This window comes from Kogia breviceps, chromosome 4, assembly GCF_026419965.1.
Source record: "Kogia breviceps isolate mKogBre1 chromosome 4, mKogBre1 haplotype 1, whole genome shotgun sequence".
Taxonomy (NCBI): Eukaryota; Metazoa; Chordata; class Mammalia; order Artiodactyla; family Physeteridae; genus Kogia; species Kogia breviceps.
The window spans coordinates 94,764,476-94,908,654 of NC_081313.1; the positions used below are offsets into that span (position 1 = coordinate 94,764,476).

A 144,179-nucleotide genomic window follows, 5' to 3' on the forward strand; every position below is an offset into this window, starting at 1 on the left:
GGCAATGGAGCCCTGTTGTTTCATTCCTGTGATAAGAGTATCTCTTGGGGCTCGGAATGCAGGAAATAAACAGAGCAATCACTTGAGAAAATTCTGCCCTAGCTTCTTTCAAAGGCTGTACTTTCAAAAGACTGATAAGGATGTTCAGTCTTTTCATGCATTGTGTATTTCTGGGCATTCCCATGACTAACTAAAGACCATTCCCCTAAATGGCCAATTTATTTCAGCGATAGAAGATTGCCACACCATATTATTGTTGGTTGCCATCACTACCCAAAGACAAGGCAACTTGGCAATCAAAACGGGCAAGTTTCTTTATTTATTATTATCAGAATAGGGTCTCAACTTTGCAAAGGTTAACTATGTAAGTTATTTGTGTTATCTCAGCAAACTGGACCTATGAACATTAAGTCATAGTAGTAGCAGTTTTATCAATATAGTTCTCACTCTTATTTCCCTAATAAATGAAGAGAAAATATTTTCTTTACGAATAAGCATACAGTTTGAAATTTTGAAGAAGCAATTCTTTGCATCTAATTTAAGTATTATTTTATAAATTGAAAAGTCTCCAAAGTTAAAGAAAATAATGGAATATAATGGGCCTTTTCTCCAAGTTAAGGCTTATCTCAAGAATACTTAAAACTTAAGATATTTAAATAATATCTAGAACAAAAAAGCAATGCATCAGTGTAATGCTGCCAACCCACAAAGCATTTAAACACAGGAGAGAGAAATTGTACTTACAAATGGAGTCCTGATTCCAAATTTGCTATGGAATGTCATGGTGACTTTGTTTTTATGTCCTGTTCTTTGATCAAAGGCATGGCACGTATCAAAAGGAGGACTGTACAAGTGAAGGCTCACGGCAGGTTCTGTATGGCTAATATTCTCTACTCGATGTAAGCCAATGGAATCTAAACAATATTGAAGAGGGATGGGTAGATGAAGGAGCTTAGATGCTAGCTGTAGGTAAAAATCTGGTCTATTGCCCAAGATCCTAAATCAACTGATACATATGAATTATTAAAAATTAGTTAGAATTGAACTTCCAGTTAAAAATAGTAAAGGACACGCATTCTGCTTTCTCCTAAAAACTTCCCTACAACTGCAGTAAAAGAATAAAAAAGACATTGACATACAAAGATAAAGGAAAAAGAAAAAACTTTTTAATTAAAGTTTAAAAAAAAACTTAAAAAATTTGAAAGCTTAGAAGTAGATGGATGGCTTTGTAGAGGAGAAAAAGCTAAATCCTCAGCTACCCTTGGAGATGGCCAAGAAATAACCTGATTTATATCCTGAAACTAACAAACAGCTCAGGAACTGGCAGCACATGTACTTCCTGAAATGAAGGTGAACATGGGCTATAAATACAAGAACTGGTTGAAGCCTATTTAAGTTTCGTCACAAAGCTTTTTCACCACCTCACGTTCCCTCCATCCCTGGTAGAAATCGGAGATCTATTCTCTAGAAAGAGTACAACAGATAAACTCAGGACTGGTGGATACCCGGTGAAAAACAGGTGACTTAAGTGAAAATTTACACATTGAGTGGTAAGATCTCCACTTTCTTCATCACATGGCTGCCAGAATGCTGCCAGACAGGAATTTCTTCTCCAGGCAGGAGATGGGAAGCAGCTTCTCTGAGAATCTGATCAGCTCAAGAAAAAAGTCCTGAGGATATCACCACTGATTGTTCCTCAAGGAAAAGATTTACCAGGTGATCCCAGAGTGAAGTCCAGTTGACAAACACCATCCACGTTTGAAAGCTACCAATTAACTTTTTTGTCTTTGGTTTTTAAATATTAGCACATAGTCAAGGCCATCACACATGTGAGCAGAGCCTCTAGCATAAAAGAGGCCAGAGCAACCTGAAAAAAAGGCAACATGAAATAGACACTACTCAAGAGAAGGCTTAAAAAAACAAAAGCAAAAACTTATCATTAATATCTTCACAGAGCTAAGAGGAAGGGAATTCCCTAGCAGGCCAGTGGTTAGGATTTGGCGCTTTCACTGCTATGGCATGGGTTCAATCCCTGGTCAGGGAACTAAGATCCCTGCAAGCCACGCAGTGTGGCCAAAAAAAAAGAGATGAAAATACTATATAAAAAGGACTAGAGAATAAAAAGAGCTTTTAGAAATATAAAGATGATAGCAGAAATAAAAATCTGAATAGAAGGGTTGGAAGAAAAAGCTGACAAAGACTCAAGGAACAAAGGGCCAAAGATAGAACATAGGAAAGATTAAGAAAAACCAAAAAACCCAAAAAACTAGAGGACTAGTTCAGGAGGTTTAATATCTGATCAAGTAGTTTCAGAAACAGGACAACAACAACAAAATCAAAGAAACAACTTGCAAATATTTTCTTGAATTGAAGGACATGAATTTCTAGATTGTAAGAACCTACTGAGCTCCCACCACAATGACAGTCATGAAACAAACTGCATCACTGTGATACTGGGGACAGAGAAAAGACACCAAAAGAGAAATCCTCAAAAGTTTCTAGAAAGAAAAAACAGGATTCATACATAGTAAGATTAAAAAATCAGAATGGTACCAGGCTTTGAACAAGAAGAATGGAAACTAAAAGACAAAAGATTACCTTCATAGTTCTGAGAGAAAATGACTGCCAGGTCATGATTTCATATCCAGCTAAATTATCTATCAAGTTGCAAGGGTTGTATATAGAGATTTTTAGATATAAGAGGTCTCAGAAATTTACTTTCCATGAACCCTTTCTCATAGGGCCATTGGAGGATATGTTCCACCAAAACAAGGCCACGAACCCAAGACAAAGCAGATGAGACCAGGAAACAAGGGGATAAGCACCAGGAGAGAGTAAAGGGAAAGCCTGGATGATGTGAGGGGACCACAGGATGAGCCCTGGCCAACCAATCCACACTGAAGGAAGTCAAAAGGCCTGGAGGAGATGCCTTCAAGAAGATTAAAATAAACAAAATACTTGATTTTTATAACTATGTTGATAAGAAATTTATATAGTAAGGAGAGCTGGAAGATTAATCAAGGAAGGAATTCAGTGTATTAGTGTAGTTAGTATAGGCACCTAATTTGGCCTTATGCTTTACGATCTAGCTCCATGAGCTTGCATGACAAAGAGCAAAGCCCAGAAGCAGATGACTTTGGTTCTACTCCCAGCTAGACTGACTACCTTTGAACAACTCAAAACTTCTAGGAACTTCTGTCTTCCTCATTTAAAAAAATGGGGCCTAATTCTCAGATCTGCAAACTCTTTGATTCTATAGCCTACTGCTTTTATAATACACTGGCTTGCTTTTGAACAAAAGTTATACATTCTGAAGAACTGACTGCCCTTTATACAAATAACTATTTTTCCTCCAATTGCACCTCCAATAGACCACCCAATGCAAGCAAAGATCCCACAAAAACAAGTCACCCATCCTTTAGAAGTCCCCAAAGCTCAGTCTGATCCCTAATGTTAGTAATCCCAGCATTATTATTATTATGTCTTTGCCTCCTTTTCCTTTATGCCAATGATATATTCTCTGTCACAGTAATATCGGACTTTTCTTGGTGATACTTAGGGATGCCAGCTTGGTTGAGGCAATGTTCACCTTCTGCCTATTACAATAGGTAACTTGATCTCCTTGCCCCACTCTCCCTTTCTTCCACCCTATGACGCATATTGCTACTGGATTAATCAAGATATTCTTGAACAAAATTCTGCTGACCAAAGAAAGGTTTTACTTTAAGCTAGTCTTGGAGGCTAAGGCCCTGATCTTACTTTACTCTCCTACTACTCCTATCCAAGCCCATTCATCTTCCCCTCCGGCTAGACCGTTCCTGCATAGTCTTCATTCTTTGCAACGTATGAATGAACAACGTACTTTGAACATGGGTTGTGCCTTCACCCATGTTCTTTCTTGTACTTGAAACATCTTTCCCCCCTAATCACTATCCACATCTAGCCCTCCTCCTGCATCTGTAAAAAATCAAAGGTTAAAAGTTGGTGGTTTTTGAATAATCCATCTACAGAAATATTTAGCTTGTCCTATCCAGTATTTTACTGATTCGCAACATTTCCCATAACAATCAGAATTTCCCACCTCTATGGAAAAAGAAATCAGGACGATCTCACTGGAGCTGGGCGACCACGTTGTCCCTTTAGACAGGGCAGCTTGCACACCAGTTCCCACAGCCTAGTTCCAGCCTGCATCACTCACTCACTTTACCTGCTTGGCTCCTATAGACTTTTGCATTGAAGACCCTTGAAAAAAAATCTTAGGTGTTCTCCAAGATCTAATGTAGCTTTATAATGACTCTATGACTCTAGCTGAAAGCAATTATTCTGAAAGGTTTTTGGCTTTGTTGTGAGCAGTACCAGCAGTCTTGTTCTTAGAAATCTGGTGTGCTTGCTATACACAGCAACCCTCAAATAAGAGTTTCCTACCTCCTGAGAAACTAACTACTTTGTTATGTGAATGGGGGAAAAACTTCCTATACAATCTGACTTCTGTAACTGACTTGCATTCTTAAACTAACTGAACGAATTTAGGCCAAGTATCAAGGCCAATACTGAACGTTAAGATCTAAGAAGAATGAACCTGCTTTGCCAGAAAAACCTCTGTGATGTTTTATTTTATATAAGTGGGATAGCATCCCAACTAAGACTATGGGCTTTGGCATCAAATTCTTTGGGTTCAAATCCTGAGTGACCTTGGACAGGTTATTTAATCTTCCTATGTGTTGGCAATTTCATCTGTAAATGGGAATAATATAAAAAGTTATCTCAGGACTTCTCTGGTGGTGCAGTGGTTAAGAATCCGCTTGCCAATGCAGGGGACATGGATTTGATCCCTGGTAGGGGAAGATCCCACATGCCACAGATCAACTAAGCCCATGCACCACCAACTACTAAGCCCATGTGCCTAGAGCCCGTGCTCCAGAACAAGAGAAGCCACCACAATGAGAAGCCCACTTGCCGCAACTAGAGAAAGCTCGCACATAGCAACAAAGACCCAAAGCAGCCAAAAATAAATAAATAAATTATAAAAAAAGTTATCTCATGGAAGCTTTAAGGAGCATTTTGGAAAGTTACTAAGAGTTCTTTAGGAACACAGATGTTAATCACTGCCTGAAGAGCATTTGGCTCTCCCATACCACATTTAGAAGAAAGAATGAATTCTTTGTAAGAGAACTAGAAATCATTGCTAAATAATGTGCTTCAAAAAGTTTCTCTTGAGAATACTCTTTTTAAAGTAAACTGTATGTACTTTAGTAAAACAGGGACTGGCTAGCATTCTTAATCACTTCCGGGACACTTCTTTATATTTTCTAATCAAAGACTAACACTTCCAACTTGGCCTCATGCCTTTATTAAAAGACTCTACTTATGTAAATTCATGTTCGATTCTAACTGTCCCAAGACTTGGTAGGTAAATGGCTCTTCAGTGGACACTAACCTGCATGCATATGTTTTTAATAAGCGATTCCAATCCACACGCAAAGCTTTAAAAAGACAAAACCCACTGCTTTTAGATCACTTCCTAAGCAGATGAAATCATGACTCCATGATCCAAGTTCTATTGCACACATGTAAGCAAGCAACATTTCAAGTGGGAGTTCAAGGTTTTTCCCACTTGTTGTTAGAAAAATTGGATGTTACCGTTGATGTAGGCACACTGGTTTTCCCTCAAGATTCTTTCAGACTTCTTGATCATCTCATTGGATTTTTTGTCAGGCCAGGCAAATAATGTCTCCTTTAGATTTCCCTGCAGCATCTTCAGAAAGCAGTGGGAGTCAGTGTGATCGTGGATACTGCTATATATACACAAAATGACAACTAAACTCAGTAGATGGTTGGGAACCCACACTTGTAACAATCTGTCCAGAGCTTACAGTTGCAACTGTCAATAGGACGTCTCCCAGGCCAATATCCATTTCAGCTGGAGTTTTAAATATCATCAATTTATAATTCAACATTGTTCAGGGCAAAGTAATAAAATACTATGTCTTCCATATCAATGCATATAAGGGGTACAGTTTTGATCCATACCCCTACTGAAGAACAACTCATCTTTTTAAACCTTGTTGTAATACTACTTTGATAACAGAAACACAAAACCAGTAACCATTTATCTTCTCCAAAATATAGCTTTTAATAACTCAATTAAGCTGGGCTAGAACTTGACTTAAAAACTACATTAGAGAAATTTTAGAGCAGATAAAGATCCTTTATCTGTAACTGCATCACACTGAGAAGATCACATAACAGTGTTTTTTCCCCAGGCTTTTTCTTTTTTCTCCGTCCTCTGGGAGACAAAAGGTATGCGCATGTGTGTTACCAGCTGAAAATTATACTATAAAGCATATGAAATGTTAATATTTTATACATTTAGAGTATCCTATCTGTGATTACCTCCCAATATTGATGGGAGAAAAAAAGCAAATTGGATCTGGGGAAAGAATTTATTCCTATAATCTTAAATAGTATTTAAGTTTATTAAGTAGTATTAACTATAGGGTTGATTAAAAAATATGAACCTGTATATGCTATAGCATGTATTTCATATGTTGAATTCTGTTACCCTATATATGTACCATGAAACTTTTTTCCTAATTCACAGAGCCTTGCTCTACTCCTGACATATAATCTGCTTTCAAAAATATTGAGAGAATGAAAACAACTTCATTCTATATGAGTAAATAAATGTACTCTATAGACCTAACTTTCCAAAATCTTGTAAATTCATGTTTTCTTTTTCCCACCAAAAATGGGTCTGGATTATTGTTTTTTGTTTTTTTACCATTCTCAAGAGACTGAGAAGGATCTGTTTAAAGAGGTAACAATACTTGACTGGTAGTAAGACTTGCAAATGTATAAACTAAGGAAAAATTAAGGGACCAAGCTTCAAGAATTGGTATTAGTCTAAGTTGTCTTATCTTCTGTATACAGAAAATAAATAACTAGCTTGAAGTAGAAAGAAATTTCCTGAATTTGTGAATTGCTTTTCTAGCTCCAAATGTGAATGCTTTGGTCTTTGGTCCGACAATTGTTTACACACTTCAAAGCACAACAAAGGTCAAGTTTTAGCTCAACTTCATAGAAAGTTTAACTCCACAGAACACAGAGAGATTAAATTAAGCTGGTTACTTACCTCCACCTCCTTTGATTTACTACTCATTTTGGGGGAAGGTCTGTCATAATATGTGGTATATGCTAAACCCCTCACGCTAATTCCCATGAGAATTTTTGCTGGGATTAGGGGACATTGTGAACAAATAATTACAACACATGATTTGTTACTGCTCACAAGGCATGTGGCCAGCCTGGCACTATACTTTTCATATGATGGAATAAATACTGAATAAATATCTGAATGAATAGTTGTATTACCTGCCATGTCCTTCGCCCCAACATAGAATCATGAGATTAAATTTTCCATTTCCTTGATCCACAAGATTTCGGGTATATCTAAAAAGAACGTTTTCAGAAGTTTGAATTTGGTCGATGAGACAAACACAGGGAAAAATAAGTGTGTCATACAGTATCATTCATTTACAAATGCTAATATTTTTACCTTGTCTAATTAGAAATCGAGCATCAATGAAAGCAAGTATTTTTTCACAGTTCATTTAGACATTTTTGTATTTTGAATCACTGTGTTTATAGCTGCTCAGTTCTAATTAATGGCATGAAAAAGGTAAGGGAAAAAAATTAAATTCCTTGAGTCTCAATGTGACAGCCTCAAACTGATAAAAAGAATAAAAATTTCTCACATAAAGCATTTTCAAAGTGCACTACTGCTCTAGGCAAGAATGTTGCTGTTGTCTTTCCCCCCCCTCCCTGTAGCTAAACCAGAATCTGAGAAACAAGGTTTCATTAAATAGCTGTTCTAGAATTCTCATTAGTTTCACTAGAGTCCAGACACAGGGACATCCACATTCAAAAGCATCATGATGAAACGTCCTCCACAAATAGAGTGGGCGTTGACCTAAGTACCAGAACAAAAGCAACTACACTTGGGAAGTAAAATAACACTCTAAACCTTTGACAATGAGGAGAAATTAGTAATTAGGCCCCAGAAATCCCAAACCAAAACAACCACATCCACACCATCCCCCCACCCCCTCCAAAAAACCAACTTTAAAGTTTCTATTGGTCCCACAGGTACTCTTGACACCATCTAATTAACAAGGTTCGATAATTATGACATTCATTTAGACTAATTTTTTAAAAACTTTTTATTGGAGCATAGTTGCTTTACAATGCTGTGTTACTTTCTACTGTACAGCAAAGTGGATTAGCTATACGTATACATATATCCCCTCTTTTTGGATTTCCTTCCCATTAGGTCACCACAGAGAATTGAATAGAGTTCCCTGTGTTAAACAGTAGGTTCTCATTAGTTATCTATTTTATACATAGTTTCAATAGTGTATATATGTCAATCCCAATCTCCCAGTTCATCCCCCCCATCCCCCACCCCCCGGCCCTTTCCCCCTTGGTATCCAGACGTCTGTTCTCTACGATAGACTCATTTTTAAGGAAAGGAATCTTTATCCCTTTTGTTTGTTCACATGGTCATCTGTTCACTTATGTCCCACATGCCCCTTCCTCCCCTAGGCTGGAGGCCAGGTGCTGACAGAGTATGATCACTGAGAGAGTTGATTAGTAAGTGCTTTTTAGATATCAGTCATCCTTACTTTGGAGCCCTTTTAATGACCTAGCAGGCAGCTGTGCACACAGCCTTTAATTCACAGTAAATGGTTCCTGTACCAGGGATCCTACTTTTTTCCCTCCTCCAGCCCTAGAGTCTTGCTTCTCTGGGGCTTCCTCCAGACAATTTACTGCTTGGCCCCCAGTGGAACATATTTTGTCTTAACTCTTCTGCACTGGCCTTCCCAAGGTCAGAGATCAAATTCCTTCACAGTACTAGGACACTTATTACATGCGCAAAATACTAACACATTGATTTCTGCTCTCCCATCTCCCTCCCTCCCTACTCCAACTGCCCGCCTAGGAGTGCACCCATTATTTTACTGAGCTGTGCATCAGAAACCTGTGGAATAGGTCAATCCAAAGGTTTCAAGGCCCCTGGAAATGCCCTTGTTCTATAGATTAAAAGCCCATACAGCATACCCTGGTTAATTAATTTCACTTGGTCAGTAATAAATCTAGGCAGAAGAAAACTATTATGGCCACCTTGTGTCTACAGGGGGTTTAGCAGTGGTTTAGAGTGTGGGCTCTAGAACAATAATGCTAACTTGAATCCTGGAGCCACTAAGGGACATTAGTATGACCTTGTGCAGGTAATCCAACCTTTCATTGCCTACTATTCCTCACCTGTAAAACAGGGATAAGAATGGTACCTATCTCAGAGAGCTGTTGTGAGGTAATCAGTTAATATATGTGTCTAGTGATTGGAAGAGTACTAGAGCCCATAGCAAGCCCTCAATTACTTGGAGCTAATGGCAAAATTACTCTGGTAGCTTTATTGGCAGCCACAGAAGGATAGGAACCAAAGGAATTTCCTAGAACCACTTGCAAGTGGAAAACAGGATCCTAAGTAGACTTCACTTTTCCATTTCAGTTCCTAAAGTACAGCTGAAACAGCCCTTGGAGACAAAACTTTACCAAACACACTGTATATGCTGACGTAAAGTGACTAACTGAAAAGGCTTCAAAGGAAAGCTTCATCTTTTCTTATTCTTCTCTTTCAACTATGCTCCTTTCCCTGACCTCATCACAACCAACCATTAAGACTGAAGCGCTGGTTACCCTTCGGAAAAGAAACCCTCACTCTTCAGGGTGATTAAATTTTACTTCTCTCCCCAGAGGATTGATAGGCTGTTTCATTTTTTACTTAATCTCCAAGCCAAGGCTGCAAGGAGCAGCCTCCCAGGGCATCTCACTCAAGCAGCTCTGAGGAGCAGGGGTCTCCAATTTACATTCCAGACCCTCAGATCTAAGGATAAGGAAAAGCATATTGCTTGGGGGCTGAAAGAAAAGCACTCGTTTATTTCGAGAACCTGACAGTGGGTTTAAATAAACCCGCAGCCCTGGGAGTCCAACTGGTTTGCGAGAGGGGGCAGCATAAACTGAAAAATAGCAGCTGACAGCCCCAAGTCTTTATTTTGTATTAACAAAAATGCTTGTTGGCAGACGCCTGCTTGCAGGCGACCGAGGGAGAAGTGATGGAGAATTGGTGTCGTTTAACTGTGCCCTCCACCGTCACCCTTTTCTCCGGACCGCTGTTGGAGTTCTCTCCTGAGAGCACCCCGGTTAGTCCAGACAGCCAGAGTCTGAGGGCGTCCAGCCACCGGGGTCTCCCCGCATCTCCTCCGTGTCCTAGGCTAGCGACGGCTCCGGGGTGGGGTGGGGCGGGGGTGGCAGAAGGAGTGGCCGTTCGGAAGCCGAGGGGTTGATCAACGAGAAAAGAACAGAAAACTTGCACCGCTCGGTGGCCTCCCCTCTGGGAGCCTGCGGCAGTCTCCTGCCAGTGGGACACGCCTTCGGCACAAAGCGCCGAACACCAGCCCCCGGGTTCGCGGGCGAGGAGGCGCGGCGCTGGGGTGCGGGAAACGGCCGGGAGCACTGGGAGAGTGGGCGCTGCGGGCGCCGGGCCGCCCGCGCTCTCCGGTTGTCAAGACCCGCTCCCCACGCGCCCGCGCCGGCGCCCGCTCGGACTCAGAGTCGGCGTCGGAGAGTCTCGGCGATCAGGGCGAAAGCACGCTCACCTGTACTGGTCGAACTTGGCGTACACTGCCCACTCGGCAGGGCTGCTCTCGTAGGCTTCCAAGACGGCCTGCACCTCCTCCACATTGACCTCCTCGCCGGCGAAGAGCTGGTGCAGGATGCGGATCAGATCGGCCAGGGTGCGTGGCTTTAGCACCTCGGTCCTCTCCATCCCTTGCGGACTGGCGGCGCGCGTCTCGCTGCTGGGCTGCGATGGAGGAGCTGAGCAAGCCGAGGAGCCGGGGGGCGAGAGTTCCTAGCTGCTAGCCAGACAGTTACACACAGACACGAAGCCCCCAAATGCACGAGTGCCACAGCGTAAAGAAACCCCCGCCAAGATACCCACCGTGGCGGATCAGAGTACGGACCGCGTACACAAATCTGGACCAAACCTGTTAGGTTCGGCCTCCCCGGGCCCTTTTTAAGCTCTCGGAGTCACCGGGAATGTACCAACGTTCCTTGGAGGGTGGGGAGAAGCGGGGAGCGACCTGATAAGGGTGGCGGAGGCGGCGAGAGCGTGCGGGCAAGGCCCACGCACACGGCCCCGGCTCCCTCGGCACCCCGACCCTAGCGGAACCCTTCTCTCCCGGGTCCCGACGCTCGCGGTGGGCTGCGCGCAATCTCTCCCCCACCGTAGCAGGCCGTCTTTCGGCCGCCCATCCCAACCCCTCTTCCCCCCTCCCCCGCTCGGAGGCTCCTCTGTGCTGCCTTGGTTTGCGACGCTAGGACGTCGACAGAAGGGGTTTGGAGAAGGGGCGCAGGACGCTGAGGAAGGACACAGACGCTTCCTTCCAAATGGAGCCGAGGGATTGATTTTGAATAGTTTACAAAGGTTGAGGATGGAGTCCACTCCCAAGGTGGAGAGCTTCTGTTCTGTCGATTGAAACCATCGATAATATGCTCCAAGGCTAGGTGAAAATGTCAGTCTTCTTTTTAAAAAATTTAAATGTGCTGTGCTTAAACTACAGTTTGACAAGGGAGGCTGGGGTCTAGAGCAACACTGGTGAAACAATATAAGGCCAGGTGTCCCTCTTTGATTTTTAAAATCAAACATTTCCTTTAAAATACTGATAATATATCCGGGGCAAAGACCTGATGTTTCAAGTAATGGGTCAAAGAAATGCTGATTGTTTTGATTCCTAATACAGTAATTTAAAGGGTTCTAATCAGATTATTTAAATCCTTCAATTCTAGGCTTGTGCTTGAAGTAGCCTACCGGTAATACACACAAGGAAATGCATTTCTATGTTGTGCATAGCACGTAGCAGCTTTGAGATTAACACAAATTAAGTATGAATGAAAATAAGGAAAAAGTGAAGGACAGAAGAAATGCCAGTAGAGATTCCTTCTTTCTCACTATAGATGGATTCAGGGTTATTAAAGGTCTAGACTTCTGGAAGACTGGTCTGTTTCTCCCAGACTTTGCTCCAAGGTATTTTTATGTATATAGCTATGTATGTATATGTGTATATACCGTATATATTTAAGTTTACTAGTGCCACCTGCAGTCTTAAACATCCCTGATTAAACTGATTACACTATAAGTATTCTAACAATGTTGTTAGGAAGTAAACATAACACGTCAATCATCATTGTTCCGAAAGGGCTACAGGTAGAAAGCACTCCAGAGGCCTACCTTTTGTGATGTAGAGGTGGTTAATTAAAGAATTATGGGACAGAGTAACTGGTACCCTTTTCATCATTTACTCATAATTTCTTTATTCTCGTCAGTGTTTTCTATTGAGTCTCTTAATTACTTCATTTCAGCTATTTTAATCCACAAATATTGGGAATGAACAACAAAAATCGAACACAAGCTTAACTTTTCTGCACTTCATAGTGGATTACACTTCTCTAAATTTTTCAGACCGTTCATTTTCTACCTTCTCTGGCTCCTCCTGACATTTAGAAACCTCAAGGATCTTTCCTAATACAGCCATATTCACACATTCATATTCATTGCCTCTCTAACCCCCCCAACACAATTTCATTGATCCCTTCTATGTGGATGTCTCCCACATCTCCCTAATCTCACATGCTGAGAGTAATCTCTAATACCTTTTAGCACCTCAAATGAAATATACCATATTTAAAACTCCTTTCAAACATGCTTTTCATTTCCTGGAGGTCCTATTTCCACAATGAGGCTACCCGAGCTCAAGAACCTCATCCACCACTGCCTACTCTTTCCCACTTCATTCTCAAGCTCTTTCAACCAATAGCTAACCTTTTTAAAACCTCCAGAATATCTTTTATGTTTTTCCACCTTTCTATTCTTTTTCTTTTTTCTTTTTCTTTTTTTTTGTGGTACGCTGGCCTCTCACTGTTGTGGCCTCTCCCGTTGCAGAGCACAGGCTCCGGACGCACAGGCTCAGCGGCCATGGCTCACCGGCCCAGCGGCTCCGCGGCATGTGAGATCTTCCCGGACCGGGGCACGAACCCGTGTCCCCTGCATCTCAACCACTGCGCCACCAGGGAAGCCCCCACCTTTCTATTCTTATTGCTACTCCACTCAAGCCTCTATTCCAATTTTGGGTGGATTACTATGCTGGCCTTTCCCAGTACAGATCCTTTATTCACACCCACTAATTATACTTAAGCTCAGACTGGTTATGTTTCCTGGTCAGAAACTTTCAATAACTCTTATTTCCTACATACTAGGTTTGTCAATCTGGCATTTAAAATTCTCCATGTTTTGGCTCTACGTTTCCTTTTTCATCTTTTACCTTTACTTTTCTTCTTTACCAAATGTCTTCCAGCCAGATTATATTAGTCACTATTTCTTGTGGTTACCAAAATCCATTCTTCTGCTTTAAGCTTTTCCTTCTGCCTAGACACTAGAAAGACATTTCAATATGTCCAGATCCTACCTTAAGGTCTTAGCTCAAATGCTTTCCTCTCAAATAAGTTATATCTCCTCTTGAATGACTAAGGCAATAATGAGTATCATTCTTATGGCACTTACCACTTTGAAGCAGGTATTGTAGTTACTTATGTGGATTATCTTGACAGTGAGACGTTTGGGACAGGCTCCTTTTACATTTTATTTTTGTATTCCTTCCTCTACGCCTAGCACACAGTGCCTTGTGTATGCATGAATGGTGACTTCAGTAAAAACATACTGGTAATTGGCTAGAGTAATTCAACTGCTAGTTTTAAGGATCCTTGGGGCTGTGCGTTCAAATCCAGCAGACTAGACTTGTTTCTCTCAAGGTTTTTTTTTTTTCTTTCTTTCTGGTTTCTTTGTAAAGAAAACCCATATTCTTCCCCACAGAATTGCACACTGTAACTTAACTACTGTCCCTCCCCCCTCTCCCCAAAGTGACTGACATTACAGGCTCTATTGACATAAGTAGAATACCTAGATTCAGCGATGGTAATTCTACCGCACTCTGCATTGCCCAAGTCAATGATCATCACATTTTAAGACAGACACTGACATGTGACAGACATCCAGAGAAAGGAATTAGATTAGAGGTTCAGTAATATTGGTCTATCCATCCAACACATTTTCACAAGCATGTACTATATCCTGGTACTGCTTACAAAACTTAAGCCTCTGCCCTCAGAGGGCATATGTTCTACTGGGGCTGGGGGTAGCTACCCCAACAAATACAGTATATATGGAGAAATGGACACATAGTACTGTATACAATACACGATGGAGAAAAATAAAGCAGGATTAAGAAGGTAGAAGGTGGTGAGGAGGTGTCATGTGATAATTGAACAGGGACTGAAGGATGTTAGTGAGAAATGTTAATCGTCTGGGGGACGTTTCCAGGTGGAGGAAAAGGTAAGCACAAAAGCCCTGGGATGGGAGCCAAGTCTAGTGTTTGAATAATAACACAGATGAACACGGAGGTGGGTGGTAAGCTGTAGAAATGGGGACTGCAGATCACATAGGACAATGGAAGTCTTCAACTTTTACTCTGATATGGGAAGCCACTTGGGGATTTTGGCTAGAGAGCAGATAAAGGGAAGCCAATTAGCTGGCTATTACAGTTCAAGTGAAAGATAATGGTGGCTTGGCTAGAGTGGGAGAATAGATGAAAAATGGTTGGATTCTGAACATGTTTTGGTAAAGATGTCAGGATTTGCTGATAGACTGGAAGTGGGTTAGAGAGGGATTAATAATTAGTTGAGCAGTTGGAAGGAATGGATTTGCCATGATTAAGATAGTAGGATTATTAGTTGGGACAACTGAGGTAGGAAAGGAGGAAAAGATATGCCTCATAAATCTAGATATATAATAGAACTGGGAAGAAATAGTTTTAGGAGGAAGGCAGAGGGAAGAGAGTTCTATAAAGAATAAATCCACCTCAAAATGGATAGGGCTTTCCTTATGGCTATCACTAAGTAACCAATAAGTTTCAGGTATATCTGCTCCATATGAGAACATAGAAGGAACTATGATTTATAAGGATTCCTCTAACTCAAGATTCTAATCACACTCATATACATACATGTTTTATCTGTCCTTCATCCATATCATATAAGAAAATACAGGAAATTCCCTGGCGGTTCAGTGGCTAGGACTCCGTGCTCTCACTGCCGAGAGCCTGGGTTCAATCACTGGTCAGGGAACTAAGATTCCACAAGCCATGCAGCACGGCCACAAGAAAAAAAAAAGACAGGTAAGTCTAATATTTGGTATCAAATTTTATCTTTTTACTTTCTATTATTTCAAAAAATCAACTAAAAGTTTCAAGAATTATTTAAATTCGTACCTGACAATCTACCTTCCAATTAGAATGAAAGCTCCAGGAGAACAGGAATCTTATGTCTTATTCCAATGCTGAGGACATAGTAGGCACTCTATGTGAATAAACAAATGGAAATTTATAGTTTCAAGGCTTTTGAAAGAGATTGCCAAAATGTCACCTAAAATTGTAGTACCAATTCACATTCCATTCACCAAGAATATGACAGGACTTATTTCCCCACAATGTTGCCATTAATAATTGTTTTAACTATTGATACTATGAAAGGTGATACTCAGCATTTCATAGATTTTACCTGTACTTTTTATAACTAATGATGTTCAGCACTTTTCATGCTTTATTAGCCATCTATATTTTTATTTTTTGGAATTACATTTTAATGTATTGTGTCCATTTTTCAGACTGTCTTTTTTCTTATCAACTGAAATGAGCTCTTCAATTGGACATCAAAACCCTGTCATATGTTGCAAACATTTTCATCTGCCATACAAAAATTAAAAACATGCAATTTCCTTTATTGCTGCTTTAAATCATTCTGCAAACCACATCATAAACTCAATATATAATGCATTACTGATTATATGTGCATAAGGAAATGTACTAAGTATTACGTGTGTGGGTACCAAATAAAAAACCCCCGAACATCCTATTTTCAGGGATATTACAATGAAGAAAGGGTGTTGGACATGCTTATAAGGGAGTAAGCACAATAACTGCTGTAATAGTGGTAGTTTGCTGTGTTCTTATGAGGGAGAGAGTATCTCCTCCTTGAGAGATTCAGACAAGCTTTAGGGAAGTTAAAAAATGAATTAGGCAGAGAGGTAGGATTTGAAGGGGTGGAGATGCAGGAAACAGAAAAACAAACAAACAATGCATGTTCAGGAAATAGCAAATAATCCAGTGTGCGTTGGACAATTTTGAAGGAAAATAGTATTTGTAAAAGTAAACCTGCTGTTTTCTGAATACTTTCCTTCCGTTATGTGGTCTGTAGCTGAATTTCCTTAGTGCCAGAAGCTTACTAAGTATATTACAATCCTTGGAAAATGAAGCAGAAGCTGCACAAAAGGTGATTTTCATTATCATACCTCTGAACACTGCACTTTCCTGCTTTCGGTTACACACAACTAAACTGATTGACTAATGCTATATAATTCTTTTTTTTTTTTTAATTTTTTTTTTTTTTTTTTGTACGTGGGCTTCTCACTGTTGTGGTCTCTCCCGTTGTGGAGCACAGGCTCCAGACTCGCAGGCTCAGCGGCCATGGCTCACGGGCCCATCCGCTCCGCGGCATGTGGGATCTTCCCGGACCGGGGCACGAACCTGCGTCCCCTGCATCAGCAGGCGGATTCTCAACCACTGCGCCACCAGGGAAGCCCAATGCTATATAATTTAAAGCATGGTCTGCACTTCTCTTTGAGTTTTCTAATCTTACCAGAGTAGATGATATTAAAGGTTCCTTCAGGGTTAAAACTTCTACAGAAATCACAGATTCCAGGAAGTATTCAATCTTATTTTGATTCCAGATAAACATTCTTAGCTTACCTTACACCCTAAATATGGGGAACTCACTGTGAAGGCCTCGGCATAGGCAGCTTCAAAGATGCAAAGTGCACTATTCTAACATTATATACACTGTATGTAGAATGGGTCATCTTTGCACAGTAAGATAAAGTGTAGCATTACTGATGTTGATTTTTCTCATTCATAAATATGGAAAACTTAAAATATAACCTGAGGGTTTAGTTCTCCATCCCCCAAGCTCATTTAAACCAGACATCTGCAAAAATATTTTGTGAATTGCGTTCTAGGTTCTAATAACCAAATTACTTATGGGATCCAGGCTTATGAGTAAATGTAAAGTCAGCACAGAATAATGTAAATATGGTTTTAAATAGTGTAAAGCCCTACATATTCTTAAAGGTTGTGAGTGAAAAAAACAAAGTATACATATTTAGCTAACCTCAGATTGAATAAGTTAGTAAATTATTTAGATCAGAAAAGAATAAGTTGATGACACAAATTCAAACTCAAGTAGTTTTGACTGTTAAGGTAATAGTCTATCATTTGAAACCTTCGCAGCAAACATAAGATACACATAGGTTAAACACATTTTTCCTATCTGTTAAATATATATGCATATAAATATATTCATATCCTTCAGTAAACTGTAAGAGCACAAAACTAGAGAACAGATCCTTCCCATATTCAACTTATTTGACCTGAAAATAATATTCTTTCCAGCTTTCAACATATGTACTAATTTCTTACTTAGCCTTTACACAATTCAACCTGTTATTATTTCAGTGCTAAATACTTAGCTGCACTAATTTATTAAACAGGGACATCATTATAAAGGGACTTAGGAATTCGTTCTTGGGCAGAAAATGAGAACTGAACAGTGATTTCATCACCTTAAACTGAATTGTTCCTTAGCATCCCTTAATGATAATGTATGGCAGATCATTAACCATAAAGTACATTCTGGGACTTAAAGGACATAAGTGTAGTTCAAAGTCCTTTGACAAAATCTTACCATTCTCATCACCTTTGAAAATAAACACTTAGAATTCCTGTATACACCTTAGATCCTGCTTGAACATTCCATTCAATTTATTGGAATTTTTTTAAAAAATGCTGCATTACAAATACAATACAGAACGAAGAAAAAAGGTTGAATCTTATTTAAAGCAATTATCAGTTTAATAGCATCAGTAAAAAATGGTACTTTTAGTCATGGCATGAAATACACATAAAATCTAGCTATTTTCCAATTATTCTTTGAGCATTTTCAAGTTGGAAAATACATTATAAAAAACTGAAAGATGCTGCCTCATTTACTCATTGAGTGCTTTTGACACTGTAAAAATAAGAGAGAGTTTAATACCACAGTTATAACCACTGGGACTCAAGAATCATTAAATGATAAGATTGAAAAGAGTTAGATGACTCATTTGTCCAAAATTTGTAAAATTCCTTTTGTTTCCCAATGAAACAGTTAAACCGAAACCACAAATTTTCTCTAAAGCAATCTTCCAGTGTGTCAACATGTGTGCTCTCTTGGCTAGATGTTTGCTAGAAATTAGCAGGAATAGCTATTATCTTCTGGCAAAGAGGTAAAACCACACACCCTAAATCTTTCTGCCAGCTGGGTTGCCCTCTACTGGACTATGCAAGGTAATAAAGCCAGCAGGTCAATGCAACTTTGTTTCACAAGGTAACACTGTAGATAGAAATGTAAATGAGAAAAGGCAAAACACATACCTCAAACAAATTGCACTCCCCTGAATAAGCCCCAAAAGAATCCTTTAGTAAATTGACTTTTTGCGGGGGCGGAATCAGCAGAGTGCTAATTTTTCAAGTAAACAATTTCAGTCATTTTGAGAAGTGGTACAAAAACAGCTTTATATAATCTTAGTCTCCTTTTCAACACTTTGGAGGCAGCTCTGGAGCAATAGTTCTAGTAATGGGTAAACCCTAATGTCAATCTTTTATGCTGATTTGTGTTTTAATACAAATCACATTTTTGTGAGTTCATCTACTCTGTGGATATTTTAAATGTATAGACATGGGTCACAGTAGATGCATGCTGAAGAGATCACATCCACAAGCCTCTTGCCACAAGATCAAAACTTTTCAGAGCTGTTTCTTTTGTGAAGATTCATTTTAAGTTAGCAGTTATCTTTTCCTCTGTAGCTCATCCCCATGCCTGAGATTTGCAGTAATGCAGGACCAGTTTACCATCACTGCCAAAACACTACAAAAAGAAAAACGGCAATAAATTAAACTCAATTTTTGTTATTCTTAGATGAAACTAAGAGAAAAAATGTTATACTGATCATAAACATCCTCATACATGTACATGTATCTATAAGGCTAGTTCTTTCAACAGATGCAAGCTACTATTGGACACATATTAGTAATCATAAATGTTTAATAAAACTTGTCCTTTAAGCACCTTAAGCATAGATAAGCAGATATATTTTAACCTTGTCCCTTCTCTACATCTGACTATAATGTATGTACTATTTTCTAGTAATGGTGCTGTAAGAATGCTGAATAAAGTCATTCTTACATATTCTCCTTTTCAATTTCTTGGAGGGAGATCTGGATTACTGATTATAAAAACAATGTAGAAGATACTACATGTAGGTAAAAAAGGATATCTTACTTTCTGGTCATATTTCATAGTCATCTTCTGTTTGTGTTATTCATTCTTTAATTCTTCAATCACTGTATAATTTATTGAGATTCAACTAAGTTCAAGGTGTTAGAGATATAACAGAGAACAAGAAAGTAATCTCTTTTCTTGATAGACAATTAAGAATGGCTTACCATTTCTTTAAATGATGTGAGTTAATGAGCATACTATACACAGATGAGCATATTCCATGAAGAAAATAAAGCAGTAATGTTTTACCTCATAGAGGGTTCCAACTTCCTGGTCTGGGGAGGGGGCAAAGGACTGATTCACATAAATAAACTGCAAGAAAGAAGAAAATTATGGTGATTCATTTTTAATGGTATCCAGATTAATCTGCATTTTTCTGGGTGCCAATCAGCCAGCTATTTCAAATTGTTTGCCTTCAGAACTGAAGAAAGCTTCCCTAAACCCCTTCTTTCTAATTTTCAAAAATTAGTCAATTAGTGAGATCTTTATGAAGAGCATGTCTTTCCTCTGGAGGAATAACAGAACTTTTGTTCCCAGCTTTTCATAACTAAGAAACTTTTGTTTTTACAAACAGCTTTTGAAAGTTTATCCAGGAATTACAATAGTAAAAATATCAATTTTCTCATTTATTCATAATTAAAGACAGAATTTCTCCTAACAAAATTTTACACAAAGAGCCTCAAATAAAAATATCTAATAATTGAGATAGTTGGTGCATTTTTCTTGAGTAAATGACAGGCACAGTTGGATTTTTTTGACCATTACCACCTCTGAAAACTCTCAGAAGTACTGAATTTCAGGCTGGGTGAGACCACTGTAAAGTCACTTGCAGCCAAATGAAGTAGCAAAAATGTAGCATAATTGAAACCTAATGTCCTTACAACATTGTTTCTTAAAGGATTCATTGTTCAATGTTTCAGTTTAGTCTGTTTCTACTAAAACATTTTTAGTACTTAAAAAATTCCTGAAGATACTGAAACAAAAGATCACAGTGTCAAAGTGACTTCTGATAGTTTTCTTTTTAGAAAACAAAACATTATTTGCAGGTTAACATATTCAATTTTCCTTGTCTACAATCAAATTTTAAGACAAATTTCCTGGGCTTCACATAGACCTTAAAAATATCTATCAGATGGGGCTTCCCTGGTGGCGCAGTGGTTGAGAGTCCGCCTGCCGATGCATGCAGGGGATACGGGTTCATACCCCGGTCCGGGAAGACCCACATGCCGCAGGGCGGCTGGGCCCGTGAGCCACAGCCGCTGAGCCTGTGCGTCTGGAGCCTGTGCTCCGCAACCGGAGAGGCCACAGCAGTGAGAGGCCCACGTACCGCAAAAAAAAAAAAAAAAAAAAAAAATCTATCAGAATAGTTGGTTGATAGATACTATTTGGGACACCAGCTAGAACAAGAATAAATATCACTTATATTTCTCCTTCAGGAAATACAGTGTGGTAATTAAGAGTAGGGGCTCTATTGAGATCTAGGTTTGAATTCCAGCTATAAATACAAATAACTTTTCTTAAACTGTGTCCTTGTTTGTAAATATAGAAAATAACAGGACCTATACTTCTTGAAGCTGCTGGGAAAAATAAAATGAGACAGTACACATCAAATGTGTACACATCAACTGTTAAGTGCTTGATATATGTACTCAATAGACATTAGTTAGACTTTATTAAATTTTAAAAATAGTTCATGCTTAAATATCAACTCATTATTAAGGCTGAGTTAAGGTTCTAACAATTTCAGAAACAACAGAAATCAGTGTGCATTTTAATGTGAATTTCCTGTGACAAGGATATAACAATTTGTATTTAGTTCCTGACAGTTTAACTATGAGTGAACATTTGGAACATTTTAAATTAGGAAAAGGGCTCTGGACAACAATTTAATTTATTTCAGCAAACAATCCCTGAGTGTCTATTATGTGCTAGGAAATGCACAAGGTGTGGAATTATGAAGATTAATATGATCTCTCCCCACAATAAGCAAACATACCTGAATAGATAAGAATATAGATGGGGAAAATGCATCTGACAAGGTCTGTAGCACAAAGATGGGGCATTAGTTTAGCCTAGCCTTTTGGTCAGGAGAGGCTTTCTGAAAGAAAAAATTGAGGAACAAATTAGGACTTAACTAGGTGCAGAGAGTAATAATTAGGACTCTGCAGGCAAAAGAAACAAAAGATGTGAGTGTTGAGGGGACAGTACAGCAGATACAGTAGAGAACTATAAGAACTTAATGTAATTCTGTAACAGGAGTTAGCAACTGAAAGTGACTTTAATTTAAAAAAAGCAATTAAGGTAGTTTAAATGGAAGTTCCATGGAGGTAAAAATTTCAAAATACAATCTTTAGCTAAATGCTAGAGCTTAGGCGGATGAAATTTTAAAGAATAATGATTTGTTTTTAAATCACCAGTCTTTATATAGATGTCTCTTTAGTTATTTTGGTTGTTATAAACTTGAGATTTTGTAGGGAGGGTTCATGGGAAGAGCATTCTCTTGAGTTCTTGCACACTGCTAACAGTTTTGTGCCCTGATTAAAAGTCAGTTTTGTAGTATATAAAATCCTTATCTCACACTTTCTTTGTATCTTTGCTGCTCAACTTTGATGGTAACCTAATTTCCTAGGCCATGTCCTTTTTCCCCTAGATGTCCAAAGGATTTGTCTTTTTATTTCACATCCAGTAATCTTACCAGAATGTGTCTCGGTGATTATTACACTGGGTTGGTATTCTCGGGATCTTGGTACATTTTTTAAATATGTAGTTTCAAATCTTTTTAGAAGAAATTTCCCTTGAATTATAAATTTTAAGTATTTGTTTTGTTCCTTTGCTTTGGTTTTTCTTCTTCAGGGACTCCTATTTCTATGTTTACTCGCCTTTGTTCATGCTCAGTATTTGTCATTTTCTCAAATTCTTTTAACCTTTCATTCTACCCGCCGTCCCGTCCCTGAGCCTGAGCAACCAGATGCTGTTTAACGTTTTTTTTTAAGTTAAAAAAATTTTTATACAGTTTTTAAAGGTTACTTTCCATTTACTGTTATTAGTAAATATTGGCTATGTCCCCCATGTTGTACAACACATCCTTCAGCCTATCGTGCATCTTGCAGTCTGTATATCCCACTCCTCCATCCCCATATTGTCCCCCCGCCTCCAAATTGGAAACCACTAGTTTGTTCCCTATATCTGTGAGTCTGCTTTTTTGTTATGTTCACTAGCTGTTGTATTTTTTAGATTCCATGTAAAGTTATATCATACAGTATTTGTCTTTCTCTAACTCATTTCACTTAGCATAATGCCCTCCAAGTCCATCTATGTTACTGCAAACGGCAAAATTTTTCTTTTTTATGGTTGAGTAGTATTCCATCGTGTGTGTGTGTGTGTGTACACACCTTCTATCCATTTATCTGTTGATGGATACTTCGGTTGCTTCCATATCTTGGCAGCTGTAAATAATGCTGCTATGAACACAGGGGTACATGTATCTTTTCAAACAAGTGTTTTTGTTTTCTTCAGATGTATACCCAGGAGTGGAACTGCTGGGTCATAAGGTAGTTCTATCTTTAGTTTTTTGAGAAACCTCCATATTGTTTTCCACAGTGGCTGCACCAATTTACATTCCTACCAACAGTATACAAGGGTTCCCTTTTCTCCACATCCTTGACAACATTTGTTATTTGTGTTCTTTCTGATGACAGCCATTCTGACAGGTGTGAGGTGATATCTCACTGTGGTTCTTATTTGCATTTCCCTGATGATTATTGATGTTGAGGATCTTTTCATGTGCCTGTTGGCCATCTGCACTTCCTCTTTGGAAAAATGTCTTTTCAGTTCTTCTGCCCACCTTACAATTGGGTGGTTTGTTTATTTGATGTTGAGTTGTATGAGCTGTTTATATATGTTGGATATTAATCCCTTATTGGTCATACCATTTGCAAATATATTCTCCCATTCAGTAGGGTGTATTTTTGTTTTGTGGATGGTTTCCTTTGCTATGCAAAAGCTTTTAAGTTTAATTAGGTCCCATTTGTTTGTTTTTCCTTTTATTTCCTTTATTCTAGAAGACTGACCCAAAAAAATATTGTTGCAATTTATGTCAAAGAGTGATCTGCCTATGTTTTCCTCTAGGAATTTTATAGTATCCAGTCTTACATTTAGGTTTTTAACATATTTTGAGTTTATTTTTGTCTATGGTGTTAGTGAATGTTCTAATTTCATTCTTTTACATGTAGCTGTCCAGTTTTCCCAGCACCACCTACTGAAGACACTGTCTTTTCTCCATTGTATATTCTTGTCCCCTTTGTAGTAGACTGCTTGACCATAAGTGTGTGGGTTCATTTCTGGGCTCTCTATCCTGTTCCATTGATCTGTGTATCTGTTTTTGTGCAATACCGTAGTGTTTTGATGACTGTAGCTTCACAGTATAGTCTGAAGGCAGGAAGTGTGATTCCTCCAGCTCTGTTCTTCTTTCTCAAGATTGTTTTGGCTATTCAGGGTCTTTTATGTTTCCATACAAAATTTAAAAATATTTGTTTTAGTTCTGTGAAAAATGCCATTGGAAATTTAACAGAGATTGCATTGAATCTGTAGATTGCCTTGGGTAGCATAGTCATTTTAAGAACACTGATTATTCCAATCCAAGAACACAGTATATCTTTCTGTTTGTGTTGTCTTCAATTTCTTTCATCGGTTTCTTACAGTTTTCAGAGTATAGGTCTTTTACCTCCTTAGGTATGTTTATTCCTAGGTATATCTTTTTTATTTTGAAAATTTTTTTCCTTCTATTTTTCTTCAGCCATTACCTGTTGTTTATTTGCTCTTATATTCCATCTAGTTTAGTCTCCATTTCTGAAATAACTTTTAATCTGTAATTCTTTTCCTGAGCTCTTCCCTTCGAGTTTTACTATTGCTGATTTATGTTGTTCTTTTGTGTTTTGTATCATCTTTCTTTTGACACTCGTTTTGACAAAATAAATCAGTTACTGACCTGCTTGTAGGCACATTTTTCTCTATGCTTTCATTGTCTTTAGGGATGTTACTCTGTTCTTTATTTTGCCTCCTTATAACACTGTGCAGGATTTGACCTTGATACTTCTCTGCTGCTTACTTGTATATGAAATCAGTTTTCTTCAACTTTTAGAATGAAATGGGTTAGTGTAGTTTTTCTAACTCCACAGAGCTCCCTCTACTGTTGTTTATTGTATAATGTTGAACAATATGGAGGTCTGCTTGCTTTCTTATTTTTTTAACAATTAACATTTTATTTATTTATGGCTGCACTGGGTCTTCGTTGCTGCACATGGGCTTTCTCTAGTTGCAGAGTACAGGTTCTAGGCACGCGGGCTTCAGCAGTTGTGGCGCGCGGCCTCAGTAGTTGTGGCTCACAGGCTCTAGAGCGCAGGCTCAGTAGTTGTGGCGCATGGGCTTAGTTGCTCTGCGGCATGTGGGATCTTCCCGGACCAGGGCTCAAACCCATGTCCACTGCACTGGCAGGCGGATTCTTAACCACTGCACCACCAGGGAAGTCCCGGAGGTCTGCTTTCTGTGCTTTCCAGGTTGCTCCTCTACATTTTGACCTGGTCCTTCTTTTTCCTTCCTTTCTCTGCTTAAATGTGTTTCACTTCCAGAAGTTCCTCTTCAGTGTCGGATCTTGTCTAGGAAGGGAGCTTGAGTCTGTTTTGAGAGTTCTCAGGGGCTAGATTGCTCCAGTCCCTTAAGTCCTCCTTAGTGCAGATGTATTGTAATCACCTGCTATTGGAGAGAATCAAACGCTCTCAATTTCAGCTACTATTCTTAAATTGGTCCACTGTATTTTCCAGTGAATACCTGTTAGCTATTTCCAGGTTCTCCCTTTCTCAGTGCTACCAGATGCCAATCCTACTGTTTATTTTTTTCAGCACATTTGCTAATAGGATGCAGATCCTGTGGTCATTGGTGGGTATTCCCACCAACTTGAATCTTAGGTTTTAGGATACTTGTCATCTAAGTTCTGTTATAAGTATACTGATCATGGGGTTTTGGTTTTGCTTTCTAGTTGACTATATTTTTGTGGGAATTCATGCCTTCTGACAACACTGCTATCTTCCCAGAATCCCCAGCATTACTTTTTCTTCTGACATTTATTTTGTGAAAATAATGTAGGGTACAGCTCTATGAAGCCAGAAGATGTGAGTTCTAGTTTAATCTAGAAAAGTGACAAAAAGACTACTGTTGTTTATGTTTCCTATTGCTTAAATGGGAAGAGATAATCAGATTTGCTATAAAGGTTTAAAGTTGGACCATATGAAACTGCTGAGTTTTTTTGGTTAAAATGATTGATGGCAGTTTTACATGGTTCAACCTAATATAGACATCGACCAAGTCCTTTCAGATTACTGAATATAAGCAATACAAAATGTCAAAACTCTTAACATTACCACAGAACACAGCATTCTTTCACCTTTTCTTCTATCCACAAATTTCTAAAAGTAATGCTTAATTACTTGGTACTCCTCTGGTTACCTACCTCTCCAACTCTTCATGGTATACCGTTAGTAGAGATAACCTCTGCTCATTTCTCTTAAGTGTATGTCCTCATTACCCTAACTTTTCCATTTAGACTTGGACTCTAGGCAAGGTCCTCTGCTCCTCAGGTTTTAGCTACCATATGCAAGTGGATGACACTATAATATTCTTGCCCATCTCTGAAATTTAATTAAATTCTATACAGCACTCTTATAAAACAGATCTTTTCTCACTCCAAGTGATCACAAACAGAGATGTTCACCTGTAAAACTCAAAAATCCCCATCACTTTTCCCTTACAATTTCCTTTGGAGGAATCCCTGGTTCTATGCTATCCTTACCTCAAATAACTTCTAGTTATTAACCTATCTTGCACTTACTTTTGCACCCATGACATGACACTTTTGTGAAAGCTACTTACCACCAAAATCTTAGATCAGAGCAGTTTCTTCCTCTTCACTGACAAAAAGAAATAAATTCCAACACACCTCACTTTCATAAATAATCACTTCATTCATTCTACCAGTTCTCACTCCTGTGTTCACAAGCAACTATAGCCCTTCCCAATCCTTACACATAACTGTATTTAAAAAATACTTAGTGATTCTTCAATTATCTATCCACATATACATTACCTGAGTTAACAATGACCAAGATTGTGGTTTGAAGATAAAGGCGTTCTATATATTAACATAACATGTGACAAAATGTCAAATACATGTAGACATTTAAATTTCTGTGGCCAAATACCAAATTGAAAACCTGTGGCATTTAAATTTTTAATCCTAACAACTCACCGTGAAATGTTTAACATGTATCATAATATGAAATAAGTACACCTGAACCTTAAAAATGAGGGGGTTGGGGCGCCCACACTGCAGTCAAAAATCTGTGTATACAAGGCAGATTCAACCAACTGCAGGTTGTGCAGTAGTATAGTATGTATTTACTGAAAAAATCCACGGATAAGTGGATTGCCACAGTTCAAACTCATGTTGTTCAAGGGTCAACTGTATACCTCTTAGTTCTTCCACAGCACATGGCAAAGGTATATTGATTACCTTGAGAAGAATGGGAAGGAAGCAACATTAATACCAAAACAAAGAAAACCCCAAAACTTTCTGTACTGATATTCTATGATAGATCTTTCTGCATGGGCATTCAGTGACTTTTTGAGGAAAACAACCAATACAGTAGGTTAAAAAAAAAAAAAATCAGTCCACATTTAAAAGCAAATCTAAAATTTGTTTCTCTTCAGGGTTTCCCAGAGAATCCTTCAATAAAGCACAGAAATTCCACTAACAAAAGAAATAAAAGGACGTTACTGAAGTAACATATGTGGCTCCATATGTATTTCTATATACAAGTTATTCATTGTTGCCTAGGAACTACAGTACCCCCTCCATATCCATGGGTTCTGCATCCTCCCTCAGATTCATCCAAATGTGATGGAAAATATTTGGAGAAAAAAATTCCAGAAAGTTCCAAAAACCCGTGTACCAGCAACTATTTATGTAGCATTTACATTGTATTAGGTATCATAAATGATCTAGAAATGATTTAAAGTATAAGGGAGAATGTGTACAGATTATACGCAAATATGCCATTTTATATAAGGAACCTGAGCATCTGCAAAGGGTGCTCCTGAAATCCCCCTTGAATACTGAGAGACAAATGTTTTGTGAATTTTTGTAGGGAAATGATCACCATTGTTTTCTTACCAACTGTTCTGAAGCCACCAGTTTAAGGAACTTTTTGATGAAGTCAATGAGTCCTTGGATGGTTCGGGTTCGCTCTACAGCCCATTTCTTTGTTTTCATTATAGGAGTGTCTCCCACAGCCTTTAGCAGGATGTCAACTGTAAAGGAAAAAAAAAAATACAGTTGACACAATGAAAACAGGAATTAGGGGCATCAATGTCCGCACAGTCGAAAATCTGCCTATAACTTTACACTCAGCCCTCTGGATCCACAGTTCTGCATCGCAGATTCAACCTACAATGGATTATGTAGTGTTCTAGTACGTATTTACTGACAACAGTCCATGTGTAAGTAGACCTGCTTAGTTCAAACCCATGTTGTTCAATGGTAAACTATACTGACAAGTACACTGAAACATCTGAAGAGAATGTGATATAAAAGACTTCAGAAACCTTAAACCTTCAATCATCATACAGTTTATGTATTTATGATACTGGAGGTATGCCTGAGATGATAAATGTAAGATATGAAAAAATTCACTTAGAAGAATTTCACCTTCATCAAAACATTTATTTTTATTGAAAAAAAAAAAAAAAAAGTAAACCCAAATTTCCAACAAAGGTATTTAGAAGAGATTGATTAAGTAAAGGATATTATACTCTATGGTAGGATGTATATACTGTAGAAAAGATATAAAGCACACACTCTGAACTCCCTGGGTTCAAAATCCTGGCTCTGCCACTCACTAGGTATGTACACATATATCTAGATAAGCTCTTTAATCTCTCTGTACAGTTTCTTCACTTGTAAAATGAGGATAATAGGAGCAACCTGATAAGACTGTTATGAAGATTAAGTGAATACATATAAAATATTTAGAATAGTACCAGGTTATAACTTATTAAACCTTAAGATAATTAAGCTGCCATTAAAGATACTATAAAAGCATATTTAATAATATGAAAAAGTTATTAAAAAATACTAAATATAAAGCAGCTTAAGATTTCAATTTCATTAAAACCATCACACAGGCACATAGTCACATAAATGTGGAATATGCACCAAAATGATATTTCCCAGTAGGGATATTATAGGTGATAATCACTTGATTTTACTTGTGCTTTTTGTAACCACCAAGTTTTCTACAATAAACTTTTAAATAAAGGAAAACAATAAAAGTTATTAAAAAGAAAATACAAAAACTAGGGGCCAAAAAGGTTTCTGAGAAATCAAAGGTTTCAATAATTCAAAATACAAAGATGTAAACAGAAATACTATGAATCTGTCTCTTGAAGTTACTTCATTAAAAAGAACTAGAAAATGTAAAGAACAACCAAATGGAATTGAAGAATAACTGAAGAGAAAAGTGCACTAGAAGGAATCAACATTAAACTAAATGAGGCAGAAGAATGTATCAGTTCTCCTGACAAAATACTGGAAATCACTGCCATCAAACAGAATAAAGAAAATAGAATTAAAAGAAATGAGGACAGTTTAAGAGGCTTCTGGGACAACATCAAATGTGGTAATATTCACATTATATGCCAGAATGAGAAGAGAGAGAGATCGGGCCTGAGAAAATATTTGAAGAGATAATAGCTGAAAATTTCCCTAACCTAGGGAAGCAAACGGTCATCCAAGTCCAGAAGTGCAGAGAGTCTCATACAGGATTGACCCACAGAGAAATACACCATGACACATTGTAATCAAAATGATGAAAATTAAAGGTAAAGAGAAAATATCAAAAGCAATACACAAGGGAACTCCCATTAGGCTATCAGCTGATTTTTCAGCAGAAACTCTTCATGTCAGAAGGGAGTGGCATGATATACTTAAAGTGATGAAAGAGAAAAACTTACAACCAAGAACACTCTACCCACCCAGGCTCTTGTTCAGATTTGATGGAGAAATCAAAAGCTTTACAGACAAGCAGAAGCTAGAAGAATTCAGCACCAGCAAACCAGCTTTATAACAAATGCTAAAAGAACTTCTGTAGGTGGAAAATAAAAGGCCACAACTAGAAATGAGAAAATTGTGATACGGAAAAGCTCACTGGTAAAGGCAAACATAATAAAGGTAGGAAACCATCCACGCACAAAGCTAGTAGGGAAGTTAAAAGACAAAAATCGTAAAATCATCTATATCCATAATAGATGCTTAAAGGATACACAAAACAATTAGATGTAAAATATAATATCAAAACAGTAATTGTGATAGAAGAGTACGAATGCAGGGTATCTAAAGTGCATTTGAAATTAAGAGATGAGCAACTTAAAACAAGCACGTACAGATGTAGGCTCCTATACAAAAACCTCGTGTTAACTTCAAAACAAAAATCTATAATAGATATACACACAAAAAAGAAAAACGAATCCAAACATAATACTAAAGACAGTCATCAAATCATAAGAGAAGAGAACAAAAGAAGAAAAGAGAAAAAGACCTACAAAGATAAATCCAAAATAATTAACAAAACGGCAATAGGAACATACATATCGATAATTACCTTAAGTGAAAACAGACTAAATGCTCCAACCAAAGACAGACTGGCTGAATGGATACAAAAACAAGACCCATATATTTGCTGCCTACCAGAGACACAATTCAGATCTAGACACACAGATAGACAGAAAGTGTAGAGATGGAAAAAAGGTATTCCACACAAATGGAACTCCAAAGAAGGCCGCAGTTGCAATATTTATATCAGACAAAATAGACTTTTAAATAAAGACTGTTATAAGAGACAAAGAAGGACACTATATAATAATGAAAGGATCAATAGAAGATATAACAATTGTAAATATATATGCACCCAACACAGGAGCACCTCAATATATAACGCAAATGTTAACAGACATAAAAGGAGTAACTGACAGTAACACAACAATAGTGGGGGACTTTAACACCCCACTTACATCAATGGACACATTATCCAGACAGAAAATCAATAAGGAAATACAGGCCTTAAACGACACATTAGGTTAGATAGTCTTAACTGATAGTTATAGAGCATTCCAACCAAAAGCAGCAGAATACACATTCTTTTCAAGTACACATGGAACATTCTCTAGGACAGATCACATGCTGCAACACAAAGCTAGCCTTGGTAAATTTAAGAAAACTGAATTCATATCAAGCATCTTTTCTGACCACATTACAAGGCTAGAAATCAACTACTAGAAAAAAACTGCAAAAAACACAAACACATGGAAGCTAAACAATATGCTACTAAACAACCAATGGCTCACCGAAGAAATCAAAGAGGTAATTAAAAATACCCAGAGACAGGGCTTCCCTGGTGGCGCAGTGGTTGAGAGTCCGCCTGCCAATGCAGGGGACATGGGTTCGTGCCCCGGTCCGGGAAGATCCCACATGCTGTGGAGCGGCTGGGCCCGTGAGCCATGGCCGCTGAGCCTGCGCATGCGGAGCCTGTGCTCCGCAATGGGAGAGGCCACAACAGTGAGAGGCCCACGTACTGAAAAAAAAAAAAAAAAAAAAAAAAAAAAACCCAGAGACAAATGAAAACAAACGCACAATGATCTAAAACTTGTGGAACACAGCAAAAGCAGTTCTAAAAGGAAAGTTCAGAGTGATACAAGCTTACCTCAGGAAACAAGAAAAATCTCAGACAACTCAACTTTACATCTAAAGCAACTAGAGAAAGAACAAACAAAACCCAAAGTTAGTAGGAGGAAAGAAATCATAAAGGTTAGAGCAGAAATAAATGAAACAGAGACGAAGAAAACAACAGAAAAGATCAAAGAAACTAAAACCTGGTTCTTTGAAAAGGTAAACAAAATTGATAAACCTTTAGTCAGACTCATCAAGAAAAAAAGGGAGAGGGCCCAAATTAATAAAATCAGAAATGAAAAAGTAGAAGTTACAACAGACACCACAGAAATACAAAAGATCATAAGAGATAACTGTATGCCAATAAAATGGACAACCTAGAAGAAATGGACAAATTCTTAGAAAGCTATAATCTTCAAAGACTGAACCAGGAAGGAATAGAAAATATGAACAGACCAATTACCAATATTAAAATTCAATCAGTAATTTAAGAACTGCCAATAAACAGAAGTCCAGGACCAGATGGCTTCACAGGTGAATTCTACCAAATACTTAGAGAAGAATTAACATGTATCCTTCTGAAACTATTCCAAAAAATTTCAGAGGAAGGAACACTTTCTAACTCATTCTATGAGGCCATCATCACCCTGATACCAAAACCAGAAAAAGACATCACAAAAAAAGAAAATTGTAGGCCAGTATCACCAATGAACATAGATGCAAAAATCCTCAACAAAATACTAGCAAACTGATCCCTACAATACATGAAAAGGATCACACATCATGATCAAGTGGGATTTATCCCAGGGATGTAAGGAGTTTTCAATATCTGCAAATCAATCAATGTGATACAAAACTACTAGAGCTCTTCAATTAATTTGGTTAAGTTGTTCGACACAAAATTAATGTACAGTAATCTGTTGCATTTCCTTTTTTTTTTTTTAGGCTGCACTGTGAGGGATGCGGGATCTTAGTTCCCTGGCCAGGGATCGAACTTGTGCTCCTGCAATGGGAGCGCAGAGTCTTAACCATTGGACCACCAGGGAAGTGCCATCTGTTGCATTTCTATACACTTATAACAAAATATCAGAAAGAGAAATTAAGGAAATAATCTCATTTACCATTGCATGAAAAAGAATAAACTACCTAGGAATAAACATACCTAAGGAGGCAAAGGACCTGTATTCCAAAAACTGTAAGACACTGATGAAAGAAATTCAAGACAACACAAACAGATAGAAAGATATACTGTGTTCTTGGACTGGAATAATCAGTGTTCTTTCTTTCTTTTTCTTTCTTTTTTTTTTTTGTGGTACGTGGGCCTCTCACTGTTGTGGCCTCTCCCATTGCGGAGCACAGGCTCTGGATGCGCAGGCTCAGCAGCCATGGCTCACGGGCCCAGCCACTCGGCAGCATGTGGGATCTTCCCGGACCGGGGCACGAACCCGTGTCCCCTGCATAGGCAGGTGGATTCTCAACCACTGTGCCACCAGGGAAGCCCTAATCAGTGTTCTTAAAATGCCTATGCTACCCAAGGCAATCTACATATTCAATACAATCTCTACAAAATTTCCAATGGCATTTTTTACAGAACTAAAACAAATATTTTTAAAATTTATTTGGAAACATAAAAGACCCTGAATAGGCAAAACAATCTGGAGAAAGAAGAACAGAGCTGGAGGAATCACACGCCCTGCCTTCAGACTATACTGTGAAGCCATAGTCATCAAAACAGTATGGTATTGGCACAAAAACAGATACACAGATCAATGGAACAGGATAGAGAGCCCAGAAATAAACCCAACGCACTTACATTCAAGCAATCTACTACAAAGGGGACAAGAATATAAAATGGAGAAAAGACAGTGTCTTCAGTAGGTGGTGCTGGGAAAACTGGACAGCTACATGTAAAAGAATGAAATTAGAACATTCACTAACACCATACACAAAAATAAACTCAGGGGCTTCCCTGGTGGCGCAGTGGTTGAGAATCCGCCTGCCAATGCAGGGGACATGGGTTCGTGCCCCGGTCCGGGAAGATCCCACATGCCACGGAGTGGCTGGGCCCGTGAGCCATGGCCACTGAGCCTGCGCGTCCGGAGCCTGTGCTCCGCAACGGGAGAGGCCACAACAGTGAGAGGCTCGGGTACCACAAAAATAAATAAATAAATAAATAAATAAATAAATAAATAAACTCAGAATATATTAAAGACCTAAATGTAAGACCGGATACTATAAAATTTCTAGAGGAAAACACAGGCAGAACACTCTTTGACATAAATTGCAGCAATATTTTTTTGGATTAGTGTCCTACAGAAATGGAAATAAAAGCAAATAAACAAATGGTACCTAATGAAAGTTAAAGGCTTTGACACAGTGAAAGAAACCATAAACAAAATGAAGACAGGGGGAAAATATTTGCAAATGATTCAACAGACAAGGGATTAATTTCCAAAATATACAAAGAGCACTTACAGCTTAATATAAAAAAACAAACAACCCAAACAAACAATGGGCAGAAGTCCTAAATGGACATTTCTCTTAAGAAGACATACAGACAGCCAAAAGACACATGAAAGATGCTCAATATTTTTAATTATTAGAGAAATGCAAATCAAAACTACAATGAATATCACCTCACACCGGTCAGAATGGCCATCATTAAAAAGTCTACATATAATAAACATTGGAAAGGGTGTGGAGAAAAAGGAAGCCTCCTACACTGTTGGTGGGAATGTAAATTGCAGCCACTATGGAGAACAGTATGGAGGTTCCTTAAAAAACTAAAAACTAAAAATAGAGTTACCATAAAACCCTGCAATCCCACTCCTGGGCATATATCTGGAGAAAACCATGATCAAAAAGATATATGCACCCGAATGTTCATAGCAGTACTATTTACAATAGCCAAGGCATGGAAGAAACCTAAGTGTCCATCGACAGATGAATGGATAAAGAGGATGTGGAATATCATTCAGCCATAAAAAGAAGGAAATAATGTCACTGGCAGCAACATGGATGGACCTAGAGATCATCATATTAAGTCAGAGAAAAACAATTACCATATGATATTACTTATATGTGGAATCTAAAAAATGGTACAAATGAACTTATTTACAAAACAGAAATAGAGTCACAAACAGAAAACAAACTTATAGGGGAAATGGGGGGATAGATTAGGAGTTTGGTATTTATATATACACCCTGCTATATATAAAATAAGTAAACAAAGACCTGCTTATAGCATAGAGAACTATACTCACTATCTTGTAATAACGTATAATGGAAAAGAATCTGATTAAGAAAATATACATATATGTATAACTGAATTACTTTGCCGTACGCGTGAAACTAACACAACATTGTAAATTAACTATACTTCAATTTAAAACAATTTTTTAAAAAGACATCCACAATCAAACGAAACACTGAAAGCAGAGATGTTCTGCTGCCCCCTAAGGTCAACTCTATTCTATTACATCCTTCCTGTCCCATTCCTTGGTATTAAAAATTGGGTCCCAATGAGGTTACTGAGATCAATTTACTGAAGTTTACCCCTGGAATGAAGCCATCTGGAACACATAATACACAGTTTATCTTCCTACTAAAGTTTATCTTCCTTCTTCCATTTAGTAATCCTACCCTCAGTTATCTAAGCAAAAGAGATGAACTGAGAGATAACTAAGGAGATTTTGGTTAACTCACCTTTCATACCTCCCTGTCCCTGTTCCTTCAATCCCCTGGGGCTATCAATCAGTCAACTGCAACTGGGCATTGCAAGAAAGTGAGGAAGAAAATAGTAGTTGTACTACTGAATAAGAGAGCGAAAGCAAGAAGCTAGAGAAGGAAAAATATTTATTATAATTATAGCTGTACTTTATTATTACTTTTTTTAATTCTAAAGGTGATTTGCTTGTAGTTCTCCACTCTAGCTACACAGGAGACTCAATTGGGGGAACATGTATAAGAATACAGATGTCTACATCAATTAAATCAGAATCTTCTGGAAATAGGGCCTCAGCACTGCTATGTTTAAAAGCTCCCTCAGGTGATCCTAAAGTGCCACCAGAACTAACAAGCTCGGCCTGCTTCAGTAATATGTAGATTAAACCAAAGGTTGAGCATATGAAATATTTAAGCTTTTTCCATGAGAAAAGGTCCTCAAAAATGGATGACAACTTCAGGGTAGACATTAAATAGCTAGAAAGTAAGTTTTCTATCACAGAGGGTAACTCAAATGCTCACAGGAGCCAGAAGATGAAAATTCGATTTTTAAATAATTAAAAATCATAAATTGTGCAGACTCAAGAAAACATGTCATATAACCTCAAGCCATATCTGGGAATGTGGTAGCCACAGTATTACACAGCAATCTTCAGGGTCAAGTACGTAGTTAATTGTTGACTAATGCTAGATATTAAGACAAACTCTTTGAAAGTCTGTTTCTGCTTATAGTAAATTGCAAGGGAAAAAAGGGAACAACACTACTGATTCACTTCGCTGTACAGCAGAAACTAACACAACATTGTTAACCAACTATACTCCAATAAAAAAGGAAAATAATCTCTAAAACTCATGGGATTCATCTGAAGAACGAGTCTAGTGGTTACCTACAGAAATAATTATAGTTTTTTGTTTATCTATTGGTGAATAATGTGGAAATGACAGAAAATATTTCCCCCAAACGTAGAGGCAGTCTGACTTAAAAGGGGGACAGTGCTGGGAGAGACAATTATCCTCCATAGCAGCAGAAAGTGAAGATGGATGAAAGGGCATGAGATCACTGAGCACAACATGAGAAAACGAATTCCTGATTTTCTCATAGGTAACTCTACATAAAGTGCTCCACTTAGGAACTACTGTATTTTACAATGGCGAACTAATCTCAAGCAATAAAGGGTCCAGTTCAAGCAACGAAATGATTCACTTACAAAGATTCCAAAACGGTGTTTTTTTTAAAAAAGGCGATGCCTCTGCCTTTAGTGTTCCCTTAGCAGTCTTCATACTGGGTAAAACCCCAGTTTTTTGGTCCAAGGTGTGAATTCACACGCATTTGGCAGGTGTGGATTCTAATTCAGATTTACCACAGACCATCCTTATCAGCTAAAATCATTATTCAAATAATTAGATCCCGCGTTAAGTAACTGGAGCTATCAAGATCCCACAGAGTGCCCACCTTCAAAGAGCTCTCAGTCTGGTCATTTCCAAGGAAGATGACAGTACAGCGTAATAAATGCCGTGACATTCAAAAATTCGGTACCACACCGCGAAGGTGCGTCCAGGGATAGCTTTCTTTCGAGGCACTTAACTCAAACGTCTTAAAAGCCGAAAATTATACTTCCTCTCTCCTGACTAGTCAAAAAACTCGTCTGGATCCGGCCCTCCTCTAAATTTTGCTTCTGTATTAGCCGCCATCCCTATTCGAAGACAACCTCAACCTCCCGCCTCTGCCCAGAGTGAAACTGCTCTGAAAATTACTTTTCTTCTTGGTGTCACCGGCAGGTTCCTCTGTTCCCGGAGAGACTGCAGCGGAAGAAGGGGGCTCCGGAGTGGCTGTTTCTGGGGATACCTCGGTGGGTCCTTCACTTTCAGCAGCAATTGAGGGAGAGAGCTGAAGCGCAGACTCTTGCTCCTCAGCCATCTTGCTTGGAGGGAAGTGAGGGCGGAAGTGGCGGGTCGGCGCATACAGTGGGCGGGCTTGGCGCCGGAGAGCGGCGCTAGGGAGGCGCCGGAGTAGGGGCGGGGAGAACCCAACCCACCACTGAAAGTCGGAATTGCAGGTTGGTCCTCTGCGTCAAACCTGTTGCAGTCCCCTGACCGCTGATAGACGAACTACTGTTTCTCCGCCCCCCACAACAGCAAGTTTCCGGAAAAGGTCGGTAGGCAACGTCCCCGTGAGCCGCCGGGTGCGCAAGCGCCCTTATGCTTCGAGCTCCGGCCTGGAGCTGTTTCCGCTTCCCTCCGTGCCGACCCCGCCCAGACCCCGCCCTATCCAAGCCCTGCCCCGCAGCTCCGGGACGCGCGCGCGCGCGCGCCTGTGCGGGAGGGGGCGGGTGGGGAAGGATCGCCAGCGAGATCCCGAGGCAAGGCTCGCGCGCCCGCCCCCGCCCTGGCCCCCAGCTCCCACCCGGTCGGCCCGGCTCAGCCATGATCAAGGCGATACTCATTTTTAACAACCACGGGAAGCCGCGGCTCTCCAAGTTCTACCAGCCCTACGTGAGTACCCCGCTGCCGCCGACTCGGGCTAGGGGGGGTCGTTGGCGGCCGGCAGCGCCCTCAGGGCGACCCCCTCAAGCGCGCCGCGGCCCTTCTCGCGCCCCGGCCGTCTCGCGCTCAGGGCTGTCAGCCTCTCGGTGGGTGTGCCGGGTGCCCACCTCCCGCCGCGCTCTCTTCCTCCGACGTGGCTCTGCCCAGGTGGCTCCTCCGCCTGTCTGTGGGCTGGGTGGCTTCCCGGCTGCGCGGACGAGGCCCTGGAGACTTACCGGTGCGGGGCCGAAGCCAGTCGGTTAGCCGCAGCCCCCCTGCACCCGCGAGCCCACCCGGCGCTCTCGCCGATCTGCATCCCGCGGCTTCTGTTAGCAGCCGAGGGAGACGGCGCGGAGCCGGTAGGTCTCGCATCCCCACCTCCGTGACTCCCAGCCTTTCCAGTGGACTTCTTTCTCTTCTCCTGTGGACGAATGGGCTACTGTTTTTCTCTGCCATCCTGTCGTCACGCAGGAACTTTGGTTTCCTGAGTTTGGAGACGTGCACGCTCAGTACAGCCTCTCCAGTAGGTTGCCTTACGGGATCCACCGCCCCTGTGACTTTCAGATGTCTCCTTTTTAACGAAAAAGATAAGTGAGGACCTAAGGTTTTTATGTGGCTTTTCCCCCAGTGGCTGCAATTTATCTACTCCTGCAATAACTGGCGAGGATTGTAGTTTGACCAGTTAGAACTGTGATGCTATACCTGAAAGTTACCATTTCATCGGCTGGTTTGGCATTTTTCTACGTAAGGGAGTTTGCCCTAATTTATAGTTTTTCTTTCTCCTTACGAAGAATAGTAATATCTGTTAAACTCTCTTAGAAGTGTAAATATTGTTGAAAAATGCAGAAGGTTTTAAGGTAGTGAAGATATGTAATTTATCAGTGTTTGAGGGAGGGTTACAGACAGATGTACTTATCTGAGGGCAAAATTCACCACTATGTAGAACACAATATTAGGCTCTCAGTGGTGGGATTAATGTAGAGATAATACCTATTGCGTAGTATTAGGCATTTTGCTTAGAGCGAAAAAATGAGCTTTCAGTTAAATACTGAAAGTGTGCCAAGGCTAACACTTTTATGCAGATAAATCCCAGATGGAAATCATTCCTGCCGTGAAAAATTAAATGTGAAATATCACTTTGCCTAAAATGATAATGCAACCTGTGGAGGTGTTAGCTGAAGTGAGAAATCTTGAGCTCATTCCTCATTTCCTTACGTAGTTTTGCTTTTGCTGGCGATAAAGAATATTTTCTACTACTCCTGTTTGGTTTTAGTGTAGCATAATTTAAATACTAATGCTCTAAAAATTCTACATCATTCTTTAATCCAGGATAAAATTCTAGTTGATTCTTCTGAGTGGAAAAAATCCCCTTGACTTTACATTGTTACCCATTTGCCTAAAATATAGTACTGTACTAGCCTTAATTGAAGGAATCTTTCTTTTAGCCATTTTGCCTGTGCCATCCATTTGCAGTGTAGAAACAGTGTGTTCCAATAGTGAAACAATTTTAAAATGTGTTTTTCCATATCTCCACTTAATAACTAAGCACTATTCAAAGTAGAAGGTTTCGTAGCTAATCTGTAATATCAGTGTAACCACTTCTGTAGTGTAGAATTTAACCACGTACAGAAAAATGTATTGAATTTGGAAATCCGGGAATACATCTTTCTCTTGTCCAAACGATGGCAGTAGAAATATCTTTTACCTTTACTTAGTAGGTAGCAGTGAAGGTTAATGTGGGAAGAGACAGTTGTTGCAGCAGTGGCAGCTCTGGTGTCAGTTTTGGTCATTGCTACATGACAGTGTTACGGGGGCCTGCCAGGGAGCTAAGAGATGTAAAAAAGAAGAATCTAGTGGTTGCTGGACGTGTGGAAGTGGGGATGCTAGGAACTGTTATTGGTCTTTTATAAATTGAGTTTTGCCAACTGTGTATTTATTTTTGTCATTCAGGAATAATTTAAGATAATTTCTTTATATATTTGCTTTCTCTGATAGATGATAACCTGTTTGAGGGCAGAAATCTTTTTCATTCAGTCAGTTCATTTATTCACTCTTTCTTCCATTTGTTTGTCAGCAAATGTTGATGTCATGCCTACCATGTGCAGGCAGTGTTTTAAAATTTGGAGGTGAACAAACATAACTTCTGCTCTTTCAGCAGGAGCATAGACAAAGCTAATAAGTAGAATATATACCATGCCGGATAATAATAAGTGCTGTGGGAAAAATAGAGCAGGGAAGGGTGATAGGGAATGCAAGGATGACACTTTAAAATAGGATAGTCAGGTAAGTTTTCACTGACAAAGTGATATTTGACCAAAGACTTGAAGGAGGTGAGAAAGCCAGCCTTGCAGGTATTTGGGGGAAGTTCCTTCCAGGCAGAGGGAGCAGCAGATGCAAAGGCCTGTCTTTTTGGAAGAATAGGTGCCAAGATGACCGGCCCGGCAAAAGCAGACTATGTAAGGAAAGAGGAGTTGGAAATGAAGTCTGTATGTACAGGGCATCAGAGTTTATTCTGTTCTCACTGCCTGGAATGTCCTTCCCTTCCACTGCCAAATGTCTAGATTCCAGGCTTAACTCAAACATCACTTAAGCATCCACTGAATCCTTTTATCTTGCTTAAAGACTTCTCTTGGTTCTTAGGATTTTATTTTTATCTTTACTATGGTACAATATTCTATTTCACATCCCCAAATTCCTTGGGGCATCCTATAGATTCCTTAAAGGAAGGTATCAGGTTTTAGATATATTTGTGTTACCCCCAGCAATCAACATTCAGCCTTGAATATAAAGAACTCCATACATCTTTGCTAAATGCATTCGTCAGAGTTTCCTAGCTTGAGATGGAGTGTGGATTAGAAATGATTTCTTAAGGTTCCTTCCAACTCTCTTTTTTTGGCTGCGTTTGTCTTCATTGCTGCCCTCTGGTTTTCTCTAGTTGAGGTGAGCTGGGGCTACTCTTCGTTGCTGTGTGCGGGCTTCTCATTGCGGTGGCTTCTCTTGTTGAGGAGCGTGGGCTCTAGGCGTGCAGGCTTCAGTAGTTGCAACGTGTAGGCTCAGTAGTTGCAGTGTGCGGGCTCAGTAGTTGTGGCTTATGGGCTCTAGAGCACAGGCTTGGTAGTTGTGGTGCATGGGCTTAGTTGCTCTGTGGCCTGTGGGATCTTCCCAGACCAGGGCTCGAACCCGTGTCCCCTGCATTGGCAGGAAGATTCTTAACAACTGTGCCACCAGGGAAGTCCCCCTTCCAACTCTTAAAATTCAGTCCTTTATTAACTAGAAGTTTTAAGAATCCATGCCTTTAGGACAGAAGTAATGATGAAATAGCTGTAACTGCAACTGTTTCTAGTTGAAAGAAGCCTTTAAGAAGTAGATATCCAATAATATTGACAGTTTTTCGTTTAATTTATTAAGGGACATCTAGGTGTGTGGCTGGGATACCAGTTCTGTACTCTGATAGGATGCAGAGCTTTGAGTCCAACTATAATGATTTGACACTGAGGAGTTTGAAAACTGTTTAACCATTTGCCAACCAGTTTCCCTTACTGTATTGGATCTCCATTTCTTATTTATCCTCCCTCATGATACAACAATTTATATGTTCATCATTACTCTTTAATAGTACAGATTTCCAGTTCCCGCTGTAATAGATTTTTAGGTTTGATTGTGCCTCCAACCTGCTGTTATGTGAGAGACATACGAAATCACACCAGTTTTTCTAAACTGAAGTTTTTGATTCATTCTGCTAGAGTCAGACGTTAAGATTTCAAGGGTGGACTCAGAATGCATCCACTTTTTTTTGCTTTACAATGGTGTGTTAGTTTCTGCTTTACAACAAAGTGAATCAGTTATACATACACATATATCCCCATATCTCTTCCCTCTTGCATCTCCCACCCTCCCTATCCCACCCCTCTAGGTGGTCACAAAGCACCAAGCTGATCTCCCTGTGCTATGTGGCTGCTTCCCACTAGCTATCTATTTTATATTTGGTAGTGTATATATGTCCATGCCACTCTCTTACTTTGTCCCAGCTTACCCTTCCCCCTCCCATATCCTCAAGTCCATTCTCTAGTAGGTCTGTGTCTTTATTCCCGTCTTGCCCCTAGGTTCTTCAGGACCTTTTTTTTTCCCCCTTAGATTCCATATATATGTGTTAGCATATGGTATTTTTCTCTTTCTTACTTTACTCTGTATGACAGATTCTAGGTCCATCCACCTCACTACAAATAACTCAATTTTGTTTCTTTTTATGGCTGAGTAATATTCCTTTGTATATATGTGCCACATCTTCTTTATCCATTCATCTGTTGAGGGACACTTAGGTTGCTTCCATGTCCTGGCTATTGTAAATAGAGTGGCAATGAACATTTTGGTACATGACCCTTTTTGAATTATGGTTTTCTCAGGGTATATGCCCAGTAGTGGGATTGCTGGGTCATATGGTAGTTCTATTTTTAGTTTTTTAAGGAACCTCCATACTGTTCTCCCTAGTGGCTGTATCAGTTTACATCAGAATGCATCCACTTTTGTTTTTACCTTCTGTATCCTTGAGCTATGACTGCAGAAGTTCAGATGTTTTTCTTGGTTTGTTTCTTTAATTGATATTTAGCCATAGCAACTTGGCAACAGTAAACTTTAGTGTTTTTATATTTACTTGGCAATATTTGTATTTTACTATAAATGGTTAATGAGATTTATATTTCATAAGCCATATATATATATATATATATATATATATAATTTTTTTTTTTTTTTTTGGCGGTACTCAGGCCTCTCACTGCTGTGGCCTCTCCCGTTGCGGAGCACAGTCTCCGGACGCGCAGGCTCAGCGGCCATGGCTCACGGGCCCAGCCGCTCCACGGCATGTGGGATCTTCCCGGACCGGGGCACAAACCCGCGTCCCCTGCATCGGCAGGGGGACTCTCAACCACTGCGCCACCAGGGAAGCCCAGATATATTTTTACATAGCCATCAAGCAAGAAAAAAAAAGCTCTTGGGTTATGATTCTCATGTTATTAATGCACCATGGCATATCCTTTGGTGAATATCTGTTATAAAATAAAAGTTTTTTACATTAATTATCTTAGTTGTGTCTACACGTATAAAAATTGTGTATGTATAAGCAAGCACACAAAGTGCAAACAGGAAAGTTTTCAAACTCCTACATACATGAGTTGTCTCAATATTCTTACAAACTATGTCTGATTATTAAGTTGTTTGTCAACCAAATGCAAGCCCTAGAAGGAACTCTCAGATTGTTCTTTCCGTTTTTTTTTAATGTATTTACATAAAAAATATAAAGTGTAAGTATGTATAACTTTTTTTCTTTTTAAAATATCTTTAAGAAAGATGCATCGTTGTTTACTGATGTCTTTTTTTGGCAGCTATTAAGACAACATGACAGATGGGATACTTAAACTTATTTTTATGATGGAGACATAGTTGTCAACAGTTCTAAGTATTAATTAAGGTATTAACACTTATTAACATATAGTATTTGACTTTTGTTAACCAGATAATTCTAAATGATTTGATTTCCTCCCATATGCGTCAGGATGCCTTTGGCTAGTAAGTTGAGTTTTATGAACCTGACTCAAATTTGCTTAAAAAGAACTTTGTTAGGATACAGAATAGGAAGTGCAGACTAGTAGACAAACTACAAAATTATTTGATTCAGCAAATCAGTGACTTCATCATAGATCCAGTTGCTTTCTTTCTCTGCCCTCCTCTTCACAAAATTGATGTCCAAAGGCTGATTTTCTCCTTGAAATCAGTTGTAATCAATAAAATGCACAAGGAGAGAATGATCTGTTCCTGTAATCCTGGGCTGTGGCTTTCCCTTCAGCCTGATTAGTTCTACCCAAGACCAGTAACAGCTTATACGAATGGGGATCCACCCTTGCAGCTGAGGAGGGTGGAAACATGAAGAAAATTGGTGTTCTGTTGGAAAGGTGGAAGAGAAGAGTGGATGTGGGTAGGCAAAGAAGTGTCCACTATTCTCTCTTCATTAGCTCATGTTATTTCTTTTGAATAGGTCGTTTTTTCCTCTGTAATTTTAGATTACTTCTGAGGATGTTACTATCAGGAATGGTTCTTGATAATATGTGGTTCTGAACATGTGCCACAAAAGATCTTACTTAGTTCAAGGTATTCCTTACACCAATGGATCATTGAAAAATTCAAATTCTAATATAATCACAATTTTTGTGGGTAGTATGCTTGAAAACTTGCTTTTAAAAAATTAAGATTCTGCTTCCCTGGTGGCGCAGTGGTTGAGAGTCCGCCTGCTCATGCAGGCGACACGGGTTCGTGCCCCTGTCCGGGAAGATCCCACATGCTGCGGAGCGGCTGGGCCTGTGAGCCATGGCCACAGAGCCTGTGTTCCACAATGGGAGAGGCCACAGCAGTGAGAGGCCCGCGTACCACAAAAAAAAAAAAAAAAAAAATTAAGATTAATAAACCTGTTGAAAATTGTATTGAAAGGAAGAAATAAAATGTTCACCATTACAGTGATTTTTTTGGTTTTGGGGAAAAGGTTATAAATAGGACAGTGTTATAGTTCATTCCTCTGCCTTTCAGGCCTGAGAAAGGTCTTGTATAACGTGGCTGTATTATGTTTCTTTGGTAAAGTTGATTGTTCAATTATTTATTGTTTTAATTTTTAAATAAGTTTCTTTATTGTGATTACATGGAAAATATTTCAGTATTAAGGTCCCTGGGGGACTTCTCTGGCAGTGCAATGGTTAACACTCCATGCTGCCAATGCAGGGGACACGGGTTCGATCCCTGGTTGGAGAACTAAGATCCCGCATGCCACATGGCGTGACCAAAAAAAAAAAAAAAAAAAAGATCACTAGGGACATCCTTGATTTCACCACCCGTCGATAACTATTGATAGTGTATTTCTTGTTTATTTTTTCTTAAATTTTTTTCTTCCAGAATATTCTGATGAAGAGTATATACCTTTTAGACATTACTAACACAAAGAATGCATTGAAGCTGTTGTTGGATTTATGGAACATTTGTGGCTTTAATATAACCAAATATCTGGTTAATGTCTGGCTGTTCTATTGTTAAATGTTTAAAAGTACAATAGTGTATGTTAATTGCACTTTAATAATTTGCATGTATTTTTTTCTCTGTGTATATCTTTTTTTTTTCCCCACATAGTTTAACTTCTGTAAGTAACCTGAGTGTATCAGGGCCCTTCCCTTTTTTGATCCCAAAGGGCAATATTTGCTAATTTTTGTTATAAAGTCAAAGAATTCAATCTTTAACACCTGGAATTGTCTTTGTGCTTTTTGGGTTATGGATTTGTTCACTGCTGCTGCTAAGCCAAGGTGATTCTGAGTTGTAGACCACCTAGAGCAGTCAATCCCCTTCCAGTTTCTTGTGTGTAAAACTCTCAAATTAGGATAAATTACACTTGCCCATTCAGCCCTATCAACCTTCCACTTACCAAATCCTTTGAACTGCAATACAGATAAACAACTTTATTTACTGAAGGATCAGGCAATGCTCAAGAATACTGCAGTGTAGGAGGAGTAAAGGCCGGTATTCTAGCTATCAGGTGTTAAGTTCTTAAGTCTCCAAGAGGATGCACATCTGGACTTAGTCCTTTGAAAGTAGGAGTGGCCTTTTTGGAAACTATCTGACCTGTCCATTGCACTCTTTATGCTCTCTTCCTCTGCCCATATTCCTTCAACAGATATCTATTTGTTGTTTGTATGCCCCTGTTCTAAGCACTGCTAATATTGTAATGAGTAAGACTGATGTCCTTCCTGCCCTATGAGTTTACATTCTAGTTATAGGAAATAGGCAATAAACAAATTATGTAACAACTGTGATTAGTCTGTGAAAAAAAGAAACAGTGTAGGGGGATAGAGAATGATGGGGGAGAGGCTATCTTAAATAAAATCATCAAGGAAAGCCTCTTTAAAAACCTGACGTTTGAGAAGAGAACTGAATGAGGTGAGGGAGTGTTTGAGAACAGCTGAGGAAAGAATGTTTCAGGCATAAAGAGGTTCAGGATCCCTCGATGGGTCCGAAATTTGTGTTGAGGAATAGCAAGAAGGCAAGTTGAGTGATCACAGGGAAGAGTGGCAAGAGATGAGGTCAGAGAGAAAGACAGGGACAGATCATGCCGATATGCCAAATCACACAGTCTCTTCGAATCTTTCAGTCTGATGACATCATCCCTAACATGCTCTCCACAAGAAGTGGTATTTCTCCTTGAATCCTACTTGTATTTTGCACAATTGAACAATGCCTCTGGCCTCTGCAGGAGAGTCAGTGATGCTCAATAATGAGACTGCTCAATTATTTTCTTCTCTACCTGGTTTGGAGAGGTAGGAGAGCTAACCCAGTGAATTAAGGTAAAAGTGATTGCTCAATTCTGTGCAACCTCTGTACTAATGAGACCAGTGATCAAGCTGGTTTTGTTTCCTAAGTAACCGGTGAAGTAATACAACTCAAGAAGAAAAGCATTTATTTTTCCCAGGCATCTCACAGCCTTGATTATAGATGAGCAAAGTTTATGTGAAGCCACTAAACCACCTCTAATACTGTGCGGAGAAGCATCTACATCTTTCCTGCCTTGCTTCCAGCCTTGTAATTCAAGAATCAGTAGCTGTCAGTCATTGTTCCCTTTGTTACCCAGAAGGAGAGGGCTCTTTATCTGTGTGTCAGACCCACTGAATTGTTTTGATTACTATGTGCTGTCTAATTAAGTGGGGGAAGATTGCTAGTTCATCCCACCACACATATATTCTTCCATTTCCTGTCATCAACATATCTTAGTGTGATTGTTACAGAATAATTTTTTTATGGTGCTAAAATATATGTAATGTGAAATTTACCATTTTAGGTAGTATGTATCTCTGTGGCATTAAGTAAATTCTCAGTGTTGTGTAACCATCACTAACCCTCCATCTTCAGAACTTTTTCATCTTCCCCACTTGAAACTTTGTACACTGTTAAACACTTAACTCCCCATTCTCCCCTTCTCCCAGCCACTGGTAACCACCATTCTCCTTTCTGTCTCAATGAATTTGACTACTCTAGGAATCTCTTGAAAGAGGAATTTTACAATGTTTGCCCTTTTATTACTGGCTTATTTCACTTAGTATGATGTCTTCAAAGGTTTAACTATGTTGTCGAATGTGTCAAAATTTCATTCCTTTTTAAGGCTGAATAATATTCCATTGCATATATGTATGTGCCACACATTGTTTATCCATTTATCTGTTAGTGGATCCTTGGGTTGCTTCCACTTTCTGGCTGTTGTGAATAGTGCTGCTATAAACATGGGTCATAGGATACATTTCTCTACTGACTAGTAACGTTGAGCATCTTCTCATGTGTTTACTGATCATTTGTACAGCTTCTTTGGAGAAATGTCTGTTTAAGTACTTTGCCCATTTTATAATCTGGCTGTTTGATTTTTTGTTGTTGAGCTGTTCTTTATACATTCTGGTTATCAATCCCTTATCAGATATATGATTTGCAAATATTTTCTCCCAATCAGTGGTTTGCTTTTTCACCCAAGGAATGGTATCCTTTTTCAAAGGATAGTGTCCTTTGTTGCACAAAAGATTTTAATTTTGGTGAGATCCAACTTACCTTTTTTTTTTTCTCCTGTGCTTTTGGTGTTATATCCAGAAAATAATTTTTTAATGACCACATAATAATTTGTTGTATAGTGTTTCATAATTTATTTAACCAGACTTCTGCTGTGGACTTTTATTTTGAAAAATGTTTTTTAAATGAAGATTGGATAAGAAAATACTTATAAAACCTGATGCATAATAAAGACTCAATACTTTACCTAAATTAATAATAACTTTTATTACTACTTTTATTAGTACTACTTCTTTATAATTCCTATCCTTGATTGGAAAATTATATAACTTAGGGACTGTAGAACATTCCAGTGATTGTTCTCAGATACTCTATTTCCTCAAAATGAATTGTAGACCTTGTTTTGGAATGAACTTCCTTCTTATTACAAAATACAAAGTCCTACAAGATTTTTCTGGAGAAGAGTTTCATTGAGAGATGTTTTAAGGAGAAAGTTAGCTAAAAAACTTGCCCAGCTTTTTAAAAATTTTATTTTAAAGAATTACCTTACATTAAAAAAACTTTAAGATATAATTTATAATTCACATACTATAAAATTCACCCATTGAAAGTGCACAATTCAGTGATTTTTTTTTTTTTTTTTTTGGTAATCATGGTTGTGCAACTATCACCATAATCTAAGTTTAGAACGTTTTCATCAAACCAAATGAAATCTCACACCCATTAATAGTCATTCCCCAATCTGTACTCCTCCCAGCCCCTGGCAACCACTGATCTATTTTCTGTGTCTTTAGATTTGCCTATTCTATTCATTTCGTGTAAATGAAATCATGAAATATGTAGTCTTTTGTGGTTGGCTTCTTTTCACTTAGCATGATGCTTTCAGGATTCACTCATGTCACAACACATATCAGTACTGCATTCTTCTTTATGGCCAAGTAATATTCCATTGTATAGATATACCACATTTGTTTATCCCTTTATCAGTTGATGGATGTTTGAATTGTTTCTACTTTTTTGGCTACTATGAATAGTGCTGCTGTGAACATTCATGTACAAATTTTCCTGTGAACATATATTTTCACATCTTTTGGGTGTGTATCTAGGAATGGAATTGCTAGGTCATACAGTAACTTTGTTTATTAATTGTCTAAAGAATCACCAGACTGTTCTCCAGATTGTCTATTCCATTTTACATTCCCATCAGCAATGTATGAAGGTTCTAATTTCTCCATATCCTCATTAACTCTTTTTTTAAAAAAATATTTGTTTATTTATTTGGTTGTGCCAGGTCTTTGTTGCAGCAGGCAGACTCCTTAGTTGCAGTTTACCGGCTCCTTAGTTGTGGCTTGCCAGCTCCTTAGTTGCAGCATGTGAACTCTTAGTTGCAGCATGCATGTGGGATCTAGTTCCCTGACCAAGGATTGAACCCAGGCCCCCTGCATTGGGAGCACGGAGTCTTCACCACTGCACCACCAGGGAAGTCCCTCATTAACTCTTTTTATTTTATTATATGTCTTTTTGATTCTAGCTATCCTGGTGAATGTCAGATGGTATCTCACTGTGATTTTGGTTTGTATTTTCCTAATGACACTGACAGTGAGCATCTTTTCATGTGCTTATTGACTGTTTGCGTATCTTTGGAGAAAAGTCTTTTCAAATCCTTAGCTCATTTTAAAGTTGGGTTATATGTCTTTTCGTTATCGAGTTTGTAAGAGTTCTTCATATACTCTGGATGCAAGTACCTTACAGATATATGGTTTGTAAATATTTCTTCCTGTTTTGTTGTTTTCACTTTCCTGCTGATATCATTTGCAGTGCAAAGGTTTTTAATTTTTTTTTTTTTTTTTTTTTTTTTTTTGCGGTACGCGGGCCTCTCCTGCTGCGGAGCACAGGTTCCGGACGCGCAGGCCCAGCGTCCATGGCTCACAGGCCCAGCCGCTTGGCGGCATGTGGGATCTTCCCGGACACGGGTTCGTGCCCCATGCATCGGCAGGCGGACTCTCAGCCACTGCGCCACCAGGGAATCCCAAAGGTTTTTAATTTTGATGTCGTCCAATTTTATCTATTTTTTCCTTTGCCTGTGTTTTTTTGCACATCTAAGAAAGATTTGTCGAATCCAAGGTCATATAGGTTAGTACCTATAATTCCTTCCAAGAGTTTCGTAGTTTTCTTACACTTAGGTCTGTGATCCTTTTTGAGTAAGTTTTGTGCAGGGTGTGAGCTAGGGATTAACGTTATTTATATGCATGTGGCTATCCAGTTTTCCTAGCACCATTTGTGGAAGAGACTGTTCTTTTCCCATTGAATTGTCCAGATACCTTACTCCAACTTTCCTCCCCAAATTTTTACTTTGTTTTTGAGTTTTCACACCTTTCAGCTTCCGCCATGGTTCAGGCTCTCTCTTTTTTTTTTTTTTTTTTTTTAAATTTTTTTTTTATTTTTTTATTTTATTTTATTTTTTTTTAACATCTTTATTTGAGTATAACTGTTTTACAATAGTGGGTTAGTTTCTCCTTTACAACAAAGTGAATCAGTTATACATATACATATGTTCCCATAACTCTTCCCTCTTTTGTCACCCTCCCTCCCACCCTCCCTATCCCACCCCTCTAGGTGGTCACTAAGTACAGAGGTGAACTCCCTGTGCTATGCTGTAGCTTCCCACTAGCTATCTAATTTACATTTGGTAGTGTGTATATGTCCCTGCCACTCTCTCACATCGTCACAGCTTACCCTTCCCCCTCCCCATATCCTCAAGTCCATGCTCTAGTAGGTCTGTGTTTTAGTGGTAGGAGGGAATAAAACACAGGCTCTCTCTTTAAATATTTCAAACTCTCAGTCTATCACCTTCTCAGCTGTTTGTTATTTAAATTAAATAATTAGGTTTTTGCCACTGAAAGTGGGAAACATTTTAGTATGGTAGATGTTAATTTTAGAGTGTTAATAATAGCTGTCATTTATTGAGTGCTTGCTTTCTTGTGCTAAGTATTTTTAATGCAGTTTTATACATCGTGGGGAAAAATGCCAGAGAGTTAAAAGAAATTTAATGAAATATCTGGGCAAGTGTTAATATAATTTCTGTTGCAGGTGCCCTCTTCCCTCCTTGTTTGGGATTTAAGGGTAGCCCCATGATGACTGCTTGTTCTTTATACACTCAGGCTAAAGTGAAGTCTACTCAAATATATCAAGTCTCCAGCCAGACTTCCTACTTGGGAGAGGTCTGGCAAAAAAAACCCACTGAGTTTTCTTTGCTGGGGCCTTCTCTTCTTCATGATTCCTAAATGTTGGAGTGCTCTGAGGCTTAGTTTTCAAACTTTTCTTCCTTTTAGGAAAAAGACAGTCCTCTTCCTTTTGCAAAATGAACTAATTATTATTCTTCATATATGCTGCTCACTTTCTTGATTCCATGCTTTGGCCCAAACTTTTCCTTCTGCCTCCAATATCATGTAACTTCACGTTCCCTCTTCTCTGCATTTCTGAATTCTTTCTGTTCTTTAAGGCCGTTCCTAGATATCTGTCACTTTTCTTTGAAAATAATCTTGCTGCTGAAAATCATTTGTTCCCCTTCTTATAGTATATTATTTGTGCTGTTCTTATGTCAGGGGTTGCCCCCTTTTATTATAAAGACATCTATTTCTTTTTTGAAATATTAAAAAGGCAAGATATAGAACATGAAATAAAAATATTAAGTAGTTATATTCATTTTATTTCTTTAAGCTCTTTGGGAAAATAAACTTTCTCTTTCATCTTGGTAATTCTTGATATTCTAACATTCAGTGATGTGAATGAATGCATTTTTCTTTTTAATTGGCTGTGTTGGGTCTTCATTGCTGCTTGCGGGCTTTCTCTAGTTGCGGCGAGCAGGGGCTACTCTTCATTGTGGTGCGCAAGCTTTTCATTGTGGTGGCTTCTCTTGTTGTGGAGCACAGGCTCTAGGTGCACAGGCTTCAGTAGTTGTGGCTTACGGGCTCTAGGCGTGCAGGCTTCAGTAGTTGTGGCACACGGGCTCAGTATTTGTGGCTCATGGGCTCTAGAGTGCAGGCTCATTAGTTGTGGTGCACGGGCTTAGTTGCTCCGCGGCATGTGGTATCTTCCCGGACCAGGGCTTGAACTCATGTCCCCTGCATTGGCAGGTAGCTTCTTAACCACTGTGCCACCAGGGAAGCCTGAATGAATGCATTTTAAGAAAAAAATTCTTCGTGTATGGGAGGCAGGGAGGAGGATAATGACATATTTACTGTTTGATTAGAGGAAAGTTTGGGTTTTAAAGTTGCCTTTTATAATATATGTGTAGAAACAAGGAAGAAACATAGGAAAAGATAAGGTTTTATTAGTAGGATACTGAATTTTTAAAATTTAATTTTCAGTATGCATTAAGAAGTAGTTAAAATAATAAAAGTTGTTGCCTTTATGTAACTCTAGTTGTCTTTAGACTGATGTAATCTAGGAGTTGTGGCTGACTGAAATGTATGTATACTTTTGTTATGAAACATAGTGTTAGGAAATCTGATCAGCCTGAGGCAAGCTCCAGGCTTCTTTATGAAAGCTGTTAAATTAAATTGATTTTTAAAGAAAGGGTAGTTGTCTTATGTAAGCAGAGACTGAATTTGTTTAATCTTAACTTAGACTGGTTATTTGATTAAAATTTCAAGACTTCTTACCAGTATTGATTTTCTTAGTTGAGTATTGCTTGGTATTTTGAGAAAAATGATTCCAAGTAGCAGTCTTGAAGTATGAGAAATTCTTTTCACTGTTAAAATAGTGAAACATAATTAAGGTTTAGCATATTTAAACTGTTATTTGTTTATGAACAATAATATAATGCAAAAAGATAACTTTCCTTAAAGTAAAACTCCTCTAAGATCTTTACACTATCATTAGAATTCTAACAGGGCCTGCAGGTAGATTTTCTAAAGTAAGTCAGTGTTATTAATCCATGCTTATTATGTGACAGCTGTTTTTTTTTTTTTTTTTTTTTTTTTTTTTTTTTGCAATATGGGGGCCTTTCACCGCTGTGGCCTTTCCCGTTGTGCAGTGCAGGCCCAGCGGCCATGGCTCACAGGCCCAGCCGCTCCACGGCACCTGGGATCCTCCCAGACCGGGGCACGAACCCGCATCCCCTGCTTCGGCAGGCGGACTCTCAACCGCTGCGCCACCAGGGAAGCCCCGCCAGCTGTTGTTTTTAAGAGCTTTATGCATATTAACTCAATCTTCACAACAACTCTGTGAGGTAGATACTGTTATTCTTGCTACAAATGAGGAAAACTCAGGCACAGAGAGGTTAAGTAACTTGCTCAAAGTCACCCAGTTAATAAACACCATATTCAGGAGTAAACCCCGATAGTCTGGTTACAGAATCCATACTCTCCTCCCTCCCTTTTTTACTTTTAGTTTGCTTATCAGAGTTATACATTAGCATAGGTTAAAGAATATAATAGTTCTATAAGGTTTATAATTAAAAAATAACATGGTCTCATTTCTCCCTTCCCACAGGTAGGTACTTTTATTTGATAACTCAGTGATTATTACATGTCTCTAAATAACTTGCTTGTTTTGTTGCCTGATTTTTCACTTGTGGGCGTGATCTGTTGACTTCTGCTATTGAAAATGATTATTTAGCTCCTTTTCCACCCCTCCTGCCCAGCATCTGTATCCTACCAGTCCTTTCATAGTTACTTCATAATTTTGATTAGATCAGTATTTGGTGTTTACATTAATTTCTTGTGTAAACATCCTCAGGTGAACCATGTTGTAAACTGTGCTTAGTTTTTCCTTTCCTGACATTTCATTTTCCTTGCGGATACAGTTGCCTTTTCCTTTGATCAAGTTTTTTATTTACTTATCACTAATTCATGTCTTTGCCAGTTGTCTCAGTCATATATATCTTCTATCAGTTTCATGTTCCTGAAGAAATCCCTCCTGGAATCCTTTGACTAGGTCCGATTTGGACCTGTTTTATGGCAGTCATATTAGGATCTTTGTTATCTTAGGTATTCCTTTTGCCTATTCCTGTGTTGGATCCCTTGTTGCTTGATTTTTTTGGTTTATTACCTTACCATGGTGGAGCTTACAGGAGTTATCCTCCAGTAACTTCTTGAGAAAGGTCATGGGAAGTAGATTTTTTTTGAGATCTTGCATATCTGAAAAGAGTATAACTTTACATTGACTGCCTATAGAATTCTTGGTTGGAAATAACTTTTCCTCAGAATTTTGGTGGCATTGCTCTATTACCTTTTAGTTTCCAGTATTGTTATCGAAAAGCCTGATGCAATTCTGATTACCTGTTCTTTGTGTATGATCTGTTTTTACTGTCCAGAAAATATGTAGAATCCTGTTTGTCAGCAATTTCTAAAGTTTCATAGACCCTTGTTATGAGTCTGTTTTCATTAGTTGTGCTGGATCTTTGATGGGCTCTTTAATTCTGGAAGTTCTTGTTTTCTTTCCTTGAAAAATTTCTCAGTTTGCTCTCTTCTCTTTTTTTTTTTTTTTTTTTTTTTTTTTTTTTTTTTTTTTTTGCGGTATGCGGGCCTCTCACTGCTGTGGCCTCTCCCGTTGCGGAGCACAGGCTCCGGACGCGCAGGCCTAGCAGCCATGGCTCACGGGCTTAGTTGCTCCGCGGCATGTGGGATCTTCCCGGACCAGGGCACGAACCCGTGTCCCCTGCATCGGCAGGCGGATTCTCAACCACTGCGCCACCAGGGAAGCCCTCTCTTCTCTTTTTGAATCTTCTTTTATTCAGCATTCCTCTGGACTGTTGTTCTACTTTTGTTATCCTTTCTCTTCTATTTTCTGTCTTTCTGCCCTTTGGTCCTATTTTTTGAATGATTTTCTCACTTTATTTTCCAGTCTTTCCCCCAAATTTTAAAATTTCTCCATATATTTTTAATTTACGTGAATTCTTTTAAAAAAATTTCTGAATGTTACTGTTTTGTGGTAGGCTGTTCCTGTTTCCTAGTTGGATTATCTTTTCTTATCTCTCTGGTATTAATGATACATACTTAAAAATTTTCTTCTTCCAACTTGGTTTGTTTCCTCTCAGTTGCTTTTCTCCTCTACTTTTGTCCTTAGCTTTTATGTTCAAGCTGTCTTCAGATGTCCACTAATCTTTGGTTGACTTCTGTGTAAAGATAGGATACTGAAAACTAATTGGAAACGCTGAATCCATGAGTAGAGGTTATCTATATGAGCTTTACTTGAGACAGTGTGGCTAGGCAGTTTAGCTAGGGTAACAATTGCTGTAACAACAATCCCCCCAGTGTTAGTGCCTTAACACAATAAAAGTTTATTTCTCACTCACATAAAGTATAGTATTGGTGTTTCTGATCAGCTAGAACCTTCTTTGTGGGCATTTATTTGTCATTCTTGAGATGGTGTTAACGGAACTTGTGCATCTAGTTAACATGGAAGATTGTGCAGGAATTTTTATGAGTGAGGCTTAGATGGTGTATTATTTTCTTTATTTATTTTTGGCTGCATTGGGTCTTCGTTTCTGCATGCGAGCTTTCTCTAGTTGCAGCGAGCAGGGGCTACTCTTTGTTGCAGTGTGCAGGCTTCTCATTGCGGTGGCTTCTCGTTGCAGAGCACAGGCTCTAGGCACGTGGACTTCAGTAGTTGTGTCATGTGGGCTCAGTAGTTGTGGCTCGTGGGCTGTAGGGCACAGGGTCAGTAGTTGTGGCACACGGGCTTAGTTGCTCCGCAGCATGTGGGATCTTCCCAGACAAGGGCTTGAACCTGTGTCCCCTGCATTGGCAGGCGGATTCTTAACTACTGTGCAATCAGGGAAGCCCCTAGATGGTGTATTTTTAAAAAAATTTTTTAAATTAAAAGAAGTTTTTTTTGAAGTATAGTTGATTTACAGTGTTGTGCCAGTCTCTGCTGTACAGTGAAGTGACACAGTTAAACACATGTAGACATTCTTTTTCTTATATTCTTTTCCATTATGGTTTATCACATGATATTGAATATAGTTCCCTGTGTTATACAGTAGGAGCTTGTTTATCCATTCTATATATAGTAGTTTACACCTGCTAATCCCAAACTCCCAGTACTTCCCTTCCCCCACCACCTCCTCCTTGGCAACCACAGGTGTGTTCTCTATGTCTGAAACTGTTTCTGATTTGTAGATAGGTTCATTTGTGCCATACTTTAGATTCCACATATAAGTGATATCATATGGTGATATCATATTATTTGTCTTTCTCTTTCTGACTTCACTTAGTATGATAATCTCTAGTTCCATCCATGTTGCTGCAAATGGCATTATTTCATTCTTTTTATGGCTGAGTAATACTCCATTGTGTATATGTACTAGATTTTCTTTATCCATTCATCTGTCCATGGACATTTAGGTTGTTTCCATGTTTGGGCTGTTGTGAATAGTGCTGCTATAAACATACGGGTGCATGTATCTGTTTGAATTACAGTTTTATCCGGGTATATGTCCAGGAGTGGGATTGTTGGATCATATGGTAATTCTATTTTTAGTTTACTGAGGAACCTCCATACTGTTCTCCATAGTGGCTGCACCAGCTTATCAATACACTGGCACCAACACTATAGGAGGGTTCCTTTTTCTCCACACCCTCTCCAGCATTTGTTATTTGTAGACTTATTAATGATGGCCATTCTGACTGGTGTGAGGTGGTACTTCACTATAGTTTTGATTTGCATTTAAAGAAGACATACAGATGACCAGTAGGTACATGGACAGTGTATTTTTAACAACTGGCTCACCTGGGAGGAAAGAACTCTATTTTATAGTATTGGCCGCATGATGTAAGTATTCCATTATGGTCAGTTTCATGCTACCAGCATGATGTAGTGACATCATGTGACTGAATGCAGAAATGGGAAGAGATGACGCATTGTTGGTTTTCAATTGTGCCAGCTCTGGTATACCACTGCAACTGCCTACCACATCACGTTGTCCAAAACTGAGTTGTATGGCTCCCTTAAATTCAAGGGAGAATGGAAAATATTCTTGAATTGTGTGCCTGGGAAGTAGAGTTTGGTGAACAGACAGCAGTTTCTGCTGAAGTTGGGACCTCCAGTGTCATTAACTTTAGATCTAGGTACAGTTCCTGGAGAAGTTTGTTCCAGGCTTTAGCCTGGAGGGTGTCAAAGGCCTAACTGTAGGAATTCTGGGAATGGATTGACGAAAAGGACTAAGGATTTCAACATCTGGCTTGTTGACATTTTCTTAACCCCCCCTGTTTTCAGTATGGCCTGGTATTCACTTATACTGCTGCTCTAACAAATGACCACAAACTCAGTGACTTAAAAACAACACAAATTTCCAGGCATACCTCATTTTATTGCACTTTACAGATACTGTATTTTTTACAGATTGAAGATTTGTGGCAACCCTGCCTCAAGCCAAGTCTATTGGCACCATTTTTTCTAACAGCATTTGCTCACTTGTGCCTCTATGTCATATTTTGGTAATTCTCGAAATATTTCAAATTTTTTCATTATTATTATCTTTGTGATAGTGATCTGTGATAGTGATCATTGATGTTACTGTTGGAATTGTTTTGAAATGCCACGAACCACACACACATTAGAGAGCAAACCAAATGTGTGTGTTCTGACTGCTCCAGTCACCAGCCAATCCTCTATCTCTCTCCCACTTCTTGGGCCTCCCTGTTCCCTGAGACACAGCAATATTGGAATTAGACCAGTTAATAATCTGACAGTGGCCTCTAAGTTCAAGAGAAAGGAGGAGTTGCATGTCTCTCACTTTAAATCAAGAGCAAGATATGATTAAGCTTAGTGAGGAAGGCATGTTGAAAGCTAAGGTAGGCTGAAAGCTTAGCCTCTTGGACAGGTTAGCCAAGCTGTGAATGCAAAGGAAAAGTTCTTGAGGAAATTAAAAGTGCTGCTGTAGTGAGCACACGGATGATAAGAAAGTGAAACAGCCTTATTGCTGATGTAAAGAAAGTTTAGTGGTCTGAATAAAAGGTCAAACCAGCCATAACATTCCCTTAAGCCAATGCCTAATCCAGAGCAAGGCGCTAACTCTTCAACTCTATATGAAGGCTGAGAGAGGTGAGGATGCTGCAGAAGAAAAGTTTGAAGCTAGCAGAGGTTTAAGGAAAGAAGCCGTCTCCAAAACATGAAAGTGCAAGGTGAAGCAGCAAGTGCTGATGTAGAAACTACATTGAGTTTTCCCGAAGATCTAACTAAGATAATGAACGAAGGTGACTGTACTAAACAACAGATTTTCAGTGTAGACAAAAGAGCCTTCTGTTGGAAGAAGATACCATCTAGGATGCGCCTGGCTTCAACGATTCAAAGGATAGGCTGACTCTTTTGTTGGGGGCCAGTGTAGATGGTGGCTTTGTTGAAGCCAGTGCTCATTTACCATTCCAAAAATCCTAGGGCCCTTAAGAATTATGCTAATGTTATTTTAAAATTGTGCTACTCTTCTTGTGTTCTATAAATGGAACAACAAAGCCAGATGACAGCACATCTATTTGCAACATGGTCTACTGAATTTATTTTAAGCCCACTGTTAAGACCTACAGTTCAGAAAAAAAAGATTCCTTTCAAAATATTACTGCTCATTGACAATGCAGCTGGTTACCCAAGAGCTGTGATGGAGATGTACAGTGAGATTCATGTTATTTTCATGCTTGCTAATACAGTGTACATTCTGCAGCCCACAGATCAAGGAGTCATTTTGACTGTCAACTCTTCTTCTTTAAGAAATACATTTTGTAAAGCTAAAGCTGCCATAGATGGTGATTCCTCTGATGGATCTGAGCAGAGTCAGTTGAAATCCTTCTGGGAAGGACTCAACCATTCTAGATGCCAGTGAGAACATTATGATTCATGAGAAGAGATCATAATATCAACATTCACAGGAGTTTGGAAGAAGTTGATTCCAGCCTTCATGGATGACTTGCAGGGGAGGGATTGAAGACTTCATTGGAGGAAGTAACTGTAGCTGTGGTGGAAATAGCAAGAGAACTAGAATTAGAAGCAGAGCCTGAAGATGTGACTGAATTGCTGCAGTCTCATGATAAAAAACTTGAGTGGTTGAGGAGTTGCTTCTTACGGATGAGCAAAGAAGTTATTTCTTGAGATAGAATCTACTCCTGGTGAGGATTCTGTAAAGATTGTTGTTATGATAACAAAGGACTTAGAATAATTGATAAACTTAGTTGATAAAGTATTTGGCAGGGTTTGAGAGGACTGACTTCAATTTTGAAAGAAGTTCTCCTGTGGGTAAAATGCTATCAAGCAGCATTGCATGATTCCTTCTGTATGGAAGGAAGAGTCCATCAGCGAGGCAGACTTCAGTGTTGTCATATTCTAAGAAATTGGCACAGTCACCCCAACCTTCAGCAGCCACCACCCTGAGGAGTCCGCAGCCACTGAGGCAAAACCCTCCACCAGCAAAAAGATTATGATTCATGGAAAGCTCAGATGATAGTTAGCATGTTTTATCAATAAAGTATTTTTAAATTAAGGTATGTACATTTTTTTAGACATAATGCTGTTGCACACTTAGTAGACTACTGTATAGCTTAAACATAACATATACTCACTGGGAAACCAAAATATTCATGTGACTCCCTTTATTATAATATTTGCTTTATTGTGGTCTAGAACCAAACCTTCAATATCTCCAAGGTTTGCCTTTATATACATCACATTTTATTTTCTTTACCCATCCATGGACACCAATGGACACTTAGGTTGTTCCCATATATTGGCTATTGTGTATTATGTCCTAATGAACATGAGAGTGTTTTTATCTTTTCAAGTTAGTATTTTCATTTTCTTCAGGTAAAAACTTAGAAGTGGAATTGCTGGGTCATGTAGTTCTATTTTTAATTTTTTGAGGAACATCCATACTGGTGTTCATAGCAGCTGCACCAATTTACATTCCCACCAACATACAAAAGTGTTCCATTTTCTCCACCTCCTCGCCAATACTCATTATTTTTAGCATCTTTATAATAACCATTCTAATAGGTGTGAAGTGATACTTCATTGTGGTTTTAATTTGCATTTCCCTGATGATAAGTGGTGTTGAGCTTCTTTTCATGTACCTTTTGGCCATCTGTATGTCTTCCTTGGAAAAATCTCTGTTTAGATTTTCTGTCCTAATTTTTTAATTTTTTAAATTGGATTGCTTCTGTATTTTTGCTACTGAGTTTTATAAGTTCTTTATATATTTTGGATATTAACCTCTTATCAGGTATATAATTTGCAGATATTTTCTTCCATTCAGCAGGTTACCTATTTGTTGATGGTTTTCTTTGCTATACAGAAACTTTTTAGTTTGATGTATTCCAGGTCTTATATTTTGCCAAGTCATTTTTCTATTGGGATGTTTATCTTTTTCTTACTGGCATTTAAGTGTTTTTTATGTATGCTAGCAACTATTCCTTTGTCAGTTTTTATGTATTGCAGATATGTTTGTCATGTTTGTAGCTCTCTTAATTCTTTTTTCTGGTGTCATTTGAGCATTAGAAGTGCTTACTGGGCTTCCCTGGTGGCACAGTGGTTAAGAATCCTCCTGCCAATGCAGGGGACATGGGTTTGAGCCCTGGTCCGGGAAGATCCCACATGCAGTGGAGCAACTGAAGCCTGCACGCCTAGAGCCCATGCTGCACAACAAGAGAAGCCACCGCAGTGAGAAGCCCATGCACCGCAACAAAGAGTAGCCCACACTCGCCGCAACTAGAGAAAAATCCACGTGCAGCAACAAAGACCCAACGCAGCCAAAAATTAAATAAATAAATAAATAAATAAAGCTTTTTAAAAAAGTGCTTACTTTTGATGTGATCAAATTTGCCAACCTTTTCCTTTATGGTTATCGTTATTTGTGTCTTATTTGAAAGTCCAACACTATTACAATGTTATAAAGATATTCTTCTGTATTATATTTTTAAATTATTGTAGCTTCACCATTGACATTTATTTTTATTCAATCTGGGATTGATTTTTGAGTATGTGAGTGCTAGAAGTTCATTGTATTAGAACAAAAAGAAAAATTTTTATCCTGGCACCATTTATGGAAATGCCCTTCCATCCTTGCTAATCTGCAATGAGTATTCTGTTTTAAATTAAATAACTATATTTATATGTGGGTGTGTTTCTGGTTCCATCATTCAATTTCCCTATTTCTGCACCAATATGTTGCCTTAATTACTGTGACTTTATAATACTTCTTAATCTGGTCAGCAGGTCCTCTTATATTCCACTTGAGAGTGTCTTGTTATTCTAGTCCTCTGATTTCCTATGTAAGTCATGAGAGGAGTCATATTTGGAGTCATAATCCGGTTTTCAAGTTCTCCCCCTACACACTTGTTGGGATTTTGATTAGAATTGTCTTAAGTCTTTGGAGCATTTTGGGGAGATTGAGCATCTTTATAATATTGAATCATTCAATCTATAAGCATTGTACATTTTTAAAATTTATTTAGGTATTCTTTAATTTTTTCAGTGAAGTTTTATATTTTCTCTTGCATTTTTTTGTTGTTTCCTTTATTCCTAGGCACTGCTTGGTTTTTGATGGTATCTTTTTAAAATTATATTTTACAACTCATACTTGCAGAAGGTTAGAATGGCAGTAGAATTTTATATAATGTGTTTCTTTGTGTTCTTATTAAAACCTTTTACTAATTACAACACTTCTGTGTAAATTATGTTAGATTTTCTATGTGGAAAATCTTTTAATCTGTGACTGACAGTTTTGTTTCTTCCTTTGAAGCTAATCCTTTGAAATTTGTTAATCATTTCCATGATTTTCTTTATAGTTTTATTTTTATCACCCCCAAATTTCTGTCACTATGTAATATTTAGTTTTGCCTGTTTTTGAATTTTATACTGATGGAATGATTACATATCATTCTGGTACTTACTTTTTTCCCCTACTGTAGACTGAATTGTGTACCCCCCATATCCACATGTTGAAGCCCTAACCCTCAATTTGATGGTGTTTGGGATTGGAACTTTGGGAGATAATTAGGTTTAGATGAGATTATGAGGGTGGGGCCCTCATGATGTGATTGGTGCCCTTACCAGAAGAGATACCAGAGAACCTGTTCTTGCTGTTTTTCCCCATAAGGACATGTAAGGACACAGTGAGAAGGTGGTTGTCTTCCAGCCAAGAAGAGATCACTCACCAGAACCCAACTATGCTGGCACCTCAGTCTTGAACCTTTAGCCTCCAGAATTGTGAGAAAATAAATTTCTGTTAGGTAAACCATCAGTCTATGGTATTTTTTTAATGGCAACTTGAGCTGTGGTAACTCTTTTTTTCCACATTAAACTTTTGAGAATCATTCATATTGATGGGTATAATATACTAATTTAATTTTTACTGCTTATAGGATTCTATTTTATAAGCATACCACAGGGACTTCCCTGGTGGCACAGTGGTTAAGAATCCGCCTGCCAATGCAGGGGACATGGGTTTGAGTCCTGGTCTGGGAAGATCGCACATATCGTGGACCAACTAAGCCCGTGCACCACAACTACTGAGCCTGACCTCTAGAGCCCACAAGCCACAACTGTGGAAGCCCGCATGCCTAGAGCCCATGATCCACAACAAGAGAAGCCACCGCAGTGAGAAGCCCACACACCGCAACACTCGCTGCAACTAGAGAAAGCCCACGTGCAGCAACAAAGACCCAATGAAGCCAAAAATAAATAAATAAATAAATAAATTTTTTAAAAAAAGCATACCATAATTTATATGTGGTTGGTGGACATTTGGGTTGTTTTCAGCTTTTTGTTGTTGTTATGGTGTTTTTATGAACATTCTTCTATGTGCTTATTGGTATACAGGTTAAGAATTTATTATGTATATGTAGTTGGCCAATTTTCTATTGTTTTTGACCTTCAAAAACAATGGTTTCATATGGGTTATCATTGTACCTAGGAGTGGAGTGCTGGATTATAAAACTTTTTGCCCAAGTGGTTATACCACTTACCTTCTCACTGGCAGGATGAGTTTCTTTGATTCCACATCTTTGTCAACATTTGATAGTGTCATAACTTTACATTTTTGCTAATATGGTACATGTGGAGTTATCTCATTGTTACTTTAACTTGTGTTTCACTTCATTACTAATGAGATTTGCCATCTTTTTATTTGTTTATGGACCATGATATTTTCTTTCCTGTGAAATTCTTGTTCATGATTTTGTCCAGTTTTCTATTGCAGCGTTTGAGCTGACTCTTTTTTACTTGGATGTGAATTGCTTGGTGAATTTAATAAATATTAATGAATCAATTCTTGGTTTTAGGAAGCACTTATATAAAAATTAGTAAGATGGATAGACTCTTACTTCAATTTGCATTTAGTTAAACTTACTTAATTGGAAGCTCCAAACTTCTGTACTTTCTTCCTTTAAAATATAGATTAGCTATGTGAATTGTTTATAACTTCATCTTTTTATTTCAGTTTACTCATTTGTAAAACAACGGGCTTTGACTAGTTAATATCTAGTGTCCCTTTTGCTAGTGTCTATAATTCATGTGTCTGATATTTTTCTTGTTGGTTTTTGAAGCTGAGAAATGTTTTATTGAAGTGGTAAACTATAAAGTGCTGATTTTTTGTTTTGTTTTTAATTTTAAAATGTTAGGTTTTGTTTCTTTTAAGGTATGATAGGTTAGTTCTCCAAGGACTGCACTCTTAGATGAATTTCCCAGAGAGATACTACTCTCTTTTATTTTTTTAATTCTTATAATGCTGTTAAACCTAGAAATTAGATCCTAACATATATGAATTATTCTTTCTCAGAGTGAAGATACACAACAGCAAATCATCAGGGAGACATTCCATTTGGTATCTAAGAGAGATGAAAATGTTTGTAATTTCCTAGAAGGAGGATTGTAAGTAAAGCATTTCATGGACATTTCTAATCTTTGACTATATGAGTAAAATATATACTGTTTAATCATTTTATCTTAAAATTTCCTAATTTGATTAATTGGATTGGAATTAATTGCCGTTTATGTTAACTATAAATCTAACTTAAATAATTTTTTGAAGATATTTAATCTTTTTCTTTTAAAAATTTATAAAGGCATCCTATATAAAGGTAATATATTCATATGGCAAAAATTCAAACATTACATAGAAGTATAAAATGTAGACCAAGTCTTCCTCCTCCAGCTTTAGCCCTTCTTTCCAGTTTCTTGTGTATCTTTCTAGAAAATTAATTTTGCACTAACATATAAAAGTATAACCTTAAAGATTTTTATTTACGGGATCACACATGTATGCTGGTTTTCATGTTGCTTGTTTGCACTTATATTTTGAAAAACTCTGCATATAAACCCATCTAAAGCATTCTCATTCTTTTTAATGACTACAGAGTACTCCTTAGGGTGAATGGACCTGTTTTCATAAGAATTTAGATAGCACCCTTTATTTTATATTATGATCAATTCTGACGTCTGCTTTTCAAATATATGTGTGTGTCTAGATAGACAGATTCAAATTCAGCTAAGATTTTTCTATTTTTAAAATGAATAAATAAAAATTGCTTATGATTAGTTTGCCAACTATTATAAATAGTTTTAAATTAATGGGTTTCATGAAAATAATTTGTTCTCAAATAGTTTCATAAATATTCCTTTCCGTGTTTATATGTTTAATTTCTTTTTTTTTTTTTAAACATCTTTATTGGAGTATAACTGTTTTACAATAGTGTGTTAGTTTTTCCTTTACAACAAAGTGAATCAGTTATACATATACATATGTTCCCATATCTCTTCCCTCTTGCATCACCCTCTCTCCCACCCTCCCTATCCCACCCCTCTAGGTGGTCACAAAGCACAGAGGTGATCTCCCTGTGCTATGCGGCAGCTTCCCACTAGCTATCTAATTTACATTTGATAGTGTATATATGTCCCTGCCGCTCTCTATATGTTTAATTTCTTAACAAGATATTTCCTCAGTGACAATTCAAAAACTAAACTTTAGCAGAACCTCATTATGAATAATCAGAGATTAGTCTGAGAAACCTACTTTTCTGTATTTTTAAGGTGTATGATGCATATTATGAAAAATAGTTTTCATAATAGAGAATTCATTCTTACCTGACTATAATTTACTTTTTATCATGTAGAAAGTTTACTTGCATTTCTTGAAAAGTTATATCATGCTGCTCTTAAATTTGCAAATACACACCTATGATTTGTACATTTTTCTGTTAACTCGAGGCCTCCAATTTAATAGTTGAAACAGATGTACTTGCTTTCTGTTTTTATATTTTAATTGTACTTTACTTATCTCTCTTAAACTGTAGTTGGGTTTGCCATTACCATCCTTTCCCTTTATCTCAGCTCTTTAATCTTCTAATCTTATAGGAAATTAATCAACCAGCACAGTGCAAGAAATTGATTGGTCTAACCAGGGCACTGTTCGAACTAGAAAGTATGACTTGAGTTTGTAATTATTCTTTTCCAGCCTTACAAAAAGTAGAAAGCAAATATTGCATCAGAGGTGAGCCTACACATCTGGTTTAGTCCTAGTTTTGTTACTAACAAGCTGGTTTTCTTGGTTAGGTCACTTAAATTCTTTGTACCTCAGTTTTCTCCTCTTATGTTAAATAAGATATTTGGACTAAGGATTTCTAAAATCTGTAGCTTTTATATCGTGTATTGCATTCTATATAAGAATTTGAATCAGTATTGTACTATAGTATAAAGATGAAATTATAACAAAACATGTACTTATATTAATATTTTGTTTTATTTTAATAACTTTAATTGCCATTTTGAAACTTACAGTTTTCAAAAGTTTGGTCTTCTTTTAAAGCAGATCCAAACAAAAATTTAAGATAATCACTAAATTGCAGATTCAGGATGAAGTAAAGTCTGCTGTTGCTGCTTTTTGTCCCTTTCAAGGAACAGTTGCAATGATAGTCTATAAATACACCTCAGAATCTTTAAAGTGCTTGTACATATTTTTAAATTGCATACCTTTTCTAGACAGTTGGAGTTTTTTTTCTTGTCAAAGATCATTTTCACTTTTGGTATTAGAGGATATAAAGTAATAAAAAATAATGAGTGTATACTTAGAGAAGTTGTTTCTACAAAACTTGTGAATTTAGTATTACTTTTATTGAGTGACAAATAGGGACTTCCCTGGCGGTCCAGTGGTTAAGACTCCATGCTTCCACTGCAGGGGGCATGGGTTTGATCACTGATCGGGAACTAAGATCTCGCATGCTGCCCAGCACAGCCAAAAAAAAAAAAAAGAAATAGGTGTTATTTTCCTTTGTCTTGTTTGAATGTTCAGTTAGCTCTGATTACACTTAGCCTTGATTTTTTATGTTTTGTTAGTGTTGAAGGGTCTTTTGAGAAGGTGAATGAATTGTTGTAAACTTAACTATGGAACAGTTAAACTGTATTTAGAAAAACAAAAGGTGTTTGTAATGATCCCTGAATTATTATTTTTTTAAATGCTGAAATTCCAGTCATCATAAATAAAAATATTTGGCAAAAGGATTGAATATCTCTTAGCTCAGTTTTCTTGCATTTATATTCCAAAACAAAATGTGTTTTTGGAGAAGATCTTGATGGTAAATATGTCCAAAACTTAAGAAGAAATGTCATTTTTTTTTCCTAGTTGATAATCAATGTTAAGCTGTGTAACTTACTGTGACCTATGGAGTTAAATCTAGTAAGCTCTTAAAAATGCCCTATGATCTCATTTCTGTCTACTTCTCTGACCTAATCGCTTACTAATCTTTCATTGATCGCAGGCCTTCTTTTTCTTTCTTGAACACAGATATTTCGTTCTTCATGAAATTGCCTTTTTATGAGTTTACCTTTGCTTGAAAGGCTCTTCTGTAAATTTTTTCATGGCAGGTTCCTTATCATTAGATCTCATCCTAAACATCAACTCTTTTAACACCCAATAGGAAGTAGCAAAGCCATCAATGTGGCATCATCCTCTTTTGATTCTCTAAGTAGTCCCTTCCACTCTGATAATATTTTCTTTGTTTGTTTATTGCTCATTACCCACTCTCAGTACCTGGCACATAGTAAGTACTTAGTAAATAATTGAATGAATGAATGAACTAATATTAAGCATCGGCATCTTTTACTTGACTTCTCTGAGGAAAACAACCATCTAGTTCACTTGAATGCTATGTCATTAAATGTTACCTTTCTTTTTATAGAAGATTTTAAACAAATTGTCAGTTTTCTTGAACTAATGAAAATGTTTTTCATTTTGTAGCTATAACATTCCAATTGTTTTGTTTTGTCATTTAGATTAATTGGAGGATCTGACAACAAACTGATTTATAGACATTATGCAACATTATATTTTGTCTTCTGTGTGGATTCTTCAGAAAGTGAACTTGGCATTTTAGATCTAATTCAAGTAAGTTAACACTTGCCTCTTACTGTCTTAAACAACAATTTTGGCATTTCAATTTTTTAAAACTTCTGTGTCCTAAATTTTCTGAAATGATGTTTTGTTTGGTAAGAAATAAGTGTTCCATAGTAGATGTTGGGTGGATAAATGAGGGATGAGGGATGTAGAAGCACAGAGTCATTTAATCTAATTAAGACTAACTGCAACTAATTTCCTCATGCCCTTTTTTCCTGTTCATGTAAGTCACCACAAGAACCCCAACACTCATGGGTCTTTTACCATATGTATCCAGATCTAACCCCCAAACCCACCCCTTTCTATCTCCTGAAAAATCTTTCATAATGGCCTGGAACTCAAGGTCAGTCATCAGCAAATTTCTCCTTATCTTCAACCTCTTCTGTTAATATTATCTTCACCTTTTTGCTGTAGGTTAAATCTGGCTTCCCTGATGACACTACCTGCCACCCTCTCAAGTAGTAACAGTGTTCTCTTTTGCTTTCTTCATACCATTGAGTCTGGAGGGTGTTCTCTTTGCTTCTCATTACATTTTCCAGACCTTTTTCTCTTCTAAAACATCTCCAGACTTTATCTCATGTTCTCAAACTATACCTACTTCTACCAATCTGGTTGCAGTAATCTCTCATTCCCACTTCCTATTCATTGGATATTTTGTCAAAAACTTTCAGTGGTCTGAGATTTTACTCTACCTGCAAGCTAACAAGTTAACTATCACAGTTTCATGGATACTGACAGAAGGTGGGAGATTTCGGGACCAGAAACAAAGGACTTTATTTCTGACAGCCAAAGCAGTAGTCAAAATGACAACATTTGCTTACACTGGTTACTCAAGTCCCAGTTCCTAAAGTGTGACTTGATAAGGTGCAGGTAAGACCTGCACACACAGTGGATTGAGTTATAGGAGAGGAAGCCCAAGCTTAGTGAACTGCAATCTTTTATAATGCAGACTAAGCATATCTGCCCATGTCCTGGAAGAAGAGAATATCTTCCAAGCAAAGTATAGATAAACCTACCCTTTGCTTTGGAGGGAAACACTCTCTATTTTCCAGGGCTGTTGGCTATACAAGCTTGCTTGAAAAGATAATCCACAATAAAGGCAGTCAGTACCTCTGTTCACATGATGTGCAGGAATGGAACACCCACGGAGAATTGTCTCCTAACAGATTTTAGTTCTTAGTTCACTGACGTTCACTCCAGTACTATTTGTGTTATTCTTGGTTATTTCAACATTCATGTCGATAGTTCATTCAGTACACTGGTATCTTCAAACTGGAATTCCTCTTATCCAGTGAATTTTGCCCATTACCCCACTTCACTATTCATTTCTAGACCATGTCTTTATCCAGACTTAAGTCCCTCCATCATCTTAATTTCACAGTTTCCACTCTCTGCTACCATCTCTTATCTTCTCTTATCACAATTACTGTTACTCCATCAGTTCTTTGAGCCCATTGGGACCTTCAGTCCCATTTTTTGTTGTTTTTCTTGGGATAAAAATTTTTATTGACAGTTTTCTAGGTATAGTTATACATTTTTGAACTGTTCAGTGTTTATTAATAGATAAATGGCAGCTTTAGAAAAATAGACATGTTTATATCCAGAATCCTGTATTCTCTTCCTGTGTTCCTTATATCTTTTCAGTGTGTCTTTGGGACTTTCTGTCTTTTAAATCTATCTTCTCACTGTACCTGATCCTCCTGATGTCTTACTCTCCTTGCCCAGCTTAAACTCCATGGTCAGTCATGATAATCATAGGCTTGTATATACTCAGCTCTTTGCCTGAATCCACACATCTGAACATAGTTAGAGAAAAAAAGATAACCATACATGCTGGCCTCACTTTATTTATTTATTTATTTTTTTGTGGTACACTGGCCTCTCACTGTTGTGGCCTCTCCCATTGCGGAGCACAGGCTCCGGACGTGCAGGCTCAGCGGCCATGGCCCACGGGTCCAGCTGCTCCGCGGCATGTGGGATCTTCCTGGACCGGGGGAAGAACCCGTGTCTCCTGCATCGGCAGGCGGATTCTCAACCACTGCACCACCAGGGAAGCCCCTGGCCTCACTTTAAATTCATGATCTCTGACCTCAGTGATTCCTTAATGCTTCCCAGTAATCATATTATATTTCCCTGGTCATTTCACTCTTCCACACTCCTAGACAACTGCTGATACAGTCTCCTCCCCTCTCAAACCTGTAGCACTTCTAACGTATAGCTTCCAAGTTCACTAGGCAATCAGAAGCAATCAGAAGGGAACTTCTACAGACTCTGTATCTGTGTCCTTGTACTCTCTTCTATAAGAGATGAATGAACTTTGCTCCTAGCTAAGGCCAACTCACCCACTTATATACTAGTTTACTTCTTCCTCATTGCTCTAGCATTTTTCTCTCTTCAGTATCATTTTTTCATCTCTTCTAGATCATTCCCACTAGTCTATAATATGTTAATATGTTCTTCCATCTTAAAAAAAAAAAATTCTGTCCCTACTTCCTTCTCCAGCCACTGCCTCATTTCTTTCCCTCTCTTTATAGCAAAACACTTTAAAAACATTTTCTGTACTCAGTGTCTCAAATTTTTCTTCTCTCATTCTTTCTTGAACACATTCTAATCAGGTTATTCAGCTCTACTGTTGCTGAATCCAAAGGTTCTCATCAGTCCTCCTTTATTTGATTAAGAGTGTTTATTACTCTCTTCTTCATGAAATAGCTTCTTCACTTGGCTTCTAGGATACCTGGTTTGCATCCTACTACTTTAGTTACTTCATTTTAGTTTCTTGATCTGCCTTACGTCTTCTTCTTTGGCAAATCCTGTTGATTATGCAGAATCCACTTACTGCTCTCCGCACTGCCTCCACATGGGTCCACGCCACCATCAGCTCTTGCCTGGACTATGTCAGTAGTTTTCTGACTGGTCTTCCTGCTTCCACTGTCCTTTCCTTTTTGTCTTTTCTCAGTGAAACAGCCAGAGTGATACTATTCAAATGTTACATTTTATACTTTTCCATTTTGAGTTCTTCAATGGCTTCCCTTCTCACTAAGAATAAAAGTCAAATTCCTTATAAATGACCCATGAGGCCTCACATGATCTGACTCCCCTCGCCGAACCCTACTACTTATCTTACTTCATTTTCTACTCTTTTACCCTTTGCTCCATCGACACTGGCCTCTTTGTTCCTCAGGTATACCAGCATGCTTTTACCTCAGAACCTTTGTACTTGCTGATCTTTCTACCTAGATTGTTCTCCCCTCATTGATTATTATTTTGATGCTGTTGCTGGTCTTAATGGTTATGATAGCATGGTTGTTATGTCTTAGAAGGGAATTATATGGGGAGTTGTCAAAAAACAAATATCCTACATCATATCTGATGTAAATTCTATCATGTATTTGTGGAAAATGGAAACTATGTCTTGTGTTTTGCAAAAGTTTTTAGCCATTATTATTTGAAATGTTGGTAATTTGTCTTGATATTAAATAAGATACAGATAAAAGAATTCCAGAAGGATTGTCTTATTGTTCCATTTCTAACGTAGACTTGAACTGTTTTTATAAGAAGATCCTATTGAGTTATTACATGTTGATCTATCATGTCCCCAAAAAAGAAACTTTCTGTAATTTACCTTACAAGGATGAATTCTGTCACTGCCTTGAACATGTTGGAAGTTCTGTAGTTGCTGTCTTTCCCCGGTGGTTATTACAGATCATTAAATACTTAAGAGGGAGTGCTGAGCATGCATAAGTCAGGCACTTTAAAAACGTGGGCTTTCCTGGTGGTGCAGTGGTTGGGAATCCGCCTGTCAATGCCAGGGATGCGGATTCAAGCCCTGGTCCAGGAAGATCCCACATGCTGCGGAGCGACTGGGCCCGAGCACCACAGCTGCTAATTAGCCTGCGCTCTCGAGCCCGCGAGTCACAACTACTGAAGCCTGCAAGCAGCAACGAAGACCCAACGCAGCCAAAAATAAATTTTTTAAAGAAAACATTGGTTGAGTGAACAAAGATGGAAGGGAGTAGCTTATTGTTTCTCCTTCTGTTTTATGAAACAGCTATTCAGAGTTTATTTAGAACTGATTTTCTTGCTTTGTCCATCCTCTAGTTTTGAGAAATATAATAAAAGTGGAAAATTATAAATCAAGAGAGTTTAGACCAAAGCCTCTTGGTTTTGTATTTTCTTTAGGGAATGGGTCAAGAAAACTTAGTAAACATCAACATGTGATAACTAAACACAGTTTCATCTGGTTTTTTTTGAATGTTTGTATTTTACTTACATTTCTAGAACTGTTTAAAATACAGAAAAACACAAAGGATAAAACAATAAATACCTATATTCGTATCATCCAGAACTAAAACTTTAAAAAAAATTTTTTTTAATTTTTTGAATTTTTGAATTTTGGTTTTTTGAACATTAAAAATGATATAATTCAAATGATCATTAGAAGCTTATATTTTTATGCAAAGATTTTGTGTTTCTAAGGTATGTATGTATTGTCCCAGTTTTGACTTTTTACCTTATATAAAATCTGAGAGAAGGAATTCTTAGTAAATTCCATGTGGGAATTATACTAGTATGTCACCAGGTTGAATAATCAGCTTCTGTTTTGTTTTCTTTTAATTCTTTGTTAGTTGGGAAAAAAAGGTGATCTTTTTTGGTTTCTGGTGTGTACTATTTTAATGTGATATTGATTATAATATAAGGTAGTTTCAGAGTTGATAGCTAGCCTTTTTTGAAGTCCTTTCTGTTATAGCACGTTGTCATTGGAAGTGTTAAAATATTTACAGAGTGAGAATAGAAGTTAATTAAATATTAATGTTGGTTGTTTTGAGTTATTTATAAGCAGTCATATTGTCCTCAATTAATTTAATTGCCACACTGATATGGAGGCATAAAAGTTCACTAGATAATTGCAAATTTTGTAACAGTTTTCTGTATCACATGTAACAATTATATCAGCATCAGCCTTGTTCAGTTATAGTTAGGAAAAATTGAGGACTAACAACTAAACTTATCTTTAGGTTTAGAAAGATATGTTTTGACCATGGTGTTAGAATATGTATATAAATTAGAGCTGTTATGTATATAGCATTTGTCAGTACTACAGTACTGAGCGTTAGACTGAGTTTTGTGAAGTTTTTTACTTATTGCTATTAATGTTAATTTAGTATGATATTGAGCAAGTCATTTAATGTTAATAGACCTTGCATTTTTCACCTGTAAAGTATGCCTGTTTCAGTATGCTGCCTATAGACCTCATGAGTTGTTAGAAATATCAGTGAATTAAAGCAAAGTAGTAGTGGTTAAAACCATTCAGGCCCTTCTCTGTACTGGCTATATAACTTTGGGCAAGTTATTTAACCTCTTTGACCCTGATTTTGTTCATCTGCAAAGTGGAGGTAATAATAATAATACCAACTCATAGAACATGTGAAAGCATTAAAAAAAGATGGTGTATGTAAAGCCTGTCGCTAAATGACTGACCTGAAGTAGTCAGTGGTTTTTAGCTAACATTATCGTTAAAGCATGTATTTTATAAGGAAGGCATATAATTTCATTAGTACACAAACTGAATTGGGTAAAGAAGTCCTTTTATTTTTATTTTTCATTTTTACAAGAATTTGTGAATCTTTTTATCCTATATGTTCTTTGATGGCTTTGAAGGAATTCTGCATTGTGATAGAATTATGTGATAAGAATAGGCTTAATTGAGGAAACTTGTAAGCCAAGAATACTTAAGAAAGATCCCCTGATCTTCCCACTATCTCATAGGAAGCTGCGCTGATGTAGATACTACTAAACATAGAATAATTTGCCATTAGAGGCCTCACCCGTCCCACTCCACATCATTGTTCTCTTTTATTACAAGGGTAGGCTCATTGAAAGCATCCTTGTCAGTGGGGTGGCATATACATTACTTAAGTTTTGAGCTATACACGTTTAGGTGCCACGTGTCTTTAAGAGTTGCCTGGGAAAGCTCACTGACCAGCTGTTGAGGACTGTGGGAAGTTGCAGCTCACCTATTGGAGGATTGAGTGGGATAAACCCCTGGTCCCATGGAGAGATGAGTTCTGGTGCAGTTCCTCCTGCTGGAGAAAGAGAGAGCCCTGGCCCAATTTGTTTATTTTCCAGGCAGTCCAGAGTGAATGCCCAGGATCATTTTAGGAAAATACTGTGGTGTTTACTATACCATACTGTGTTACCAGAGTATTAAAAACTTCTGTTTTTAATAAGATTTGTTTCTTACATATGTAGGAAACCAAAAAATAGTTCTATAAACAATTTGAATCAGATACTGTTAGAGTGATTCAGCATTCTTTTAAAAAAAATTTATTTATTTATTTTTGGCTGTATTGGGTCTTCATTGCTGCATATGGGCTTTCTCTAGTTGCGGCTAGCAGGGGCTACTGTTTGTTGCGGTGCGTGGTCTTCTCATTGTGGTGGCTTCTCTTGTTGCGGAGCACAAGCTCTAGGCACGTGCTTAGTCTTCAGTTAGTTGTGTCTCCCAGGCTCTAGAGCACAGGCTCAGTAGTTGTGGTGCACGGGCTTAGTTGCTCCACGGCATGTAGGATCTTCCCAGACCAGGGCTCGAACCCATGTCCCCTGCATTGGCAGGCAGATTCTTAACCACTGCGCCACCAGGGAAGCCCGATTCAGCATTCTTAAAATCCTCTTCCTATCTTATTTTCATTGTTGAAGTCTGATTTACAGTCATTAGAAATGTAATAATTTATTTTTCAGTTATTTACATTGCTTCTTCTTAATGATAAACCCAGGTAACAATTTGATAATACTTACCATTCTAATTTACATGTTTTGTTGACCTCTCAGCAGTCCTCTTGGGAGGCATTATTGTGTTTGGAGTTAGATGGTATGAGTTTAAATATTGGCTATGTCATCTAACAGTTCTATATCTTTGAGCAAATTACTTAGTCTTATTCATCCCCAATTTTCTTGTCTGTAAATTTTGATATTCATACCTACCTTGCCAGCATTGTTAAAAGAATTGGAGCTAATGTATATAAAGCAGTCAGCACAGGGCTTAGAAGATAGGAGACACATTGTTATTACTTACTTTGTAGTGGTGAAGAAAGTATGTTGGAACTCAAGCACTTAAAGTCAGAATTTTGGAGCTAAAAGTAACTTAAAATTTATTTTTTTCCCCTTCAAAGTAGGTTTGAGAGATTGAAAAACTCAGGTTATGTTGGTATTTTTCTTTGGTTTACGGTGAATTCCTTATTTCTCAGTGTAGAATAGTAGGTTTCAGGAAGGGATTGGATATAGAGGAGAAGAGTTCCTTTTGAGCTTGGTTTTTCAAAAATTTTTTTCTTTAAAAATTAAAAAAAAACTTTTCATGTTGAAATTTCAGACTTAGAAAAGTGGCAAATATAATGCAAAGAATTTTTGCATACTGTGTCTTCATCCAGATTCCTCAAATTTAACATCTTCCATAACCTGAAGTAAATAATTAAAATCAGGAAATTTACATTGATAGAATCTGCAGATCTTATTTAAAATTTGCTAGTTGTCCCATTAATGTAATTTTTCTTGTTTAGAGTTCAATTCAGGTTACATATAGTGTTAGGTTTCTTGTCTCCTAAGTCTCCTTTACTCGGTTATAGCTCTTCATCTGTCTTCCATTCATGTCTTTCTTACCTTGATCCTTTGAAGAGTACTAGCCAGTTATTTTGTAGAGTATTCCTCAGTTTGGATTTGATGTTTCTTAATGATTAAATTCGGATTATGTATTTTCGAATATCACAAGTGATGTTATGTCCTTCACAGTGCATCATATTCAGGAGATACATGATATCATTTTACCCCATTACTTGTGATATTTATTCTGATTCCTTGGTTAATGAGGTGCCTGCCAGGTTTACCTACTTAAACTTCCATTTTTCCCTTTGTGCTTAAAAGTATCCTATGGGGAATAATTTTGAGTGTATAAATATCCTTTTTCTAATCATAATTTGGTCATTAGTTTTAGCATCTGTTGATGATTCCTGCCTGAAAGAATTATTGTGGTGTTTGCCAAATAATGACTTTTCCATCATGATTTCTATACTTATTCGTTGATATTCTGTAAGGAAAAGCTGAGATTTTTATTCATTTTATTTTGTTTTAAGTCTGTTCAAGATACCAATTGTACCATATTCAATTATACACAAGAGAATATCTTTCAAGGCCAAATACCATTTAAAAAATCAACTTTTGCTTGGAAGTTTAAATGGAATTCTAACAATTGATGTCAATATGAGTTTTTAAAATGTTCTTGGAGTAGCTTCTGTGCACCAAAAGAAATAATTCAGAGGCTACTTTCATTTTCTAAATTAATATTTGATATATTAGCCTTACAAATTCGAAACCCTACTTCTTCCTTAGATGTCTAAATTCAACATACAAATCATATTAAGTCACTTTAATGGAGAGACTACAATGTAATTAAATTTCCTATAGTACAAGAAGTCTTTGCTTTGCACAATACTGTTGTTAATTTGGGTGATAAAAGTATGGACAGTTAAAATTTTTGCTTTACACTTTTATGTATTTTCTAAAGTTTCTAGATAATCACTTCTTACTACATTAAAAATAAAAGATGATTTTTGTTGTTGTTGGAGGGAGTATGTCTAGTGAATAAGAGTGTGGGTTCTGCCATGAGACTTTCTGGATTTTAGTGAGGACTCTCCTACCTAACTGTGCTAGTAGTTAGTTAACTTTGTACTTTAAATTACTCTTCTGCAGATGGTTGATAAAAAGTACCTGCCTTATGGGATTACTGTGAAGGATTAATAAAATAATCTATTTAAAGCACTTGGAACAGTAGCAGTGCCATAGTAGTATATACTCAATAAGTGCTATTATCATTGTTAGCTTTTAAATTTTTAAAAAAATTTTATTTTAAAAAAATAGAAGGAAATAAATCACACAATATGAATCATTGAGTTCTTTAAGAACTCTTAAAGAATCATTATGACATCAATATAGAAGACAGATAGTCCTTTCATCAACTCTTAATTTTTTCATATTGAAGTCAAGAGTTTAATATGTCTGAATTAACTGGTACATAGTAAATGCACAATAAATGTCTCTATTTTTACTGTTAGAAAAATATCCGTCATCATTAGCACATTAGTGTCTAAGTCAGGTTTAGTGGAAATCCAGTTCAGAATCCAGTCATAGGCTAGCCCGAGTGCTACTTACACACCTTAAACACCATACATTAAAGATTCTGGATATTATATGCAACAGTGCAGTATTCATAGTTGTTCTTCAAAGTTAATTAATCTGATTTTAAGTTCAGTCTGTGTTCCCCAGCTTTCTTGGTACATTTTTAGTGGTATTTTTTGATTCCTTACTTGAGCTAAGCCAGTATCTCTCTAGAACATCTTGCTGCTGACTGAAAAAAATTTTTTTAGATCTCTTGGCATATTCCTAAATTTATGCCTTCTATTCTTGGGCTTAAAACTTTTCCTGTCTTATAACATGTCAGTTTAACATTTACGTATTTTATTTAATATTATAGATCAGAAACAGTAAGAGCAATTCCTCCTGAAATTTAACAGAATTCCCCAAACCCAGAAAAAAAATTTTTTTTTCCCTAGAAACTCTAAAGGAGAGTCTGCCAAATAAGTGATACTGCTTAAGGATATTTTTGTGGCATTTATTTTATCTAGTGTACATTTTTATTTTTGCATCTGTGTAGAGTATTATAATACTAGCTAAAATATATTGAGTACTTTTTTTGGTGAGATACTGTTCTAAGCCATTTATATTTATTATTTAATCACTAAAACAGCTCGATGGCATAGGCATTATTATTATGCCCAAATGAGGCTTAGAATTAAATAACTTGCCCTAGATTTCATAGTCAGAGGCTAAGCTGGAATTTTAGTAGAATACTAAGGACTCTTAAGTACTAAGCTGCTTTGGAATAGATTCCTGTTACCCTTTGTGATCCAGGCATATAGACTTGTAATTAAAGATAAAGGAAACACAAGGAAGTTTTGTTGATAGAAGGGCACAGGGAAGGGAGACTGTTTATATGTGGATGTGGCATTTTTCTGAATATCTCTATCTTTTATATTTATTTTTGGAAAACTATGTAATTATTAAAATGAAGGAAAACTTAAAATATTATTCTTAATAAATTAAAAATAATTTTTCTTCCACCAGCCTTTGAATTCCCAAGGCCAGAGATTAATGAGTAGCTACTTAGTAGATAACAGTTATATTGAAATTGACTTTAAACTTTTATCATTTAAAAATGAAACACAAGAGGGTGCCATGTACCATGTTACTCCTAGTTTTTTAGTCTTCTTATCTTTCTCTTTGTGAAATATAATGCAACAGCAATTTTATTATTTTTTGGTTGTCCTGGCTAGAACCCCCAAGGCCCATTAATTTGTTTTTCTTAATTTCTTAACTTCAGTTTGTAGATTATTAGTTTTGTATTGACCTTGTTCATGTAACGAATCAGCAGTGTATATCTGCCTTGGGGCTCTAGATTCTAATTACGTTAAGTAATTCTTGCTAACTCAAAAGAAAATTAATGGAGAGTTTTTTGAAGTGGGTTTTTAAGTTTTCAACCAAAATTAGCATCTGAATGCCTTAAATCTTAAGAATTCTTTCCCTAAGTTAAGAACATGTAGTTGTAATGATATTTTGCTGCAGGGCACTTTTTAAAAAAGTATTTACATTTTTCATACTTGGTATTGTTCTGTTTTAAATATTGACAACCTTTTTTCTTTCTAAGTTAGTAAGCAAATCCCAAAAACTTGGACACCACAGTATGGTAGTTACCTTGCTTTTATATCAGCGTTTATTAGCAGAATTAGAATTTTCTCTTTCTGTTTTAATTTTGTAATCATATGTTTTGAACAGCCAGATAAATAGTACTGGCTTTTGTTTAGTAGATGTGTTTTGGGCAGTGTTCAGCACTTTATCTAAATTGTTTAACAAAATCTTTAAGATAATCCAGAAAGGTAGGTAGTTGTATAACTATTTTATAGTTCTGATATTTGGAGGGGTTAAGTGACGCTTAGGCTCACATAGCTAGGTAGTAGCTAAGGAGGAATTTGAAGACAGGTCTTTCTGGTTTCCTCACTACTTTGCTATACTGCCTCTATAGACAGCTCATATTTTTTGCACACTATAGTTCACCAGTGGCACATTCAATGCTACCAAGAAATTTTTTTCTCTCTTTGTCAAATATAGTCTATGTTCAGTGGGTTCCACTGACCCTTTATAAGTAATACATAAGTGAAGGGAAACTATTCAGACAGCATTTTCACCATGATAGTCATCTTCTGATGGTTAAGAAAGAATGTCTACAGTATATGGGTAATCAAACCAGTGGATCTGGAAAAAGTAAACAAAAAAATAAAGCCATACTGGAAACTTTATTCTGAATAGTAAGTTTAATAATGATTTTAAATTAAGAAAGACCACCTCACACCACATATGAAAATTAATTCCAGATAGATTTGGTCCAAACATGAAAAATAAAACTATGAAGCTTTTGTTTTCTTCTGGGAGAATATCTTCCTGACCTTGCTATAGGCAAAAATTTCTTAAATTGGACCAAGAAAAAGATTAGCCATAAAGGAAAAAAGCTGGTAAGTTGGACTACATTGAAATTTAAAGCTTCTGTTCTTCTGAGAACATTATTAGGAGAATGAAAAGGCAAGTCAGAGTAGGAAAAGATATCTGTAATATGTGTGTATGACAGGACTGTATCTAGACTATGTAAAGAATTTCTATATATCAATAAGAAAAAGACAGGTAATGAGCAGAAGTCTTGAACAGAAAAATTAGCAGAAGGCTTAAATAGCCATCATGAAAAAGGCTATCAAAATGGTAAATATGAAATGGTGGTCCGTCTGTTTAGGCTTCAGGGAAATACGAATGAATATCACAATGACAGACCACCACACACCCATAAGAATGACTAAAATTAAAAGATTGACAACATACAGGGCTGACAAGGATGTGGCACTATGGGAACTCCCATATACTATGATTTGGATTGTAAATTTTTTTTTTTTTAATGACTGCACCACACGGCTTGCAGGACCTTAGTTCCCTGAGAGGGATCAAACCCGCACCCCCTGCATTGGAAGCGTGGAGTCTTAACCACTGGACTGCCAAGGAAGTCCCTGGATTGTAAATTTTTATAATTGCTTTGAAAGTCTATTGAAAACCTATCTGCTCCATGGCCCAGTGATTCTACTCTAGGTATACTTTCAGAAGATATGTGTATGTATGTTCACTAAAAGACTTATATATAAGAATTAGTATCAGTACTAATTGTAATGGCCCATGCCAGACCCGAATTTCTGTCAACCGTGGAATAGATAAATGCATTGTGGTATATTTCTGCAATAGCACACTGTATAACAACAAGAATGAATGAACTGTTATATTAATATTATGTAACAAAATAAATGAATCTCACAAACAAATCAATGAATAGAAGAAGCCACTCATATGGTTCCATACTGTATGATTCCATTTAAATACACGGTTGTCCCTTGGTATGGTAGTTGGTATCTGCCGGGAATTGGTTACAGGACCTGCTATGACCAGAATCTGTGGATGCTCAAGTCCCTTACAGTTGGTCTTCTGTATCTGTGGGTTCCGCATTCCTGGATTCAGCCAACCATGGGTAGTATAATACTACATTTATTGAAAAAAACTCGTTTCTAAGCATGTGCGCAGCACTGGACCCACACAGTTCAAGCCCAGATTGTTCAAGTGTCAATAGTAGTTCAGAAATAGGCAAAATATATCTTTAATGTTAGAAAGCAGGGTAGTTACCCTTGATGTTGATATTTGCCTAATGGAGTATGAGCAGGCTTCTACAGTGCTGGTAATAGTCTAACACCTGAATATTAAGTGCTGGTTACACAGGTATACTTTGTGAAAATTCATCAGGTTGTACATTGTATGATTTGTGTACTTTTTTTTATTATTGAGGTATAGTTGGCTTACAATATTACATTGGTTTCAGGTGTACAACATAGTGATTCACAATTTTTATAGACTATATGCCATTTAAAGTTATTATAAAATATTGGCTATTTAAAAATATTGGCTATATTCCCTGTGCTATATAATATATCTTTGTAGCTTATTAATTTTATACATACTTGTTTTTACCTCTTAATCCCCTACTCCTATCTTCCCCTCCCCCTTCCCTCTTCCCACTGGTAACCACTAGTTTGTTATCAATATCTGTGAGTCTGCTTCTGTTTTGTTATAATCATTCATTTGTTTTATTTTTTAGATTCCACATGAAGGTGATAACAAGCAGTATTTGTCTTTCTCTATGACTTATTTCTCTATGCATAATACCCTCCATGTTGTTGGAACTGGCAAAATTTCATTCTTTTTCATTGTTGAGTAGTATTCCTCTGGTGTGTGTGTGTGTGTGTGTGTGTGTGTGTGTGTGTGTGTGTGTGTGTGTGTGTACCACGCCTTTATCCATTCATCTGTTGATGGACACTGAGGTTGCTTCCATATATTGGCAGTTGTAAATAATGCTGCTATGAACATTGCAGTACATGCATCTTTTCAAGTTTTTGTTTTTGTTTTTGTTTTCTTCAGCTATATACCCAGGAGTGGAATTGCTGGATGGTAGTTCTGTTTTTAGTTTTTTGAGGAACCTCCATACTGTTTTACACAGTGGCTGTGTCAATTTACATTCCTGCGAAGTGTTGTGTACTTTTCTGTACATATGTTATACTTCAGTAAAAATTTACTTAAGGATAGAACTTAAATGGTTTTATTTCCTGTAACTTATTTAAATATGAGTTTAAAAATGTATTCAGACCACTTCCATGTTAGAGATACTGTTTCAAAAATAAATTCATCTTTCTCAATGGGAAAATTTTCTCTTTTTGACTCCTCAAGAAGTCAGTATTTGTTAAATGCTTATTCTTTGTTCAAGCATCATTATCCCATTCTATCCTCATAACTAGAATGTGTTTGTTATAAGAAGAAGAAAAGTGAGTCAGAATTAGAAATAGAATGAATAAAGTCATTTCACGGACCATGTCACCAAGACCTTGAGGAGAAATAGATGAAGTTGGGAGTTTGGATAGGTACTCAACAATATATATTTTCTACTTAGCACACAATTGAACTAGGCGCTCACTTGAGGATGACCCTTGTATGCCCCACACTTGGTCTTCTTAATAACTTGCCTTCTCATAAATGAAACTATGTGTAAAACTGTATATTCTTGGTTACTACTGATCTTTTATTTCTCCTGGTCTAAGTCAAGGATCAACAAATTACATCCTGCAGGTCAAATTCTGCCTGCTGCCTGTTTTTGTAAATAAAGTTTTATTGGAATAGAGCCATGCTCACTTGTTTATGTATTGTCTGTGGCTGCTTTTATGCTACACTGTATGGCCCACAAAGCCTAAAATTAAAATCTTTACTCTCTAGCCCTTTTCAGAGAAAGTTTGCCAACCCTTGGTCTAAGACAATGTTGATCATGGTCATATAGTTAAATATATTGTTTCACATGTCTTATTCATCTACATTGATGCCAGGAAGGAGCCTTGGATTGTGGATCTGTGTAAGTTGGCCTCAGATTGGAGTAGTTATAGCAAGAAGCCTGTTGTTTAGATTTTACTGTGTCCGGGAGGATCACCTGTGAATACAGTGACCATACATTTCAGTTTGCTTGGAACAGTCCTGGTTTGCATCTGTTGTTCTAGGTTATTATTATAGTACAATAACATTGCATACTGTTATTATAATAATTAATAGATGCTCTCTTTTACTCTTAATACCCCCCCAGTTCGAATGATAAACTTATGGTCATTCCATCTGTGAAAATTACCACTGAGAACCGTAGTGGATACAGAAATAGTGATAGAATAGTGATAACTATGCAAAGTGGAATTTAAGAGATTAATTTTTGAAAGTTTGTATCAGAGGTCCCCAAGACCATCTCAGTGATTTGCTAGGAATCACAGGACTCAGAAGTTGCTATATTTATGGTTGGGGTTTATTACAGTGAAAGTATACAGAGTAAAACCATCAAAGACACATGAAGGGAAGTATGGAGGAAACCAGGTGCAAGCTTCCAGGTGTTGTGCCTTTCTATTGGAGTCACACAAGATGTGCTTAATTCCCCCAGAAGTGACATGTGATGACCTGTGCAAAGTGTTCCAAACTAGGCAACTCACCCTAGCCTGGATTTCCAAGATTTTTATTGGGGGTCAGTCACATAGGCATGCAACACCTCCATGACTGACCTTGGTTACTTAAGCTCCAGAACCTCAGAGAAAAAAATATGTTCATTGTAAATCACACTGTTAGCATAAACTGTCTGCTCACACTGGTACAGTGTGGCCCAGGGCCTCAAGCATGCAGAAACACTCTTATCAGACAGAACTTTCCAAGGGCTCAGAGCTCAGTTCCCGGGAACTAGCCGAAGGCTAGTCTGAAATCAGGCCATTTTGGGGAACGTATAGGGTTTGAACAACCCAGGCTTACTGAGTTAACCCTTTCCCACACAAGGTCGTACAAGGTATTTGAACCAGAGTTTAAGTCCAGTTAAGTCTGATTCCAAAGTCTGTGCCCTTTCCATAAGTTTAATTTTTAGTGATCTTTTATACTGCTTTGCTAATTAAAAATTATTGGCTATATTAGATGTGGTTGAGACTTGGACTGTGCCCATCTAGCTTGATAGATACTTATGACAAGCTTTCTTTTTTCCTCATATGAAGATAGGGAGACTGATTTGAGTATTTTTCAGTATTTTTGTAAGTAATGGTGCTAACAATTTTTAGGTCTTAGTAATTTTCAGTGAAGTTTATTTTGTTTATTGTATTTCATTTATTAATGTATTGAGAAATAGTTTAGATGTACAGGCTATAATTATTCCTTTTGCACTTAATACAGTTTTTAATTTACAAAAGAGAAATGTGATAATAGACTTAGAAGTTTCAATTCACAATTAAGAATTGTCTGCCTTATAGGTAATAGATTTGAATGAACTTATTCAGTTCTCAAAAGCTTTTAACCTTTTTCTTTTCTTTAGGTATTTGTGGAAACATTAGACAAGTGTTTTGAAAACGTCTGTGAACTGGATTTAATTTTCCATGTAGACAAGGTACAGTTTCTACATTATCAAATTGTCTAAGCTTGTTATCTTAGAAAAAAATGTTAACTTGTATTTGTCAAAGTAAAAATAGATTTAGTGAATAATACTGTTTTTATTCCTTTATTCAATTCATAAGTATATTTACTGTGAGCCAGACACTGTGCTTAGTGAAGAAGGTTCAGACCCTGGCCTAGACAAATTCACATCTAGAGGAGGACAATGGGAATGGAGGAAATTATATTTAAACTGGATTTTTTTAGGGATTAGTAGATATTTCACAAACAGAAAAGGAGAGGATGACTCTACAGGCAGAGATATAAAATACATGCTTTTTTGTGAGGGGAGGATTTGATATTGATCATGAGACCTTAAAGTACATTTAGTGACATGGATTTGGGGCTTCGTTCTGAAGCAATTTAGTTTTTGTTTTGTTTTGTTTTTGTTTTTGTTTTGTGGTACGCAGGCCTCTCACTGTTGTGGCCTCTCCCGCTGCGGAGCACAGGCTCTGGAAGCACAGGCTCAGCGGCCTTGGCTCACGGGCCCAGCCGCTCCACGGCATGTGGGATCTTCCTGGACTGGGGCACGAACCTGTGTTCCCTGCATCGGCAGGCGTACTCTCAACCACTGCACCACCAGGGAAGCCCAATTTAGTTTTTTAAAACAAGTTTCTATTAACATTATTGTTGCTTTGTTTGTTCATTTGGGCGGGGGCAAGATAATTGTTTTTTTCTGTGTTAAGGATGTTGGATTGGTAGGTGGGAGATTAAAGTCAAGGAAATCAATTAGAAGTCTGTTGCAGTAGTCCAGAAAGAAATGAACTAGGCAGTAGAGTAGGAATGGAAGAAAGTATATAATTGATAGACTTGATGGCCTCTTGAAAGGAGGTGAGAGAAAGGAAGAATGACTGAAATTCTCTAGCCAGTATTACTGGGTATTGGGGATAGGAAATTTACAAGGAAGAGATACTACTTTTACTATATAGAGATTTTTTTTTTCTCTATAAGTTCATATAATGTAACAGACTGTTTTGAATGGTTAAGCTATTGAATAAAATTGTCTGGAAATCTGAAAATTTTAGCAAAAAATTGTGATTTTTAAAAATCAGCTTTATTGAAGTATAATTTACACACAAGAAAATTCAGCAGCTTTAAGCATGCATTTTACTAAGTTTTGGCAAGTGCATTTAGTTATGTAACCATTACCACAATCAAGATACAGTACAAGGAATGCATCACATTATTTGTGAACATCAAAAGAATACATTTACTATTAGCTGGTCCTTTAGATCATATTTCTCATTTACTAAATGATTTAATTTCATATATTGACTCATTTTGGATATAGAACTTAAACTTGATATTTTTAAGAGAATTATTTTAGTTTTCTATTGCTTTTCTCTATTATCTGTATTATGCTATTCACACTTACAAAGACTCCTGTTATTTTTAGGCATTAAGGTTCACAATATTCTAAAGTATGTTCTGGCACATGGTTAAAATGTTTAAAATTCTATTTTTAAATTGACTGCTCAAAGATCACTAGCTTATATGTTGCATCTAGCAATTTTTTTGAGAAAATTGAAGATTCTATTGTAAAATATTGTAGCGAGAGTAAAGTTGTCACATTTCTAGCAGAGAATAAAAGTTTTCCTTAATAGGAAAATTAAGCTCTACATATATACAACTTCCATACATGATACACAGTGCTTTTAAAACTTCTATTTTATGTTAATATATGTTCATTTTAGAAAAATCAGAAAATATAAATAAGAGGAAAATAAATAGAGGGTATCTCAATTTCAGAGATTGCCTAGTATTAAAAGATAAACTGAGGACACTAAAAATTTTAAGAGTTTATTTGAGTAAAAATTGATTCAAATTGGTCAGCACCAAACCGGAATACTCCACTGACAGGAGCTAGGGGAAAGATGTTTATAGAGAAGAGGCAGAAGCAAAGCAAGGGAATTATCTGATTGGCTATTGCTTAAGCACCTGTATTATTTGGGAAAGCCAAGTAGGCTGTTTGTGATTGGTTGCTCTTAGGTGTTGATTTCTTAACCTTGAGGTATTTTAGGCTGAGGTTGTGCTTTGCTTATTTATTGGAGCCACCTCAGTCTAATCACCTCCTTTTTTAAATTAACACTAGTGTTAACATTTTAGAGTATGTGTATTTCTAGACTTTTTTGTACAAATGAGTACTGAAACAAATATGTCTTTAAAAAAATAAAAAATAGGATCACATAGGTAGTCTGTATAGCCTGTTCATTTCACACAACAGTGTATCACTGTTTTGAAACCTGCCAAAATTAGCTGGCCTAAACTCTTGTTTTAATTTTTTTTTCAATGCAATGAGAAAAAAGCTTCAGTATAACAAGAGTTAGAGACCAGTAAAATAGACATTTCCTGTCGCTGTACTCTCTGTCTAAAACAATGCTAGTCTTGTTTTCAGCCCTTCTATGAAAGTAGGCTTGTTTTCAACTTTCAAGCAGCCCTGGACCTTCCAACAGTCAGAGATCTCCTAAATAGCTCAACTCATTTCTTCCTAGGGGCAAATACAGAGTTTTGTACACAATTCTCTGTGTGCTGTTATATTACACTTAGATAGAGGGAAGGAGGAAGTTGTAAAGAATACACTTTTTGTTATCAGTCAGGATGGACTAGTTTATGCTGCAGTAACTATCAGAGTATTTCTAATTCACACAGTATGTTTATCATGTCCCACATGCTGTCAGTCTGGAATCCATGGTGACAAAGCTGCCAGTATCTGGAAGATGATCCGTTTTTATGTCAGAGAGAAAAGAGTTTTCATGGGTAAATTTATCTGCTTTTCAAACTATCACACATGATAGTTTTGCCAAATGTTTTGCTACTACAAGCATGGATCGCTAACTTTCTAGCCTCCAATATAATAATTTCCATGTGGCCTACTGCCCAACCCCTAAGTCAGTGTCTTTTCCTTTATTGTGATTGTTATCAGTTTCTCATTACAAACCTTCAAGTACTAATTTGTTTATCAGTCACATAAGCTAATATTTGTAGTCACCCTAAAGTAGTGGAACAGCACCCCCTGCCCAAAATTGATATGGATGTAGAGACTGAAGATACCACATGTACACCAAGAGGATCTGATCTGAAAAGGTTTATCATTCACATAATAACCTTTTTTGGGGAAAACAAGGAACAGCGACTATCTTGGGGTTTTATGTGGTTAGGGGGTAGGGCTGGGTTGACGGTTTCCACATGCAGGCCAGGTCTTGTGTAATGTAAACTTCCCGCCAGTGCAAAGGCAGGAGCACCTGGACTTTCTTATCAACTTGCCCACATGTGGGCAGAAGAGGAAGGGAGAACAGTGGGGCTTGAAAGCTGTCAGCAGGCAGGCCTCAAAAATGGAGTCAGACTGTTTATTACAGCTAAGTTATGCTGTGGTAATAACACCTAAGATATGAGTAACTTGGTTTATTTCTTACTTATACTGCATGGCCACTGTGGGTTTGCTGGGAAGGTCTGCTTATTTGCGCAACTGTGTTACCTGCCCATTTCCTGAACACTGTGGCTTTAATTGGGCAGCCCCAGGTTGTCGTCACTACTGCAGCACAGCATCAAATCCCAGGGCAAGGATGAAAGAGCTAAAGATTTATAAAGAGCTTGGTTTGGAGCATGTATGACATGTATTGACAGCTATAAAAGTGCTCTGTCTACTCCTCCCTGCATTCCCCCCATCCCCCAAAAGATCAGGGTAAGGGAGGTCTGATTGGAGACCTCAGTGTCTTTCCTACCCTCCAGGCCAGGAGAATGAAGAATTAAGAGTGAGAGTGGAGTGGTTTCCTCTAGCCCAGTCCTTCTTAAGGAGTTTGATAGCCTATCCTTAAACCACAGGACACAGAGTGAGAGTCTCCTTTTCCTTTCACCACCTGAAGAAATCTAACCATTAAGGTATCTCAGCAACCACACCTAAGTACCAGTGAGCCGACAGAGAAAAAAGAATGCCATCTCAACAAGAGAGAAGAGAGATGAGGAACAGGCTGAACAGTCAGAACATATGCTCCATGAAAAAGAACTACTAGAGGAGATCAGTGAACACTTGAAATTTTAAAATGGTAAAAAGTGCTTAAGGAGATGCAATTCGAAAAGGTCTTCCTGGGGCTTAAAAATGTGTTTTCAAACTATAGAGTTTAAAGAAGAGAATGGTCACAGTTGAGGCTTGAATTACAGATAGAAGATGAATGCAGGAAATAATCTCAAAGCATATAATTGAAAGATTAAGAGATAGAAAACATGAAGGAAAAGATAAGAGAATATGAAGTATTTAGCATGTATTATAAAACTATTTTGAAGCTGTTATCCACCTGGGGGGAAAGGAGAGTAGGAAATAACAGAGCATTTAGTAGGAAAACAAGGCATGTCAGTGGTAGAAAGACTTGATATTTTACAAATAAGAATAAAGTCATATTGGTTTGATTAAAAGAGCAATGAAAGAGATATTTTTCACTAATAAAAATTATAAACAGTAGAATCTCTGATTTAAAAGGGGAAAATAATATAAATAAAATCTGATCAAGCCAACCAACTTTGGGGGAAAGGGAAATTATTTAAAATAGATGTATTATTCAGTGTAGTAAGTGTGAATTGAATGATACAATCCATTAAAAGTCAGAGATGATAGGTTTAAAAAGGTACAGCTTATATAGGAAAGACAGGATAAATTCTAGAGTATTTCCCTTTATAAACCAGTTTCCATAACGTTTGGTTTCCTAGTAGTCACCAGAAGTGATCATTGAATTTCTTTTTTAGTACCCTTGTGACATATGAATTTTAACATAATTGATTTGTTTTAATCCACTGTGGATATTATGCTTCTTGATGTTCAAATTGCCCTATCTTTGGCCAGTGGGGGAACCCCTTCATGTTGTCTTCTGGGTTCTTTTGACATGACCCCTCTCCCCCTCCATGGACTTTAATAGCTGCTTTGTGTTCTGGTACAACTAGATGTTCCAGATTCACTTTATTTATTTCCTCCTCTAGATATGTTATCAGTCATTCCTTCTAGGAGCCCTGATTTTTTTTTTTTTAGTGGGAAATGGTATGGAGAAACCATAGTCTGGAGGTGCTTGTAATTATGAGGTTGATCATTGTTTCTCCACTTTTTCTATGGACAGAGCATCTTATATATTTTTTGCCTTAGCCCTCATGTTAGTGTTCTCTCTGTCAGGTTCCTTTTAGTGGATGATGATGTATAGAAATGACAGTCCTAGCACCATGTATGCTCGTTGGTAGAGGTGTGATTATTACTTCTGGTTCGCAGTGAACCAAGCTAGGAAATAGATGTATGTACACACACACACACACACACACACACACACACACTTGCCTATTTCTATATCTTTATATATATTAAAAATCATTGAGTTCTTCTTAATACCCCAGAGTCTAGTGTAACACTACAGAATTTATTCTAGCCTTCGTCTTTTCCATATCTGCACTTTGCTTCTCTGACAGTGAGAGATTATTCTCATTCCTATTATTTGTATTATTGTAACCATTTACTTAATTTGCTTAATCCTTCCTTTCTATAACCCAGCTCCTGGTTGGGCCATTCAAAGCCAGACATGCCAGGCTTCACCCTCCCTTGCCAGCACTAGTCAAATGCTTGGCACCCCCCTTCTACTCAGCAAGTTGTTAGAAAGTCAAACCTGATTTTAAAAATTGCAGTAAATAAAAGTACTTTTTAAAAACTTAGATGATTTGAAAAAGAAATTAATAAAATTACTAGAAGAGAAAAATGTCAAAATTAAAATTTTCAGTGGATGTGTTTAAACATAAACATATCTGAGTAAATAGAAAGGTAGAATACATTGTCCATAATGCAGCATAAAAGGACAAGAAAGCCTGAAAATGTGAAAGATAGTTTACAGGTCAGGGAAGATAGAGCAAGAAATATCTAATGAAAAAGAAAGAACGAGGCATATTCACTATCTGAGTATCTAATGGCTGAGAATTTTCCAGAATTAATGGAAGATGCCAATCCACAGATAAAAGAATCACAAGCAGAATAAATAAAAAGAAATCTATACATAGACTAATGATAGTAAAATTGAATAGCAGAGAGAGAGCTCTTAAAATCATCCAGAAATAAAAGACATATTACCTTCACAAGAGCAGTGGTCACACTGGGAAGTGACTTCTCAACAGCAACCACAGAAGTTAGAAGATGTGTTGAAAGAAACTGTCAACTGTAGTTCTAAAATTAGCAAAACCGTCTTTCAAGATTATGGGTGAAATAAAAACATTATTTGAGAAATAATGAGGGAATTTGCAACCAGCAAGCCTTTGGACTAAAGGAAATTCTAAAGAGGGCAATTTACACGGAAGGAAATCTGAAATATAAGGAGTGAGTTGAAGAGGGAAGAAGAGCAAAAAAAGAAGTAAATTTGTGGGTAAGGATAAAAGAACATTGACTGTTAAAGTACTTATGAGATTAAAATGGAAAAAAAATTGTAGCATTAAAATATAAGTCAACAATAACACATAAGCGAGGAGTATTCTAAGGTCTTTTAATGAGCATCCGTGACCCTATGATAAGCAGCCTTTAAAAAGGATTTCTGTATAATCAGCCCAAAATATAGAATAGCAAGCAGAACAGCTTTCTAGTTTTTCAGACTTGAATATTTTGAATTTTCCAATTTGAAACATTCATATTCAGTGTGAGTATAAAATGCATTGTGTAACAAAATAGAATTACTCTTACCTATTACTCTATTTATTTATTTTTGTTTTTTGTTTGGCCACACAGCATGGCTTGTGGGATCTTAGTTCCCCGATCAGGGATTAAACCTGTGCCCCCTGCAGTGGAAGTGCTGCATCCTAACCACTGGACCACCAGGGAATTCCTTTACCTGTTGCTTTAAATTACTATACCACTGTTGCTTTCCACTGGTCAACAATTAGCAAATGTCTTCATTATTATTAGTCTATTATAGTATGTTAAAGTATGTTATATACTTAACCTTTCTATTTTGTCTTGAAAATTTTATCAAAATTTGGATGGGCTAACAAAATGTACTCTTAATTCCTTTCAAAATTACTTACAAAATTGTCATACTTTAGACTTTTCTTTCATGATATAATATTAAAGAAGAGAGAAGTTTGCATGGGGATTATGCTGTTTAGCAGGAGAACCTGCTCAACTGCATCAATCTCAAGATATTATCCACATACCTGTAGAACTGATTATTTCCTTAGCAAACACTTTCTTCAGGTTAATGATATTATCAAGTGAAAGTTTTGTTTTGTTTTGATTTTTTGGTTGTGTTCATTGCTGCATGAGGGTTTTCTCTAGTTGCAGCGAGTGGGGGCTACTCTTCGTTGTGGTGCACGGGCTTCTCACTGCAGTGGCTTCTCTTAGTTGTGGAGCATGGGCTCTAGGCACGCAGGCTTCAGTAGTTGCAGCACACAGGCTCAGTAGTTGTGGCTCGCTGGCTCTAGAGCTCAGGCTCAGTAGTTGTGGTGCACGGGCTTAGTTGCTCCGCGGCATGTGGGATCTTCCTGGACCAGGGATCGAACCTGTGTCGCTGCATTGGCAGGCAGATTCTTAACCACTGTGCCACCAGGGAAGTCCCCAGGTGAAAGTTTTGATTTATATAACACTTTGATATGTCAGCTATCCTGTTGGAGAATAATTATACAAAAATTTATAGATTTAATGAAGTTCTGATAAATATATTTTGAGAGGATGTATTTCTGAAGCTAAGCTTTTTTCTTTTTAAATGTTGGTAGTGACTCCAGTAAAACCCGAAGACATCCATTTTCTTACTTAAATTTTTTCATTATAGCTTTTATTTATAAATACCTGTAGAACTAAAGCATGACAAGAAAATATCATACTTCATTGATTCTAAAATGCTGATTTTCTTTCACATTTTAACGTTTTTGAGATCAGTATGCATTTACAATTCTATAGCTTGCCATAATTTTCTTTTTTTAAAACATTTTTCTGTTAGTTATATTTTATTTTTTTTAATTTATTTTCTTTTGCCGCATTGGGTCTTCATTGTTGTACACAGGCTTTCTCTAGTTGCAGCAAGTGGGGGCTACTCTTTGTTGTCGTGCACGGGCTTCTCCTTGTGGTGGCTTCTCTTGTTGCGGAGCATGGGCTCTAGGCACATGGACTTCAGTAGTTGTGGCACGAGGTCTCAGTAGTTGTGGCACGAGGACTCAGTAGTTGTGGCTCGCGGGCTCTAGAGCACAGGCTCAGTAGTTGTGGCGCACAGGTTTAGTTGCTCCACAGCATGTGGGACCTTGCCATACCAGGGCTCGAACTGTGTCCCCTGCGTTGGCAGGTGGGTTCTTAACCACTGCGCCACCAGGAAGGTCCCTAGAGCAGTGGAGTAGGTCGCTCTGTCCTCCCGCTGCTCTGGCAGCAGCAGGTGGGCAGGCGGCGGGCATCTGAAGCCCCCATGCATACCTCACCCCCAACAGCCCTCCACTTGGCTGCTACCCTGGTGGGGTTGAGGCAGCAGGGCTGGCTGCTTGTCATAATTTAATTGTCAGCATTTTTCCTTTTTAGTGGTATGTAAAGTAATGATGTTTTTTATGATCAATTGTACTTACATTTGAAGAAATATCAAAATGTGAAGTGAGATTTAGACCATTTAGAATTATAAATACAGGTATTAATAGATTACTTTAGGTACATTATTTAAATTTTTATTAGCAAAACATGTATTAACATCTTATTATCAAATTAGTAAGAGTATGACCCACAGGTACATAAATGGAAATTTGTTAACATTTTAAATAATGTGTCATTTCATCAAAATTGGCTATTAATAATTAAAAAAATCATTTCTTACAGTATTACGGTCTTTAGAGTAGACTTATAACTCTGCTTTGCCTCCCCTTCACCCCCTTTTAAAACTCCTGTTCAGTTTTCTTTTTCAAGAGGAGAAGAGGGAGGTGTTCCTTGCAAAACACATTTTACAAAATATTTATTGAATGCTTAACACCTTGCAGGGTTATGTGAAGAATATGTCCTTACCCCAGTCCTCAAGTAATTGTTTTAAGAAGATGTGTGGTATCTGTCTGCCTGTGTCTGTGTCTTTGTCTGTCTCACAGACACACACCATTAACATTACAGTGTTATTCATATATTTTATTATTGTAAAATTACAATAATACTTAAATTTCTTGAAACAAAGAAGTCAAATAGTACTGAAGGCTATATGATTAAACATGAAATTTCTTCTTACCTTGTCCCCTTCCTTATACCTATTCACCACTACCCCACTTCTCTGAAGTAATTTTTCTTAATAGTTTGTCTAGGTAGGCTTCCAGACTTTCTTTCTATATGTTTCCAAAGATATGCATAGTTCTTGGTTCAGTGAGTGATGAAGCATGTTTTTATTTCACGTAATATTCTATGCCTTGCTTTATTACCTTCATCTCTCTTTAGATCCTTCCATATCAATATATATGTATCAGCTTTATTCTTAAGTGAAATATTGTATAGAATGTATATGCTGTATTTTACTTGACCACCCCTGTAGTAAGATATTAATGTAGTCAAATTAAAAGATGTTTGGTGCAAAGGACCTCATTTCTAGCATAAATTATAGCAAAGTAGCTTTATGCTTTGAAAACAAGTGACAGTCTATAGAAAGGGCTCTATGTAATATGACTTCCTTTCATTTTTTTGTTTTTAGATGCTTGGTTCAGCCTGGTTGACCTGTAACAGTTAAAAAGTGAAATGTAGGACTTCCCTGGTGATCCAGTGGTTAAGACTCCATGCTTCCAATGCAGGGAGGGTGGATGTGTGACCAAAAAAAAAAAAACAGTAAAAAGTGAAATGTGTTTGATTTAATCTTCATTTACTCTCCAATGATTATGTGGGCTTTACTCAACTAAGATGCTGCTGTCTGTAAGCAATGTATATAAATATTTAATAAATATGGTTTACTGATGGGGTAGTTTAAGTACAAAAAATGCCATGTTCTTTTAACTTTTGAATTTTAAGATAATTGAGATAAATGATTTTGAAGAAAGAAGTGTTGGCATCTAATACTTATTAGATGCCAACAATGTGCATTATAATATTTTTAAAATAATAATAAAATAATATAGAGACCACTTAATCTTTTTTTTTTGAGACCACTTAATCCTGTATGTTACAATAGTTTTAAGCAAAAGTCTCAGGTTCTGCATTGACACATTAAAAGACTTACTGTTTAACACATGTAAAAAGTGGCATACTTCTCTTATCACTAACAAATATTCAGCACCTTTGAGTACCTCTTAAATAACTTAAATAGGTACATGGCCATTGCCTTTAATATTGTTCCTCTGAATGATCTCTCTTACTCTTTAGGAAGATTTTTTTTTTTAAGCAATATATGCACGTGTTAAGTTTTCAAAACAAACAAACAAACAAAAACTATGAAAGAAAGCTGTCTCCTTTCTTCCTCAGTCCTCCAGTCCCGTTCTTTAGGCAACTACTATCTATTAAAAAATATTTGCAGCATTATATACCTATTGGAATGGCCAAAATCCAGAATACTGATAATGCCAAATGCTGGTAAGGCTGTGAAGCAACAGGAATTCTCATTCATTTCTGGTGTGAATGCAAAATAATACAGTCACTTTGGAAGACAGTTTGGCGATACCTTAAAAAACTAAACATACTCTTATCATGCAATCCAGCAATCGTGCTCCATGGTATTTACCCAAAAGAGTTGAAGACTTAATGTCTATACAAAAGCCTGCACATGGATGTTTATAGCAACTCTTTTCATAGTTGCCAAAACTTTAAAGCAAACAAGATGTCCTTCAGTAGGTAAATGCTGTGTTATATTCAGTCAATGGAATTTTAATTCAGTGCCAAAAATAAATGAACTATCAAACTATGAAAAGACATTGAGGAACCTTAAAATGCATATTACTAAGTGCAAGAAACCAATTAGAAAAGGCTATGTACTGTGTGATTCCAACTATATGAAATTCTGGAAAAGGTAAAACTGTGCATATACTGAAAAGATTAGTGGTTGTCAGGCTTGGGGAGGGAGGGGGATGGGTGAATAGGTGGAGCATAGAGGATATTTAGGATACTCTGTGTGATACCATAATGATAGATATATATCATATTTATCCAAACTCATAGAATGTACACCACCAAAAGAGAGCTCTTGAGGTAGACTATGACTTTGGGTGATTATGATGTGTCAGTGTAGGCTCATCAGTTGTAACAAATTTACCACTCTGGGTAAGCTGTGCATGTTAGACGCCAGGCTGTATGTATGGGAAAGTTTCTATACCTCTTAATTTTGTTGTGAACCTAAAACTGCTCTTAAAAAAATAAAGTCTTTTTTTTTCTAATTATTTTTGTGCCTTTCCAGAATTTTTCTGGGTATATCCAAGTGTGTGTATGTGTGTAATTTTTTTAGTATACCTCAATGGGACCGTATTATAGACATCATTCTGTCCCTCTCATTTGTTCATTTAATAACTTACCAATATTTCTGAGGAATCTGTATATTTCTCATTTTTAGGTGTGTAATAATAGTGTAGATTCACCGTTTTAGTTTTGTATTTTTCTTTGCTCTTACCAACAGTTTCATTGATCATTCTTGTACATATATCTGGCTCCAGTAACTTTTATTATTTTATTAACTCATATGCTCATTTTCTCTTGCCTCTAACTTTCAATTCAGTCTTTTTTTTGTCATTCTTTTTATTCCCATTTAACATCTTTATTGGAGTATAAGTGCTTTAAAATGGTGTGTTAGTTTCTGCTTTATAACAAAGTGAATCAGTTATACATATACATATATCCCCATATCTCTTCCTTCTTACGTCTCCCTCCCTCCCACCCTCCCTATCCCACCCCTCTAGGTGGTCACAAAGCACCGACAATTCAATCTTTATTTTCTTATAGAACTGTGGGAATAATGTTTACAATGTGATCTTGTTTGTGTACATTAGATATATACACACACACGTATAACAAGTATATGCATAACAAGTTTTCTAGAAGGATATATAAGATACAATTAACTGTGATTATCTTTAGATAGAGGGACCTAATAACAGAAGCAGAGGATGGTAGAGACTATTTTTATATATGTTTCTGTATGGCTTATATTGTGATTTAAAAAAAAAAAAATGAAATTTAGAAGTTACAGTCTATGTCCAGAAGAAAAACGCAAAATTACACTGTTAGTCTGGTATTTGCTACTTTTTAAACACTTAAATACCTATAAAAATTCATAAGAGAGAGTGAAAACTCGTTGAACTTTCAGGTGAACATCAAAGCAGTTTAGTAGATGAGTTGTATTATAAGCATATTGTTACCCTTTAATTTCCATAAAAATCTGTTTTAAGTAAAATTTATAAAACAAAATACTGAAATATGTCAACCATATGAGTTAGGGCTAAGCTAAAAGCAGAGCTTTATCATCCTCTTTCTCTTATTAAGTCTGCCCAAAATTCTTCTCAATTCTTGCAACATGAATTTTTCTATCAATAGACATGTTCACCTTCTTAATTTCCCCTCCTCATATGACATACCTTACTTTGGACACCATAACCTGAATAGTATTGGAGTAGCCTCCCAATTAATAGTTCTCATTCCCACAATGTTTATCTCCTTAAATTTCTTATTTTTATTTATTTATTTATTTATTTATTTATGGCTGCGTTGGGTCTTCGTTGCTGTGTGCAGGCTTTGTCTAGTTGCAGCAAGCAGGGGCTACTCTTCGTTGCAGTGTGCGGGCATCTCATTGTGGTGGCTTCTCTTTGTTGTGGAGCATGGGCTCTAGGCATGCAGGCTTCAGTAGTTGTGGCATACGGGCTCAGTAGTTGTTGCTTGCAGGCTCAGCAGTTGTGGCACACAGGCTTAGCTGCTCTGCGGCATGTGGGATCTTCCCAGACCAGGGCTCGAACCCATGTCCCCTGTATTGGCAGGCGGATTCTTAACCACTGTGCCACGAGGGAAGCCCTCTCCTTAAATTTCTACATAACGTATTGTACCTCCTCACTGAGAATACACTCTTTAGGCATTTATTATCTTTATAATAAGTGAGATTATGTTTAAGAATTTAGCTCACAGGCCCTTCAATTGTATTGTCTGTCTCTTCTGGATCTGAATTGGCTTTCATAAGAATTATTTTTACTTTAAGGACAAATTTACATACATTTCTTAGAATTTCTTACATACGACCCACATTTGTAGGCTGCTCATATTTTGTTACCTCTAAAGTTGATAGATGTTTCAGTATTACTGAAATCTGTAGTTTCCACCAATCTGGTGCTTGTGTTCTGAGATGTTTCGAAAGGCAGTAGTACAATGTATATGTAGAGATGAACCCATAAGAAAGCCTGAGCAAAATGGGGGTGGTGGAGTTGTTACACTTCTACCAGCATTACAAGTCATGCTATTGCATAAGAATTTGTTTTAAAAAGAAAAGGGGAATTTCCACTGCTAAAACAGAAGTTTTAATGAATCTCTGTCCCCTGGCCATGGCCTTTCTTTCTGAACACTTTCTATGCATACAGTACCTATTAGCTATTATAAGGTAATTTTATTTTATCACTTAGTTATCTTTTGACCTTTAATTGAATTTTCATAGATTATGACTAAAAAGTAATTTGCTGTATCAATTTCATTTATTATTGTTAACAGAAGAAAGCAAAGTATTGGACTTGGATCACTCAGATTTAGATTTGAGTCATTGATTTGCCACATATTAGCTTATGCGTCTTGAGTAAGCTGGTTTATTCTCTCAGCTGTAACAAAGGTTAATGTGAGAATTAAATCGGATACTGTAAGTGCAGCATCAAAACAATTTTAATAAATGGTATCTAGTAACAGAAAATATGGTAGTAGAAGTGATGATACTTAGCACTCTTGTTTAAAACAATTGTAGCTTCTGGTTTTGTTTGCCAAGGAAAAGTAATTGCTGTAATTCTTCAAAATTGGTATGTGAGGTGTCCATCTTTCCAAAATGAAACATTAATAAATAATAAGGTATTTTAAAAATCATGAGTACATTTGCGTGAAATCTTAAAAAGGAATGAAAATCGAACAGTATAATTATATGTTTAATTTTTTAAAGTTTTTGTTTAAAAAACCAGTTAGGTTTTACTTGAATTTATTTAATCCTTATGATAATTCTATGAGGTACCCATACTATTTCTACCTCTCTTTTACAGATAAGGTAACAGAGAGGTCAAGTAACTAACTTCTGAAGGGTATACAACTAATAAGTGATGGAGTCAGTATTTATACCTATCTAATTTCAGAGTCTCCATTCCTAATGATGCCACATTATTTTTTAAAAATTATAGCACAGTATACTGTTCTGTGACACTTCAGCTTTGACTTCGTGATTTTTGATCCAGTAAATACCTTATGACAAAACACCCGCGTTATAGTTTCTCTCCCCAATGGAAAATGTTGTTTTTTGTCATTGTAAGATGTATTTGATCATAAAAAATCTGAGTAATTAGATATATAGAGACGGCTTTGGGGTAAAAGCATTATCAAAGTACCTATAATATAAAGAAACTTTTACTTCATTTTAAATCTAGAGCTTGTAGGAATGCCACATAGCCTCACAGAGTACCTTGAGCATAAAAAAACTTAATAATTACTGACTAAGAATCAGGGATAAAAGGCCCTTATAGGTCTTTTTTTTTTATAGCATTAATCCTGATACTATAATGGTAGCTAATGTTTATTGATTATTTACTTTGTTTTGGGCTCTTCCATGGTCACTGACCTCACTTAATCTTTTCATCAGTCTGTGAAGGAGGTACTATTATTATCTCTGTTTTACAGCTCATTAAACTAAGATTTAAAGAGGTTTGTGTAATTGCCTAAGGCTTCACAGTAGTGACATAAGTGTATTATGCGTTTTCACTCCAAATTATTTTTATTTTACAGCTCATAAAACAGAGCAGTATTTGAAAGAAAAATTACTGGGATCATGAAACATTCTTATAGTGAGTTTTCTTTCTTTAGGTTCACAATATTCTTGCAGAGATGGTGATGGGGGGAATGGTATTGGAGACCAACATGAATGAGATTGTTACACAAATTGATGCACAAAATAAACTGGAGAAATCTGAGGTAAGAATGGGAAGTACTTTAGTTAATGAAGGTAGTAAGCATGATCATAAATTATGCATGATTTGTAGCTTTCACTGTTTGTCCTTCAGTATCACCCTTTAGGTACAGCTGGTATGCTTATTCAATTTTAAAAAGAAGTGGAATATACACATTTTAGTATGTTAAATGTTCTGTGACCACTATCCACCAAATAGTTTTGTGTATTCTTTTAGCCACAGTCGTAATTTCTTTCGGTAATGAATAAAATTCCTAATTCTTGCTGCTTAAAAAAGGAATTATGAATAATGCAATCAATATTTGTTATTAAACCTTAGTCATTAATTATCAAAGAAGTCTTAGAACTGGTTTTCTAAGGATATATAAGTTTAGTGTTTTATAAAACTATTTCTGCAAAAGGAAAGGAGAGAAAATGGAATTCTTACAAGGAAGTAATGTTATAATGGGTGCTTAGTAGACCTGAATGCACACTGAAAAAAGAAATTCAATGCTCTAATCTTTTAATTCTGGATCCTTCCCAAAGGTCACTGACAAGTTAGCTAAATCATACATTCCATATAATGATACACATATTCATGGCTTTTATTGCATTCTAGAAGAGAAAGATTTGGTTAGTTATATACAGCTAACTTTGTGCTGCTAAATTGAGTGAATGAGGACCAACCAGCAGTTTAGCCTTTCCTAAAACTCTAATTTAGAATTGTATGACTCTTCCCTCAATAATAAGGCTGAATATCAGTAACAGGTGCTGTAGCTGAGCCACTCAAGTTTACATGATTTTGGTTGTTTCTTATTGCTATACAGAAATTTAGAAAGATGAATAGTCTTGATATCTCATTCAATACTATACATGTTTGAGGATACTCTTAGCTTTGATATTTATAGTCATAATGCAGAAAACTAAATTTATAATTATTAGTACAGTTATTTGGTTGATCTAAAGTAAATATTACTATAAAAGCAGAAAGATATTAAAAATGTGCTAGCATTAATTTACAACAGGTGAGTTCTGAAGAATTTTTATCTTGTTGGTTCTTCAAAGGATCAGCTTAAAATGCTGTGCTCTTTGGGATGGAATGAAACACAGGATGGTGGATAAATCTGAAATCTGAGGATTAGAAACAGTTGAAGTTTTGTATAAAAACATTTTCCAATGTTCTGTTTTAAATTAAAATAGTCCTTCATTTCTCCTTATCTCAAGTTATCATCCTCCTTGGTTTCCCAAAGGAGAGGGTTGTAATGGGAAAGAGCTTAAAATTATGACTCTTTTTAAGTAATTGTATATATTTTGTGTGTCTACAGCCAGTTTTTAAAATACTGGCTTTTGAAAAGGGAAAACAAACTAGATTAATAGAGAAAATTTTGTTTTTGGACAAGGAAAAGGGCTAAGAATATTATTTAGTAGAGTTGGCTTGCAGTGTATTGTTCAATACGGAAAAAGGTTTACCATAAACTCTAAGCTATAGTTTTTAAAGTCTTAAAATAATAACTTGAAATTTATGTCTGTTAAACTTTGCTTTACAAAACTATATGGTTATAGATTTTAAATGCCAAGAGACAGTGATACAATCCATTAATAATTAGTCTAAAATGAGTGGATATGTGGTAATTTGTGAATTCCATGTAATCATCTGTAAAAATATATTGACCTCTTATCTGGAATTATCACATTTCCAGGTATTTAACTCCTTTCCATTGGTGGTGCCCTTCCTCCTGCCTGCCCACCTTTTCCTCCTTAGGTTTGCTATATATAATATTGACAGAAGTCATGAAGGACCTGTAATAATTATATAATGGATATTTGCATTTTGATTGTCCAGTAAAACTTTGTTAATGAGCCAGTGTTTTTTAATAAAGAGCAGTAAAATACAGAATTTATATTTTCAGTGGAAATAGTTATAAGAACGTTATAACTTAAAGTCCTTTAACAGAAACATGCTGTTTAAAATGGTTTTGAATACTGGTGAATATTTGTTTTTCATCCACTGATTTTCTTTTAACATGTATAATCAATTGTTATCTGCTACCAAATTAGTTTTTCTTTTTCTCCTTTACAAAAAAAGTATGTTTTAAATCTGATGGATAAACTAACATATGTTAAGTGTTTCTCTATATGTGATGCCTGCTAATATTTTCCTCATAAAGTAGGATTTTGAGTCACGGTGAAGCCATATAGTTCTGATCATACTTTAAGGAATTGTGTTGAAATAATGTTGACTTTGTGTAATTTTTCAGTAATTTTCATATATTTTAAGTATGTTTGGAAGGGTACCAGCTTTATTCCAGATGCAGTGAAATGTCAAGGGTTTTCATATGGGTTCCTTTTCCATGTTATTTAAACTGGTTATATCTACCAAATATATGACTGCAGAATAATCCAAAATTATTTGAGAGCAAGCTATAAGCTTTTATTAATCTTACTCTTACACAATTTTATTTAAAATGTATTATGTAAGCAAAAAGCTACAAAGCAAATCTTAAAGTTCAGAATACCATGATTGATGAAAAGACCTGTTTATCATGTTTTAAAAGTATTTAAGTAATGTTTAGAATATCATTTATCTTTTAAAAAGCCTGGATATAATTAAGATACAGCTTTTAAAATATAACATGATGTATCGAGTCTCCTTTACTTTGTCAGAAATCAAAGATTTTATTATTTTATCTTAAAAGTAGTATATTTCTGGTAACAGTCAAAAGTGAACCAGTTTAATTCCCATTACCTAGACAGGTAGAAGCAAAGATCACCCAGATCTTTAAAGAGACGAGAAGCAAAGATATGCTCTGAATATATTTTCATCTATCCTGCTTTGATAGATAAATGGTTTACTATAACATTGGGATCTTGGGAAAGGAGGGTTTAAGCTGGGAGGTTGGTGGGATTTGGGGGAAGTGTAAGAGGCACTCAGGAATCTGCCTGGGAGTAAAAGGACTCCCTGGGGGTGGAGGTAGAGGGGTGGGGTTGGGGAGACTTGTTAGCTTTTATGTATTTCATGTGATTTTCAAGATGAATAAATGGGTCTGAATTTAGTCACTACTTTTTAAAAGTCAGTCCTCTTTTTTCCGAACATCCTGATCTTTCTAGCTCTTTCCATTCTTCTCTCTTACAGACCTTTATCTTTCAATCTCCCAGACAGGACAGGTAGACAAGGTATTGCTGACTTTGAGAAAAATGTACTTTAACAAAGGGAAAGCAAAATGATGTCAAAGGCAATTAATTATTTAGGCCAGACTCAAAAATTCTTTGTGTTAATGAACCCATATAGTCCCTGTAGCCTATTTTCCATTCTAGTTTCTCCTTGTAGTTTATTCATCTTTTATTGGACTTAGTGTATTTTACTAGTATATCATTGATGTCATGTTTGTTCTGTTTTGTGTGCCTGCATTGTAAAAGGAAAGTTTAAGTTTTTTGTCCTTTTTTTTTTAAACATTGTCATTTAACTGACAAATTACATTTGTAGAAATGACAATTTACTTTGTATGTAAATCAGAGTTTATTTTTAGCATCATATGGCAGAACCTTAATTTAACTCTCACAGATTTTTTTTCTGCATGTTTCTAAATTAGGATTCTAACATAAAATTGTACGCTGGGTTTGGGAAGCTGTGAATTGAAAAACCAAAAGCTGAACCTTTAGAGATTAGCATTCAAAGTGGGAACCGGTAAAGGCTTAGAACAGTGACTGTTAAATAGTCCCCTTCCCCCACCTAATGGTTTTCAGTTCCAAAGTCTTAACAATTGCTTCTGCAGTTTTGACTAACAGGTGAATATTAGAAGTAGCCAACAAAAAGTAAGATCAGAAATCTTCTAAAATAGAAATAAATACTCTAAAACATGGAATTAAATGTATTGACCAAAATAAAATGGATTTTCACTGTAGCAACCTTCTGATATCCAAACATATCATAGTAAGACTCAATAAGGTATTGTAAACACTGAAAATTTTTGCAAAGCATATTGGCAAAAATTGGAAATGTTTTAAATAGACTCCTAGCCCTACAAGACTAAATTTTCTCTTCTAGTTCCTGTGCATTTTTCACACCATAAGTTACCTGTGTGAATTACTCTTTAAACATTTCCATGTAGAGATGGTGATGAACAACTTTTTTGTACAAAACCATTTCAAGAAAATGAAAATGTTCATATACTTCCATTTAAAAATTTCAAAATGAAAATACTTTATTGAGTGCCATGCAGGGAAAAAATGTGTAAACGTAACAAGTTAGATTAATCACTTTAGTAATTAGAAAAATGCCACTGGGAATTTGGCATTGCTTTTTAGACACTAAACTACTACTTTCTGGATGTGTTTAAGAAGCAGCAACATACAGGTAGCTTTACAATTTCTTATCCCGAGTTAGTGGGCTATGTATCATGAAGCTAGGGACACCACTTTTGGACCCTGGATCTGTATTACTTTATCCTGGGAATAGAAAATATGTAATGGTCTCATTTACTCCATTGATCTCAATCACTGCTAGTTTCTATGTTCCAGTCTTTAATTTATGTTAAATTGCTTTTTCTACCAAAGAACCATCAATAACTTAGGTCCATCACTAGAACTAGTAATTTGCTTTTTTTTAAAAAAATCAAGTATCTATTTTCAAAGATAGAGAACAAGAAAAGCGGCCCTAAGATACAGATGTTGGAAAGTCAGTTTGTAAGTTGGTTCTGCCCCTCTACTTTGACATGCACAGTTACTCTCTTATTCAAAATTATGATGAGGACCCTTCAGGTCACTTGTGAGGGTCAAAACTATTTATATTAAATCCATAAATGACATTGGTCTGCTGTATTTATTTCACACAGGTAAATCCTATGCTAGAAATTAAAACTGTAATTTAAGGTTACATAAAATGACTAGTACTGAAAGGTTTAAAAATTTTAAAATATTCTCATTTTGGTAAAAATGTTCATAAAATGCCATAGTTCTTGCTTACTAGAGGACCATCATCAGCATTTCTAATCTGTTTATAATTGCAGTATTAAAATCACTGCCTTTAAAGCAAAGAGCAAGCCTGTCCCCAGTTTAAAAGTTATTCTGCTTTAAATTCAGAAATTAAAATATTGACATTTTCTATTCTGCTCAAATCATGCTTTCAAAATCTGCCATTATTTTGTTAATGATTTTGAGTCTGAAACCATTTAATACTGTGTTTATTAATGTTGATGTTCTTTCACTTTGCTGTTAGGTCAAAATTATGAATGTGCATATAGCAACTTCCAGCAGGATGGGTGGGTAAAGGTTTTAGTATGTACAAATTATTTCAACTACCATCTTATTATGCTATATATCAACCTTGAAAAAATATTTTAAGATGGTAGGATATTTTATGTTTTAGATGAAGTAAATATCTAGGTTCTTTCCTTTTCCCTTGGAGAAAGCTAATTGCTTATTGCATGAGGAAAAGGGAGTCTTCAGATTCTTTGAAATATATTTTAGTAATGCTGCTTTTTCAGTTTTGCTTGCACATATTTTGTTTATTTTTGGGTCTGGCAATTTAAAAACAAAATCAAAAACAAATCATATCCATCCATTACTATCTTTGTGATTCAGGTGCTTGAAATTTCTGAGAGTATGTCTGTATAAGTCTTCTGTTTGGCCTCATTTTGGTATACTTGCAGACTTCATTTTGTTTTCTTTCTCTTAATTCTGTTAATTTATTTAATCTCATGGGAGAGAAAACATGACCATTCTTTTATATACTGTACTTCATTCTTCCATCCTATTCTCATACTCTTAACTGCTTTGGATTCATGTATTTGTTTTTGTTAGTGGAGTTGCTGCAGTTTACCTGCCATGGTGGTGCTCAAGTATAACAACATAGCTGGAAACAAGTTATTTCTCCAGTAGGGTTTCATTCTTTTTATTTCTCCTTTGTGTCAACTGTGTAATCTTAAATCTATAAGAACTATGCTGTACTGTCAGAAGTATCTTATTTTTACATTTTAAATTGTACATACCACTAACAAGTCAGGTAAACTTAATTTCTGTAAATTTTAGTGTTCAAAAAAATTGTGTTTAATAAAAGTTATCTTTTGTTTTGAGTATATCTTACTAAAAAAATCTTAACTAAGATGAAAATTCCTTTATACCTTTGTGTTGACAAACTGATTTCCTAATGGCAGATTACCTCTTTTACATTTTATTCTTTAATAAAAATGTTTCAGACTTCACGTTCATGGAAGTCTGAAACTGAAATGTGTTTTATAGCAATTCTGGTGTTAACTACCTGAGTGACATGAAGTCTTTTTTTTTTTTAAGCCCTGAGTTTTTGTATATAAACATTGACAGCTCATTTAAGCATCTGAGTAGCAATCAACAGTCCTTCTCATATTTTTCTTTACATTTTATATTCTACAGAATCTGATTTCTTAAAATGTTAGTTTAATTAAAACTTAATTGAAGTACACATTACAATTTTTAAATTTACTATCATTTAAATTTGTGACATAACTACACAAAAGTATTGAACATGCTTGAGAAATAATTTGATTCTCTTGATTCATTTGCGTGTTCTGAGTAGTTACCATCCTTTGCATGTCTATGGCTTGCTGCTTATGTTTAGAGAAATTGTAGTTTGTTGACTTAGAAACTTCTTTTGGTTTTACATAATATGAATTTGGCACATGTATGCTATTGAAATCAATTGCTATATTGACTTTATGTATTCTCATTAGCAGCTAACAGTCAACACCATCTGTGGTCACAAAGAAACAACTTAATCTAATGAAATTTAACAGGATGAAGTTTTATTCTTTAGTTTAGCTGCTCATGGTACAGTGTATTATGGAAAAGAAGGCTTCTTGACAATGACATTTAATACTAAAAAAAGTATTTTTACTACTTATAAATGTTAACCATAGCATCCAGTAAAACAGACAGACGGACACACACATACACACCCTACCTTTTCTCTCTTTTTCTCAATAATAAAATCCTCTAATAATTCATGCCTTTTAAAATGTTTATAGTTAAATACCTTGTCATTACTTTTCTATAACCTACTCATAATTAGAACCCTGTATAGAAATTTCAAAGTAGAAATAGTGGCAAATTGATTTTTTTAATTAGAAAAATTATAAAATACTGGAAAAATGATACTTAGTTCCAGGTTATCTGTAAGTTTGTAAAATAATTTTTGTTCCCTTGGCAAACGACATACTTCCTAGCAAAAGGAAGCTCTTTGAATTAGAGTCTTCTCTGATTCTAAACCATTCTAAATTTTGGGAGCTAAACAATGAACTTGAAAAGCTCAAGTTAAAGATCCTTTTGAATATGATTCATGCTACCCTAAATAATATTCATCTATATCTCCAACATCTTTTGGGGGGCAGTTGGAGAGAGGTTGGGGTATAAAAAAAACTGCATTGCTTCAGGTAGGTATAAATGTAGAGGTCAGTCAAATTTTTAGTTATACATCAAAAACAACTACACTCCATTAAATTATAAAAATTGAATTCTCCAACCCTATTCAGTCTTTAATTGGGTATGGAGTTTTTCATGCATATCACCCTTATCATTGCCTGTGTGGATTATATATTATTAAATACTATTTTACTGATTTTTCTATTATTTCCAATTCTAACTTGATAATCCATGGCTTTTATTTCATTGCTTAACAATGTTTGTATCCTTTATTCAGCAAATAGTTTACACTGGCCTATTTTGTATCAGTCAAGATTTTTCTCAGGTAACAGCTTTATTATTATTTTTTTAAAAATTAACAAAAGAGGTAGGATTACATGAGAGAAAAAAACTAAATTACAAAAAGGGACATTAAAACTAATCTTTCTGATTACATGGACACTGTCTTGTATATGTAATCTAAGCAAAGTAGAAGATTTGTTTTTGTTACTTAATTGCTTTTGTGCAAGATAATGTATGACACTGAATTCACATGTGTTTGTTGGCTTTATTACATAACCTGAATAAAAATTGATGAAATCTAATTGGTATATAAATTAAATCATAAAAATATGAAGACTGTTGATGTAGCTATTTGAGAAAAGTGATATATGTGCATTTTTCTTTATTTTTAAGCATATTTTCTCTCAAAATTATTTCACAAATTATAAATTTTCCAACTAAGATGAAAGCCAAATATTGTACACTAATGGTATTGGAAATTTTAGAATTCATTTATTTATATATATCCTACCTTTTGCATTTATGCTGTTCTTTCTCTAAATTTATATATTGTAAACTGAACATATGTTGAATCTGCTTTATATGACAAAATATTTTTAATCATTATATTTTTACTAATTCATTGAAGGGTTGGATTGATCCTCTTCTTGCAGTTTCATTTTTAGGCAGAACCGTTCTCTTTGGATTGAGGCTTCACTTTATTATTTTTTTTAATCTTTATTGAATTTGTTACAATATTGCTTCTGTTTTATGTTTTGGTTTTTTGGCTGCAAGGCATGTGGGATCTTAGCTTCCCGACCAGGGATCAAACCTGCACCCCCTGCATTGGAAGGCAAAGTCTTAACCACTGGACCGCCAGGGAAGTCCTGAGGCTTCACTTTAAAAGCCTGATTTTTTTTTTTTTTTTTATGTCCTAGAAAAGTTTAGAAGAGCCTCTACAATTTTAAAAAATAATTTTTAAAAACTTCATTGTTTTGAAATGTTTTAAGGGTTTAGCCCTAAGAAACTAAATGAACATGATTTATTACTTTCAGTTTTTATTTCACAGCATATATTAATAATAAATGACAGTTGAAAAGCAAAAACCCAAAATCTATCACAGTTGTTGCAAGAGATGTCTAATAAGGAAACTAATGTAAAATATGCTTTATGCTTATATCATAAGTCAGTTAAATCAAAATATAGGTGAAGATCTAGCTTTGTCATTTGAATATCGTGTGTGATGTTTCCGTAGTACAGGTTAATTTGTATTTAAATCTTTACATTGTTATCATTGCATGTATTCACTGTATTTTTTAAGGTGTCAACTGTTTTCTCTTTATAGATTAGTATTTCAAAGTAACCATTCCATACCAATTCAAACTACCATCTGGTCTCTAAGCTTGTTTTATGGAACTCTTTTATCATTGTCCTCCAGTTTTGGTGTTTTTTGATGGGCTACACCTGAGCTGTACATTTTCTTTTTCTTTTATTTGCTTCTGTATACAGGCTGGCTTAGCGGGAGCTCCAGCCCGTGCTGTATCAGCTGTAAAGAATATGAATCTTCCTGAGATCCCAAGAAATATTAACATTGGTGACATCAGTATAAAAGTGCCAAACCTGCCCTCTTTTAAATAAAAAATTTAAAAGGCCACTCCCAGGTAAAATCCGGGGGGAAAGTCATCTAAGTTTACCATGCAGTTGTTTACCAAAAATAGAGGAGGAGAGTCTTAACTTTTGCTCTTGGATTTAAGTCAAGGTACTGTATAGAAGTTATGTAAAATCAGTATGGAAGTTCATTGTTGCTTTTCTTGCTCAGTGGTTTTGAAGAAGTTGAGTAGTTACAGTGTGATTTTTTTCTTTATTTTCTAAACTGCATTCCTATGGCCACCTAAGGCATGCCTCTATGTATTGGCTACTACAGTATTTTGAAAAGTGTTTGGGACATTTCTTTAAATTATGTATAACCCAAAATGTTGGTGTTTTATATGGATCACAAATACAGCATTCCTTAATTCTTTCTGTTATTTGTCAGAATTGTTATTTAAAGAACGAAGTATGTATTGCATGAAAACAGTATGACCCTTTTCCTCTTAGTTTAAATAAACTCCAAGGTAACTGGACTTCTAAAGCACCGTTCTGTTTGCCTGGTATCTACTTTAGCAATAATTTTTTTTACGACCCTCTGACTCAACGAAGTAAATAAAAGTATATTTTATCACTGTTAAGCAGCTGTTAATGTTGATTTATTTAAGTTATACTTATATTTTTAATATTCAGAACCTCATTATTCTAAAACTCAATTATTTCACAAGTGAAGAGTAGTGTATCTCATAGTATATTCTGTAGGATGAGATCTGGAGTGGGAGATGACAAATCTTTTTCTAAAATCCATATTGAGAAATTGCAAAATCCGTTTTATACACATAGGTTTAAGTCTTGCATCTGATCCCTTCTTACTGAGATGATGAAAAATAATTTCATAGCAAATACTTAGTTGCCTTTGAACACAAAACCCTTTGGGGCCCCACTTGTTTTATCCCAAAGTCAAAACTTTCTTAAGTCCTAATACTCTCATATTCTGGTTTCTCATAATTTGCCCACATTGTTTTATTTAATCTTATCTTGGGATCCATGAGTGGGATTCTTCTTCCAGTTAGACTAAGGTTTTCCTTCTAGTTCTAGTCCTCCCTCCCCAAATATTATTTTTTGAAACATTTCCTTAGAGGTGTGGCATGTATGAATTTTAACTCCAAGCGCTGGAGTGTAAGAAAAGTCACTGTTTTTTCTAAATAAAATTAATCTGACTCTAATCCCCATCCTACTGAGGCAACAGGAAACTCAGTCTGTGATTATTGGGATTTCCATTAGTTCAGAGATGTATAAAAGTCCTAAAGGAAGGTTATGCAAAGCAGAACATGCAGGGAGGTCCCTGGTCTTCAGTCATTTGAATGTACCAGGTGAACAAGTCCCTGTCCTCATGGACATATATGCAGTATCACACTTTTCTCTTTTCCCTTTTTTTTGGGGGGTGGGGGTGGATTATGGAAAGATTTAAGTTTTGATTTGGTTAGAACGTACCAAAATTAGGGCAGCTTCTGCGCCAGATCATACTTTAACCTCAAGAAATAGTCAAAAGAGTTTCATCTTTTACTATATTCTAGTATGATAAAGAAAACCCAGTCATGTGCAAATGACAGAAGTGGGCAAGTCAAAGAAAACTAAATCTCAGTGACCACTAAATATGTAGAGATGCTTAATCTCACTCATAGCCAGGGAATGCAAGTTTAAAGGACAATTAGATTTTATTTTCACCTGTCATATTAGCAAAAATTAGAAGAGGTGACAGTATCCAGTGTTGGAGAGGATGTGAGGAATGAGAACTGTCATACATTGCTCGTGGGAATGTAATTTACTGTAACTTAAAAAAAAAAAAAAAAGAATATGCCAAGTTCTGTGAAAATTTTTAAAAATCAGAAATACACATATCATTCATACCCTGTGACTCACTTTGGGGACTCTTTATTCTCTTAGCATTCCTGGATATCTTTCTATACAAAGGTAATTATTTCATCAACTTTTTAAAGCAAAATAACAATAAACTGGAGATATCTTAAATGCCCACCAGTAAGGAAGTGGTTGAATAAATTATTGTAACTACCACACTAGTTGTAATAGCAAAAGACTGGAATGACCCAAATGTCCATTAGAAGGAGATTGGTTGAAAAGCTGGATTACATCCACATTATGGAGTCCTTTGAAGCTATCAAAATGAAAAATATCTCCCTATATTGCTGAAAATTGATCCCTAGAATATAATGTTAGGTGAAAAAAAATCAAGATGGAAAAAAGTATATTGATGGTGTGTGTATTAGGGTTCTCCAGCACCAGTAGTGTGTGTGTGTGTGTGTGTGTGTGTGTGTGTGTGTGTGTGTGTGTGTGTGTGTGTGTGTCATGTTTAACTCACTAGACTGAGTAAAGCAGATTGCCCTTAATGTGGGCCTTGTCCAATCAGTTGAAGGCCTGCATAGAATAAAAGGGCTGACCCTCATCCAAGTAAGAAAGAATTCCTCCTGCCTGACTGCCTTCCAACTGGGATGTTGGCTTTTTCCTGCCTTCAGTCTTGAACTGAAACATGGGTTCAGTTCATCCTGTGTATCAAGCCTGCCAGCCTTCAGACTGGAACTATACCATCAGCTCTCCTGGTTTTCCAGCCTTCAGATTTGGACTGGAACTCCATCTTAGGCTCTGTGGGTCTCCAGCTTGTCAACTCACCCTGCAGACCTTGAGACTTATAAGCTTCCAGAATCACATGGGCACATTCCTTGTAATAAATCTTTTTAAATAAAATCATCATGTTGGTGATTTTGTTTAAATAAGAGATTTATTATAAAACTCAAAGTCTGAAGGCAGGAAAGTGCCGATGTCCTAGCTTGAAGGCAGTCAGGCAGGAGGAATTTCTCATACTTGAAAAGAGGTCAGCCTTTTAATTCTATTCATCCCTTCAACTGATTGTGTGAGGCCCATCCACATTAGGGAGGGCAATCTGCCTACTCAGTTTACTGATTTAAATGTTACTCTCAACCAAAAACACCCTCACAGAAACACCCAGAATGTTTGACCAAATATCTGGGTACCCACATGCCCCAGTCAAGTTGACACACAAAATTAACCATCACAGTATGCTACCAGTTATCTAAGAAAAAGGGAGAGTGAGTGGTGTATGTGTTGTGTGTACTTCTAAATGAAAGCATAAGCCATATATGTTTACACACATACATACACATATATACAACATATATATTATATATATAGTGAGAAGGAGGAAACGGCAGAAGTGTGGGGATAGAAGCTAGACTTCTTGGAATGTACCTTGTTTTGAAACCCTGTAAATATTTTAAGTAATTAGTAATCAAACTTACATTTTAAAAAAGTAACCCCTAAAAATTAAAAGCAAAGCAGATAAATTGAACTATGTGATGAGTTGGTGGCATAATCACCCAAAGGGGAACTGCTTCACATGACTTTAAAACTCTTGACTATATACCACTAAAGACTAAAAGACCTTCCCTGCCCACCCCCAAATTAAATTACTTTCTGTAATCCTGGTGTTGGTGATATTTTAAAATTCCGAGGCTGTGCATGTGGACTCTGGGGTAAAGCAGAGGAGAAGGTGCCTCGGTGCCTGCAGTGGATGCTCTGGCATGCATCCTTTAGGACTGAAGCACTCATTTCCTCAGCTGCTGGCAGTGTTGGTGGCTAAGAGCACTCAGCTGAGTTGCTGAGGATTGCCACCAGCTGAAGGGAGCTACTTCACCTGAAGTTACGACTCCTCTCCAAAGACATCCTACATCCAAGTTATAAAAGCCCAGCCCACTCTGCTAAGGCAGGACAACTCGGAAAGGCCATCCCAGCTCCAGTGCTACCCATGGGATTAGCTACGGTCTTTGTCTTAACTGCATTGCAGTGTAACTCCTCCCTCTGCCTCATCCTACTTCCTTTAGATTTCAGGCTTTGATCCCAAAGGCATATCACAGTGATTAGCTTGCATCCAAATCACTATCTCAGTCTGGTTTTCAGGGAAGCCCATCTAAGACAGCTAGAGCCAAGAATGGTCTGAGGAAGCAGATTCCAAAATGAGATTTTGGAGTTGGACCACCCACTGGCAGGCTGGCAACAGAAGACCATGTTACTGGTGGCAGGTGGAGCATGGTTCACCACTAGCATGCCATAGCAGGGTAATTATTGAAACTTTCACTTATGGTGAACTGGGAATGCCTTGGTAGGGACAGTGTCTTAGGCATTTGAGAAATATAAGAGAACTAGTAATTATGAAGAGTATGGAATTGGATGGCTGTCCTTGCAGGCATTCATTCCATTAGAGAAATGCTGAGGGTGATTAATTACCAATTAAAGGCTATGTATGAAGACCAGAAGGGCTTCTTAACGTATAAAAAGACTTTCATCTCTTGCAGCTGGAGGACAGAAAAAGCTGAGGATCAGGCCCAGGCCTTAACTGTAAAATTGGCAAAGTTCAAGAGAAGATTGGATTCCAGCCTCATCATGTCTGCTAAGCCAAGGTCAGGGACAAAAATCTTGGATACGGACCTGTAGACGTAGCCCACTTCTTCCCGTTAAGCCACCACTCACTCCCTTCCTCCTCCTTGCTTGGAGAGGATGCAGAAGCTTCTGCCTTGCAGGTTAACATGCACCCTCCTCAGGATTTCCCTCACCTGCTCTGATCACCAAGCCAACCAGGTCAAGACACAACATAATTGGGCCAGGGAAGTGCTAGGGCTGCCAAAGTTGTTGCAGAACCTTGCCAAAATAAACCTGGAAGAGCCAAGAGAATATATTTGGGCCTGGATCCTGAGGGTTCTGGCTTAGGGGGGAAGGAACATAAAGCTGGATGAGGGAGAGTGTTTTATATGTAAGCTCTCCAATGATAGAACATTTAACACTCTGGCAGGAACCTGAGGAGACAGTGCTGATACACTGCTAGGGTAGTTCTTGGAAGCTTGGAGAAAGACTGAGCCACTACACTTGGCCCAGCTAAGTGATGTATAACAGAACATCCAAGCAGACAAGGGGAAGAAGAGATTACGAACCTTAGAGAAGTGTGTGGGCTAAAGTGAATATACTGTGTAAGGCAAGACAGCCTGGAAGTTCCTCCATTTACCAAAGCAATAAGGAATATGTCACCGTTTATAGGGACGCCGGCATCATTTAGAAACTCGGTAGTGGCTGTCTTCTGAAGGCCAGGACTTACAGTAGGAAATGCTGCCGCAGAGCTGGGTGCCCTGATAACCGTGGGGATGATGAGATCGTGAAATAATAGATGCCAGGTTGTGGCACTTAACCAGGAGGTGCATAGTGGGTTAATTATCTTAATGAACTGCAGGGTCAGAGTGGCAACCAAAGATCCTGATCCACAGAGAGCTATAGAGATGGTTAATGGAACGAAGCTTCGGTAGGTACAAGGTAGATGGTCAGCCAGTAAGGGCATTGCCCAATGTAGATAATCTAAAGAACTAAAAAATGGATTATCAGGAGGTTGAGAGCAGCCACCACAATAAAGTCATTACTTTTGTTCCAGTTTCTGGTCTTGAGCCAGTTCTCAGACCCAGAACTCATTGATTGACAGAAGGACCAAGTCTCCAGGAGGAAGGACCCTGCACACCATGGCAAGTGCATGATATTAATGATTTTTCAACTACTTCCTTAAAGGGACTTATTTATTTGGATAACCATACACTGGGAAATGGAAAATACCCAATGTTTTGAGGATTTGGGGGCACAGTTTCCAAGCTGACACTGATTACTAGGGACTAAATATCATCATTTGGTCCCTGCCCCCATTACAGTGGGAGCACGTGAGGGCTAGGTAATAAATTTAGTCCTGGCCCAGGTATAGCTCATAGTGAGTCTGCCAGGTCTACAGATCCACTTATTGGTCATTTTTCCCCATCCCCGAATATAACTGGCATGGACAGTTATCTGTGGCATAAGAGCTATTGTAGAAAGAAAGACTTAAGTGGAAGCTTTGCAATTTCCCCCATACAGCCAAGATAGGAAATAAATAATGATATTGTGTCTTGGGGAGGAGAGAGATTAGTATGACACTTAAAGACCTAAAAGATTTTAAAATGGTGGCCTCCATCACATACCCATTTATTGACCAGCTCCCTACAGGTGGATCCTGGAGGATGACAGTGGACTCTGCAAACTGGACCAAGTTGCAGCTCTAATTGTAGGTGTTGTACCAGATGTGGTATCTTTGTTAGAGAAGATTAACAAGGCCTCAGATAGATGGTATATGGCCATTGATCTGGTAAATGCCTTCTTTTCCATCCCTGTTAGGTGGGAGGACCAGAAAGGTCACATTATGGATACACAACAGTGTACTATGGATATTAACTCGCCCTCAGAACATAACATAGAAAGGATCTGGGTCATCTGGATATACTATCACATTGGTCCACATTTTGATAACATTGTGTTACTTGAACTGGATGAACAAGGAGTTGCAAGCACATCAAAGACTTTGGTAAGATACATGCCCCCCCATGGGTGGAAGATAAGCCCTGTGAAGATTCAGGGTCCTACCACATCAGTGAAGTTTTTAGGGATCCGATGATCTAGGATATGCCAACCTATCCCTTTCAAAGTAAAAAACAAAGTATTGTATTTCACAGCTCCCCCACTCAGAAGCAAACACAGAGGTTGGTGGGACTCTTCAGGTTCTGGAGGCAGCATATTTTATACTGGGAACACTATTCCAGCCCATTCATACGAACAGCTTCTAGATTTGAGTGAGACCCAGAACAGGAAAGGGATCTGCAGCAGGTCCAGCTTGCAATGTAAGTGTCCCTCCCTCTTGAACCATACTCCCTGACAGACCCAATGATATCAGAGCTGTTAGTTATGGCAAAAGATGCCATGTGCTGCTTATGGCATGCCCCAGTTGAACAATTACAACATAAACCCCATTGCAGTCAGACAATGCCACCTGTAGTGGAAAATTACACGTAATTTGAAAAACAGTTACGTGGGTACTCCTGGGCCCTGGTTGAGACAAGCATCTGATCATAGAAGTGATCATACATCCAGAACTGAGCTGAGATCTCTCAAAGTCACAAAATCATAAGGTTTGGCAGAACTAGCAACAATCTGTAGTAAGAGGCAAGTGATACATGCACATGGGAAAGAATGGAGCCAGAGGGCGTAAATAAGCTTCACAAGTCCTGATCCCAATTTCATCCTCCACTGTTGACCACCGCCTCTTCTTCAGCTCCAGGGAAAGATAATAGTGTGGAGAAATCCAGTGGGCAGAACTTCGGGTTATATATGTGGGCATCCACTCTGTGTGAAGATAAAAGTGGCCCAAGAGCTCACAGGCAATACCTAATGACTTGGTTGGTTAGCCAAAGTCTTGGAAGGAGAAAGTTTGGAAGATCAAGGACAAGGTTTGGGGAAGAGGCATGTGGATAAACCTATATAGGAATAAGCATGAAAATATGAAGATTTTTGAATCATGTGTTACTTATAGAAATCATCTGAAGAGACACTATACTGCCAAATAGAATGACTCAGCACGGTATTATTGTGTTTCTGTTATTGGCCTCAGTGTTGACACAATGGGAGCTGGAATGGAGTATCCAGGGATTGAGGGCTACATGTGGGCCCAGCAGCATGAACTCCTACTCATCAAGGCTGATTTAGCTACTGCTTGTGTCAAATGTCCTAACTACCAGTAACAGAGACCAATGCTGAGCCCCTGATACAGCACCTTCCCTTGAGGAGACCAAGCAGCCACTTGGTGGCAAGTATTTAATTTGGGGCCCCTTCCATTTTAGAAAGGGGAGTGAATTAATCCTGATAGAATTGACACATATTCTGGATATGAGCTTTTGTTTCTTGGCTGCATGACCTCAACCAACATCACTATGGAAGGATTTACAAAGGGTTTGATCAACCTACATGGGAGCCCACATAGCGTCACAAAGGACCAAGGAATCTACCTTCCAGTAAAGGAAGTGCTGCAATGAATGCAGAACCATGAGATGAACTGACCTTGTTATATGCTGCCCAACTGAAGCTGCTGGACTGATAGGGCAAGTAATGGTCCTTTAAAAAGGCATATCTGAGGCACTAGGTGCCTACATTGAAAACCGTTATATGGTGCTCTGTTCCCAACAAGTAGACCACAGCGGTCCAGGCACCAAGGGGTAGAAGTAGGAGTGGCTCGACTTACACCACTCCCAGTGACCCACCAGGGGAATTTGTGTCACAAACTCTAGGATCTATGGTACAGAGGTCTTGGATCCCAAAAATGCTTCCTCCAGGGGTGCAATAAGAGTTGTATTCACCTTTAATCTACAGCAGCCCTCCATTCATTTCAGGATGCTCATATCAAAAGATCTTGCTGGCAAGGAAAAGAGTCCTCATCCTCCATTCCTCCATAGCTTATTGAAGTCTGACCCAAAAAAGTGTCTTTCAGAGCACCAAAAATAATAGCTATCGTGACTCGTGTAGTGAAAATCACAGCTATTTGGGAGATAGGTTTCATTAGGACTCTGTTGCTGGTGTTGCAGCTGCTGACAGCACAGCTCACTCAGTGTGACTCCAAAACCAGATGTTAAAATATATATATATATTGTGGTGGAGAGGGAGAGAGAGATCAAACTGAAGAGTAACCAGTTATTGCAGGTGAAGAAGAGGTGTGGTTACTACCTATGTAGGATCACAGAAATTGGAGAACATAATTTCTATGTCAGAATTATCTTTTGTAATAGATCGATACCTAAGAATTGATAGGGAGTGACGTCAGCATCACAGCAACGTTAGATGTTGCTGTTTTCTCTCCCCGCTTTTTAGCAATTAATTAGACATCTCTCCATGAGCAAAAGTGCCTCGTGGGGAGCTGTGGGACCTACCACCCTACGCCAAGGGACCTGGGAGGTCTTTCACCTACCTGTGCTTCCAAAAATAGACAAACAGACATGATAAGGGCTGCAGACCCAATGGAGTCAGCGAGACTGCCCCACCCCTGCTCAATCCAGTAGGAGAAAAACCCGGAGAGTACCGGCCTATTCAGATACCCAGGAACAAGAGGATTTTGTACAAGTCCAGCCTGCCTGAGGGGAGATACCAGTACACCATTAAGACGGGAAGGATAAGAGTTTGTACACAGTGGAGAGGAAGGGACTCTCCCAGAGCCCCCTTCCCCATGCATGGCAATGCCTACATAGGGCTAAGCTGTCAAGTACTGGTGGCCTCTCCTGTGGAGGAGGTGAAAAGCTGTGAGTGAGTGCCCAGCTACCCCAGTTTTGTGGGTTACAGCCGGAGAAACCCATTTCTCTCCAGCAGCACCCAGAGTACTGAGGTGGGACCTCCATGACTGGGGAGAGGAGAATAAAGGGAAGGAAGCAGATAAGAATATCAAAAGGCATTACGGAGGTTCGTGCTGACTACTTAAGCACTTCAGCAGGAAGTCACCCTCAAGCTTTTGGGATTATCCCACTGGAAAATCCTACCACTGGGTCCATGGGCACCCCCATCACCTGGAGTGCTAAACCCACACTCCTACCCATGTCCCTCCTCCCCCCGCCATTCTGTGGATGGATCCTTATGGGTACTCCAGAGTACAGAGTGAGAGAGCAGGTCCAGTAATCAGAGTGCTCCTAGAAAAATGGACCAGGGAGAAACTACAAACTAGATCTGTAGTGCCACCTTCTGCAAGACATAAGAGGTTTCCAGCAGTCAGCCTGGTGAGTTATAAGAGTAAGAAAAGATGTAAAATCTTAAGGATTCTGCCACCTCAAGAGGGAACAGGAGAGTGGAGCAAGTCTACCCTCAAAAGTTGAGGAAACCCCAGATATAGAAGCACCAGTGATCACTGCCCCATCTGAAGGCAACCAATAAAGATTTAAGGAGTTGTCTTCTACTTCAGATGGAAAAACAGCAACACAAAAATATAAGGAACCTGAAAGCCCAAGAAAATATTTCACCCCTAAAATGAATAATTCTCCAACAACTGAGCTCACAGCTACAGAAAACTGTGATCTAGCTGATAAAGAATTCAGAATAGCTGAAGAAATTCAGTGAACTACAAGAAAACTCAGATAGTTCAATGATATTAGGGGGAAAGTACATGAACAAACAAAATGAGATTTTGACCAAAGAGACGGAAATCATAAAAAACAGCCAAACAAATTCTGGAGCAGGAGAGTGAATGAAAAAATTACAATAAAGAGCATGTGTAGCAGACTAGATGGAAAATAGAATTAGTGACTTAGAAGGTAGGAACTTAGAAACAACATGGAAGTGAACAAAGAAAAATAATAAAAAAGAGCAAAGAAAGCCTGAATGATCTATGGAACTCAATCAAAAGGGCAAATATTAGAATAGTAAGTGTTTCAGAAGGAGAAGAGATAGAGAAGGGGACAGAGTTTATTTAAAGAAGTAATAGCTGGAAACTTCCCAAATGTGGGGAACGACTTGGACATCCATGTTCATAAAGCTAGTAGATCACCAATTTACAAATGTAGGCATAAACAGAAGGAAAAAAGAAACAGTGGAAATACAAAACAACCAGAAAGCAATCAATAGGATGGCAATAGTAAGTCTTTACATATCTTTAATTACTCTAAGTGTAAATGAATTGAATTCACCAAGCAAAAGACACAGAGTGGCTGAATGGATAAAAACACAAGACCCAACTTTATGCTGCCTACAGGAGACTCACTTCAGCTTTCTGGACACACATAGGCTCAAAGTAAAGGGATGGAAGAAGATACATGGAGAAACCCAAAAGAAGAGTAGCCATAGTTATATCAGACAAAGCAGACTTTAAGCCAAAAACTGTAACAAGAGACAGGGTCATTATATAATGATAAAGGTGTCAATACATCAAGATATAGCAGTCATACCAAACATTGGAGCATCTAGATATATTAACCAAATACTAAAAGGTCTGAAGGGAGAAAGAGACAACAAATGCAAAATAGATGTCAATACCCCACTTTCAGCAGTGGCTAGATCATCCAGACAGAAAATCAACAAGGAAATGTTGGAATTGAACCATATTTTAGACTGAATGGACGGACCTAACAGACATATATAGAACATTCCATCCAGCAGCAGAATATACATTCTGGTAAGTGCACACAGAACATTCTCCAGATAAATCATGTGAAAGGACAAAAACAAGTCTTGGCAAATTTAAGAAGACTGAAATCATACCAACAATTTTTCCAACCACAGTGCTATAAAATTAGAAATCAATACCAAAAGGAAAGTTGGAAAATCTACAAATATGTGGGAAGTAAACACACTTCTGAACAATCAATGGGTCAAAGGAGAAATCAAAAGGGAAATAAAAAAATATCTTGAAACAAACAAAAAAGGAAATACAACATACCAAAACCTATGGGATGCTGCAAAAGCAGTTCTGAGAGGGAAGTTTATAGGAAGAAATGCATACATTAAGAAATTAGAAAGATCTCAAATAAATAACCTAACTTTACATCTCAAGGAACTAGAAAAAGAAAAGCAAATTAATCTTAAAGTTAACAGCAGGAAGGAAATAATAAAACCAGAGTGGAAATAAACAAATTAGACACCAGAAAAAACAATAGGAAGGATCAATGAAACTAAGTGCTGGCTTTTCAAAAAGAGAAAATGTACAAACCTTTAGCTACACTAAAGAAACCTTCATCTAGACCAAGAAAAAAAAAAAGAGAAGATGCAAATAAATTAAAATCAGAAATGCAAAAGCAGATGTTACAACTGATACTACAGAAATACAAAAGGTCATAAGAGACTACTATGAACAATTATAAGCCAACAAATTAGACAGCCTAGATAAATTCCTAGAAATACACGCCTCCCAAGACTGAATCAGGAAGAAATAGAAAATCTGAATGGACTAATTACTAGTAATGAAATTGAGTTAGTAAAAACAAAACAAAATAAAACAAACAAAAAACCCTCCCAACAAACAAAACTCCAGTACTGGAGGGCTTCACAGAGGAATTCTACCAAATATTTAAAGAAGTCTTAACAACTATTCTCAAACTATTCCAAAAAATTGAAGAGGAGGGAACACTTCCAGACTCATTACATGAGGACAGCATTACCCTGCTACCAAAGCCAGATAAGGACACTACAAGAAATGAAAACTATAGATCATTATTCCTGATGAATATAAATACAAAAATTCTCAACAGAATATTAGCAAAGTGAATTCATGAACACACTGAAAGGATTATACACATGACCAAGTAAGATTCATCCCCCTAGGATGTGAGGATGGTTCAACATATGTAAATCAATAAATGTTTTACACCACATTAATAGAATTAAAGATAAAAATCACATGATCATCTCAATAAATGCAGAGAAAACACTTGACAAAATTCATCTTTTCATGGTAAAAACCCTCAACAGATTGGTTATAGAAGGGACATACTTCAGCATAATCAAGACCATATATGACAAATCCACAGGTAACATTATTATAAAAATTGAAAGCTTTTCTTCTAAGATCAGGAACAAGACAAGTATATCCACTCTCACCTCTCTTGTTCAGTATAGTACTGGAAGTCCTAGCTAGGGCAATTAAGCAAGATAAATAAAAGTCATCCAAATCAGAAAGGAAGAAATAAAATTGACATTATTTGCAGATGATATGATTTTATATAGAGAAAATCCCAGAGACTCTATGAAAAAATTGTTGGGACTAATCAACAAATTCGGTTAAGTTGCGGGATGTAAGATTAACATACAGAAATCAGGTTCATTTCTATACACTAAATATCTAAACAGCTGAGAAAGAAATGAAAACTATCCCTTTTACAATAGCTTCAAAAACAATAAAATGCCTAGGAATAAATTTAATCAAGGAAGTCAAAGATTTGTAGAATGAAAACTCCAAGACTCTGTTGAAGGAAACTGAAGAAGACACGAACAATTGGAAGTTTGTGGATTGGAAAAATTAAAATTGTTAAAACGTCATCTATGTTCTGTTTATTTTTCACCATTGCTAGAGTGTAGTTCACTTTGATTTACTTTTATGTCACAAATTAGCATCTTTTTTTTTCCCTGGCTGTGTTGGATCTTTGTTGCTGCACAGGGGCTTTTTCTCTAGTTGTGGCAAGTGGGGGCTACTCTTCGTTGCGGTGCATGGGCTTCTCATCACAGTGGCTTCTCTTGTTGCAGAGCACAGGCTCTAGGCGCACGGGCTTCAGTAGTTGTGGCTCATGGGCTCTAGAGTGCAGGTTCAGTAGTTGTGGCGCATGGGCTTAGTTGCTCTGCGGCATGTGGGATCTTCCCAGGCCAGGGATCGAACCCGTGTCCCCTGCATTGGCAGGCAGATTCTCAACCACTGTGCCACCAGGGAAGTCCCAGCATCTTTTCATTTCAACTTGAAGCATTTCTTACAAGGCAGGTGTAGTAGTGATGAATTCCCTCAGTTTTGTTTGTCTGGGAAAGTATTTCTCCTTCATAGCCTAAGGGTAACCCCTGGATAAAGTATTCTTGGCTGGCAATTTTTACCTTTCAGCTCTTTGAATATGTATTTCACTCTCTCCTGTCCTGTAGCATTTCTGCTGAGAAATATGCTGATAGCCTAGTGGGAGTTCCTTTGTAGGTTACTTTCTTTTTTTCCCCTGGCTGCCTTTAAGATTCTATCTTTATCATTGATTTTTGGCAATTTCGTTATAATGTATCTTGGGAAGTTATTTTTGCATTGAGATAATAGGGTGTTCTATTAGCTTCTTGGACTTGTATGTCCAATTCCTTCCCCAGGGGTTGGACATTCTGAGCTCTTATTTCTCTAAATACACTCTCTGCTCCCTTCTTCCACTCTCCTCCTTCTGGTAGACCAATTATTCTTTTATTTGTTTTTCTCATCATATCTCATAGTTCTCATAGGGTTTCTTTACTTATAAAAAATCTTAGTTTGTCTTTACTCTTCTGAGTCATTTCTACGTTTCTATCCTGTGGGTCGCTAATTCCTCTTTGATCTTTCTGCGTCTTTTCCTAAATTCTCTAATGTATTGTTTATCAGATTCATTGACTTTTTCAGCTCCAGAAATTTTTTTTGTTGTTGCGGTACGCGGGCCTCTCACCGCTGTGGCCTCTCCCGTTGCGGAGCACAGTCTCCGGACGCACAGGCTCAGCGGCCATGGCTCATGGGCCCAGCCGCTCTGCGGCATGTGGGATCTTCCTGGACCGGGGCACGAACCCCTGTCCCCTGCATCAGCAGGCGGACTCTCAACCACTGTGCCACCAGGGAAGCTCTCAGCTCCAGAATTTTTCTCTGGTTCTTTTAAAAAATGTCCGTCTCGTTGGTAAATAACTCCTTCTATTCATTCATTTTACTCTTGAGTTCATTTAGTTGCCTTTCTGAGTTTTCTTGTAGCTCATTGAATCTCTTCATAACAGCTGTTTTGAATTTTTTTATCAAGTAGATTGCAATATTCTGTGCCTTTGGGTTCAGTTGCTAAAGAATTATTGTTATTTTTGTTATACTATATTACCATGATTTCTCTTAGTGATGACATGTGCCTCTGCTGTTGCATTTGAAATACCACACACCTTTCTTGTTTACTTTGTTCAGTTTAACAGATGGGCAATTACAAACTTTTGTTTTCCACACGGTGGCGCTGTTGGTCAAGCTTTTGACTCCCCTTACCTGAATTAGCTCTGGGGTTGCACTTGGGAGCACCTGGTTAAAACAAACAAACAAACAAACTGGCATAGTAAAAGCTAGCAGCAGAACAGGGTGTAGTGTGGGCTTAGCCCCTGGGGCTTTCTGGGCGTCCATTGCCCAGTAGGGAGTTCCTCAAGTTGGGGTTGAACCTCCTGCTGAAATCATGAAGCCGGCAGCAGGGCGCTTGTTCCTTCAATGGCCTTTGGTATACTTGTCTGCCTCTTTTCCTTTCCTCCCCTCCGCCCCGCTCAGTCACAGAGGTTTTTCCTCAGAAATCCATGCTGCTGGAGAGAAACAAATCCATCCTCCTGTAACCTATGCAGCCCAGTAGTCAGTCACTCACACCCTTTTGCTTTCCACCTCCTCTGTGAGGGAAGTCACTATTGCTATTGCTGGGAAAGCCCAGAGCATGTCGTGTCACCCTGGGGAAGGAGGGCTGACTTCTTGAGATTCTCCTTCTCCTCTGTCTCCAAATTGGTCTCTCTTCTGGTCCAACGGCATGCCTGATTCTCCTGCTAGCCTGTCTGGACTTCCACAAATTCTCTGTCTCCCTTGCATGTCTGCCTTGTTTTGCATTCACTAGTCTCCCCTCCCCTCCCCCACCCCACCCTCTGTGTTCTGGTGTAAGGTGAAGAAGCCCGTTTGTTTGGTTGTGAATAACCAATTTGTTGCAAATAAAAGAGGAAAGAAAAAAGGGACAACTCATGCCACCATGATGCTGACATCAACCCCCAACCCCAAAGGCATTCACAGATTAAACTCACTCCCTATTAAAGTTCCAGTGACATCTTCCACAGAAATAGAAAAAAAAAAAAATCCTAAAAGTTGAGTGGAATCACAAAAGACCAAAGCAATCATGAGAAAGAAGAACAAAAGCAGAGGCATCACACTTCCAGATTTCAAACTGTATTACAAAACTATAGTAATTAACAGTATGGTACTGGCATAAAAATAGACACAGAGACCAATGCAACAGAATCAAGAGCCCAGAAATAAAGCCCTGCATGTACAGTCAACTAATATTTGACAGGGGAGCCAAGAAAAATCAATGGGGAAAGGACAGTCTCTTCAACAAATGGTGCTGGGAAAACTGAATAAGCACATGCACAAAAATGAAACTGGATCCTTTCTCCAACCACTCACAAAAATTAAAATGGATTAAAGACTTAAACATAAGACCTGATATTATAAAACTCCTAGAAGAAAACACAGGGAATAAGCTCCTCAATGTTGGTCTTGGCAATGGTTTTTGATACCAAAAGCACAAACAACAAAAGTGATAATCGACAAGTGGGACTACAACAAATTTTAAAGCTTCTGCACAGCAAAAGAAACAATCAGCAAAATGAAAAGGCAACGTACAGGATAAGAGAAAATATTTTCAAACTACATATCAGATAAGGGGTTAATATCCAAAATATATAAAGAATTTATACAACTAAATAAAAAAAACCTGATTAAAAAATGAGTAGAAGAACATTAAGTATACATTTTTCCAAAGAAGACATCCAGATGGCCAACAGGTACATGAAAAGATGCTCAGCATCACTAAACATCAGGGAAATGCAAATCAAAACCACAATGAGGGAGAAAGTGGCCAAGATGGCAGAGTAGAAGGACCCTAAGCTCACCTTCTCTCATGAGCTCACCAAAATCACAACAATCTGCAGAACAACCATCGATGAAAAAGTCTGAAACCTACCAGAAAAGATCTACAACTAAAGACATAAAGAAGGAACCACAGCAAGACCAGTAGGAGGGGCAGACTAACAATATAATTAACTCCCATATGCCCCCACCCACCCAGTGGGACAGCCACAAACTGGAGAATAATTATATTTCAGAGGATCTCCCACAGGAGTGAGAGTTCTGAGCCCCACATCAGGCCACCCCCAGCCCGGGGGTCTGGGGTTCTGGAAGAGGATCCCCCAGAGGATTTGGCTTTGAAGGCCAGCAGGGCTTGACTGCAGGAGCTCCACAGGATTGGGGGAAATAGAGGCTTCACTCTTAAAACACCTGCACAAAATCTCATTCACACCAGGACCAAAGGCAAAAGCAGTAATTTCATAGGAATCTGGTGGTCTTGGAGGGTCTCCTGGGGAGGCAGGGGGGGTGGCTGTGGCCCACCCTGTGGGCACAGGCACTGGTGGCGGATATATCAGTAGTGGTTATCTGCATGAACTCCCCTCGAGGCTGACGTCTTGCTTGGATCATTAGCACCAAGACCTGGCCCCATCCAACAGCCTGTAGGCTCCAGTTCTGGGACACCTCAGGCCAAACAATTAACAGCCTATAGACCGAATCTGCAAAGGCAGGTCAGACATTACCCTGGGACCAGCTGGCCCCTGACCCTTGGGTGACAAGAGAGGAGTGCACTGCTGGGATGCATAGGACATCTCCTACAGAGGGACACTTCTCCAAGGTAGAGAAACATAACCTGCCATGTACATAAAAATACAAATAGAAATTTAGACAAAATGAAGTGATGGAGGAGTATGTTCCAGAAAACGAACAAGATAAAACCCCGGAAGAAGAACTAAGTGAAATGGACATAAGCAATCTACCTGAGACATATAGATCAGTGGAACAGGATAGAAAACCCAGAAATAAACCCATGTACTTATGGTCACTTAATCTACAACAAAGAAGGTAAGAATATACACTGGAGAAAAGACAGTCTCTTCAATAAGTCGTGCTGGGAAAACTGGATAGCCACATGTAAAAGAATGAAATTAGAACATTCTCTAACACCATATACAAAAACAAACTCAAAATGGATTAAAGACCTAAATGTAAGACCAAATAATAAAACTCCTAGAGGAAAACATAGGCAGAACACTCTTTGACATAAATTGTAGCAATAGTTTTTTGGATCCGTCTCCTAGAGTAATGGACATAAAAACAAAAGTAAAGAAATGGGACCTAATTAAACTTAAAAGCTTCTGCACACAAAAGAAACCATAAATAAAATGAAAAGACAGCCTACAGAATGGGAGAAATTATTTGCAAATAATGCTACTGACAAGGGATTAATTTCCAAAATATACAAACAGCTCATACAGCTTAATATCAGAAAAACAAACAACCCAATCAAAAAATGGGCAGAAGACCTAAATAGACATTTCTCCAAAGAAGACATACAGATGGCCAACAGGCACATGAAAAGATGCTCAATATCGCTAATTATTAGAGAAATGTAAATCAAAACTACAGTGAAATATCACCTTACACCAGTCAGAATGGTTATCATCAAAAAGTCTATCAAAAAAAAAAAGTCTACAAACAATAAATACTGAAGAGGGTGTGGAGAAAAGGGAACCCTCCTACACTGTTGATGGACATGCAAATTAATGCAGCCACTGTGGAGAACAAACAGTATGGAGGTTCCTTAAAAAACTAAAAATAGAGTTACCATATGATCCAGCAATCCCACTCCTGGGCATATATCCAGAATAGATGAAAACTCTGATTCAAAAAGATACGTCATAGCAGCACTGTTTATAATAGCCAAGACATGGAAACAACCTAAGTGTCCGCTGACAGATGAATGGATTAAGAAGATGTGGCATATATATATACACATACGTACACACACACACACACACACACACACACACACACACAGGAATATTACTCAGCCATAACAAAGAATGAAATAATGCCATTTGCAGCAACATGGATGGACCTAGAAATTATTATACTAAGTGAAGTAAGTCAGACAAAGACAAGAATCATATGATATATATATAAAACTGAATCACTTTACTGTACATATGAAACTAACACAACATTGTAAATTAACTACACTTCAATTAAAAAAAGAGGTTAAAGAAAACCACAATGAGTTATCAACTCACATCTGTTAGAATGGCTGTCATCCAGAAGACAAGAGGTTAAGTGTTGGTGAGGGTGTGGGAGAAAAAATACACACACAATTATTCAGTCACAAGAAAGAAGGAAACCCTGCCATTTGCAGCCACATGGATCTTGAGGTATTATGCTAAGTGTGATAGGTCAGACAGAGAAAGACAAATACTAGGTATATCACCTGAATATGGAATCTAAAAAAAGCTGAATTCATAAAAACAGAGAAAATGGTAGTTACCGGCGCATGGTCTCTAGGCATGCGGGTTTCAGTAGTTGTGGTTCGTGGCAACTAAGCCCATGCTCCACAACTACTGAGCCTGTGCTCCTAGAGCCCATGCTCCGCAACAAGAGAAGCCACCGCGATGAGAAGCCTGAACGCCGCAACGTAGAGTAGCTCCCGCTTGCAGCAACTAGAGGAAGCCCGTGCACAGCAACAAAGACCCAACACAGCCAAAAAACACACAGACGTGCACACACACACACACACACAAACATGGTTTGCTCCGGCAGAGGAAATACCTACAAGTACAGAAGGAGCCTGGCTGGCTAGTAAAGAATATTTTTCACTTTCAAGGGTCTGTTCTGCTTGGAACACTGCCTTCTGGAACTTTCTCTTTTGGACACCTTCCTTAACTATTCAAGCTCCTGAATTTTGGTTTGCTAAGAGCTCTCCTGGCTACTATTCCAACCTCCCCTGGGGTTGGGTAAAGGCTGCGTATTGCAACACAGAAATTAAGATCAGAGTATTTTCCACAGTAAAGCTTAGTTTCAGAAGGCAGGAATTCTAATTATTATGTTTAAATCCCTCTTTGTAATGTATTGTCCACTTCCTGGAGTTTATTTTTATAGGTGCTTTCATGTTTCTATGAAACAAGAAGAGACAATAATACTCCAGCCAGGGAACCATTTGTTCTAGAATTAACAATACATGTGGTATTTTTTCCCCTAAAGACCACCCCAAATATGAAGGGTAAAATAGATTATTTTCACAATCCACCATTTACACTAAGCACCACCACTCCCTTCTCTATGTGTGTCACCACTGACCTCTATCCCAATGAGCTGGCCCTGTGAATGTGGCCTGGGCCTCCCTTAGAAAGTTAACCACTATTGGCTTTAATTAGATGTCCTTTCCTAAATATATGGTGTATTTTATACCAGTTCCTTGTAGAAACAACAGAAGGTAGTTATTGACTGTTTCTTCTACCCTTAAGCTGCTTTCTGGCACCCCACCATGGAACGTATAGAATTAGGGACACTTAAATTACTTTTAGAGTGAAAAACTTCTTAAACAGCTTTATAATATGGAAGTCATTATCTTTTCAACTTTCAGTAGACCAATGCTAATTGTGTCCCATTCCGATGATTTTCAAATGTACTTTAAGTCTGACTGTAGTAAAATCTAATAAAGCATAAAGATGACCAGATGAGCTACTTTGTAGTTTGGAAAGTTTGAAACAATTTGCAGGTGTGGCTGTTTAATTCACGGAGAGCAGCAGCCTGGAACAAGCTGCTGTGTGCCAAGAAGATCTCGTGCACATTTCACCAGTCACTGCTTTCCATTAATAAACTCTTCTAAATGCAGCTGTCACTTATCCCAAGCTGCTATGGTCTGAATGTGTCCCCCGCAAAACTCATATGTTGAAATCTAACCCGCCCCCACCCCCACTGTCTCCCGCAAGGTGATGTTATCGGGAGATGGTCCCTTTGAGAGGCACTTAGATCATGAGGGTGGAGCCTTCATGAGTGGGATCATGCCTTTATAGAGGAGGCTCTGCAGGGCTTGCTCTCCTCTTCTGCCATGGGAGGATACAACGGAAAGTCTGTGACTTGGAAAAGGAACCCCTCACTCCACCATACTGGCACTTTGATTTGGACTCCCAGCCTCCAGAACAGTGAGAAATACATTACTGTTGTTTATAAGCTACCCAATTTGCGGTATTTGTTACAGCAGCCCAAATGGACTAAAACATAAACATAATTCACAAGAGTTTGTGAATGTTTTATGCCAGGTAGGAAAGGCATAATTTTGGACCACAGGACAAGGTAAGGGAGAATAGGCCTGGAAAGGACTTCAAAAGAGACTGACACAGCCGGTTTGGACACAGCTGACTAAGATGCAACCAGAGCTTGGTTTCTCAGCCTCAGCACTATTGGCATGTGGGGCTGGATAATTCATTGCTGTGAGGCTGTCCTATGCATTGAAGACTGATTATCAGTATCACCCCTGGCCTCCACCCACTTGATGCCAGTAGCTGCCTTTTTCCCAGCTGTAACAGCAAAAATGTCTCCAGACACTGCCCAATGTCCCCTGGGCTGCAAAATCACCCTCAGTTGAGAACCATTGAAGTAGGAAATTCGTTCAGAGTTACAGAGAAAAACTTTACACTGTCTGTAGTTTGTTTAGTTCCCTGATGGCAGTGGCACCAACTATGAGCTACTAAGAAGCATTTGTCATATGCTGTCAAGAGGTTGACCTTTAAAGCCCATCTCAGTTGAGTTCCAGTCTACCCTTCTTAGGTGGTAGTCTCTTCCCTGAACACCAGTGTTTTTCAAGATACTCATTAGGATATTATGAAACCTATTTAGTGGGTCCCAACCAGCATTTAAAAAAACAAGAGGAAGAAGAAGAATGGAATGGAATAAAATAGTACAGAAAATGTCAGAATAATACTTTATGGAATAAATATTTCTTTGCAAAACTTTGGATTATATATATAACTGTGAATGCTTGTTCATACTGGATATTAATGTAAAATGTATTTCTTACCAAGAGTTGGCAGTCAAAAGAGTTTGAGAATCCCTATTCTATTTAACATATCTCTTGGACATACACTTCTCTCCTAATGTGCAGTGTATTAGTCTCTCACTAATGCTATAACAAATTACCACAACTTAGGGAATTAAAACACACAAGTTTATTCTCTTACAGTCTGGGAGGTCAGAAATCCGAAATCAGTTTCGCAGCACTAAAGTCAAAGTATTGGCAGGGCAAGAACTTCAGTCCTATAACTGCAAGGAGCTGAATTCTGCCAGCGGTGAGCTTAGAAGAGGATTGTGAGCCTCAGATGAGATAGCAACCCAGACTGACATGTTGACTGCAGCCTTGTGGGACCCTGAATCGAGGACTCCTTCAAGCTGTGCCTGGACTCCAGACCCATGGAAACCGTGAGTTATAAACTGATGTTGTTTTAACTTCCTAAGATGCCACTGATCTGTTATGTAGCAAAAGGAAACTAATAGAGGCATTCGAAGGATTCACTAGAGCAAAAATCTAAACTATGCTGATATAGTACATGGATATTAATATTAAAATTGTGTGATTTTATGTAATAATATGGAGGAATCTCAGATGCATTTTTGCTAAGTGAAATAAGCCAGACCCAAAAGGCTGCCTGCTATATGATATTTTGAAGAAGACAAAACAAATAGGTCAGTGGTTAACAAAGACTGGGGAGAAGGGAAGAGTGTTGACTGTAAAGGGAAACAGGAGGGAACTTGCGGGGTGAGTGAACTGTTCTGTATCATGACTGTGATGATAGATACACATCTCTATATATTTGTCAAAATTCATGGAACTGCACATCACAGTGACTTTTACTCTGTACAAATTTAAACATAAATTTTTAAAACTAAGTAAATTACAAATCGTTACTTGGAGCTACTTGCCCTGGAAGAGTTTTTTCCCTAGCTGGACAATAGGAGAGGCCAAAGAGAACTCTTTGCCCTGGGATTGGAGCCACCACCATGGGACTTAGCCTAGAAGTTGTGGAGAAGGTGGCTTCCTTGTCTTGTCCTCTGAACACTTCTGTCCCACTCATGGAGCCAGGGTCTAGTCAAAATGATCAAATCTAATGCAAGGCCTCGTAAAGTTACTGAATGTCAAAGATAAGCAGAACTGCTAGGAAAAGTGAGTTAAGTAGAACAAGAAAAAAAAATCAGGTTGGCTTTATATTTCTCCGCAGTTGCAATATTTAAAAAATATATGGTAATGGACTAGACTTGGAGACGTTAGCATGGACTCATGTTTGTCGTAATATAGAGACAGATGGATGCATATAGAAATATGTATAGATATGTTTATATACACTGGGTAGTATACACAGAAATATTTCTTTACTCTGAGAGGGTCTAGAAGAAGCGAAAAGGAAAGAAGTGCTAAACCCCAGTGGCAAAGAGCACACCTAGCACCCAGATCTTGGATTCTAAATACCATTCTTCAGTAAAGGGGAACAGGACTCACTGGAGAAATGGCTGATCCTAGGGCTGGGACAGGGAATATACAAGATGAACCTGGAGCATCTTGTGGTGCCAGAAAGCAAGGAAATGCTCAAAAAACAAGACAATGGATGTATGTCAAAGGGACTCACAGGCTATCTGAAAGAGCTCTCAATGGCCAAAGCTGAAACATTTTGAGCAACAAACTAAATAATGTCATATTGGATTTTAACCCAAAGTATAAAATATGTTTGAATCCATATTGACACAAATAAATGAGTAGGTAAATAAATAAGAACAGACAAATCTCCTGTGCAAAAGAATTTCAAGGGAATTCCTTGGCTGTCCAGTAGTTAGGACTCCATGCTTCCACTGCAGGGGGCCCAGGTTCCATCCCTGGTTGGGAAATTAAGATCCTGCATGCTGTACAATGCAGCCAAAAAAAAAAGAATTTCAAATAATTTATGTAGGTGCTATACTCTGAAATCAATAGAGCATAACTCTCTAACCCTTAAATATGGGCTGCCTATAGTGAATTCCATCCAAAGAGTACAGTATGGAAAGGAGGACAAGAGTGGAAAAATCTGACAAGCACTGCCACAAGTGTACAATCAAGTTTAACATCATCAGCTATGAGTCATGTTGATAGCATGTACCCTGGACATGTTGTGGTGAGAATGGCACTTTACCTTTGCAGTCTTCCTCCCAAGCACCCTAACCCAATCACAATAACAACATCAGAAAAACCCAAATTGAGGGCCAGGCTACAAAGTATCCTGACCTGTATTCTTCAGAACTCTCAAGTTCATCAAAAACAAGAAAAATCTGAGAAACTGTCACAGGCCAGAGGAGCCTAAGGAGAAGCGATGACTTAATGTAATGTGGTATCCTAGATGAGATCCTGGGGCAGAAAAAGGACATAAATTAAAAACTAAGGAAACTTGAATAAAGTATGGACTTTAGTTAATAATAATGTTCATTAGTCTGGACAAATTAGTTGATTAGTTTTGACAAATGTATTGTTGGGGCCCAGGGCAGGCTGCCCCAAAATATGCCTCAATGGCATATTGATTGTTTTGAACTAAAGTTACTTGAGAAGCAGCTGGTGAAAAAAAATATTTTAAAAAACCCACTCTGACCCTGCTCTTTCCTGCTGAAAGCAGGAAATAAATCTCCCAAGTGAAGGTATCCTCCCTATATCAGGAGGATAGAAAGCATCCTTATCACCAGTTAGGGAATTCAAGGCTAAGAAAGCTGTATAAACAAACTGTTCCTTCTCCGTTAGTCTGCTACCCCAAGCAGGAGCCCCTTTGTTTTGTTAAATCTTCACAAATAATTGTTTCTTTGTCTAAAAATGATATATAAACAGCTAGCTTTGGTCACTTTGGGGATTCCATTTCTATAAGAACTCCATGTGTAAGAACTAAATTGTTTTTTTTTCTCCTGTTTTATCTGTCTTGTGTCAATTTAATTACTAGACCAGCCAAAAGAACTCAAAAGAGAGGTAGGTGGGAAATTTCCCCCTCACTGACAGTATCCTTCTAATGTAGGATATTAGCAGTGGGGACAAGTGGACACCAGGTATAAGGGAACCCTCTGTACAACCGTTGCTACTTTTCTGTAAATTTAAAGCTATTCTAAAATTTTAAAATATTTTAAAACACATTTAAAAAATCCAAAAGCATGTATAGTGTGATTTTCTTTCCTTCCTTTCTTCTTTCCATCCATCCATCCATATATCCATCTGTTCTTCCATCAATTCTTCTCTCTGTATTTGTACATAGAGTGTTGCCTATAAGGCTGTCCACCACATTTTTGTTTTTCCTGCAGGGTATGGATCCCTTGTGTAAAAAAAAAATTGAAGTAAAATTGATTTACAGTGTTGTGTTAGTTTTGAGTGTATATTAAGTGATTCATATGTATATATATATATATATATATATACACACACACACATATTTGTGTATATATACACACATACATATATGTATTCTTTTTCAGATTCTTTTCCATTACCAGTTATTACAAGATATTGAATATAGTTCCCTGTGCTATACAGTAGGTCCTTGTTGTTTATCTATTTTATATATAGTAGTATGTATAGTGGTGTGTATCAATTTTATATACAGTAGTTAATCCCAGACTCCTTATTTATCCCTCCCCACTACTTCCCCTTTGGTACTATGATTGTTTTCTATGCCTGTGAGTCTGTTTCTGTTTTGTAAATAAGTTCATCTGTATCATTTTTTAGATTCCACAAATAAGTGATATCATATGATATTTGTCTGACTTGCTTCACCTAATATGATAATCTCTAGGTCCATCCATGTTGCTGCAAATGGCACTACTTTGTGTCATTCTTTTTTATGGCTGAGTAATATTCTATTATATATATATATATATATACCACATCTTCTTTATCCATTCATCTGTTGATGGACACTTAGGTTGCTTCCATGTCTTGGCTATTGTAAATAGTGCTGCTATGAACATTGGGGTACATGTATCTTTTCAGATTAGAGTTTTCATCTTTCCCAGATGTATGCCCAGGAGTGGGATTGCTGGATCATATGGTGACTCTATTAGTTTTTTAAGGAACCTCCATACTGTTCTCCATAGTGGCTGCATCAATTTACGTTCCCACCAACAGTGTAGGAGGGTTCCCTTTTCTCCACACCCTCTCCAGCATTTATTATTTGTAGACTTTTTGATGACAGCCATTCTGACCAGTGTACCACATTAAAAAAAATTGAAATATAGTTGACTTATAATATTATATTGGTTTCAGGTATACACCATGGTAATTTGATATTTATAGATTACACTCCATATAAAGAGTTGCTATAAACTATTGGTTGTATTCCCTGTGCTATACATTACATCCTTGTAATAGCTATTTTATACCTAGTAGTTTGTACCTTTTAACCCCCCTCACCATTTTGCCCCTCTCCTCCAGCCCTCTTTCCTCTGGAAACCACTGCATCTATGAGGCTGTATATATAATTTTCTGTATCTGTGAGTCTATTTCTGTTTTGCTGTATTTGTTCATTTGTTTTATTTTTTAGATCCCCCATATAAGTGAAAACATACAGTATTTGAGTTTCTCTGTCTTTTTTCACTAAGCATAATACCTTCCAGGCCCATCTATGTTGTTACAAATGGCAAAATTTTGTTCTTTTTTTGGTTGAGTAATATTCCATTGTGTGTATGTATATGTGTGTATATATTATGTGTGTGTGTGTGTTTATATGTATGTCACTTCTTTATCCATTCATCTGTTGATGGACCCTTAGGTTGCTTCCATATCTTGCCTATTGCAAATAATGCTTCTATGAACATGGGAGTGCATATACCTTTCTTTGAGTTAGTGTTTTCATTTTCTCTGGATAAATACCCAGGAGTGGAATTGTTGGATTGTATGGTATTTCTATTTTCAAATTTTGAGGAACCTCCACATTGTTTTCCATCATGGCTGCACCAATTTGCATTCTCACCAACAGTGCACAAGGGTTTGTCTACCACATTTTAAGGATTACTGTATCTGACTAGTGAAAATTGTGGTGATGTTCTGAACTGCTTGAATTACTTAATAATCGTGTTATTCCTATCAAGATATTAAAGTCCCTATGTTTTTTAAATGGAGTTGGAGAGAGATTTGCCAATCCTCAAGAACTTGATAATATTCTAGTTATGATAGGAACCAACATACATTTTCATTTTGTAAGAATTTACAGTATATTTGGCCCAAGAGAGAGCTTGTTAAATTACTATAATCCATCAGTACATTTAAATGTCATTGGTTATATAATCTTAAAAAAAATAGCATGTTTTAAATTTTTTTCCTGTGGAAACTCCCACCAAAAAAACCCCTAACAGATCCTAATTGTGTGATTTTGCTTTTAAGATACATGTCTTTTACAGTCAGCCACTACAGGGGGGAGGAATACTCAATTGTCCCCACTTCAGTCCAGTAGAGCTCATTTCTTCTGTAGCCAAAAAGTAAAGCATATCTAAAAGCAAACAGTGCATTTAATACAGAGTAGAGCTCTGACTAATAGGAGAGGTAGGGCTGGGATAATACAAATAATTATTTCAGGTGAATATAATTGCAATAAGGAGTTGATTGTGAGTAAATGAAGACAAAACTTGAGAAGAATCACTTGACTTTTTTCTCCCTATCCCCCAAAACAGAAAAGACAGCCAAATCTCTCAATTTCTAAAATGTAATGTTATTTGGAGGTAGGTTCTAAAACCTTAAAATTTTAGCACTGGAAGAAGTATTCGATAAACAGAAAAATATTCAAAGTCACTGAGTCCAACCCCCTCATGTTGCAGATGAGGAACAGAGGATCTGCACACTCAGTTTTAAGGAATCCTGATAAACACAATTCTGCTTACAAAACAAATAAATCAGGAGGTGATACTAACTTTACAAAATGATCTAATGCAGTATTCCTTTAAATGTGTTCCCCATATATTCTTAAAGTATGATTCAACTTATAAAAATGGAATTTACCCACAACCTTTAGGAATTCATGTAAATTTAGCAAATACACATTCCTGGAATGTCTTCTGTGTACAAGGCTCTGTGCTAGGCACCACAAGCAGTGTAGCAACAGACCCCAGCTCCACTGTGAAGCAATGGAAGTTCTTGAAGAAAACATTTATCCTGGAAACTCACGCTCCTCAGTAAACATAGAAACATTTTTCAGAAATTATCAGAGTCCAGTGACAAGCAGCCATCATACCAGTCTGAGTCTCACTTCCATTCCCTTGTGCACTCATCTTCCTCCCTAGCTTTCTCCCCATCGCTGCTTTCTGTATAACAGGCCAAGAGCCCACAAACATCTGGCTAGAGCAAATCAAGTGTTTACTTAGGTAGATTTCCAAGGAAATAAACCAACCTACACAGAAATGAACTAGAAAGGAGAAAATATTAAAATTCTTCTAAATCTTTTACTCTTTAATTGGCATTCATTTTGGAGTTCTACTTTTTGGTAGGTATGTGTCTTAGTGCTTTAATTCATCCAGATAACTGAAGTTGATACATTCTGGGTTTAAACATGAGTCTGCTGTTTGTCTTCTTAGAAGGAGTATGTTAAGATTTTACTAGTGAAGTGTTAAAGCCTACCTAAGTAGCAGTCAACACTCTTCTGAAGGATCCACCCTGGAGAAGGTATTTGCCTGTAGACAGTAACAGGTTGACAGAGTTCTTGGAGAATTTGTAACCAATAGTACAACTCTAGGACTAGGACTAAAATGAAAAGGAAACATAATTTAATCCTTTGTTTATAGCAGACACAGCCGTGTGCACCTCAGTGTTATAGTTTGTAAAGGGTTGATAATTGGGGTAGAGATGATAAAAGTAAAGCGTTACTTATACCACACCAGTGTCATCCTTGAGGCAGTTATGGTAATGGAAGGATCCAGACAGATCCAACAGGAGTTTCATGGAGATTCAATTCAAATGTTTATAAAACACCTAGATACGTTTCTAAATAACAGATATTCAAAACGCGTCTGTTCCCAGTTCACTTCTGAAAGCTCCTGTCTCCCAGCCTCACAGAATCTTCAGTGACAACATTTTTCTTTTTGAGTGGGTGTCCAAGTTTAAAGTTTGAAGTAGTTATGAAGAAAATCAGACTGGAAGAAAAACAAAGCCCAATAACAAAAACAACTTAGGAAAGGGAAGAAAAGTCAAGGTGAATTTAGATTTCTAAAGATACTGTGTTTCTGGCCAGAGGAAATAACACATTTTGCCAGTTGGCTTCATGGACTTCAGACTGGGCCCAGAGATGGAGCAGATATTGGAGCTTCTTCCTGGAATGTGTGGCCAGACTTATATCCCTTCGAATCTCCAACCATAATTCTCTGAGAGATGGGAACTTGTCCATGTCATCTCCATTCACGCACCTTCTCATTCAGAGGTGATGACGCTGAGGCTGTGCTCTCTCCTGGTGTAAATGGGGCTAAAAAGGTCACCGTATTCACGGCAGGCCTTGGGCCCCAGGGTGTGCCTTGGCAAATTCTTCCACTTCTGGGAAGATCTGTTGCTGATCAGCCTCTCCCATTCCCTTTCTCTTCCCGTCAGTCAGACCTGCTTTCCTCACCACACGGAGAACTTTCCCCTGGCTTTTTCTAGAAAGGGTCAGTGCACAGCTCTTATTTGTGTGTCTGGCCCACATCCACATGCCCTAAGCAGACTAGAAATCTCGATACGCTTGAGGGCAGGTTAATGAAACACAAATTAACCACCCTCCCCTTTCACAACAAGGATGGACCCAGAAACCGAATGTAAAATGAATTCAAACGTCAAGAATGAGACTAAAAAATTTGTGAGGAGAACGTTGACATTATATGTGGAAAGCATGGGGATCTGTTCCAGTTCTTTTAGAAGGAGCCCACAGTCTAAGAGAGATGCTCACATCTCAATGTTCGGAGCAACTTGGATGCTGGAGCAGGGGGACAAGAGGCAGAAGGAAAAGACGTGGACTATCAGCTTGTGCATTTCATAGCCACTCATCTCACAGAAGAGCTCTCGGACTGATGGAAATCTTTAACTTAGTGTAGTCATCTGAGCTGGTTCCTAAAATAACAATAAGTATTAGTAATAACAAGAAAAACAATTTGTATGTGTCATATTGCACTCTAGTTTTGATTGCTTTATATAAGCTTCTCTTTTGAGTGACATAATCCTGTCCTTCCAGCTAGACTGTAAATTGTAGGTCAGAGACTGGCTCTCAGACTTCTCTTTCCTCTGTCAATGCTTAGGCCACCTAAGCAACTCACAGTAGGTACCCAACACAGAATGAAGCTTGAGGTACTTACACAGCTAAGATAGACCTCAATAACAGTCTTCTCCAGCCCCCCTATTAAAGCAGGTGCATTCTCTAACTCTCCTGAACAGATAATTCTCTTTCCTCTTATACATCACCAGAAGTGACAGACAGTGAGAGCCCTGACCACCTAGTCAGGCCTGGTAATCAGTTTGTATGTAAACTGATGCACAGCCACACTGATTGCTCAAATACTGGAATGCTTTCGTACCCACTGGAAAATAGGCACTGCCGCAAGCCTTCAAATGCTCCCCCTCTGCCACCCAGGCTCCTCCCTTGGAGCTCCCAGGCCCTCTCACCATCCACGTCAGGTTGCTAGGACTGCTATAACAAAAGACCACAGACTGGGTGGCCTCTACAACAGAAATTTATTGTCTTACAGTTCTGGAGGCTAGGTTCGAAGTCTGACGTCAAGATGTTGGCAGGGTTATGCTCCCTCTGAAGGCGCTCAGGGAAGGGTCTGTTCCAGGCCTCTCCCCCAGTTACTGGGAGTTTGCTAGTTTGCTGACTGTCTTTGGTATTCCTTGGCTTGTAGACACGTTGCCCTGATCTCTACCTCGCGACACATGGTGTTCTCCCTGTGTGAGTGTCTGTGTTCAAATGTCCCCTTTTCATAAGCACACCAGTCATATTGGATTAGGGACCCACCCTCCTCCAGTATAATCTCATTTTATCTATAATGACCCTATTTCCAAATAAGGTAACATTCTGAGGTACTGGGGGTTAGGATTTAAATATATGAATTTTGGGAAGGACACAGTTCAACCCCTAATATAACATATCAACTAAAAGTCAACACCTGGCACAACAGGAGGACTCCAGGACTCACTCCATTCCCTCACCCATTCTGATACGTCCATTCACGCGAGGTAGTACTTGGTAAATATTTTGAATATTTCCTTGCTCCCAAGAAGTGCATTCAGTGCAGACAGATTGACTGACTTCCCAAGAAGTGTGTATAAAACTTTTGTCCCACATTTGGATAACACTAGGAATGCTACAGATTAGTATATTAGTGGTTCCAAGCCATCTGCAGGCTTAGAATTCTACCTGTATTTAATATCAGCTGGTGAATGAAAAGCACCAAATGGATCTGCCTAACCCCTTCCCCAGGGTCTAAGGAAAACCAGACCCTCAGAAGCTAACGGCAGCATGCTGAAGGAGATTCTTACAGGCTAGAGATGTTTGACATCCAGCTATGAGGGTCTCTGAATTCTTTATCTGTTGGGATGAGCCAGGATGGAGTGAAGGTGTATTTAATGGTAGAAAGGAGGCCTGCAGGGACTAAAGAACTCTCTTGCAGAGCAGGGAAGACCTTGGTAACCCTCTGAGGCTTGAGCAAACTAAGGATCTCGACTCTAGGGCCATTTATTGGGATCCCATTTCCTCCCAGGCAAACTAGGATCTACCAACCAGGACAAAATTCCTCAACATATTTTCTCTTCCAGTTCACTGAGGGCTGTTCCCATTTCCAAACAACTGTCACGAGTGTGGCCCAGATCATTTTTCATCTACCTTCTTTTCTGCCAGAACAAAATAACAGTTCTGCTCTTTGAATATCACTTTGCAACTTTAGCATTCCCTCAAGGGGATTTCTGCTGCATGTGTGTGGAAGACAAGACATCATCTGTGTGGGGTGAACGTGCAGGGCGTGAGGGAGGAGTACTGGGGGCATTTTCAGTCAGGGCCTTCCGCAATTCTTTAGACCAGGAGTTTTCAATTGTTTCCAAGTTTAGCGAGACCAGTTCTTTAAAAAAAAAAAAAAAAAAAAAGTCTGTTTTGAATAAAGAGTGTTATGCTTCACAACAAACAAGCTTGAAAATCTCTGATGTAGGCTAACACCCTCCTTCTCAGACATGAGAATTCTGTGGTTCCAAGAGGTTTGGGCCTTACTGGGGCACTTGCAGACGTCTCTCCCTGGGAAGCAATGGACTGGGTTCAAGTGGCCTCTTTCTTAGCCCAGAACTCTTCCACGCCACACTGTCTCTTACTCCAGCCCCATTTAATTCAAATTGAACTAGTCCTCTTCTTTTTCATTTTATCTTTTTATTTCTTCTACCTGTTTGGCAGAGCTGTCCTTTCAAAATAAGGTTCACAGAATCCTGCAAGTAGCTGTGGCTGCAGAAGAAGAGAACGCAGGGAGCCCAGAATAAAGAGACATCTAAGTTCAAACATCTGGACAGCTGTCTCAGGCCTCTGCCTTCGTGCAATGACAGCCTAAATTTCTGACAAGCTCTCTTGATCACTTATTATTTCCTCTGAGCCTCATGCTGAGTTCTTTGGGGAAGCTTCTGTTTCTGCAGTGTTGGACGACTGCAGGGGTGGCTAACAGAGCTTAAGGTTTGTATAGCTTCAGGCCGTCCCGATGAGTCCTGCTCTCTGTCCCTTTGGTCCCAGCTCATCCCTAGAGTATGGGCTCCTGACCTCTGGCAGAGGAGAGCAGTGGGTTCTAACCAACCCCCAGGTGTCCAGGTGCCTCAAGGACTCATGGGACCTGGAGGTGGTCTGGCGTGTTCTGGGAATGTAAAAACCTTGGACACCAAAAGGCTGATCCTGCTCTCTTTTCCAAAAATAGGACCCTACCCTGTTCCAAGGAGAGCTACCCCAGAACTTCCCCGTCTTAAACGTGAAGAGGGGAAAAATACATACGAACATGTTCCCTACACACGAACGAGTTCTGTTCCTAGAGTGCATTCATTAAGTCCAATTTGTTCATAAGTCCAACAAAGTTAGCCTAGGTACCCAACTAACACAATCGGCTATATAGTCTGTACTATAATAGGTTTATAATACTTTTCACAATATAATACATAAAAAACAAAGAAAACATTTTTAATCTTACAGTACAGCACCTTGAAAAGCACAGTAGTAGAGTACAACAGCTGGCATCCAAGGGCTGGCATCGAGTGAACAGGTAAGAAGAGTTACTGACTGGAGTAGGGAGGGGAGGTGGGAGATGGTAGAGCTGAAGGATCGTCAGCAATAGGAGACAGAGGGCAAGCTGCAAATTCACTCACACCTGACGTGGATGGCACAGGTTCTGGTTCCTTGCTGGATTCCATTCTATCTACCCTCTTGAAAAAACGATCCAGTGATGTCTGTGTAGTGGCTCTTTTTTTCTCATCATAGATGACACGCTTGCACTGGATTGCATCCTGAACGGCTGCTGCAACCTTCATGTACCTTTCTACGTTCAGATCCTGTACCTCCTCAAATAAAGAAAATCCCCTTGCCATTTCCTGTGTCGTGAATCTCTTCAGTTCTTCAGTTACTTCTTCCTCTTGTCTCTCTTTGTCCTTTCTCTGGGCCTCCAATTCCATCAGGTCTTCATTAGTAAGCTCCTTATGTTGCACAGCAAGGAGTTGAGTGAAGTCGTCCTCTGGCAGATCTAGCTCCACCTTCTCGTTGAGGGTTACTAAGTTTCTGAAGACCTCTTTGGACTTCTCATCTGCCTTCTCAAATCCACGAAAATCATGAACAGACTGTACAGTAAAGTACACAAAAGCACAACCACTTGTAGAGGATGCATGCCCATGACAATGTATGCCAGACACATGAACTAACTTATGTGATTAGACATGTGAACGCACCATTGACATCTTTGAAAGTTTGCAACTTGAAGGTTCATATGTAGGGGACTTACTGTACTTAATCTGTAGCAGGTGATTCAGCTACATTATTGTACATTTAGATGCAAATCAACTGTGGAACTATGAGTGACACTTGAAAATAAGCCCTGTTGCCAAGAGGTTTCATTTGGTGCATCACATCAGTCTGGTAATAATCTGTTTGGAATTGTAAACTGCACTGCTTGGTATAATAGACTTCAGTTTTCCTTTGGCCCAGTTCCACTGTGACCCCAAGGAATTTCTCATAAAGGCACATCTGAAAGTGCTCTTGTAGATGTGTTGGAGGCCGGACATTCGACTCAGCAATGGGAGCAATGTTTCTGTACTGGACACCAGATACCAGAAGAAGGTTCAGGACATAGAAATGTTTCTTACTCTCTGTCTTCTTGATTTGAGTTCCCCACCTTCAAAGAAGAACTACAAGGACACTCAATAGTCCCAGCCTTTTGAGTTGGGGGAAGAAAATGACATAAGTACTTCCCTGAATTTTTGATTTTTTGGTCATAGGGAAAGACAAGGAATTGGGGCAAATTTGCATCTGTTAAAACTCTAATTACAAGGGGAAGTGAGGAAGGGGCAAAATTAGAATCTACGTTTTTCCTTTGATGGGTGGGGAATTTCTTTTTTTTTTTAATTTTATTGAAGTACAGTTGATTTACAATGTTGTGTTAATTTCTACTGTACAGCAAAGTGATTCAGTTTTATATTTTATATATATATATATATACTTTTTCATATTCTTTTCCATTATGGTTTATCACAGGATATTGAATATAGTTCCCTGTGCTATACAGTAGGACCCTGTTGTTTATCCATCCTATATATAATAGTTTGCATCTGCTAACCCCAAACTCCCACTCTATCCTTCCCCCACCCCCCTCCCCTTTGGCAACCACAAGTCTGTTCTCTATATCTGTGAATCTGTTTCTATTTCGTAGATATGTTCATTTGTGTCATATTTTAGATTCCACATATAAGTGATATCATATGGTATTTGTCTTTCTCTTCTGACTTACTTCACTTAGTATGAGAATCTCTAGGTCCATCCATGTTGCTGCAAATGGCATTATTTCATTCTTTTTAGTGGCTGAGTAATATTCCATATTCCACTGTGTGTGTGTGTGTGTGTGTGTGTGTGTGTGTATGCCACATTTTCTTTATCCATTCATCTGTTAATGGACACTTAGGTTGCTTCTATGTCTTGACTATTGTAAATAGTGCTGCTATGAACTATAGGTGTGCGTGTATCTTTTAGAATTATAGTTTTGTCTGGATATTTGCCCAGGAATGGGACTGCTGGATCATATGGCAACTCTATTTTTAGTTTTTTGAAGAACCTCCATACTGTTCTCCATAGTGGCTGCACCATCTTACATTCCCACCAACAGTGTAGGACGGTTGGGGTGGGGAATTTCTACATAGCAACAGTCTTGAGGTCCTGGACTAGCCATGTCATTTGCACATAACTGGCTGTTTTGCTGCGTGGTAACTTTTGATACTGAGACATTTTGCCCTAACCTAAGAAACAAATCATCTCAGCCTGGGTTCTTCAATGAGTGGAGCCTGAGGTAGAAGCTTATGTGCTTTGTTATCTAGTACAATCCCAGGAAAGGAGTTGGGGAAAGCACTGAGATGGGGAGATACGAGATCCAGTATGATAGTGCATTATCAGCTCTACAGCTGGTGCCAAATACAACTGATTGCTTAATCTCACAGGACTGAAGAGAAGGATAGAAGAATTTATATTCTGCCTCCTACCGGTCAAATAACACATTAACTGCCCACGTCCTTAACATCTCCGCCTTCTGGATTGTACAAATGTGGGCACTGAGTGGTCCCATGCCTCATCAACATTGAGGAGATTGAAGCCCAAGCCAAGAGCTGCAAGAGGCACAGTCTGTCAGGTTGTTGAAGATTCCATGGAGTTGGTCATGGCAGTGGAGACTGGAAGGGGACACATGCCCTCTGACTCCAGGTCTTCCCAGGCCCAAGACTGGGAGTGGATTTGGCCTCAAGTAGGTGGCTCTGTCTTCTTCACTCCTTGTGCCATTTACACCTTTTTATCTTCTCATCTCTTTCCCCTCCTCCCTGATGTGGACTAACCCATCATTATGGTAGACAGTGATAGGGACCATCGAGATCTCTCTTCAAGGAAGCACTTGCTGACCAGCAGTGAAAAGTGCAATCAGTGAATAGCCTCCAGCTGTCAGCTGCTTTAGGCTCTGCCTTAGCTGCAGAGATCTGTGTTGAGCAGGGTCATGCCCATTCAGGGGCAGAGTCTGCATCCGGTAACTGAACATGGGCTGGCCATTCATTTCAGGGATATAAAGCCCCAGATATTTGTTTTGGATCAATTTTGAAGGGCTATTTTCAGCCCAGAGCTCCACTGGGTGGCCTGTGCCACACCTTGACTTCTCCCTCTGCCAAATTCTGCATCCCTCCCCTTCCTGTCACAGGTTTTATTCCTAATAGATATCATGCATCCCAAACCCCATCTCAGCCTCTGTTTCTGGAGAACCCCCCCACCCAGCTTACAATATGGCGTGCCCAGCATGTGTTGTCAAATGTATGTGATGAACTGGAAAATTTTGGCCATTCAAGAATGTGCAACTTTTCTTTACAACCCACCCCTGGCCCCCACTGGCCTCAAGGGACCTAGTCCTAAGTCTATTCAAGGAGCAGTGGTGTTGGTGACAGCAGTAAATTTCTGATTCATATTGGCAACACCACATGTAGATATCTGGGGCCAAAGAACTCCTGGACAGAAAACACTGGAATTTCTGCTACTAAGTGTACCAAACAGTGTCTTTGGGGCATTACCGTATAGGTGACCTCATCTGTATCTAAAGATTGGCTATGTCTAAAGGCCAGGACATATAGGTACATTTATATTCAGTATTTGATGGTTGTAGAATACCTGAGCCCTTGTATTTCCTCTCTGGTTACTTACTGATGCCCTGGCTTCCATATGTGTTAGGCCAGGTAGGAGGCAAAGAGCCCCATGTCCTTCTTTCCGCCCCCCTCTCTGCTCTTTCAGGGTGGCCCCATTTAACATTACAGTGGCTTAGGGAGTAGTGGGAAGCTTTTGTGGTGAAGGTTGAGGAGATAGGCAGTAATAGGATATTTATTTTCCCTGACAATCCCTAATTCTGTTTGCTCATGTTGGACACTGTAGGGCGGCATCAGAGGAGGTTGCCCTGTGCAGCATCACAGCCTGCCTTCTTCCATGAATGAGACTCACGCAGAACATGTAGGGTGTGTGTATGTGCCCTTGCACCCATATACCCCAGCACACTCTCCTTAGGAGGTTCATTCTTCCTCCCATCTAGCTGTACCTGGAGCCTCTTTGCCAGTTTACTCTCCCGATGAAAATAATATATGCTGCTTTCAAGAGGAAATGGAAAGGGTGATTGAGAATTGAGCATCTGTTAGAACCATCTCCTTTCAATTTCCATGTTGTTTCATCCAGAAACAGTGTAAATTATGCAGAGACACTGACAGGAAGCTCCCTGTTTGCTCCATATCAGAGCTCAGACCTGACGTGTTGTGTGTACTTCCAGTATTGGAAATTCCTTCCATGTCCTGCCCTAACTGTTGACTCATTTTGGGGAAATGAGAGTTGTTGGGAGATCATTGACTTAACACAGTGAATTGACAAGAAACTAGGCCAATGAGACCCAAAGGAAGACAAAATGCAGGTTCAGGTAAGGTAGCTGCTTATGGCAGCAACAGATGGGGCTCATCAATGTAGAATTTGTCTATGAGACTGTCATTTCATGTTCTCCTATGTCGCCTGTGTCTCTGTGAGGCTCATGATGTCATGGAAGAAACCCATCATGCATTTTTTTATTGTTACTTCCACCCCTAGTCCTTTAGCTAGGAATCATGTAATTTTAATTTTTCTCCAAGAGAATGCCCATCTGGTCAGATTTCATACAGTACTCAGTCTTTGTTCTCTATTATCTACAATTAATTATAGAAAA

At 37.8% G+C, this 144,179-nt stretch overlaps 3 protein-coding genes across 10 annotated transcripts in view; 1 reads left to right on the forward strand and 2 right to left on the reverse strand.

Moving 5' to 3' along the window:
* Positions 1–11,459, reverse strand: part of CDO1 (cysteine dioxygenase type 1) — a 12,300-nt gene extending 841 nt beyond the window's left edge. The window contains exons 1-4 of the mRNA XM_059061903.2: positions 10,716–11,459; positions 7,372–7,449; positions 5,641–5,795; positions 745–914 (exon numbers count right to left, since the gene is read on the reverse strand). Coding sequence (XP_058917886.1) covers positions 745–914; positions 5,641–5,795; positions 7,372–7,449; positions 10,716–10,885 — 573 coding nt within the window. The 5' untranslated portion in view covers positions 10,886–11,459. The remainder of the gene's footprint in view (positions 1–744; positions 915–5,640; positions 5,796–7,371; positions 7,450–10,715) is intronic.
* Positions 11,460–18,809: 7,350 nt separating this feature from the next.
* ATG12 (autophagy related 12) lies at positions 18,810–38,009 on the reverse strand. Of its 4 annotated transcripts, none has more exons than XR_010840211.1 (5): positions 36,854–38,009; positions 27,827–27,963; positions 19,767–19,914; positions 19,603–19,664; positions 18,810–19,188 (listed from the first exon to the last, which is right to left on the reverse strand). XR_010840211.1 is itself a non-coding variant. In XM_059061907.2 (4 exons), the coding sequence occupies exons 1-4, from the start codon at positions 37,014–37,016 to the stop codon at positions 19,129–19,131; spliced, it is 423 nt and encodes a 140-aa protein (XP_058917890.1). In that variant the 5' UTR covers positions 37,017–38,009; the 3' UTR covers positions 18,810–19,128. The 4 variants fall into 4 exon arrangements, 1 of the variants encoding a protein (XP_058917890.1); XR_010840212.1 differs by having other exon boundaries at positions 19,603–19,687; XR_010840210.1 differs by having other exon boundaries at positions 19,603–19,914.
* AP3S1 (adaptor related protein complex 3 subunit sigma 1) lies at positions 37,225–107,657 on the forward strand. Of its 5 annotated transcripts, XM_059061893.2 has the most exons (7): positions 37,233–37,591; positions 62,964–63,055; positions 66,452–66,563; positions 82,624–82,695; positions 97,696–97,803; positions 100,911–100,951; positions 106,940–107,656. In XM_059061893.2, exons 1-6 carry the CDS (start codon positions 37,298–37,300, stop codon positions 100,944–100,946), a joined length of 714 nt encoding a protein of 237 aa, XP_058917876.2. In that variant the 5' UTR covers positions 37,233–37,297; the 3' UTR covers positions 100,947–100,951; positions 106,940–107,656. The 5 variants fall into 5 exon arrangements, with proteins under 5 accessions (XP_066887574.1, XP_066887575.1, XP_058917876.2 ...); XM_067031474.1 differs by lacking the exons at positions 100,911–100,951; positions 106,940–107,656 and adding an exon at positions 98,843–100,836 and having other exon boundaries at positions 37,229–37,591; XM_059061892.2 differs by lacking the exon at positions 100,911–100,951 and having other exon boundaries at positions 37,238–37,591; positions 106,940–107,657.
* Positions 107,658–144,179: the final 36,522 nt, after the last annotated feature.

Coding starts and splice junctions, on each gene's coding strand:
- ATG12 (XM_059061907.2), bottom strand. CDS start 37,016: ATGGCTGAGGAGCAAGAGTCTGCGCTTCAGCTCTCTCCCTCAATTGCT. Junction 27,964..36,853: donor CGGTGACACCAAGAAGAAAA/GTAATTTTCAGA, acceptor TTTCCTTTACAG/TTGACATCCTGCTAAAGGCT. Junction 19,915..27,826: donor TGGTGGCTTCAGAACAGTTG/GTAAGAAAACAA, acceptor TCTTTCTTGCAG/TTTATTTATGTGAATCAGTC.
- AP3S1 (XM_067031473.1), top strand. CDS start 37,298: ATGCTTCGAGCTCCGGCCTGGAGCTGTTTCCGCTTCCCTCCGTGCCGA. Junction 37,592..62,963: donor CCAAGTTCTACCAGCCCTAC/GTGAGTACCCCG, acceptor ATTCTTTCTCAG/AGTGAAGATACACAACAGCA. Junction 82,696..83,149: donor TAATTTTCCATGTAGACAAG/GTACAGTTTCTA, acceptor TGTGGTACGCAG/GCCTCTCACTGTTGTGGCCT.